The sequence below is a fragment of the Pseudonaja textilis genome, chromosome 1 (genome assembly GCF_049901715.1).
Source record: "Pseudonaja textilis isolate UNSWEBS1 chromosome 1, rPseTex1.2, whole genome shotgun sequence".
NCBI lineage: Eukaryota > Metazoa > Chordata > Lepidosauria > Squamata > Elapidae > Pseudonaja > Pseudonaja textilis.
The window spans coordinates 185,843,722-185,973,064 of record NC_141990.1 but is presented as its reverse complement, the minus strand read 5'-3'; the positions used below and the strand labels follow the sequence as shown (position 1 = coordinate 185,973,064).

Here is a 129,343-nt window from a genome sequence, read left to right as displayed (position 1 = left end):
AAATTCCACCTCTGACTGGAGATTTTACATTATCCTTCCCCTGCCAGGCCCACCAAGCCACGCCCACAAAACTGGTATTAAAAATTTTTGAATCCCACCACTGAGCCCGGGCATTTCACAATGGGATATGGGTGACCCTGGGGGTTGGTGGGACTTATATTGGGGTGTGTGATCCAGTGGTGAGATTCAAAAATTTTTACTACCGGTTCTGTGGGTGTGGCTTGCTGGGCATGGCAGGGGAAGGACACTGTAAAATCTCCAGTCAGAGGCGGTATTTGCTGGTTATCCAAACTACTCAAGATTTCCGCTACTGGTTCTCCAGAACTGGTCAGAACCTGCTGAATACCACCTCTGGTGTAATCCTTTTTAGGAACAATTATTGGATTTTCTCTGCAACATTTCCAGCTGAAGGAAGCTGTTGCCAAACTATAACAATTAATTTTGTAGGATTTAATAAATAGGGTACAGAGCAGCCTTACATATGTTCTATATTAACATACTCCAAAAGGTGAAATCTGATTGGTCCACATGGGCCGTTCCCTGATTGGTCTACAGAACTGCCGTGATTGGTTTTCTAAGAATCAACCGCGATTGGCCAAGCCGATCGCGGGAGATTCAAAGCTCTGTCATTGGCCAGCAAGCCGCGAGCAGTCCCTATATGAAGGGCTGCCGCGGCTCCAAGATCCTGAACAGAACTATACAATAAATAAGAGCTTTGAAGTACACTGGTCTCGTGTCTCTCATTCGGACTGATCTACCCGATCTAACAACATAAGTCTCCAAAATGGTTATTAGTGTAGAAGATGACAGATGTGGCTGTGTTTTTAGTTGAATAGGCCACAATTCCCTATGGCCTTGGTTTGTTCCATATCGCAGACATTTTTAATGACCCAGGCAAAAGGGTTGAAAGGCTTTTAGAAGTCTGTAGGTGATTTTTTTTTTCTTTTCAGATCTGAAATTCAGATCTGAATTTCTGGCTTGTGGATTTTAAATCATGGGGATGTCGGTGAAAAAAGAAAGGCTGCAGTGAAAGAACAAAATCTTTAGACATAAAGTTTGGTTTTAGACCCAAACTATCATTTAGACCCAAATGCTAGTTTATTTTTGGATGGTGCAGAACTGACTGATAACTCACTTATTTCCAAACTTGCTTGTTAGAGGTTTTGGCTATTACTATAGGAATACTACATGTTCAATGTTGCATATAGCCACTCCTAGTTTAGTGGCTACCATAGTTGGTGACTGTTTGGGAGTATGGCGATATTTTTTTTAAAAAAATCATTTCCCATCCAATATCTGCATTATGATCAAATTTTGTGCACCTGATAACACATGCCAGAGTAAGAGTAAAGCTGTAATAGCTTATAAATGAGAAGGCAGCAAACCATGATTTTCTCAGTGTCTGTCTGCCTGCTTGCCTCACTTAGTGACCATTTCACTTCCGATTTAAGGAATGGATTGCAGTCACAAAACAAGCAGCAGAAAGTTTAGTTGCTTCCTGCAACTGGGAATGACGAACAGTATGGACTTAAAAACCCAATAATCTCTTCTCTTGTGGGACTACCTGGTTGCCTGTATGTATGCTCAGATGACTAGGCTTAAGGACCAGGTAAATACTTTGTCACTATGTTTAATCTCAAGGATGGTTGAAGTGAACTCAGGAGATCCTGGTGAATGTGAGATTGCTTGGAAATCCCCCATTCCACCATAATATGAACCAAAGCATGGAGATCGGAAACAATTAATTAAATTACCTAAAAGTGTATTCACTGGGTTCTCAGTCAAACTGATTGAGACCCCTGATAGTACATAGGCAGATTATATAGCAGATTTTAAAAAGTTGCATCAATAATCTTGAATAATTAATTATATTTGCACAGACACAACTTTTCCTCCTCTATATCAATATAAGAAATTGTCTGAATTCAGACCTTGAGGCTGACACCCGTAGTCTTACTCTCACCCCCTGATCTACATTCCTTTAATATTGTATTTTATAAAATAATCCCTTGGCTGCCTGACATTTCTGTGGCCTTCTTATCTGGCTTGCGGCTCCCTTCCTCGGGGTCACTTCAAACCAAGTTACTGGTCTCAAAGGGCATCCTGAATGCCTGCAACTGCTTTAACTTGGTGCAGTTTTTTTACTGCCTCACGAAACATGATTTCAACATAAAAGCCTAAAACTAAGAAAACCTACTTTGAGAGAATTTTAACTTTTAAATTCCTTGTTGTCTTTTGAAACATTTGCCTGGTGTAATATGGATTCATTGGTGGGGGTAAATTTTGTCAGCCTCCTGATATCAGGAATTAGAGCCACTTTGGAGTCTACTTTAGGATCTATAAAGCAATTTTGTTTCCTATGTTTGAAAACATGAAAAATGTCCTGTCTTACTAAAAATACTGGGAGCAATAGCTGCTTTCATCACTTATTACCAGCTTTAAAGGGGACTATGGAACTGGATGTAAATTCCAGTTTCAAAGCTGTGTGTGCTGAGGGGTTGTTTTCTCCAGCTTCTTTTTGGAAGCTCTCCATATCTGAGCCCACAGCAAAGCAAGTTAATGTAAATACTGTCTTTTGCAAGATAATGTGTGTGGCATAATAAAAAATCCAACCTGTAATTATTCATTTGCCAAGCTTCCCAAATGCCCGCTTTCCTTTTTTCTAAATCCATACTGACTAATTTAGGATGACAGTTGATGAAATGGTCTAATCATAAAAGCTTAGGCTACAATCTTTAAAGAGATTACTGAGATAAATAAAAAAGCACAGACAGCCCTGTGTTTTGTGGGATAAAATTAGGCTTCAATTTGTTGTAAACATTTTTGCAGACAAGCCCAAAGAACTTTCAGCTGAGCACAGGAACTTTGGTGACACGAAGTATTTAAAAATTGAAAACAAATTTAATCCTGTTTTGCTCCTATTAAACTGGCTTCTGTTCAAATACCTTGGCTGTGAGTCTGGCTGGCAGTATTGATCTCTTGCTCTAAACGAGAGCTATTTAGGGAAGCTTTTAACTAGCAAATTCACAAGCGATCTCACTGTATTTTCTTCAAAAGGTACACTCTCAGAGGATAGATTATACTGCATCAAATACAATGTCAAATATCTTGGAACACTGCTTTATGGTTTGTAACCTTTCTGGGAGGGAAAAAAAAGATTTATGACCTTTTAATAGGTGCAGGAACCATTTCTTACCATTTTATCTGACACCTTACCAGTAGCTAAGAAAGTGATGGAATTATCGTGGAAGGCAAAACTCCTCCCAGACGCCATTTGAAAAGCACGTAGAGCAGTGATGATGAACCTTTTGGACTTAAGTGTGTCAAAAATTCAGAAGATGCCTAACTTGACACTGCTTGGCATGTCTTTCACACACACGTACACCGACAAAAGGGAAACAATTTATAACAAAGTCATTGTAAATCATGGGTGTCCAATCTTTTGGCTTGTCTGAGCCACTTGGTCTGTATATAAAATATATAATATAGTTAATGTACATAAATGATGCATTAAAAGTTTATAGTCTTGTGGGGCTGCATTATTCGGTGTCCTGGTGCACATGCATTTAAATAGTGAGATGGATGGCATATAAATTTAACACCTATGTATTTGTAAATACTCTATGACTATTATTGGGATATGATTCTTGTATCTTTTCTTTTATGTGTACTGAGAGCATTTGCACCAAGACAAATTCCTTGTGTGTCCAATCACACTTGGCCAATAAAGAATTCTATTCTTTTATTTATCTGTTCCTCAGAAAAATGTCTATCTCTGGGCCGTCAGAAGCCTGGAAACTTCAGAGAATGCTCTTGCATGGCCTTTGCAGCCTCCAAGTGGATGGGAAAATTGTACCCCTTTGTTTGGAGGCTCCATAAAGCGTACAAGCGCAGGGTCCTCTTACATGGCTTTCAGGGAGAGCAGAATCTGTTGGATAGCACACCACTTTCTTGGGTGGCCTTTGGAGGCTCTGATGCTTTTTGGGAGGCTGCAGATGCTGCACAGGAAAATGATGTGCTCTTGTGCACCTTCTGGAAGTTGTACAAAACGGTCCTCCTCTCTCTTGCAGCCTCTGGAAACTGCGAAGAGCATGCAAAAACATTCTTGCTTGATTTCCAGAAGCTCCAGTGACCACTCATGCAACTTCCAGAGGGTCTCCAGGGTCTGTGTGGCCTCTAGGTATGTCACCAAATTTCTAAAAAAAGTTTTGGAAGAAGACACTGGCATTTCTATGTTGTTGTGAAAAAACTACATGAATGTGACCATGAAGTCATCAGGACATGAACTTGCCTTGAAAATTTAGATTCTTAGTTTTTAACTTGCAAACTTATTGGGGCAGGGTCACCCAAGCAATCTAATACATACCTATGCCAATTTTAAAGGACAGGTCACACTGTCTAATTAATATGTTGCAAATACTGTGTGGCCTCTAGGTGTGTTGCCAAAAATAATACATGTGTCATAGGTTTACCATCATCAATGTAGAGCATCAAGACTATAACCATAAAAAATTATAGTTTCTTCCATGCTTAATAACATCCATTAACACAATGAGTTTAAAACTCTACTAGTTGATACCTTTCCAAGGCAATTTCCCTTCTTATTTAAGCTGTGATATTATATCTATGTTACTATAATTTGCAGCAATATTACTATCAGTCTAAAACTAGACTGAAATGGTCCTCATTTCATATATCATCAGTACTAACACAATATTGTTGACATTGTGAAAGATCCTCAAGAGATTTACCTCTACAGTATGTTATACCAAGGAGCTTGGGGAGATTTATGGAATGTGTCATACAGTCTAGTCATTAGCTCAAATTTAGGACTTATCAACACACATTCCTTTAGCCCTGGAGCTGGTAGAAAAGCGTGCCAGCCTAAATGGTGCTGCCCCATCCACTGAACCCTATCTGGTCTCAGCAATTAGGCTGATAAAAGGTGCTCTCTGTATAGTTTTAATTCATTTTATTGATTTACACAGCAACCCCATCTGCCCATGTGACTCCGGGTAGCAAACATAGGATTCAAAGTGGCACAGCGGTTAGTGTGCTGTACTGCAGGCCATTTCTGCTGACTATCGGCTGCCTGCAATTTGGCAGTTCAAATCCCACTAGGCTCAAGGTTGACTCATCCTTCCACCCTTCCAAGGTCAGTAAAATGAGGAGCCAGATTGTTGGGGGCAATATGCTGACTCTGTAAACTGCTTAGATAGGACTGTAAAGCATTGTATAGCAGTATATAAGTCTAAGTGCTATTGTTATTGCTATTTTTTTCTAGATGAGCAAGAGTTCTATCTCATAAGAGTGCAGTTTTTGTGTGGTGCATATCTACAGTATTTGAGATGATAAACAAATGAAGGCTGAACCTCGGGATAGAGTTGAACCACTCCGAATGATAAACTACTTTGACTGGAAATAATTATTGCTCAAATCCAGCTATATATCATAATTGTTTTTTTCCAAGTGGTACAAATATTGATCTTTTTTATTTTAATTCCGTTTATTGACTGAAGTTCATTCTTTCATGTAAATGAGAAACTAGAGGTAAAAATGAATGTTATTTAAATTTTATTTTTATTTATTAAATTTATAATGCTGTTATTTCACTATCAAAGGACTCTGGGCAGCTTTAATATTTAATCATCAAATGTTTCTTCTGAGGCCACTTAAATATATGTATTATTATTAGAAACACTATTTTTAAAGCTGGAATTATTGCTTACAAAATTTGCAAGACTTTATATTCTTTGGCTTCCTTCAGATCTTATGTTTCATTATCTTTGATTTTTTTTCCTACCAATTTTGTGTAAAGCCTCAAATTGACATTAAGCAATGTACAAAAGCAACATTACATTTCACTGATTTAACTAGAATTAAATCATACAATTTGTTCTTATTTTAAACATACTGCAATCACAATTCGTATTATTGAGTAGAAACCAAAGCAATCATCTGACTTTCTCAGGGGAAAATTGAAGACTAACAAACCATACAAAATATTTAAGTTTTCAGAGTCATTTAACTAACATTTTCTCAAGAGACTACCATCACATCTATTGTTAAATGAGAAATGTAACAATTTTCTCATACTAACACACAAGATTGCTTATCTATAATGGGAAACTCTGTGGTTCCTCTCATTTAGCTAAATTGTCCAATATTACAAATGCATACTTGAAAACCATCTATTTTTAAACCCGAAAGCACCTTTTATGTCTAGTTTATATAATGTTTTTTTAAATAGGAAGTCTGATACAGTGAATACTTTGCTTATTCATTCCTCAGGCATTTTGGTTGTCACTCTAAAATTAAGACATTTTAAAAAGTTGCATGCCAGATGATTAACAATAAAGGGAAAGAAATGGAAAGATAGATCTTTCTGTAGTTTAAGAAGGGTTATTTGGAAACAATTCAATTTTTGAAAGAAATGCATAAGTGAAGTATTTAATACAGAACAGGGCAGTAGTGAAATGGAGCAACATGTACTACAAAGCCCAGCAAATAAAAACTATGCAGGCATATGGCTCAGCCAAATTAAAAAAAAAACCTTCTTGCTTTCAAAAAAATTTCAGTAGAAAATTATCAATTTGTTTTGATTGCTAGATTTAATTATTATTAAGACAAAGATAAGTATTCAGTATTTTCAAATACGTAGCACAGTATTAAAAGAATTGCAGAAATAAACAATGAGATATTAGTTTTAATTTGAAAAATCATAAAAATAGGGAACTCAGAATATATGTTGGGCCATATTTATAGGCAGCTGTTGAACTAGGACTCATAATCTGAACAGATAAATGATTGTACAATGAAAAAGTTTCATTAATAGGGATCCAATAGGAGAAATCATTTCAGTGGAAGAAAACGTTAAATTTCTTCAAACATTATTCTTTGAAAAAATTGTTATAAAATGCTTTATCATTGGTATAATACTTCAGGTTTGGTTTCTAAACTTGACAATTCATCTTCATGACCAGCTTGGATCATTCTTTCATATTTGGTGGCAAAACTGTAATTCCAGAAATGATTCATTCTAGTATGAAACAAGTCTTAAAAGCTGCATTTGATTTCAACCTGTGTTTTTATTAAACTTCGTGAAAGTATAAGTCCCCTAAATTAGCTTTGTATATAACTGCTACAAGGATACTATGTGCTTCTTACTGGATCAGTTACCTGATTCTTTCAGTGGAAAAATGGAAAACCAAGTGGAAGCTATGTGCTTTGATACGACATTTAAATTGATAAGCACTGAAACCTTGATATTGATAGAGATTTCAACTCAAACTGGAAACGATTTTTATATCTAATATTCTTTTTTGTCCTTTTTCATATTTGTTTATATATTTTCTTCAAAGTATCCATAAAAAAAGAAAAACTTTGAAATGTAAAACGATGGGCAAAATATTGTACTTGTTGCATAACTGAATTGCCTTCCAGTGTTCTACATTCCAAGGGCAATGGTCTTTTACACTAATCCTAGTCTACACACATCTATATAAAATACAGGTAGTCCTCAATTTACGACCACAATTGAGTGAAACATTTACGTTGCTAAGCAAAACATGCTATGTGAGTTTTGCTTCATTTTGACTTTTCTGTTGTTAAGTCAATAACTACAGTTGTTAAGTTAGAACAACCTTCATGGTTGTTAAGGGAATCTGGTTTCTTCATTGACTTGGTTTGTCAGGTTGCAAAAGGTGATCACATGACCTCAGGATACTGCAACTGTCATAAATACAAGTTGGTTGTTAAGCTCTTACATTTTCATCATGTGACCAGGGAGATGCTACAACAGGCTGAAGTGTGAAATATGGCCATGAGTCACTTTTTTCAGTGCCGTTGAAGCAGTAGGAATAGCACTTAGATTTATATGCCACTTCACAATGCTTTACAGCCCTCTCTAAACGGTTTACAGAGCCAGCATATGGCCCCCCGCAATTTGGTCCCTCATGTTACTGACCTCAGAAGGTAGGTTAACAGCGGGATGGCTTCAGTCAAAATTACACAGGAAAGGAATCCTATTCTCTGGCACTATGCCATGTTGTCGAGAAACAGCAGGACTCGGTAAGGAAATCTCATATCGTAAATGCAAGACAGCAGATACAATGTAAAGATAAATTTTATTCTCTTGATGATTTACTCATGCAAACTGCACAGTGAAGAAAACGGTACAGTTTGTGAAACATGTCAAATTCAAGGAACGTAAATGCAAAGTACAGAAATAGTGACATACAGTTTAAAACGGAATCTATGGTTGTACAACTGTTTTGTTGAACATAGATAGGATTTTCACTAACCCCTCCATTAAAATCATTTTACATATCTCCTCACACGTACTTAGATTTACAACAGCAACACTTTTGTTACTAAAAACACCGTGTTACATTAAATAAGGTTTTAAAATAAGATTGGCTTATATTGCTCCAGGCATTGTTACTGAGGCATCACCATTTAATTCAGTGAGCTGCTTCAGGACAGAAATGAAGATAGTAGAGTACAACACAGCCCATCATATTTAGCAGAGCAAACACAACCAAATTGTTCTTACCCAGTTCATAGAATTCACAATGAGAGAGTAATCACTCCAATTCAGATAGGGATATGAGTCCAGATCCCTTGCTTTTTACATTGTGCCTCAATTGGAGGGAGCACAAAGCAGGTGCGTACATCAGGTGTTCACAAGAACATAAATGCCATCTATTAACGATGCACTGCTTTCAACTGGGGGCACATCCCCACCTCGGCATGGCTAGAATTAGATCAAAGCAATCTTCTGTGGAGGTTTCTTTCAGGGTTTGTATTTGCTCATGGAGACTCTCATTTTTGTTCTGTGTTTTAAATTCTGTAAGTTTGCTTTCAGTATTACAGTTCTTTTAAAACAACCTGATAAAGCAAAGGCAATTAGAGTATTTCTTTGCTAACTATGCAAAAACCTGCTCCTTGTAGTTTTAATACACAAAATATTTAAATTCTTATTTTCAGACTTAAAAGCACTGAAATGATATATACATAATTTAATCACTGCATCCAGTTTCTGTTCAAGTTTGGTTGTACACCATAAAATTGTTTTCTGTCATTGCCACCACTTAAAATTGTGACTTCATAGCTTGATGGCACCCCAGGTTAAAACAAAGCATAGAAGAAACAAGTCACACAATCCACAATAAATGCAATAAATGTTTGTTATATACATAATGGGTTTCTCCTGTTTTTTTTTTTTAACTGCCAGATATTGCATTGTGTAATTTACTTCATTGTTTTACAAAGTTTTACTGATGTGAATGCACAGACCTATATTTTGAAATTTTACAGTTTAATAAAATAGTATACTGCTGTTGTTTTTAATGTAAATTCAGAATTAAAATAGATAATGGCACATTAAAAAAAACCTCCATATTCTACAGATGATTGGATAATGAGATGAACTGTACCTACATCATCTCATCAGAAACTACATCATGGAATGTTAATTATCCAAGTTCACACAGTAAATTACAATTCAAAATTGCAAACACCTATTCAAGCCAGCATCACATTGAAGGCATCTTTAAACATTCAAGCACAGAATGCCGGCATAAAGTACTGAATCATTCTCTTTTTCACTCATGTATCTACATGCACACTCACAAATGCATACTGCACCCAACCATCCACACACACACGCATACTGTAATTGTTTCCAAGGTATGGTAAATCATTAATTTCCCCGCATTCAGGTATCAAAATTTCTCTACTAAAACATGACAGTGCTTACACAAGAATAAAGTTAAGTTACCTTGCAACTACAAGACAATAACCAAAAAAAGAAAGAAAAGAAAGAAAAAGAAATCTTGAGTTGTTTGAGGAGAGAATTTAAGTTTTCTGGCACACATACCATACTAGAATGCGCAAACGCTTCTCATTTTAAGAGTCAAAACCCCACAAAGTATCAAGTTATGCTGATTTTGAAAAACAGTTCCATTTTTTAACCCTGTTAACATCTGTCCATTGTCTTTTTTGATTTTTGTAAACGGACAGCTGCAGAATTTATTTCCATGTCAGAAATGAAAGTCCTGATTTTAAAATGGAAGTGTTAGCTAAACTGGTATCAATTAAAAAGAAAATCTAGCTAAAATGACCCTGATCAAGATTATGTATGTGCATAAAAGTACTGTATATCATATACCGTACTGGCCCTGTTGAACAAAATTCTTTTAAAAAAACATCCAAAGTTAAAAAGCCAAAAAAAAAAAAATATGCTACACAATATAATCAAACATATTCTCCCAATGTTTTCTTCTCATAATGTGCAAAACAATACAAAGGCAAAAAGACTAAAAGCAAATTTACCGTTCTGGTCTTTTCCCCCCTTGCCTAGTGCTTTATGATCTTGTCGACTTTACAAAGGAATCTATGTAGAACTTTGGTATAAAATATTATAAGATTATGATCACAGTTTTGGGATGAGTATTTAGCGACTGTTCTTAATTATTATTTTTGGAATACCATCAAATGAAAGAGGAGTACATTTCAGCTGTACCAACACTTTTACATGACAAGCACTGAAAATAACAAACCATCCTAGTTAGGAACCAAAGTGACTACAAAGAGACTAAAACCGGCTGTGCAATTCCTGTTTGCCAACTTCCAAAGCCAAATTCAAGTTTATATTTTACAGGTGAGTACTTATTAAGCTACAGATGTTTCCTAGATGAAGGCTATTTCCTTGGTTTCCCTTTGAAGCTGCTAAGGAATATCTAAAAACAAATTAAGTTTTTGATCAACTTCCTGAAGGCTGTGATTGGGACGGAGGAGCCATGACAATCTGTGACAGCACTGGCTCTGTACTCTGGTCAGGCATCTGGCTGAGAACTGACGTAGCCACTGCTTCTGCCTTGGAGGTGGAGCTTACTCCATTCGAAGTGCTGACGGAACTATGCTGAATAGCTTCGGTGTGAGGACTACTTGGCACGGAAATGTCTTCGGAACTGTCATCTTTATCTGTTGCTGAAAAGAGAAGAACAGCATTTCTATTCCTTGTTCATGAAACACGCACCAACCATTGTGTTATATCCAAAGAACTACAGGTTGAAAATTCTGACACAAAGTTTTAAAAAGTTTTAACAGGCAGCGCAGATCCTCAAGAACTTTTAAAGCAATGTCATGAAATTATGTGGTCCCTTCTTTTTTGAGAAAAGCAGCTGAATGGTTTCAGTATGCTTTGCTTCACTCCTCGGACTCCTGCTCTTATAATAACTGGAAATCAAAAGGGGAGTTAGGTATTTACATGAAGGGCCTTAATGGGCCAATCACATCTATGCATCTTGCTGTGAAACAGGATAATCAAAACTGTCCCCCCCCCAGTTTAATAGTTAGCCAGTCATACAAAAGAGCAAGCTCCTGTTCTATTAAACTGCTTTAGCTGCTAGTCATATATAATGTGAAGAAATGTTTTATTTTGATAATCAAAAATAACTAGTTAATATCTTTTGCCTTTTTCTTCTCTACTTCCTTTCAGGTTGTGAAATCCTCCAATGAAGGAAACAACTGGCATAGGAAACTAGGGAAGCTGGGGAGCTAATACAGCTCCGTCAAATTCAAATAATGACTTGGAGAATGTCTAGCCAGTAGCATCCAACACAGCTTTGTTGTTGGTAGAACTGCTTCCATCAATGCACTGGGGAGTAAGGCCATTTCTTTCCTCCCTCTAAAAATCTGTCCCAGAGAATGAAGAATACTTTGAAGTAGGTGAGGTGGCTGGTACCAGAGAGAAGACAAAACTGCAGTTTGTGAGCAAGTTTCCACTCAACACTAAATTTCATTGACTGTTTCAAAAATGTTAATCATCGTACCTGTTACAAAGTTCTATTTAGCAATTGTGTGTCTTTATTTTAAAAAACCCAACTACATTAGCCTATCTCTTTTGTTCTATTGTAGCATTAAAAACTATAGTTATTTGCCTAATCAAGCTTTTGTAAGTTTTATTATTTGATTTACCTTAGGCACAATTCACTCCAACTAATTTTAGATTTACCAAGTAACTTATACAGTAAATACTGTATATTATTTACCTGCTATTTCTAAAACATTTGCCTTTTTGTTCAGAATCATATTAGGTTTACATTACCAATACTATGATGAAGATAGCGAATTCAAAAGCACATCTCTGGTTCTCAACAACTATATATAATATTTTGGAATGAATATACAGCTTTACACATTTTTCTATTTTGCCTGGTAATACATAGAATTATATGTTGTGAATGGAAATATGACTGTATACAGAATACACACACACACATATATATGCACACACACATATACATATATACATATCATACATACATACATATATAAAGAAAAATTTAAATCTGAAACTTATTAGTAAGTTTTTGGATCTGGAGTTTATAAGTCCTTACACAGCTAATAAACAGATATGGATTTTTCAGAAAAGTTTCCACTTTATGCCAGGTTCCATGTTGGAGAACTGGACCCAATTTACCAAATGAAATAAACAAGTTGGTCATGCTAATTTTATAGAAATATATATTTGGCCAATTGCCAAAAGTAATTAACAAAGATATTTGACTACAAAAGTATGTATAACTAATATAGTTTAAATATTAATTACACACAACTCTGGAAGGAAAAAAGGGTTCCACCGGAAGGCATGGTTATAAAATAAATAATAGATTGTACAGAGATGGGCAGGCTAACAGTGAAAATAAAAGACAGAGAAGGTTCAATTTATTATAGGGCCTGGTATGCCTGGTATGAGTGGTTTAGAAATAAAAAGAAAAGAAAATGGCAATTAGGAAAAGAATGAGGGAATATGTAAATATACCCTGGAGAAGATTGAGATGTAAGGATAAAAGATATTGATTTATAGTAAGAGTAAGATGTAATGGTAAAGGAATAAATAAATACATATACTGAAAAATGTGAGGAGATGCAAAAGATGTCTTGATGTTGATAACAATGTATAAAGTTTTATTTTATGTTTTTAAAATTTGGAAACTTAATAAAATTTATTTAAAAAAATAAATATTAATTTCAAATTCAGAACACAGGAAAAAGATTTTTATTGGAACATTTGTAAGTATTTAAGATAGAGCAGCTCAATGGACTACACCTTTTTTATTTTTGGTTTCTTTGTATCATTTAAAGACACTGAACACATACTTTTAAAAATGACCAAAGAACTAAGCAGCATCTGAAAAACACTGAAAAATTGTAAGTATTAATCACATAACGTAGATTTCTATTGTGCAATTTCATTCTTGGGAGCAAATGTTGATGCCTTCTGCTAGTAAGAGGGGAAAGTTTATTTTCACTGACTCCCATATTTCTGTTCAATACAGAAGTCTCTTCAAACCCTAGAACAGATTCTTGGGACATTTTATTGCATAAGATATAGGGAAGAATTAGGTAGCAACATTTTGTGATGTTCCTGCCATGGTATCTTTTGGGTTCTTCAAGACTTCAGTTAATTGTGTAGCTTGTGTCCAATTTTTAAATTATAATTTGGCCACTTTGATATGGATATATTATGTACTATATATTTTAATGGCATACACCAAATTTTTACTTGTATTTGCATTTGTATATTCTGGTTATAGTCTAACTATTTCTTTTGAGTGATAATGCTATTTTAATGCTATTTTAACTGCTGACTTCCATACAGAGTAAAAATAGCATATACTAATGTCTCTGAGATAGTTAAATATGCCAGAGGGGGAAAAGTTATTTTTATATTAATATTCAAGACACCTAAGCTCATTCAGCAAAGTAGGCATACAGGAAGCTGTCCTATAGCAGCCTAAATATATGAAATAATATTGCTTTGTCAGATGGGAGCTATAATAGTCTCATCCCTGGAACAATCATTGTTAATATAAATTCAAAATATATTTTGGTATGGTTTCAATTTGCTCCAAGATGCCACTTTCTGTCTTGTCAAAATGACTGGGGATCAAAAGGACTGAGATTTATAACCTCAAAACTGACAAAACCAATGTGCTAAATATTTACAGTCAGAGAGTTGCTAAATCTCCAGAATCTTTTAAATTAAAAAATATTGCCCATTCTGATAAAATTGCTTACAATGGCTACAAGTAAAGATGGTGGACATTAAGTTTTATCGCAAGCACCTGAGGAACTGTTCACATGCAATACAAAATGTTCTTTTATTCTCCTAAATTACTGACGCTGGCAAATTAAAATGAAGTGGCTACATATGGCAGAAACAATCTTCACATTTACAAATACCCTGAAATATCACTAAATCATAAAAACGAAAGCTGTGGGTTATATATTATGAATGTTGCCTAATGCATTCCCAGCTCAGTTATTTGTTATAAATTTGTGTACAATGGACAAAATTGGCCATTTATTCTACTGCAGTGACTGGTTTCTGGACTTTTTATTATATCCCCAAATAAGATATACACAATTAACCTCTGAAGTGCTGAAAGAATCAGAAAGCCAACAATTTAGTTTCTTACATTTTACCCTTACATTTTTTTATCCATAAATATTAATATTTATTTTTTTCCTTCAACAATATGATACATTGCTGTTTTGGATAAAAATTAATATTCAATTCATCAAACAGATATTCAATATAAATTTATAACATTATCAAGAGGATTTATGAAAATATTTTTTTTAAAAGAATTCTATGAATTACCGTGTTCCTGAACATATTTTGCCAAAACTATGTGAAACATTTCAGCATCATTTTTCAGTATTAATGTTTTCTTTGGTGCTTCTTGGTATTTCACTGGCACAACCTTAGAGCTATGAGGGAATGGAATATTACTCACTATGATAGCTAGATTTCTTCTGCATGGCGGTAACAGGACAATCTTTATGAGCCAGAAGAAGCTGTTTTAGCTGTGCCACTTCATTTCTCAGCAGGGTGACTTCATTCTAAATTTTAAAAAAAAAGCAGCATTTTAGCTGTATTAAATTATGTGCATTTCAGTCTGAGGTTTACAAGGTCCCGAAAAGGCAAATAAAAGACACACCAGCACACACGTCCGGTATATATTAATACCAAAAAAATTAGTATTTATTAAAAGCAGGATATAAATTGAACAAATAACTGAAGTTTGTGGCCAGATAACTTCATTTCCATCCCTTTGTTACACAAAGCCACCCAGTCACTTCGAAGTGAGATGGGCTGTAAATAAATTTAATAAATAATAAACAAACAAATCACAGTGGGAATTCTTTCTTCCCTCATAGTATTATTCATATTTGCTAATTATCTTTTTTCTTCATTTTATCTATTTCCTCTAACCTCTATGACTGTACAATATCTTGCACATTGCCTTTTGTTATTTAAAATCCCCACTCCTTATCTTTTTGAAGATTTCATCACCTGCATTCAAGTACAGTATGGCTTTCCTGTTCTTCCCCTTTCTTCACATATTTGCTGTGTAGTGTTACACAGTAGTAGTGTGTAGTATACAATCCCATTACATTTAGTTTACTTATATGCTTCTCCTTGATATGCCCACTCTCATTTCACATAACAAAGTAGGAATAAACATTCCTTGTAGCAGACCATATGCTATCCACTACCTTTCTACCACAATGTTTATCTCTTAAAATATCCCCATCTATTTTAATAAATATTTTATCAAGCTAGAAGCTGCACTAATTGCTCTAGTGTTTGTCATTTATATATAAATTATAACTGATAACTCTGTTTTGTTTTGGCATGAGAAAATGCCATCTCTCCATGTTCCTTTTGGCAAAATAAAAGTCTAATATTCAGTGCAAATCATTCAATTTCTTAAACGAAATGGCACTGTCTGCATATCAAAATGCACATTCACTTTCTAAACCAACGAGGTTACAGATGAAGTCTTCATGCACATCACACACACACTTTTATTGAACCTTTCATAAATAAACCACATCATATTTTAAGATTTCTCCAATTACAAATCCTACAACTTGAAGCTTGATGATTTTTCAATGTTGTCATAGCATCCACTGGAGTATATTACCAAGTTATGATTCCTATCTTATTAGGAATCCAGAACCCAGATACTTTTATTCATAATTAAACAGATCCTATCATTTCCCTACATCTCTTAATGAACTTCATTCCACAAGGCTGAAAAACATTATTTGCATCTCTTACATCTTTCAATTTTCTCTCAGATTTCAGAGAGGCACCATTTTGATTTATTAGTTCATATTCCTCTTAATTTCAAGTTGTAATATTTCATGATCATCATCTGATGAACCCCATACTGATGTCCGCTGTTCATCATTAATTGAAGCTTACGCATAACTTGTTAGTAAGACAGTAAAATAGAAACGATGTAGACTAGGTTATCACTATTATTTGCACCCATGCCACATGCAGCACTCCTTGCTCACACTATTTTGGACTGTTATACCACAAGACAACAGAAACCTTGTTTTCTCATATTTGTGCTAATTTATGTAAGTTAGGATTTACAATCCACATACTGCCTTATGAGCCTACATATAATCGCCTGAATTAATAAGTATATTCAGTGAAGTGACACAACCAGAGGATATATATGTAACTACTGGTACAACCTGCCCCCCACCAACAATATCTAAATGGTAGACCAGAAGGTTATATTCAGAATGCATTTCCCCATTTAATTTAAAATAATCTGAAACTCTATTAAAGAATACTATATTCCTACTCCATATTACTCAAATTTTTAATTGTGTCCAACTAAAGCTACAGATCCAGGCTGCAAAGTTCAAATGACTCCTAGACGGCAGCAAAGTTAAGGATGTGCAAAACATTCTCTGCATAGACAATACAGTGTAAATCACTGGCAACTCATGTCAAAACGCACATATTTTATCTGAGCATGAACTTGAAGCACATTTCAGGCAGGACCTGTTCTGGAATAGGAACAGCAAGGAAAACAAAATAAGGCCTTCAGTGGCAGCACATGTGGTGTCAGCTAAGGGAGGTAATGGAAACAAATATGTTGGGAAGATTGGAGAGGAATGGGCAGGCTGGCGGAATTCAAATGTGACGAACTATGGGGAAGAAAGAAGAAAGGTACCGAGAAGATGACAAGATGAGCAGGCGATGTAAATGTAAACATGTCAGGGGAGTAAGAGAAGAAAGGTGCTGAATTTGGTAGGAAGGCAAGTACAATTGCCATGGAGGAAGAGAGAAAGGAGAGCAATACCACCATTGACCAATTGACCATATTAAATCCTTCTGGATTTTGTCTCAGCTGAAACTCCAAAAAAAGTTGTAGGTTTTGATTTGCATGTGCTTTCAAGTTGCAATGTCTTTGTTTTATGTACTAAACACACTTTCAGCATGCAATATTTGCTACCAATGGTGATTGTCTGGATTTTTGCAGTCCAGACCTGAGGTAGACCTAATTATGCAGCAGAATGAATAACACTGAGAAAGTAAAAAGGTAGTTTTGACCTATGACTTTGTGATCAGGTTATTTATCTATCAATAGATATCAACATATATCTCAGCCCTTATAAGTTATACATAGCTGGCTTTTTTTTTGTTCTAGTTTTAAGTAAAAAATTAATGCACAGATTTCCAGAACATTTCTGGACCCAAGGTTTTACTTCAGTATTGCAAGAGATAGTAAGGCTAGGACAAAAGCAGAGTTTTAATTTAATTTCTGTATACAGGTGAAACTCGAAAAATTAGAATATCGTGCAAAAGTTCATTTATTTCAGTAATGCAACTTTAAAGGTGAAACTAATATATGAGATAGACTCATTACATGCAAAGCAAGATAGTTCAAGCCGTGATTTGTCATAATTGTGATGATGATGGCTTACAGCTCATGAAAACCCCAAACCCACAATCTCAGAAAATTAGAATATTGTGAGCCATAATCATCTCAATTATGCCACATCATGGCTTGAACTATCTTGCTTTGCAGTAACGTGTCTATCTCATATATTAGGTTCACCTTTTAAGTTGCATTACTGAAATAAATGAACTTTTGCATGATATTCTAATTTTTCAAGTTTCACCTATAATTAAGAACTAAATTAAGTATAACTAAAATCATTTCTCTGTATGCATTTAATAATTATCTCCTTCTAGAAATTAGAAAGTATAATTTGATGAGAACGTTTAGGAAGCTTTAGGGCTTCAGGATATGTACCCTTGCGGTATGTCAAGTTGAACAAATTAATTTAAATCCAGGTATCATTGTCAACTATTCCTGAAATAACTGATATTTGTATTTTTACATTTAAATTATACATAATTATTTTAGTTATTATAAGCCACTTTGGGAATAATTTGTCCCAAAGGGCAAATTAAATCATTTAAAACAAATATACTATTTCAACAAACTTTTCAGAGCCAACACCTAAAATACCTAGATAATAAACCCCAAAATGTATAGTCTTGTCAATGTTGCCTGAATTCATAGGACAGCTTTTAAATTCAATAGGAAGAATTAGGACTGTAATCTTTCCTCCACTGCAACTGCTACAGAACTGAACTGAATATTCTAAATGTTATGAATTGTACCAGGAGTGGTGGGGATTTAGGCAGTCAAATATCCTACATGACCTGAGTATATGCCAAGAAAATGTCTTGGACTCCAGAATGTCCTCTACTAAAAGATTCTCATGCAGAATAATCTCTACTTGCTGCCTGGGAAATGGCAGAATCTCCCCCTACCCCCCCACCCTTTTCTTGCTCTTAGTTATGTAAACAGCCAGTTGGCAGGCTAACGGTAAGTGTGATAGATTCAAGAATATACATTAAATGAAGAAAAGAGGCAGGAAAACAGTTGGCTCCTTACTGCAATTTAATTGTTGAAGGTAGCAAAAAGTAGTTTTGTCAGCGGTTTCTCCCTTGTTAAATAGCTATTTGAATATATCAATCAGCTAGGCAGTAAGGAAAAACAGGAGTAACACCTGAGGCTGAGGGTCCCTGTAGGGCTTTTTTCCGCCCCTTTTGAAAATATTAATAGTAGTGAGCACGTATTATATAATTAACACAAGGGCAGCATTTTTCAGCTTTAAATGATGTTGAGTGAATTTGCAATTTTGAGTGCCATGGGCACAAGCACAGATTACTGTGGTACACTAAACCAGCTGCCACACCACATATGGTCATCAGGTGATTTCACCTCAAATTGCCTTATCTGCTTATTCATTTTTTTTTTTTTTGCAGAATAAACCTTAACCAAATTAACCTGGCTGTTCATCTGAGCCTGGAAGCAAAACAAAAGCGATTGAGATTTGTTAAAAAAATACTCTTCCCATTAATTTAGTTACTATTTTTCATAGTGGCTGTAATGATCCAGGATTCTTGACTCTGAAGAAACTGCTACAGCTGAATCATTGGAATGTCAGCCTCAGGAGACATTAAGCCAGGAATCACCTGAGGCGGATCACAGACAGGCCCTATCAGAACGTCTGGAGCAGTCAATTGATGAGATAGATTCCCCAGGCCCTTGGACTGGTGAGTAGAGTGGAAAGCAGAGGAAAAATACTCAATGAGATGCCTTTGCAAGCAAGAACAATCCTAATTAAAGATAGTTAGTCGCAGCCTCAATTAAAAAGCGACACTGAAACAAGTTTCTCTGTTGGAAGTATCCATCTGATCTGCTGCTCTGGTTTGTCAGTTCTGTGAATTGTGTAAAACAAACCTGAAACTTTGACCTTTGGACTGGATGACAAACCTGGTTTTCTGAACTTTGGGCTACATTTTGACTTTTCTTCTGCTTGCTGGAAGCAAAACTATTCAGGACAGTTGTCTTTCTCAAGAGATTATGCACTGATTTGTAAGCTGTTTATCTACTCAGCCTTGAGTAAATTGTTGTTTTCATGTAGCAACTGTGTGTGTGTGGCAGATATTAATATCAACTTTAAACAGAACTGGAGAGTGCAGTTAACCAATATCTTCTTACTTTTGCTAAATATGTGTTTGGATAGACTATATGGTTCATATTTTCAAAGGGCAAGAGAGGTGTTCATCAATATAGTAGTACTAGGTACTCATTGTTAATTGGTTCCAGGAGGCGTGACAAGAACTAAAACAACAAGTTCCAATTTTTCTCATAAGAAATAATGTAAATAAATTTAATGCATTTCCAAACCAAAGGCAATGCACATTTTAAGACAATATGTAAAATGATAGGTTTGTATTTCATTATGTGAGAAATAAACCTAAAAATGAATAAATACTTAGATTAAATAAAATAAAAACTTCACTTTACCTGTGCTGATGAGAAATAAGTGCAAAAATGCACAAAATAACAATAGAAACGAAGATAAAACTGCATGGGGATGTGCAAAGGGCGAGAGTTACCGTGTGACTAAAGCATTACCCTTTGTTTTGGCTGGAAAGGGTAGAGAGTCATGAGGCAACTGACAATGACAAGTTTTAGCTTACGTATTAAGTACCAAACAAATGAAAAGTACCAGGATAAAATTTTCTTCTCAAAATATGTTGAGTATCAAATTCAACGAGTTTAAAAGCAGTCAAGTACCAAGGTATGACTTTATTTGTATGCTTATGAATACAGTGCTGGAGGTCTCAGCCTCAAAGACAGAAATAATTATATACTGTGTGTTTGAAATCCAAGTAAGCCAGAATGTTAATACCCTTTAATCAAAGTATCTATTTGATATTTTAAACATTTCATTTCCAAAAGTATGTAATTTTCTGATGTCCCAGTCCCATCGTTTTATGTTTGGACCAGTATTTCTTATTTTAAATAGAACCCAGAATAATTAATCAAATTACCGTATTTTTCGCTCCGTAAGAAACCCCTCCCCCTAAGTCCTTTGCGGTCCTTTGGTAAATAGTAGCCAAGCCGTGGTGGCGGAGTCCTCTTACAGTGCTGAACCCCACTTCTTCTGTCTTTGTCATTGCCTACCTCTTCTGTTTCTTTTCCGCAGTGCAGGAGTCAATAGGCAGAGCTGGCACATGAGAAGGTATCTATCTGTGGTCCTCTCGGGCTCCCCTCCTGTCCTCACTACACTGCTGCTCCAATTTTTTTTGCTTGTTTTCTTCTTCTAAACCTAGGTGTGTCTTATGGTCCAACGTGTCTTATTGAGCAAAAAATACGGTAATTGTCAAGGTTCCGAGTAATGAACCCAACCAATTCAGCACTCTGAGACTTTTAGCTTTCTCAAAGAACTGCTTTATTGAGTACATCATTTCAGCATGGTTGAAAAACAAACCAGCTCTGGCTAATGTTAATGTCTGGTCTGACATTCCAGGCTCACTCCTCCCACCAAAATGTGTCAAGATGAGAAATGCAGAAAAAGGCTGCAACAGGCCCAATCCATTTCAAAGTTCAAAAAACATTAATATTACAGTTGACATCTTTTAGCTTTCACAACAATAAAAAATCTATGTACATAGTATTTGTATTTTCCAATTACAGGCTTTTAATTATATTCCTGAGTCTGTTTATTCTGTAGAATTGGCAAAGTAAAAAAAAAGTCCTGAACTTTTGCATTATTTCAGAGTCAGCATACTGTGGAAGACTGAATTTATTATATTTGATACTGAATGTAAGTAATTGCAGATCATCATTGCTTATCCTGATCAGTTCTGCAAACTTGTGAAGTAAAGAATTACAGAAATCCAGGATTAATGTTTCTGTATAAAGCATGGTTTAATTATTTCGTTGACATTTAATTTCTTGACTATACCAGTTTTGCTGATAGCAGAATGCAAATTATGTATTTCTTTTATATATCTATTAATATGAAGGTAATTCCTGAGAATGTGAAAAAATAGTTTCACCTAACTACAGTTCTAAGTAGGAAAAGTTGTTAACATGAGCAGAAACCTCTATTAGGTCACATCATTACTTATCAACCATCCCCTCCCACTTGTGACTGTATGAATGTAACTTTGTCACTTGTATCCTTACGATCTATATTGACTGTTTCCTAGTATGATTTGATTGCTTATTGTATCCTATGACTATCATTAAGTGTTGTACCTTATGATTCTTTACTCTTGACTAATGTATCTTTTCTTTTATGTATACTGAGAGTATTTGCACCAAGACAAATTCCTTCTGTGTTCAATCACACTTGGCCAATAAAGAATTCAATTCAATTCAATTCAATTCAATTCTAGATAGGTGTGGCCTATTGAGATATATCATTCACCTCCAAATTGTCTTAGATAGCTTTCTGGGTAAAAGTGAAAAAGACTGTTTTTACCATAAATCTATATATTACCATCTCACAGGTGTATTTATTTAATTGCTAAAAGAACCATGAAACAATAAACTCATGAATTTTGACCAATGTTACTGGGGCTCAACAAGATTATATGTATACAAAATTTTGTAATACTTTAAGAGTTTTGAGCTTCCCTAAAATTTGAAAATTTAGTAAGATCCTGGTATCTGAAGTTATTCTAGGTCTATTGTATTGCTAGATGATACTCTCCACTAATTATATTTGTTGGGCAAACTAGTTTAGTTTAGTTTACTTTATTGTCATTGCATCTCACACAACGAAATCGAACACCATCTTCAGTGCACATCATGACCATGAAAGTAAACACAAACACACATCCTTCACACTCCACACATTGGACCGAAAACCCCCGACACTGCACCAACACTGCACTATACAGCAGAATTCAAAAGAGCTATCTTGCTAGTATCCCTCTATAAGTTCAGCATGCTATTGTTTTTTTTTTTTAAAATATACAGATAGTCCTCAACTTTTCTTAGCGACCATTTGAAGTTACAACAGCATGAAAAAACCCTGACTTATGACTGTTTTTCATATTTATGACCGCTGCAGAATCCCTATGGTCATTATGATCAAAATTTGGGCATTTGGTAATTGGCATGTATTTATGATGGTTGCAATGTCCCAGGATTGTGATCCCTTTTTGCGACCAGATTCATTTAACAATTGTGTTACTAACTTAACAGCAACGATTCACTTAAGTGTGGCAAGAAAGGTCATAAAATGGGACAAAGCTCACTTGCTTAGAAATGGAAATTTTGGGCTCAATTGTGGTTGGAAGTTGAGGACTATCTGTACAAGTTGCTTGAACTAGAGTGTTCTTAACAATGGTTATTGTTGCTGTTATACTACTGTTATTATTGTGCATTAATATTCAGAAATTTCTCAAGATGGATGATTGGTTTAAAAAGGTCTGACAAACTTTTTCCAGTAGTCCAACTGATAATATCCTTTTCATAATGCCCAAACAGACCAACTCCAAAAAATTATATTGAGTGGATATTTCAATAAATATTTTCTTCTGGTACCTTATAGAAAACTATTACAGTGTAAAGTCTCACAGTGTAAAACACCATAAAAAAATAAAAATCTATACTAGAAGTATGTCAACTTATTATAGCCTAATTTATCAATTAATGAGAACTAGAATAATAATCTTCTGAACAAAGCAGATGGGACCACCTTTTATGAGCCTAGCAATCAAAATGTGTAGAAAAAGACTGTAACTGCCATTTTCCATCTTGTCCTCTTCTACCTGCCTTTGTTACAGAAAAAAGGAAGTTGGCAATGGTTATCCAAGCTAAGCAAGACACCAATTGCTCATATTGTCTTCTGTTTCTGTAAAATTATGCTCAGCTACTTTACATCTACTCCTTTCTTATCAACTCAGTTCCGTTCCAACGATCAGGTCATTAACCAAAATGGTCACTAAGCGAACATGTGACAGAGAGAGAGAGGCTGTGAAGATTACTGATTGCTTCTGCCTTATTCAAATAAAGTTCTTGTATACCTATACCAGCATTATCACTCCAGCACGTGTTTTTGTCAGGCATATAAATTTGGTTGTGAGTGTGCACGTTAGTCTAAAAAATTTTTTTTTTATTGCCATATTTGGAAATAGCCACTAATTGAGGTTGTTACTGAACAAGTGCTGAATCTTTTATTAGATTCAGGACATATAATTTTTATTAGTCAGGGGTTTTAGTTTAGTATTCATTGCTACTATTTCAAGTTGTACTGAAATAAAATATGTAAAGATTAGGCTGGATGCAGATTTTACTATGCTTAATACACCAGAATAGATCCACTGAGATCACTGCTAGTTCAGATCACTAAGATAGATAAGCAACAGAGTAGCTCATTTCTAAAATTTTATGTTTATTGTTTTTAAAAAAAATACAATTTTTGATTTGACTAAACTTCTCAATAAGAAAACGTAAAATTTGCAAGTCAAAAAATCAAAATACCTGTAATTGACCATTTAGTGAGCTGAGGTCTTCTGCTTTTTTCTCCAAAGACTGGACCCAAACTTTTCTTTTTTGTCTGCACCTCGAAGCAGCTGCTCTGTTCCGCTCTAAGAACTTCCGTCTTTTTTCATCGGGATCTTCATTTGCTGCTCTTCTTCGCCGGCCTCCCGTATTTGGCGTTTGTGGTGCAGGCTGAGCAGGAGAGGCCTAGAGGTACCAGATTATCGGAGTTTGTTAGGGCAAGTGCTGCATACTTTTTGATATAGCCACTATAAATTTTAACATTTATTTTGTAAAGGATTCTAGGATTGTTATTAGTCACTCTGTTATTTGAATGTCATGTCACTTAACTGACACTTAAGAATGAGCATGCCTAAAACACTTAAGATATTGGGCAATGTGTGAAAGTAATGAAGTCACAGAAAATTTAAAAGTTGTCTACACAAAGCGAGAAGACAATTATTGTCTAATATATTCTCCAACCTAATATAGTTACACAAAGTCACAGTGGAATTCATTTTCATTCATTATCCTCTTCGCCCCAAGACAATAATAAATTTAAAACAGTTAGTCCCTTTTAATAATTTAAACAATACAGTCAAAAGATGAACAGAAGTACAATAATAAATGTTTAACAATAATAAATGCAACAATGTTGCACTTACAACCGTGATAAATGCAATGAAAAGCAGGTAAATTTAGATTAAATCACTAAGTCCATCTTCATTTCTCCACAAGTACAATAAACATATTCAACTATCTTACTTGCTTGTAATTTAGTTGACATATAAGAGCATCTGTCCTCTTCTTTTATCTAATTATATACCAAGATGAATTCGTCTCCTCTCCATATGTTTAAGACTGCAGTCAACAACCGGTGGTCTGCGGCCCACTGGTGGTCCGCAAGAAAATTTTGGTGGGCTGCAGAGAAATGTCACCCCCAGAGCACCCCTCCAAAGCAATTAATACAGGCTGTGAAGAAACACAAGGCTGCACCACCCACATGGCCCACGGGAACCCTTCCCACCCACTCACTCCTTACCCAAGCAAACTTGCCTGCTAAATTGCTATTTTTCCTTTTTCTTTTTTTCTGCTGTGCCCAGAGATTTAGATTAGCTAGAAAGCAGGAAATGGTTGGATTTCTTGCTTTCTAGCTAGTCTTTAGAACTTTGGCTCTGCTTTTAAGCACAGCCGAACCTCCCTTAGGATTGAAGGTTTTATTATTCAGTGCAAACTCACGGCAAGCAAATTTTATGTGACAGTCTGAGCTAGCCGATGGCAGATAGATAGATCACTGAACAATTCTGTGAGCAACTCAATCTGCCTGCCTGCTTTGCCTGATTTTAGGTAAAAGTTGCTCTTTTTTAATTAAAAATTCAATATTTATATAAATATTTATATTTACATACAAGCCAAGCCTAACCAGTCACATGATCACCAAGCCACACCCACAAATTAGCCTATGCACACAGAACTGGATAGTGGTCCCTGGGATTTTAAATTATGAGTTTGGTGGTCCCTGAGGTCCAAAGGTTGGCCACCCCTGGTTTAAGACACATAGCATAAAAGAATTGTTAATAATTTTTTTGATGTTAATACTCCGTCAGAAGCTAAGTTTCCTACCGGTGTTTCAGTAGTAGATGTGGCGGGCTGTTGTAGTGATTGTGGTCGGGCTTCCTCTGACTGAGTTCGAACTAGTCCACTTGTTTGTCCCTTAGCAGTATCTCCGTTTGTTACCTGAGAATGCGTCAGTGCAGCTTTTAATCTCTAAAGAGAGGGAGACAAAAATCCATACACACTCCATTTACTCAATGATGAAGGATGCCCTGCAACAAAAGGCATAATCAGCAATTTTAAAAAAATGTAAAGTTATGTTTACCCACATTTTTATCCAATTCTATTATAACTTGCTGCCACATTTCAGAGAATTTCATGAGATCACTGAATTCCCCAAACAGGCTTTTCTAAGATCAGAGATTTTGATGAAAAAGCCCTCGCATACAAGCAGAATTCTTTTCACTCAGCACTGCAAACAATCCATAAACAGCCTCCTACCAACCATTCTGCCATTGGTATATTAACCTTAAGACAATATACACGTACCCATAATCATATTACAAATTATGTTACAGCGTAACAGGCTTACTCGAGACCTCTTACTAAATTTATTAAACTTAACGGAGGTCTCCATCATTACACTGCGCTAGAGATATAGTAATATATTGGCAGAGTAAAATCAAACATGCTAATGTACAAGATATTCACTCAAAATGGACTTATAGTTTCTGCTAGAAGAGCAGGTAGCAGCTGTGGCTAGGACGGTCTTTGCACACACCTCTGGGTTGTGTGCCTGTGATGACCCAGGGTGGGATACAAAACAAACACAGTCACAGAAAACAGGTGAAGCCCCTTTTATTCCTTCACTTTGCTTCCAAGTTCCAAATATTTTTGACGAAAGACAAAAAGAACTCGCACACAAACAGTTACACAAAGAAGGGAAAAAGCAACACAAACCAGGCAAGATAAGGGCTAGAGGATGTCCACAGGTAACACACACTGGGAAGGATGCCAAACTCAGAGAGGAACTATAAACTAGAGATATTTATACGCTTTGTTTCCAGCATTTGCCAGTACGCAGATCCAAACTCTTATTCAGTTGTCACACCTGCAGCCCATGAAGAGGATCAAGGCCCTCTTCTCCCGAGGAGACCACATCTCTCCCTTATCCTCTCCACCCTGCTTGCCCTAGGATGGAGAGGGGATGGGTCTGGGTCCTCCTCTGACTGCTCAGCCGGCCTCTGCCCTTCCCCAGCCTCCTCCACAACCTCCGGAGCCACACTTCCACTCCCTGTCAGCTGTTCCTCCTCTCCCTTAGAGTCAGTCTGCAACCGGGGCATGACAATGCCCGCTGAACACATTCTTAAACTGGGAGATGTTGCAAAGTCACTCATGACCTTGTGACCTTTTGACTGGATTCCTGTAATGTGCTCTATATAGGGGGAGTGCCTTTGGAAAATATTTGAAAGCATCAACCAGTGAAAACTATGGCCTCGACAGATGTTTGACACATAATATCAATACTATGTGAGCTGTATTGGTGGCTAGAGTATTTCCGGATACAATTCAAGGTGCTGGTTGTCACTTTTAAAGCCCTTCACAACCAAATTACCTTTGGGACTATCTTCTTCTAGCTGTTTCTACCCATCTAATTCAGTATGGCTAATAGGACATTTATGGGTCCTATCAGCCAAGGAAGGTTGACTGGTGGAGATTAGGAGACATGCTGTCTCTGCCATAGCCCCTGCCCTCTGGAACATTCTATCTTCAGAAATCAGGATGACCCCAACTCTACTAGCCTTTTGTAAAGCTGTGAAGATCTATTAAGGTTTGGACCGCAAATGTGTTAAAGATCCCGCTTCTTGGCTATCTTAACCTCAATAGTAATAATTTTATTTGGCAACCATATATATATATTTATTCTCTATTGTTTTATTATGTGTTTATGATGTACATTGCCCAGTGTCACTGGTTGGGATGAGCGGCTATAGAAAATTACTAACTGCACAAACAAATAAAATACATTCGCAATACATCTGAAATAGTAACTGCTATTTAATAGTAAACAATAAAGGTGTTTGCAAAAAAATGCCTCTATCATTGAAAATTAATCCCTATTACATCTTCCTGAATTGGTTGCACTAGATCACTCCATCATGAGTTCACAGAAACAGTATTATTGTGAAAACAATTTATGAAAAAGTCAGATCCATATTTCATATCTGCCACAAAGCCTCATCAGAGTAATAACCTTCCTTCTCCTGGGTGTTATCTTACCATCTGCTACTCTATTACTTATCTTTATTTTGCAACTAATTAACAGCATAATCTTCTAAATTCAGCAAGTTAATTATCATTATTGTGGTCTTTGCAGCATCATCAGTCCTCCTGAAGTCTTTTCTCCCCCTCCCCCTCTGAGAATGTATAAAAATGAACTTAAGAAAAGGTCTGCTTCTTTACAGCAGGCTCATTAGGTGTTTGCTGATTAGCTTGGCATGCAGAGAGGCAGGTCAGAAGAATTCCACTGAATATAAGGTCCCATGTGGAGCTTAACCAAGTTAATGTGAGTTTCTGAACATTTGCCAAGCTACCCTCTGTCAATTCTCTGTAGTAACCCCTGCGGAAAACCTACAGGCTACCCACTATACACCAGATATCTCTCAGTTTGCCACAAAACGTTGCAGAGTTCTGGGGAATGCCACTTAAGAAGAAAAATGTTTTTCTATCACAATAATTCTAATTAAGACACCTTATTTGTTACCTCTTTCTTTTCCACAATAAATGTTAACTCTTTATTTGCTACAATTCTGCCATTTCAGAAACCATGATTATGCTTTATAACTCATTTGAGGACATTTGTATATTATTACTTCTAAAGCACCATCATTTTAGGTGGCAATTTTAAAAACTTAAATGCGTAGTGTCTCAAGGAGTTTACAGTATAAAGTTTAAAAGCATTTATATTTGTCCAGGCTTAGTTACAATATTCAGCTTGGTTGCTAATACTTTCTAATTTTACATTTTTCTACTTAATTAAAAATATAGATTTATCCCTAACACTAATTTGCTCACAGACTCTTCCAGTGCACAATTATATAAATGTAAACAGGCTTCTAGAAGCTTTACTTGTAACAGATTTTATTAAATAATAAATATTTTGAAATATTCTTTTCTAAATTCAAGTAACAACTCTAAAGTGGCACAAATGTTTTAGTGGCAATTTTTTTGCATCAGGTTTTCACTATAATATTAATTTTTCAAGTAGCAAGGGCCACTAATCTAAAAAAAATCAAAAGCTGCTTCAAGTTTATTATTAAAACTAATATTCTACTGTTTCCTAACATTCTCGCTGTTGAAACCTAATTTAACATTACACATCTGATTTATATTTATGTTTATATTTTGTCTTGCATCCTAATAGGGTTAAGTTAATTGGATCAAGCTAGTTAACAACAATGTAAAAATGTTAAACAGAATAAAAATAACACTTAAAATATTTAAACATACAATACAGCATTATACTCAAAGCAAAATAAACCTTGAACAGTTCAAAAAGACAAAATGATCTTGGACTTTTATTAGTTTAAAAAAATTCAAAAGAGTTCACTGATGAAATGTGTCTTAATTCCTTAAATTGGAGAAAATGGGAAGCAAAGTGGGATCTCAATTTTTGTAATAATGCAGGAGATTTTCTCCCATATACACTTATAGAGAGCCACCCTTAAAGAGACCCCAGTTATATATTTTATAATCCAGATAACCTCGTGTAATAACAAATGTTATTTTCAATAATCAGATTATAAACTGTTAGAAAAGAATGGCTTTTTGTATTTGAAAAATGAGAACCAGTATTAGTTTTTTCACCAATATGTGAAGCTTTCATAAAGCTGCATCTGTGAAAAGTTCAGTGCAAGGCCTTTCAAACTCTTCTTCACTGAAGACACTTGGGCTAGAATTACAATTGAAGTCTAGCAACTTCCAGCTTTGGAAATGTTTACAGAAGAACTATTTTCTGAGCACTAAGAGCAGGAGCTTAAAGTAGGCATGCAGTGAGAATCATACTTCCAAATGGTTTGCACATCCCTACTAATTAAGACCAGTGTGTTAATGCTGAAGTCTGACCATAGCAGAAGCAGATGCATCACAGCTGGGCAACAACACTCTTGGCCAAAATTGATGGCTGAACATTTAAGAAAAAGCCTGGATTCAGGGGGATTCCCAATTCAACTCATGATTTAAAGACTCTGCAGATGCCTTCATGTGTAATAATAAAGCTTTAGTGTCAACATTTAAATCCCCCCACTTAACTAAAGCAAAAAGGGGAAAAAATAAATTGAGATATTTAGGCTGCAATGAATAATCTCTAGAATATTATCCTAGCAGTCATATATTTGATAAATTCATGCCCTTGATGAAAGTTCCTTAAACTTTGGCAGAAATTTAGACCAGCTTGTGAGAAGAATGGGGAAAAACCTATTGGAACTGATAGGCAGGATTGCTCTGGCAGCCTTTTTGGATGTGGCATCATGGCTTATTTTTGTTTTTAATTTTGTACACTTCAAACTTCATAAAATATAAATTGCTGTAACATTTCTTTTTTAAAAAACAGCATTCTGATGGGTATTTATACATCTGGGAATTGTTGCATAGAATACAAAAGTATTTTGAAAATTTAATAGCAAATTATTCTGAATTTTTATACACACACACACACACACACACACACACAGCTCAAAAAAAATAAAGGGAACACTTAGACAACACAATGTAACTCCAAGTCAATCACATTTCTGTGAAATCAAACTGTCCACTTAGGTAGCAACTCTGATTGACAATCAATTTCACATGCTGTTGTGCAAATGGAATAGACAACAGGTAGAAAGCATAGGCAGTTAGCAAGACATCCCCAATAAAGGAGTGGTTCTCAGTTCCTATGCTTTCTGGCTAATGGTTTGGTCACTTTTGAATGCTGGCGGTGCTGTCGCTCTAGTGGTAGCATGAGACGGAGTCTACAACCCACACAAGTGGCTCAGGTAGTGCAGCTCATCCAGGATAGCACATCAATGTGAGCTGTGGCAAGGTTTGCTGTGTCTGTCAGCGTAGTGTCCAGAGCATGGAGGTGCTACCATGAGACAGGCCAGTACATCAGGAGATGTGGAAAAGGCCGTAGGAGGGCAACAACCCAGCATCAGGACCACTACCTCCACCTTTGTGCAAGGAGGGACAGGAGGACCACTGCCAGAGTCCTGCAAAATGACCTCCAGCAGGCCACAGATGTGCATGTGGCTGCTCAAATGGTCAGAAACAGACTCCATGAGGGTGGTATGAGGGCCCAACGTCCACAGGTGGGGGTTGTGCTTACAGCCCAACACCATGCAGGACATTTGGCATTTGCCAGAAAACACCAAGATTGGCAAATTCGCCACTGGTGCCCTGTGCTCTTCACAGATGAAAGCAGGTTCACACTGAGCACATGTGACAGACGTGACAGGGTCTGGAGACACCATGGAGAACTTTCTGCTGCCTGCAACATCCTCCAGCATGACTGGTTTGGCAGTGAGTCAGTAATGGTGTGGGGTGGCATTTCTTTAGGGGGCCGCACAGTCCTCCATGTGCTCGCCAGAGGTAGCCTGGCTGCCATTAGCTACCAAGATGAGATCCTCAGACCCCTTGTGAGACCATATGCTGGGGTGGTTGGCCCTGGGTTCCTCCTAATGCAAGACACTGCTAGACCTCAGGTGGCTGGAGTGTGTCAGAAGTTCCTGCAAGACAAAGGCATTGATGCTATGGCCTGGCCTTCCTGTTCCCCAGACCTAAATCCAATCGAGCACACCTGGGACATTATGTCTCGCTCCATCCACCAACGCCATGTTGTACCACAGACTGTCCAGGAGTTGGGGGATGCTTTAGTCCAGGTATGGGAGGAGATCCTTCAGGAGACCACCCACCACCACATCAGGAGTATGCCCAGGCATTGTAGAGAGGTCATACAGGCACGTGGAGGCCACACACACTACTGAGCCTCATTTTGATGTGTTTTAAGGACATTACATCAAAGTTGGATCAGCCTGCAGTGTTTTTTTCCACTTTAATTTTGAGTGTAACTCCAAATCCAGACCTCCATGGGTCGCTAAATTTGATTTCCATTTATAATTTTTGTGTGATTTTGTTGTCAGCACATTCAACTATATAATGAACGAAGTATTTAATAAGAATATTTCATTCATTCAGATCTAGGATGTCTTATTTTTGTGTTCCCTTTATTTTTTTGAGCAGTGTATAAATCAAGCATTCTTTACCACATGTGGCAATTAATTGCTGTTAATTAGTCAGTTTTGCATAATATACAATATTCAAGTTCATGAAATTCTTGTTAAGAAACCAGGACAGCAAATAAGATTCAACATCTTGTTTTGTTTTGACTAGCTGGAAAAATCACAAGTTACACATTTAGTCAATATTGAGTATTTACTCTTCCCAAGAGCAGCTATGTGAGAAAGATAACCTCAGTATTAGGTTATTTTTTGACCACCAGCCTTAAAAAACCATTTATTTTATAGCATTCCTTTGGGAAATATCACTGTTTTTATATACTTGAATGTATGAGTGATGATTATAATAAATATACAGTCACACGTATTGATAAACATTTATTTCAAGTTAGAAAAATTGTACAGATAGTCCTTGATTTATGACCACAATCGAGTTGTTAAGTGAGACAGTTCTTAAGTGAGTTTTGCCTCATTTTATTTTACCACTGATGTTAAGTGAATCACTGCAGTTATTAAGTTAGTAACACTGTTCTTAAAGGACTCTGGCTTCTCCAATGACTTTCCTTATCTGAAGTTCACAAAAGGTGATCATATAGAATAGAATAGAATTCTTTATTGGCCAATTGTGATTGGACACACAAGGAATTTGTCTTGGTGCAAATGCTCTCAGTGTACATAAAACAAAAGATACATTCGTCAAGAATCATCAGGTACTACACTTAATGATAATCATAGGGCACAATAAGCAATCAAATAGTCGGAAAAGTCAATATAAATCATAAGGATACAAGTGACAAAGTTACAATCATACAGTCACAAGTGGGAGGGGATGGGTGATGAGGAGTGATGAGAAGATTAATATGTCCCCAGGACACTGCAACTATTATAAATATAACGACTGTATTTTATCCTACTCTCATTTTGTTAGTTTAGAATTTTATTGGTAACATGTATTTGAACCTGTACGTTGATATGGCCTATAGGCTACTCTATCTATCTATCTATCTATCTATCTATCTATCTATCTATCTATCTATCTATCTATCTATCTATCTATCTATCTATCTATCATCTAAAATATGAATCAATTGCCAAACATTGAAATTTTGATCTTGTGACCATGGAGATGTTCCAATGGTCGTAAATGTGAAAAATGGGCATAAGCCACTTTTTTCAGTGCCATTTTAACTTTGAATGGTCATTAAAAGAATGGTTATAAGGCAAGGAAAATCTGTATATTGAGCTTATTTAGAAGCTTAGTCCTCAATGTGCTATTTTAAATTCTTTTAGCCCCTTTTAAATGTTTTTCTCTCCTAAGTTTCTTGGTTTGTGTGGGTTTTCCAATCAGGCAGAATCTAGAAGCATACTAATGGCCTCTCTGCTGTTTGTGTGTTGTGTAATTAGTCCTGTTATATAATAGAACACGCCTACTATTGTTACTATTATAGGTAAGTAGGAGCTTAAACAAATGTGCTGGTAAACTACTCCTGGTCAAGACATTTTATTCCCCTGCTTCCCACTTTTTAATATTCCGTAGGCCATGTTTTTAGCATTCATCTCCTTCACTCTTAGCATTTTAAAATATAAATCTGCATACATATTTTCAAACCTGCTTATTATCTTTCCCCTTGTGTATGGCCTGTATTGATTTGGCTACAAGAACCAAAGAACTATAATTGCTTATCATTATACACGCAATACAATTAAAGATTACAATAATTTATGCACAATGCAAAGTTAAGTAACAAAGGTTTGAATATATAACTTCAAAGGAACGTAACTTTCTAGTTTCTCATGAATAGTTTCATTTTTGTAAGTACAGTAGGCTACTAACTACAGTCACATTAATTACTCTGAAATTATATGGCTACCACTAAATTTTGCAGGAATCCCATCCACCGCAATCATTTCCAAATGTAATATCTCTGGTATTATAATCAAGTGATCAGTTCATAAAGAACATCTAAGTTTAGGAAAAGAATCCGTTATTCTGCAAACTATTTTTACAAAACATAGAAACTATGGAATTCAGTGCTATCGAGGGTGATGATGGCCACTACTTTCCACTTTCCAAATTTTTAAAAGGAGAATCGTGTATCAATGACTACAAGTCTTAAAGATTCAGAATGCCTTAAATACAAGCTACAGCAAAGCAATAACAGCAAAGAAAGTGTATTGGCCTCCAGTCCATATTTATCAATTTCCTGACTGCATCTATGTGCACACAACTCTAACCTAGCAGGCACTTACGTTTCAACTATATATATTCATGCAGCTGAGAAAAAACAGAAACTACAATATATTTTACCTCAAGTTATACAAATGTTGAGCTGGTCATGGAAATATTTGAGTTGAATTTGAATTTATTGTAGTCACTCACCAATGCACACTAACAAAAATAGATAAGAATTAACACTTTCTACACTAAAAACAAATAACAATAAAATGAACTCACAACAATGAATTGCTAAATCAGAAACATGTAACAGAACAATTGCCTCAACTATAATTTTAATTTTTAAACTAGCAATTTTTCAGCCACAGCAGTTGATAAAATTGTTATTTTTACCAGCGATTTTGAGGGGGCTTACATTAATTTTCTCCAAATGATGTAAATTACAATACAAAATTACATTTAAATATGTAAATTGTGATCCAGTTTTCATGCTTCCATCAACAAAATCTGGAAAATAATGAGTGGGATTCAGTGTTTGGACAAAACTTGGTGTGGTGTGTGTGTGTGTGTGTGTGTGTGTGTGTGTGTGTGTGAATTCATCTTGGACTGTCAACAGGTCAGTTTGTTCTGTGTCACTAATATGTTTTAATGCCCTGGAATTTTTCTTTAAATCTTCTACCTATGCCCCAAAGGTGCTTTTTCAAGAGACAACTGGACTTTCTGGTTTTTCTTTGAAGATATTTTCCTTCTTATCCAAGAAGCTTCTTTAGTTCTGGATAAGAAATGAAACGTCTTCAAAGAAAAACCAGAAAGTCCAGTTACCTTTTGAAAAAAACCTTTGGGAGAACCCTGACCTGGATGACTGAGAATCTCCATAGACATTTTCTACCTATGGGGACTTAGAAAATGCATTAGCTAACAAAGCAGCCAATAGAGGTTCTCTCCCTTCTGCTATGGGCTGAAATTAATGAAGGAAAAGAAAATAGGAAGGAGAATCGAGTTGGTAATTGGTAATTTAAACGTCTTGTTTTCTGAAACTTAAAAGCCCCCTGCATAATATAAAGACTTCCTCAGAACTTTCATTTCATTGGAAGTAAAAACAGAGCTGTTGATGATCTAAGAATCAGAAAGTAGCAGAAGACTTCAAATCAAAACATGATCAGCTTTGTACTGTTTATTAGTATTCACATACAGTTTTACGTCAGGGAAAATGATGCAGCACCTACCAATTTTGCCTCTGACTGCACCGGTTGTGGAGATGAGGGTCCTGGAATTCCTGGGATGCTAGGCACCATGGTGACAGGCCTGACAAGCTGTCCAACAGAGAGTCCGAGTTAAGAACAAATACAAACAAACTCTACTTCATAAGCAATTAGGATTTTCTACCTGTGTGAATGAATGAATATCCCCTTACTTTAACTATACCATAATGCTGCTCTACCTCAATGAGATTATTAAGATTTGACTCGGAGGATCTTTAATCCTATCTGCTGATATTAGGTAGGTGGTATCCAGGAAGAAGGACCCCTACCAAGAGCAGCAGTCTGTTCAGGAAATAACCTTTCCAGACGTGTTTATTTATTAATCAAATATGTGTGCTGATCCCTTGTGGTAGCTAACGAGATTACAAAAATACAATAAAGTATAAAAAACATAACAGTAAAATAAATACTGTTCAAACTTCCCCCTGAAAAGCCAGTCACCAGATTTTTATGGAAAGCAGACAATATGGGAGATGGAAAAATATCCAATGGGAGTTCCTTCCAGGGCTAGCTCTCAAAAACAGAGCTTGTTTTGTTAGTTCATAATAAGGTTTTTATCTGTTGAATTATTATTTATTAATTTAATATTACTATGATCACTTTTATTACTATTAGATTTACAACTCACTTTTTATTTTCTACAACTCAAGGCAGTTTACACAATGCCCTGCTTCCTATATTCTAATCCACAATCTCTCCCCCCCCCCCCCGTGAGGTGAGTGTGGCTGAGAATGATGACCCTCAAGTCCCCCAGCTGACTTTCATGACTAAAGGAGGATTGGAATTTATTGGTCCTCCTAGTCCAATCTACTCTTCAGCACAAAAAAATCCAGCATCTTCTCAGCAGATGGCTATCTAGACCTCGGTTTCACACCTTCAATACAGAGAAGCCCTGTCTCTTGAACATTTTGTGCAATTTCTTACTGGTTAATTGAAAACTAAGCTCCTACAGCTTAAGGCACAGCCTATTCCCTAAGAAGCAAAGATGAATCTTTCTCCTCCCCTATCCAGCTGGCTTCCACCTATCGTAAGTTATACTATCAAACATATCTCAGTAATATGGACTGCTACTTTTCACTTTTATTTATGGCTTCTGAAGATCCAGATATTCTTCTATATATTATTTATATATAATAAACCTGTATCCAGGCCTTTGGCTATGACCAATTATACAAAAGATTGATTAAAAATGTCAAAAAAATACCAAGCCTGAGCAGAATACTACAAGCAGGATATGCATCAGGGATGCCTGTAATACTGTTGATAATCTAGGTAGGGGGGATAGTTAGAGTAGATGTGCTACATCCTTCTTTGCCCAAATTAGTTTATATGAAGATTCTCCCTTTACTCCTACTGAGGAATGTCTTTCAGCCTTTTTTCTCCATAGGATCCGGATTTAGATCTAATTTCAGTTTCCCAGTATTAGTACAGTCTAATTATATGCTCCTTTCCTATCATCCTTATCGGTTTTGCCAGAGACAGATGTTCCCAATATAAGGATTCAGTGAGAGCGACTTGTCCAAACTTTGAAGGAAGGTATTGCATCATACAACAGACTTACAGGAACTGCAGTTGGTACGCGCACATTAGAATTTGTGATTGAAGCGGGAATAGCAACAGGCATGGTTTGTCCATTAGGAAGATGCAACAAAAGGGGGAAAGGGCCTGGCACCGGTCTAAGAAAAGAAGAAAAAAATAATTATAGCACTTATAATAGAAAAAATATTGCAATATTGCAATATTTCATTAGCCCTCGAAAAAGGTCTAGGGTGCTGAAACATTTTCTACTCAATCTCCAATGTTAGATTAATTTTAATTTGTAGTTTTGATTCTCTTTTTTAACACCAGGAAAAAATTATCATGAAGTTATTTTAAATTTTTGACCACAGATAAATTTTAAATTTTATTTCATAAATATTTGCAACAATCCTATACAATTATAGAAATTATTAAAATAAGGGTTTTTTTTTTAAAAAAAGAGATATAATCATCCTACAGTCTGAGTTTCACCATTTTAGCACTGTGAGATTTGTTTGAGGATCATTGGTATTGGTCATAAATTAGAAATGGTTTATGGAACACTGTAATATTATCTGATGGTTTTCTAGATGGTGGGATTAGTGGGGCCTTTCAGACCTGGAATGTCATTGTAAAGAAGCAGCAGCAGCAGCAGAACAGGAAGAAACAATCTGATCCAGATACGAAATTCTGCAATCTGAATTAAGTCCTTTGGTTTGCAAAAAAGACAAGAACCAGTAATGGAAGAAGAAATGTTTTTATCAATTCTTCTCTTCCATCAAAATACAATTAAAGAATCAGATTTCCAGACGGCACCCACAAAAAATGGCGGAATCAATGAATACACAATCTTCCTTTCAGCAAAAATACTTTAAGAGAGGAACTCTGGAGATAAGCCAGAGCTGTTATGTCTTACAAAATAAACATCAATATTTGTTTCCATCATGTCCTCCCTCCTTTAGTCATATAAAGCACCAAACTAAATAAGACTGTCAATTTTTATTTGAACATCTGGATTATTTTTTTTCCAACTTTTCAAACTCCCAGCTAGTCCTTGCCATTTTATTGAATGCTTTGAAGCTTATACCAGCAGTTGTGAAGATATATTTACAAGAGATAAGAACATTTTAGTAACTATTTAACACAACACTTACACTATTGGCCTATTGGAAGATGGAGCTTGTGTTATGACAGTGCTAGAAGTTGGTGAAGGTATGGCTTGCTGAATAATGACACTTGAGTCAGAACTTGCAAGCAACACATTAGGAACCTGTAGAGAAGCTGGGCGTACAATTGTGGAAGTAGGCTGGGCAGTTTGCTGCAGACACACTTCCTGCAAGAAACATGAAAGTTTCTCAATCTCCCAAGCCCCATTAGAATCAAAGATAAACAGAATTCTTCAAATATACTTAGGTTTCTTTTAAATTTTGCTCAAAAATGTTAAAATCCCTCAAATTCTTTTAGTTGTAACTTACTATCATTTCTTACATTAAGAACTACCATATGGATCTGGAATAGGCAACCTGCAGTCTTAAGGCCACATGCAACCCTTGGCCCGATTTCATGCAACCCTCAGCCTAATTTCAAAAGTTCTTCACAACTGATCAATTCAGACCCTTGGCAAGAATTTGTCCCTTCCCCAGCAGTTTGCTGTGAGAAAAGAAAGAGAGAAAGGGGGGCGGGGAAGCGTCAGAAGGAGATTATGAAAGAAAAAGTATGAGAAAAAAAGGGGAATTCTAGAAAGAGATTAAATGGGTCAATCAACTCACTTTTGCTCTGGTTTTCTCCATGACTTCTGCTCACCTTACTGCCTTATTACTGCCTACACCTATATCACTTTCATCTCCCAAAATAGATCAGCCACCCCAGCAGAGATTGTTTGGTTGGGACTACAGGCAAAGACAATATTCTGCAAGCATGTTGTTATCAACGTTTGAGAGTTTTTTTCTCACACTTGGTAAGTGTCTCTACATCACTTATATTTAAATTGTTTTTATCAGATTTTAGTAATAATTTGTGTCTGGAACTCTGTTATGGCCCAAGGGCTAATCAATAAAGTAAAGTAAGTAAGTAAGTATATCACTTAAATGTGTAATATCGGTATGGATTCTTGATGTGGATAGGTTTGTGTGCCTAGTCTGTTTGAGATACATAGCAGTAAAGATTGTATCTGCATCATAAACATTGCTATACTGACTTTTCATAGCTATCCAGGATAATAAAAGTACGCTTCAAAAATGTAACAGTTAAAAATTTAATTTTAATGTAATGTTTACATTCGTGTGGGTTTAATTTGCGCTATACGAGGAATACAGATTTGTAGATGAAGTTTAGTAGAGTATTTATGATCTTATGATTATCTTAGATTTACTGGTAATATCTATAGAAACACTATACATCTGACGTATAAAAAAATCTCTGACCTTCTCGTCACTGGTCGTAGACTCTGGATGAGGTAAGGGACTATCTTGGTGAGTTGTTTCAACCACTGTAGGCTCTTCAATTTTATTTCTTATAATTGGAGTTGCAAGAGGTGATAAATCTAAGGGCATCTGTAAGAATTAACGGCGAGATAAATTTTAAAACATGCAAATTATAAATGTCTCTTTAGAACAGGGAATTCACAATAATGCCAATGTAGTAGCCAAAATATCATTTCTTCAGTTAGTTACCGTGTTTCTCACAAAATAAGGCCGGGTCTTATTTTTTTTTGACCCCTGAAAAAACGGCTAGGCTGTCTTTTTGGGGGTGACTTAATTCCCCCCCTTGCATCCTCGGATGGGCAGGCGGATGTTGACCTTGGCGTTGGTGGGGCACTTCGTATCAGGACACCTTCCATCACCGTTGTTTTCCCTTCTCACTTGCTGCTGTGGTGTTTAGAGCAACGCCGCGGTGTTTGGCATAGCCACGTGCGCCCAGCCAGGGTTCCTCCCTGCAACTGGAGCCCGGTGGAGACACTTGGCTTCAGGCGCTCCTGTCGTCACCTTCCCTTTGCCTTCAAAGGTAAAGCCAATTATTTTAAAAATGACGCCCTACTACAACAAAGCCTCCCCTGCCCAAGAGGGCAGCCCAACCCTACGTGGGGAGGCGAATCTCCCGGGGCCGCAGTGCAGGATCAGCCCACCTCAGGAGAAGCGTCCAGCCACCATCCCTGCCTGGCGCCGGGCAGAGCGTGAAGAGCTTCGCCTGGGGCGCCCAGTGCAGCTGACAGGCGGGCCCTCCTTCCTGGCAGCAGAGCTCTCACCAAGGCAGTGAGCGCCTTCCCGCTGGACCCTCCGCTCATCCCGCCAGGGCCACTCCAGAGCCGTGCAGGCTGGGCAGAGCCAGGAAAGCGAGCTGCGGGTGCGCACCCGCCTGCCAAGCAAAAGAGCCGGGCTGCCCCAAGCTTGGCTTCCTTCCCAAGTCCCTCCAGCGCGAACCCGAAGGTGCCACCGGGAGAGGCTGCCCGAGGCAGTGATAGCGCCCACCTATCCGCCTGACAGGGAGGCAAGGTGATGGCAGCGCTGCTTCCCTGGCCGTCGGAGAGAGCCCGAAGCCCGTCCTTTCCATCCCTCGCCCAGCCCATCGCCGTCTCCACGCATCTCCAAATGCGCTGGCAGCTCCAAATGCTGCAGCGGAATGGGGACCAGGTAGAGGCACTGACTTGGTGGGGCTCAGCTCGGAGGACGCAGTGCAGGCCGTCGCCTTGCCTCCCTGTACACGGATGGGTGGGCGCTATCACTGCCTCGGGAGGCCTCTCCTGGTGGCCCCTTCGGGTTTGCACTGGAGGGACTTGGGAAGGAAGCCAAGCTTGGGTCGGCCCGGCTCTTTCGCTTGGCAGGCGGGCATGCACCCGCGGCTCGCTTTCCGAGCTCTGCCCAGCCTGCACAGCTCCGGCGCAGTCCTGATGGGATGAGTGGAGGGCCCGGCAGGGAGGCGCTCGCTAACTTGGTGAGAGGTCTGTCTTCGGGAAGGAGGGCCCGTCTGTCAGCTGTGCTGGGTGCCCCAGGTGAAGCTCTTCGCGCTCTGCCCGGCGCCAGGCAGGAATAGCAGTTGGGTGCTTCTCCTGGGGTGGGCCAATACTGCGCTGCGGCCCCGGGAGATTCACCTCCCCACGTGGGGTTGGGCTGCCCTCTCGGGCAGGGGAGGCTTTTTTGTAGTAGGGTGTCATTTTTAAAAGAATTGGCTTTACCTTCGAAGGCAAAGGGAAGGTGGCAACAGGAGAACCTGAAGCCAAGTGTCTCCGCAGGGCTCCGAATGCAGGGAGGAGCCCTGGCTGGCCATGCATGGCTGCACCAAACGCCGCACCATTGCTCTAAACACTGCAGCAGCAAGGGAGAAGGGAAAGCAACGGTGGTGGAAGGTGTCCCGATACGAAGTGCCCCACCAACGCAGGCAGCACCATATCCAGGTATGCAACAAAAGTACTTCCTAACGGCAAGCCCCCCCCGCCATCCCCCCCCATTTCACATGTTTAATATAGGCCTTAATTTGGGGGAAGGGTCTTAATTTGATTTTATGCCAATAAAACATGCTGGGCCTTCGTATTGTTGGAGAAACACGGTAGAAGGTATCTACTGCTAATATTAAGTTATTATAAAGTGATATCCTTGAAGTTCAATCTTAGGAAAAACAAGTGTTTCTATTTATAAATAGAATGTAGAACTCTTAAAAGCCTATTAAGAGCTTTATGTTTCAAGCAAAGTAATATTGAATTAAAATAACATTTTTATGCTCATCCTCATTTTGTTAATAAAAAATTTCTAGCTGCAAGTAATCAGTACTCTATAAATTGATATAGTTTTAATCTGCTACATTTACATACTTTCTTAATATCATCTTCAGAAGCTTTTTTGAATTCATTTTCAAAAGGACTTGCTAGTTCATTGAATAAACCCACTTCTTCACAATTCTTCAAAAATCGAGTTGGCGTTGGAGTTTGATCTGAGATTAAAAGAGAAATATATGATTTTACCCCCCAATATAAAATACGTGTTTGGCAATCAAAATCAATATTATTAACATCACAAGCACTTTATAAAATTAATATGTTCAAACAAGAACACAGTAAGAACAAAGCTGAACATCTTGTTCTTAATGTCATCATGTTTGTTTTAACAACATTATTGAAAATTCAAACATAATTAAAAGGACTTTAAAAATATGAACATTTGATTTGTAGAAATTCAGGATATTCTATATAAGGAAGAATAGAGAAACATTTTTGTATGTGAAGATGTGCTTCATCCATTACTTTGCTTGTGGGCTTTAAAAAAAGCAAATCCTTGCACTGGAATCTCGAAATTAAATTTAACACAGAATTAAATGTTTGCTTCTCCAAAATATCATAAAATTCAATTCAAAAATCAGATATTATGAAAAAAAAGTCTCTTATATGAGAAGGAATGGCAGAACATAGTGGTGGAATCAAAAGAGAAGTCACCTAAAGTCTCTATTTTGGCACAAATGGACTAAGTCCTATATATCACTTGAATTCCACTGACCCTTATCTAAAGCCAAGACAGGGCTAATGGTTAGTGGAGCAGTTTCCTGAGTGATTAGTAATCAATCAAGTTTAATCGGAACTTCATGTGTGTTCCTGATCTTTTGTGCCTGACACTTCTTCATCTATTGTTGAGGAATAGTATCTTTCTATTCAAAATAAATAAAAAGGGAGAAAATGATAGAAACTTAAAAAAAAACATGATCAGTACAAATTTTAATTTCTACCACCACTGCAGAATTTAGGTACCCTAAAAGCCACAAATAATTTTGTACTGATAATAGTGATAACATGGGATATTGGCAAGACCCAGATTTGAAGAACAAAATAATCAGAGAGTGGAGGGACACTCATCAGGATATCTTAATGTATTGTTCTCCAAACTGTGTATCAGTTGCAGTCAGCAGCACACAATCCTTCAAACACAACAGTGTTTAAAGCATCCCCAAGATATACCTGCCCACACATTGTCCAAATCTCATTTTGTCCTTTGAATCTCATATCTGACAGTTATAATGTTTGAGACTCAGTGATAGGACAATAACGTATTTAGGAAGCTATGTTAGTATTTCATTGGTAGATAGTTCATGCAATCACAATTACACATCTTCATAGGGACAAAAGAATAAAATAATCCACATAATAGCTATATTATAAAATTATTTTGCTGTAGAAGCTATGGTCTACCTTTCATACAGGATTTGTGTAGGCATTTATTAAAATTACCTTTGGAAGATAACATTACATGTAACTCCATTGTATTCCATATTGTACAAATAACATAAAATACATTTGAATCAGGTCTATACAAACAATAATTTCCAAATAACATAATAACCTATGCCCTGGATCACACAGTACATCGGGCCATACATTAATCATGATTTACTGTATAACCCCTATGGATCAAATCTTATAACAATCCAAATCCAAACAAACCATATTCTGGCTTAGCGCAATGTGAACATAGTCAGTGCATAATTCTAGAATGTGAACATCATTTTGATTACAAATATTTAAAAAAATACCCTAAGTCTGTTTACTGTGTTATGCGAATATTGCCTTTCAGACCTTTTTAATTTTATTTATAAACTTTTTTGTTCAAAAGCAAAAATGGAAAGATTTAAAAGAATATTATTGTAAGGGAAAAGACCATCAAAGATATAAAAAGATTAAACAAGAGTATATTCAATCAATTGAAATTTATTTTTAAAGTTTCTTTATCAAACATAATTAAGATCAGTAAAAATTTAAAAAATCATAAGAAATTATCTCATAGCAACATGTACAGGTGACTTTGATAAAAAATATACTGTATGGATATGCATTCTCTATATCTATAATAAATTGCTTCTTACAACAATTTTGTGAAGTTTTGTATATTAGACTGCTCTTAATTACTAAGGCTGAAGCATATATAGCCAATAGATTGTTATTAATTTATTAACCAATCAATCTTAAGGAAAAGGACAATACATGACATAACTGTGTTTTGTAAAAAAAAAAGCTCTTGACAGGATCTCAAGCATATGTAGAAAATACATAAAATCTGGGCATGTTCCAAGAGTTGGATTAATAAAAGATATACTAACCAGCTACAATGACACTGTCATTACGAGCTGGACCAAATTTCAGTGTCATCTCATGTTTATGTTTATGGACAGCCAAATGATCCTCGTTGGTAAAACGCTGCGACAAGAAGTTTTAAAATACAGTTATAAATTTGAATTATGACTAAACAGTGGGAAACATTTTCAGAATGGTTACAAACTATTTGCAATGAAAAGGCTGATTGATTTTTGTTTAATTAAAAGGTTGATACAATTACATACTTCTAAATTTGTTTTTTATTGACCATTTTCTTGAATATTTAAGTAGCATCATCATAAGTAACAAATGATACATATCAATTTTAATGGTTTTCACTCTATTTAAATACAAATTTTGACACACAATAATTCAGAGTTTTAACCACTATGATAAATTGCAAATATTCTATAAGACTTCCTTCCTTCTCCTCTCCTTTATTCTGCCATCCATCTAAGAATTCTCTAGTTCAGGGGTGTCAACTCAATTTCATTGAGGCCACATCAGGGTTGTGTTTGACCTCAGGAGACTGGGGTGGGCTTGGTCATCTCAATGTCACTTGTGTGGGGGCGCCTGTGGTGGCCCAAGCGCTCTGCCAACGAAAACAGGCTCCTAAGCTCTGTTTCTGGCTGCAACAGCCTCCTGCAAGCCTCCTGAGGCCCTTCGGAGCTCCATTTTTGCTTGCAGGACCGGGGCGGTTCTTCACTCTTTCAGGAGTGCCCCCCCAGGCCATATCTAAGCACCCCCTGCCCAGATTTGCCCCCCGCAGGCCTTGAGTTTGATATCCCTGCTCTAGTTCTATTCCAGAAAAATCAGGAATTTTAAAAAATAGATTGAGAACACATATAGAAAATTGCCTTATTTTTCTGTGCTTTTTTTCCTTGACACAACTTTGCCATTAAATTCTATCCAATGCTCAGTAATTGCTGGGCACAATTAAATGGAAATTACAAGGAATAGATAATTTCTGTGCAAAATTCTCCAACTGTTGTTTGCATTTAAGACTTAGTTTAACATGCATTCTAGTGTATGTTCTTCAGGCTGGTATATATGCTTCTAGCACATACTGGCATTTCTTAGAATAAGACTTTGAAATTATTCAAAACTAAAATTTGATATGTTATAGATCACACTTGAGGATATACTCTCCTTCACTTAATACCATTGAACGTATCAGTTAAGCACTCTTGGACCATTAGATTATATTTACCTATTTGCATAAGTCTAATGAGCCATGCTTCTGCCCACCTAGCAGTTCGAAAGCATGCAAATGTGATTAGATAAATAGGGATCATTTTGGTGGAAAGTAACAATGTTCTGTGTGCTTTGGAGTATAGTCATGCTGTCTATCTATATGACCACAGAAATGGTCTTCAGACAACTCTGGTTTCTTGGTTAAGAAAGGGAGATGGGCACTGCCCCCTAGAATCAGATATGACTCGATGGGGAAACCTTTATTTTTTTAATGAGCCTATTTCTGAATTTATATCCTAAGATTCCTGAGCATTTTCTCTTCCTTGTCTCTTTCTATGATATTGGATAGAGATTAGATATCTATGATATTGATTCACTAACTTATACCATTTTTAAAAGAGAGATGGCTTTCTGATCAGTTGTTTGCAAAGCATTGTTGCTATCACATTTTTCAAACTCAGAAGTGTAACAGTGCGCCCTATGTAGTATGTGAATGCTACACATGCTTTAGATGAGTTCAGCAATCATTTAAACATTATGCAAAAAAGGGCACACATATGAAAATAGAATGTTCCATTTTCCATGTCAATATTTCTAAATATATTAATCCACTAAATAGCATAGCTGCAATTTAGCTATCTGTAACATATTAGATCACATTAATTAATGTAGAATACAAAAGAAAACAAATCACAGAATTTAAACTGAAAAACTGCTCTAAGAATTGCATTTTCTTAAATTACTTCAGGGTATCAGAAAGAAGTTAGATCATGCTGAATTTTTCATCTCCCTACCCCCTCTTAGTGTTTACTGTTCTGTTATATTACACCCACATAAGAAATTTTCTGGGTGTTATATACTCCATTAAAATTTGTTATACAATAAATTTAAATATATATATAAATATTACAATTTTAAAACTAACATATTACATACATTTTGAAGCATTATTAAAGAAAACAAATCTTCATCTGGCACCAAAATGTAAGCATCAGGCTAGCATCTCTGCAGTAAGTAATGTCCTGCTTAAGTAAGTAATAGAGGGAGACACTGCTTCTGGCAGACTGACCTTAACTGATGATTAAAGAGACTCATGATCTTATCTAGTTGTTAATGAAATTTCTGCAAGGTAATAACCAAGCTCAGAGAGCATCAGTGATTCCATAGTCTTTGGGCATTATAGGCTACTACCACCACTTTTTTGCAAGAAAAATGGACGGATATGCAGACAGATTTCAAAGCCCTGACATAACATAGTTATGTCAGCCATTCTCAGGTAGCAGCCTAGCTTCTCTATTTTTAAACCAAACTTTCTGGACTATTTTCAAAGGGACATTTATAATCCATAATCCTACCTGGAGTGAAATCAGCATGAATGAGGTTGCTAGGCTATTTTTCTCCTGGCAAGGTCATAGTTGTTGTTATCAGTCCAGTATGGTAAAAGGTATCCTAAGTTCCTGAAGCCATTCAAGCTTTCAAATGAATAATGCTGGGTCCAAAAATGTTATCAAAACCATACCCTTGAACTCTAGTGGAAATACAATTCTTTCCTCAATTAGATGAACACAATTAATCAAACAGGTAGCCCATTTACAGAATGTTTGCTTTCTCTGTACTATTCACCTTATTCCACCTTATTCTATTCACCTTATTCCAGGCCATCATCTTGCTCAGGCCTATTTATTATTTATGATTATTTTCAAAATAATTCTTCAAGAAAAACTCCTTTTCAGAACACACATGTACTGCAAAATGAGTTCCTCAAGCATATTGTAAAAATATTTATATACACTTAAAAAGAACACAAGAACGGTGAAATCATGACTTCATATAATTGAAAACATCACTCCGTATGGGAATACATTAAAATATTCTTTATATTAAAAGAAGTTCTAAGGTAATTTCTTTTGTTTTCTCCTTTGTATAATTTAGCATGGCTATAGAATAGCTTTCAAAGTTAAGGTAAACAATTTAATAACACTATTTTCTGATTATGAAGCAATTCAAAAAATAAAGCAATTTGATAAAGGAAACAATTCTGTTAACAGAAATAGTTTTTAATATGTTTTGTAATGTGTCTAACTTTCCACTCCTAAATTACCCACTGATCAGGAACAATTACAATTAATAAACAAATAAATGCACACGGATTGAAGCTTTATGCAGATCCACTGCTGATGAATCCTGTTCAATATAGCAGTACTAAGACTCATAATGTATCTTGAGAGAGAAGGGAAGCTAAACCTGCTGCTCATTCCAGTTCAAAAACCAGATACTGAACAAGCAGGAAGAAATGCATTGTTAGACTGTGGGACAAGTTCAAAAGCTTCTTGTTTAAAAGAATGAGACAGATGCTAATAGGATCGGACATAAACTACTTCTGATGTAACAGATGTTTCTCTGTTGACTTAGATGAACAGATCTAAAATACATATATTACCTGTCCACATCCAGGGGCAGTACATAGAAAGGGTTTGTCATCACTCATATTCTACAGGTTCTTGTGTTACCTGCATTGGAATAGCAAACATAATTAGTTAAGATTCTGCCAAGAATTTATCTTGCATTAATTTATATGACAAAGTCTCAAATAAAAAACAATATTTCAATACACTTAATTATTATAAGCATATTTCTAAAACAATATAATAAAAAAATCCCAAATAATTTGGTGCATTCTTTGTCAAAGTGAAATTGAACCTTGAACACGCAATTATTAGTCAAGCTTGAAAACATTTTTATGAAGTACAGCAACTAGGCTTTATTATTTAAACGGAACACAAATGTGTCAATGTCTCCCTTTGGTAGATTCCACACCGATACAGGTAGCCCTTGATTTATAAGTTGTTCAGTAACTGTTTAACATTACGATACTAAAAAAGTGACTTATGACCATTTTTCGCACTTACCAATGTTGCAGCATCCCCATGGTTATGTGATCAAATTCAGATGCTTGGCAACTGACTCATATTTATGATGGTTGCAGTGCCCTGACGTCATGTGATCACCTTTTGCAACCTTCTGACAAGCATAGTCAATTAGGGAAACCAGATTCATTTAACCACCATGTTACTAATTTAACAACTGTATTAATTCACTTAACAACTGTGGCAAGAAAGATTGTAAAATGGGGCAAAATTCACTTAACAAATGTCTTTTGGGCTCAATTGTGGTTGTAAATCGAGGACTACCTGTATGCCAAAGGGATAAGGTGAAGAATCTACTGAGTACAAAAAACTCTTATGCCAGAGATGCTATATTTTATTTCTGGTTTTGGATTGGATGAGTTGCTTTTTCCCATTTAGAGTTAATTTAAAATCTGGGAATCCCTGAAGAACAGGTGCTACCTATACATAGAGCAGCCTTTCACAGCTTCATTCTGTACACCAATTACAGTATGGCCTTTCCTGGATAAGAAAACCTTCCTCAAACCAGTCATATCTTGATAACCTATTTGTGGGATGTAGGCATGGGACTGACTTGGAAAGTTACTGAGAAACTTTGGATGGTCCACAATGCAACAGCCTACGTTTATCAGCAGCTTGACTTTACGGGTACTAGTCTATCTGCACATGTAACACTGCTATTTAGCCAGTTCGTGGGATATCAGTTTGCTTCCGAGGCAATTCAAGGTGCTGGTTGCCATCTTTAAAATTCTGTATGATCCAGAACCTGAGCATCTTTGTAATACCTTACTTAAAGTGGTTCCTTCTATATTGAACAGTAGGCTCCTTTTGGAACACTATTGCTAGGAAGTATAATCTATCCTCCCTTCTCTAGAACCTGGAGGTCAGACTTGGCTTGAATCTCTTGGCCTTTCAAAAAATGATCCAGAACCAGACTTGACAACAACCCCCTGGGACCTAAGGAGTTTGTCCCTTGAGGAGTTTCCTGCAGAGTAAGTGTTTAATTTGTTCCTTGGTGCTTAAGAGTATATGATGGTGGTAATTTTGTTATTTGTATTTTTACTTCCATTACTATGCTCAGATATGTAAGGTGCTCAGAATCACTTGGATGGAAGCAAGATAAATATATAAACAAAGACATTACTAAGTGGTGACTAATACTAGTGGAACCTAATTGCTATGGAAGATTATAAAACTTAATGGAAACATAAACTGAGAGTTGATTAGATACCATTAATTCAGAGGTACTTAGACTTAACAATGGAAATGAGGAATATATAAAATATCAGAAAATGTGTCAGTGGAATCTTTAATTAGATCAGATGGGTCTTGAATAATTTTTACCCTATTAAAACAGATCACAATTAAGCCTGACAATCAGTAGACTAAATTTCTATCTTAATGAATACAAATGGGACACTTTTTAAATAAGTTTAAATTTTAAAATGTTCTAACCAATTTTAGATTCTAATGGATTCCAATAAAGTGTTCATATTCAGTGAAGTGAATCTCTCTTTAATTGCAGGTGGGTAAGTTTATTTCTATTTATGAAAGATTATTATTTTTACTCTGACTTGGTAGAGTCAATTCTTTTCATGAAATATTAACTTCCATATTTTAGAAAAATAGTTCAACAGCAAATTTATATCTTTAGCTGTTGTTTTTCTTTCCAAAATTAAACCATGAAACCAAACCAAAGCTCTAGATGGACAAGATTTAAGTTCTTATAACTGATATTACAATTCTAATTAAGCTAACTAGCCAAACTGAACTAGAGTTTTTGATGGCAATTCCACAGAAAGCATGATGCAGAAATCCAGATATGGGTAATTCAAATTGGCCTTGTGTAGGTAGCACTTGTATTTAAGTTGCTGCACATACACAATGTGAACAATGTCAGAGAATAATACAGGTAGCCTTTGACTTACAACTGTAATTCAGCTCAGAATTACAGCTGTAAGTTGTCCTGGTTGGTAAGTGATTCAATGTATGACTGCACCTGGTTTTATGACTTTTGTGATAAGTCATTAAACAAATATCACAGTTGATTAAAAAATCCACTTTCTGCAATGGGCATTTGCCAGAAACCAGCAAAAAAAATATAGAACATGTTCACATGATTGTGTGATATTGCAAATGGCTGTAAATGCAGTCTGAGCACCCAAAATGCAATCATATAACCAATCATAGTGGGGATGGGGTGGGGCATTAGCTGTAGGAACTTTGAATCCAGGATGAAAATAGCCCTAGGGACCAGTTGTAAATTGACAATTACCAACAATTTCCATCAAAATTGCACTCCGGTTCACCAAACAGTATTGCCCAGGTGGACATTATACACTAGGAAGAAAAATCTGGACCCTTGTATACGAAGATAGCATAGGGATAATCAGTGTATGAATTTGTCCTTCCCAACAGGCTACTGTCATATGAGGTCCTTTAAAATAAGCATATGGGGCTATCTAATTTCATTATTGGAACATTGACCACAACATAGCTAAATAACAATATTGAAAAGTGCCAGAGTTTATTAACCAATCATAATTGGTTTCATGCCTTCTGAGCTACTGAGCACACCTCAACTCCCTCCAATTTTTTAAGGAAAAAGTCTAATCCCATCTAGAAATGGTTGAAGAGCTTTATGAGCTTTCATCCAATTACTACTTTCATGCAATCAGTACTATCATTAAGCTGCCAAAAAATCAAGAACCCATTTAGTCACAATTTCCTTTTCCCCCACAACCATCCACATCAGGGTAGCTGAGAAAACTTTTGGCCTGAAGACAAGTCAGCATCAGAAATGAAGGCCATTACTTCCAACATAAATTTAGTTTGTTTTCTGTTTCCACCATAGATAGAATTGAAGTGCACAAGGGAAAAGAATCCCATGCTGCTACTTGTTCCATCAAATCAATACATATTTGGTTTCAGACACAAAATACTAAAAAGTATTTTATATGAACCACTTCTTCCTCAGCAATAGATGTGCTTTTTTAAGCTATGTATGCTAATGAAAACATACATCTTGCTCTTTTCATTGAAAAAAAATATATATCTCAAGACAAGGCATATAATAATTTAAAAGACATCTTTCTCTCTCAAGAAATTCTTCTTTTTGGTCCAGTAGTATATACAATAAAATATTTTACCCATTGATGCAAGAAACAATTGAATGATCACATTCATTAGGTTTCTAGGCTTTTAAAAACAATCATGACAGGTAGCACTATTCTTGCAATTGTTTGAAAGGCACCTTCTCTAAATTGGACAATTTGGAAAAGACGTCTCCCAAATGATCATGAGAATGGCTCCTGTTTGTAGAACATCACAAGGCAGCTTCTATATAAGGAGGTCACACTTCACACTGGCTGAGCATGCTTGTCAGCAGCTGCAGAAAAAGGCAAAGGTAAGTAGAGAAATATTGTATGCTGCTGGGCTCTGTAACTGGCAGAGACCTCCTGGGTATGCAAGAGTGGAGAGTAGGCCTGAGTCTCCAGAGCCATGGCAACATTGTGCACACTGGGGCACCAAAGGATGGCTGCGACTGGGGTAAATATAGGTGAGTGTGTAAGAGGAAATTACAACAGCCTGAAGTTGGTTATAAGGATGAACTGACTGACAAGTGTCTGAATTTTTATCATGTGACTACAGGGGCTTTGCACATCAGGTCACATGTCTTTTCATTCAACATCATTGTAATTTCAAATAGTTGCTACCACACTCTAATTCAAACCTGGGAATTTTACAGTGTCCTAGCCATTTTCTTTGGCTGACCCTATCCAGCCTGTGTAAAGTCAACTGGAAATTAGAAATCAAATGTAAATAAGATGTAATATGTATTACCAATAGTAACTAATCAAAAACACACATAATTTACTGCTTTTTATAAAGTGGTAAAATTAATGTTGAGCGCAATTAAGTTCAACCTATTGGTTCAGCCCTCAGCAACAGTTCCAGTCTCTCATGTGGTCTATTTGAAAAATGAATGCAGATAAGAAACTTTTATTCAGTCACATGACACATGACCTGGAGAATATATTATTATATCCATAGCCTGGAAACAAGTATTTCTGAGATGATGAGAAATAGATTTTATTTATTCTTTGAAGACAGAGGAAAATGCATTAATATGTAGTTGTTTCAGGACTTTAGAATTCTTCCTTAGAACACATACATTTTCACTGTTTTGGGGCAACAACTCCAACCTGCAAAACTAGATATTCTACCAAACATATGGTATTCATGAATAAGCAGATTTACAACACAAGGACATTCAAAATGGAATTATCTAAACAAGGTGTTGGTAAACATGTACAGAGGGGAAATAAGTTAATTTTATGATACTTAATAGCCTATTTAATAGCCTATTTCCAAAGTTTAAATCCAAATTCCTATGACCCCCAATGGGATTGATAGGGGCGCATTCAAAATTCTTTTCATAGAAAAATTGAAAACATCTGAACTAGAGGAATGTATTTCAGTATTTCAAAATTACATGTACAGAGTAACATTTATAAACTTCTTTTTAAAGTAAGTATTTTAAACTACAGGTAGTTCTCACTTAACCACAATTGAGACTTGCAACTCTACCATTCAGAAACATGGTCATTAAGTGAGAAAGCACATGACCAAGACTTAGAAATTTTACTGCAGATTAATTCACTCACTCTGCTTGTTGGAAACTGGCTGTGAAGTATAAAAATTGCGATGAAGTGACTATGGAGCACTGCAAAGGTTATAAGTGTCACAACCAACTGTAAAGCTATTTTCAGCACAGTTGCAACTTCAAATGATCGCTTAATGAATGAAGAATATCTACATAATTTCAAAAGAACACATCAAAATCTTTCTTCTTGACTTGGCAATCTTAGTATATAAACATTCAGACACTACTCAAGGTAGGCTTTAGAACTGATTTGAAATAAAATGAAAAATTAGAGAAAAATGTCACAATAGTAACTTAGTAAAATACACACAGGTAGTCTGCCTTACTGACCACTCATTCAGCGACCATTTGAAGTTGTAATGGTCCTCAAAGTTGTGGCTATCACGCTGTTCTCATGGTCATGTGATTGCGATTCAGGTGCTTGGCAACCACTCGCATTTATGACAGCTGCAGCATCCTGCGATCATGAGACTGCCATCTGCAACTTTCCCTACCAGCAAGCAAAATCAATGGGGAAGATGGCAAGTGTCACAAGTGGTTCTGGTAAATCTCCCCCTTTTTGCACACTGCACCCTCCTCTCCTGGCTCCCTGCTTGTGACCCATTTCCTCTGTTTCCCTATGTTTGCACTGCACCTATCACATACCCCTGCTCTCCTTACATGGGGCTCCCACCGCTTCCTGCTTAATGACTCACACGTCTTGAGAGTTACAACGGCAACCGTTACTGTTTGGATTGCTGTTGCTGAACAATATGGACATTGCACTTTATGACATTACTTAGTGATGCCCAGACCCAACTGCCATCACCCATGGGCTATCTGTAATCATTCTAAAATAGGGAATAAATAAAACCATGGTATCAAGAAAATGGAATACAGGTAGTCTTCATGCTTGACTACCACAGCATCCTCACAGTCAAGTGATCAAAATTCAGAATCTTAGCAACTGGCATGTATTTACAACAGTTGCAGCATCCCAGGGTCATGCAATTACCATTTTGCAACCTTCCCAACCAGCTTCTGACAAGTCAAAGTTAATGGGGGAAACTGGATTTGCTTAATGATGCAATTCCCTTAAAAACTGCAATAATTTGCCTAATAACTGTGGCAAAAGGGTCGTAAAATGAGGTGTGACTCACTTAACCACCTTGCTCAGCAACAGAAATTTTGATCACAATTGTGGTCATAAATTGAGAACTATCTTTATACAGTAAGAGACTACGCACTAAACATCTTGATTCAGTTCAGACTAAATTACAAGCTTAAAACTTGACATGACTGTGATGAAATAAATGTCATAAGCATATATAAACATATTCTTTATAAATAATTAGCAGACAGATTCTTCATCTTCCACTATAGGTCCTCTATGAAGAATAACTTTAAACAGGACATTTCATTCCAGCTCAAACATTACCCAACTATAATTTAGGCTTCTTTCAGATGGCCAAATTATAAGTGCTATCCATCAGTATTTGAGCCAGCAAAAAAGCATATCATATAAATTGTGCTCCCCTGATTGCTGATCCTTAATCTCCTTCTGTAACAAGGCTTTAAAATGGCGCTATGCAAACTTAGTTATTACAGGTCAAGTTTTAAAATGTGATTGGTAATCTCCTCCGGATTTGTTTCTTCTCCGACCCAGCATCAACTCCAAGCAGGAAAAAAATTCTTCTTACTGTGGAGAGGAAGACATCTAGACAGATTTATTGGATTTGTAGGACACCTGACTCCATCATGATTAGGATGCTTAGCATTATAGACTTAGCTACCTGTCAATTGTTCTAATAATAAATGGCAAGCACTTCCCCACAGAAATCAGATTGGTGGCTACTCTGGTTTCCAAAAGCAATCAAGGTAGAGTTAGTATGAACAGCCTTTAGAATCTTAAATTACTCCAGTTAAACTGTCTGATGAAATAATTGTGGCAGGTCTCAATCATTACCAAGCAAACTGCTGCATTGTGCACCAGTTGTAGCTTTCTAATAATCTTCAAAGATAACAATACTGGTCCTAGGTGTTGGCATGCTTATCTGTGAATCCTCCAAAATAAAAGTATTAATAAAAATCCAGCAGCTGACCTAGCAGAACTTTTGTAATACACCCAACAGTGACTGAGCCAACAACCAATAGTTGGCAAAACACTGTTCACTTTCTCTGTTAAAACTAACCCTCTGCGCAGCATAGGATTACTAGTCTTTCAAAAGTATCATAAACTTATATTTAGAACATAAGATTAGCACTTGTGTTTTTTTAAGTCCTAAAACTGTATGTAAAAAAAGCCTGGATGTAAGATTTGAAAATGCATTTTATGAAAGATAACCGTTGCTGAAGGTCCAATATTTTCTACAGCCCAAATCAAAACGGTCATTTGATGGCAATTCCCAAGAACCAATAAAATCTGGCCAGATTTAAATTCCTAATTGTAATGGTTACCAATTTAACCTATTAACCACAATTATATCAGCAGAAGAGAGAAAAGTGTTTAAGAATTGAAATGGACAAGGTCAACCAACCCTTGCTACAGGTATAGGGTGGAAATCAGGTGAAGGCAATGTCAGGAAGAAAAAGTTATGTTGGTGTCAGGATTGGAATCCAGTGAGAAAGTGTTGATTGGATAGACTATCTGTCCTACAACAAGGAATAATAGCGACACAATAAAACACCAGCAGCCTCTGCTACAGTTAATTCTCACAACCTCCTTTCGGAGCTGAAAAAAGGAAAGCCTTCTGTGGGCCAAGAGCTTTATTTTGTTCTCAATTTCATTTAACTCCAGCTGTCCGGATCTCTTTCCTTGCAGGACATGGTGGAGTAGATCTTAACCATCAAAAGCCAACAGGACCGTGAGGAGGGAATATCTCCGGATCCTGGAGCCTTCGGAGCTTCCCTCCCTGCGGTCCCTATATATGTCCCTATGTCTGTATCTCCATATATGCATGTACTTGTCTATCTGCACTCCCAATGCTATATAAGAAAAGGAGGCGGCGGCTCGGGCCCTCCGTGGCTCCAGCTCTCTTCTTTCCTCCTCCAGGATTCCAGGAAAAACGGAAGACGGAGGCGTCCGGGCCAAGGCCCACCAGGAACGACAGGAGAAGGTAGGCTGGCTCCCGGGAGCAAGGGACGGGTCGAAGGAGGAAAAAAAGAACACGGAACGGCGGCGCCATGTTACACTTCCCCAGGTTCCCTTCTCCTATCCTCCGCCACCAGGGCCCGGCTCTTCTCCCTCAGCCTACCCCCGGGGCTAGGGCTACAGCCACACCCCGAGCCGTTATCCTACAACGTCAAGGAGAGGCACGGCCTTCCTCTCCGCCTCCATTAAAACAAAACCAAACCGCCGCGCGCGCGCGCACACACACACACTCACACACAGCCAACTCACCCCTCACGACCGCCGGCCGAGCCGCACATTAAAGCCCGGGTTTTTTGTCCCCCCCCACTTCCCACCCGGTTCTCGTCACATCTCGCGGGAACTCCGTGACATAGCGGTTTCTCTCCCTCTCTCTCTTTCGCGTTGCTTTCTTTCCCTCCTGCTGGGTCAGGAGAAAACGGGGTCACGGGCCGCGCGGAGACGGGCCGGGTGCAGCACAGACGGAACGGAAGAGGAAGGAGGCACGCACAACCGCAGGAGGGAGAAGCCGCGTGGTTGTGGGCTCCGCGAAGGCGGGGCCAGTGCCATTCCGCCGGTGCCTGGGTGGCCGGAAGCAGCCCCGTCCTTCCTTCCTTCCTTCCTTCCTTCCTGCGCTCCTCCTTTTCGCGCCTGCGCGCAGAAGAGGAAGGTGTCCTTTCGAGGGGGATCCTGGGTGTTGCCAAGTGCCGGTGGGGAGGGGCAGGGCTGTTGGATTTGAAATGCACGGAGGAGTGTTAGCTGGAGGCAAAAATCACAGCACATTGATAGTCTCTGCAGCCAGGTGGCCTTTATTTCATAGGGCAGTCTTTTATTATAATATTGGTTTTGTGAAGTTTTTCTTGGTTTTCCCCCTGGATTTTTTTTTTTTTGGTAAAGTGAACTTATAAACAATTAAAAATATTATCCTTATGAACCTTCTACATTTGCCCTTTTCAGGTTTACCCTTTCCCCCCAAAATATGGTTACTCTAGATAGATAGATAGATATAGATATGTGTATATACATACACACACTATACACCCACACACCCCTTATATATTTAGCATGAAATGCACTTGTAAATCATTGCAGTTACAGTTGCTAAGTGAATCTGCCTTCCCCACTGACTTTGCTTGTCAGGTGGCCAAAGGTGGCCACAAGGCCCTGGGACACTGCAACCATCATAAATGTGAGTCAGTTGCCAACCATCAAAATTTTGATCATGTGACCATGGGAATGCTGCAGTGGTCGCAACTGTAAAAAATGGAAGTTATTTTTTTCAGTGATGTAACTTTGAAGGGTCGATAAATGAACTGTTGTACTAACTTGTATACTTCTCTTTATCTGATAGGAATTATGGATGTTGGAAATCCAGCAGTTCATCCATACAGGTAATTAACAGTAATTGGAACAATAACTGCCATTGTTAAATGACACAATCATAAAGCATGCCATCCTATGACTGCAGATGGCAGACCTGGCTATGGCAATTGTGGCAGTCCTAGTTGCTATCATTAAGCAACAACTGTCTTAAGCAAGGACTTCACATGAGCAGGACTTCCATCTTCTTGCCAGTTTGATTTTGTTTGTGGGAAGGCAGCAAGGAACATTGGAAATTATGATTCTGTGACTGAGGATGCTACAATGGCTGGGACTCCAAGGACCAGTCATTAAGCCCCCACTTTATACACTTGAGCAGTCACTGAGTGGACAATACCCAAGGGCCACCTGTACTGCTTTGAGGAAAGCTAAATTAATGCTTGTGGTATAACATGAGTCTTAAATGTTGACATTCATTTTGTAGATTATGCAAACTTTAATACTTGATGCAAGTCTTCTACCAGTTTAATGTTATTAGCATCATCATAATCAATTCTTGGTTTTTTTTGCTTTTTTTCCAATTGTAAAATCAATTACCGCTAAAAAGAATGCAGACCAAATTAGGCAATTAGCCACGTTCCAGTTGTGATTTTCAGTAATGTTCAACCATTCTAACCTATCTGCGCCCCCCCCATCCATCTTGAATCGGATTGGGGGCTGCCAAAAGGGAGGATGGGTGACCTTGGGAATGAAAGTAAAGTGAGAAGGGAAGATAGCCACAACATTCTTTCGCCAGAGCTCAAGGCCGAGTCACTGAATTTGGAGGGGAGTGACTGGACTGCGGGACTTCAGAATGGAGGCGGATTGGACAGTGTGACTTGAGGGTCATCAGTAAGGGGGTTGGATGTGAGTTTAACCTGGCAGGGGAAAACACGGGATTTTAGATTTGGGTTTTCCCAGATGTGCCAATATGACTTCTCTAATAAATTCTTATTTGGGTGGACTTTGTCTCTGAGTGCTGAATTTGAGATGGAGTTTGGTTGGAACGCTGACACCAACATGTTATGTGAATCGAGAATTGTCTACCATACGTCATTATCTAAGGAAATGAGATTTAAAAAGAGCAGCTGAAACCACAGGACACATTCTAAAACTCACCTGGCAGCTATAAAACATACCTTTTAAAACATGATAAGCAATAGCACTCAAAACTGCCCATTGCTTCTACCTGATGGAAGGGGCAGCTGCTGAACTGAAACCCGATCAATATTCTGCCAGGAAAAGGGCTTTGGATGACAAGATTGGAAAAAATTAAAATGGTTTCCATTTCCTAAAATAGTAGTCCTTCATGTTTACATCTGTATTGACTAATCCAACTTCAAGTTTTTTGCACAAATGTAATTTGCATGCATGATCCTCCTGACTTTCCTATTTAAAATGTCTTTCACTTGTCTTGTTTTAACGCATATGCAATTGGATTTGCTTGGCAATTCTCCATTCTTGGCATTATATTGATACATTATTTTGAATATGAGATGTTTTGTTTGTTGCAAGTATGCATTTGTCTGGCTTGTAAGTAATGGATGAACTGATATTTACGAGTTGACATTTTACTTCACCATGTTCTCCTTTAAATACCTCCCTGATTTTTTATTTCATCATTGAAGAGCCATAAGATAAATCTTCCAAATGTTGTATAAAAGACATTTGTTAGGTTACACCCTTTATTAAATATTTCAGATAGAGTCATTTATAATCTGAAAAGCAATTTCCATATGAATACTAATTCCCAGTGGTCCATTTTTGTATTTCTTTAAAGAGTCACATCCCCCAAATGATGACTCTACTGGTGCTACTCACACAGCCAACAGCCATTCACCAAAGGGCATTGTTTCCAATTGTGGATATAATTTAGGCCCATGTAAGATAAAGCAAAGTCATATACACAATTTGAACAGATCGCATTCACAATGTTATTCCACTGAGCTTCAATACCAATTTTCCTGGCACAAGCTCTCAAAAGATGAATGTCAACCTCTGGTCTCTCAATAGATTTTGAAAAAGTCAAGTAATTAAAGAACAAACCATGGTAAGTTTAAACTTGTTACCATCTTTAATTAAGCTGCTTTGGAAGTAGCATACATTTCCATGATAAACATTTTCCAAGCTCACGTTCACAGAATCACATTGTAGTTCATTAGTGCCAACACTGGAAACAAATCTCTTCACATGGCAAACAGAATTAAGAATGCAACCATGAGACAGAAGAGACCCATGGCTTCGGACAGGGCAAATCCCAGAATAGCATAGGAGAATAGCTGCTGTTTCAGAGAAGGATTCCTAAACAGAAATACAAGATAAAAGTCACATTTGTACATAGTAGAAAGTAATTTTAATTTTACAGAGTAGGCATCCTTTCAGAACATATGCCCCTTCTAATCTTTAAAGACCTCGTAGGTAATCGAGCAATAGGAAGATCAACAGTGTATTTCAACACCTGTCTCTCACATTATGAGGGATGGCCACAAAGGATATGATTTCATTCAATTTTCATTTCGGGTTCTTAGAAAAGTAATAGAAAAAATAGCAACCTATTCCTTGCCTATTAGCTAATAGGTGATCAGCTAAGAAGGGTATAACATGGGTGGAGCTCTGGTAGGCCAATGAACAGATGGTTGTGGGCCCATGCTAATGACACCTTAAAGCGAATAAAAAAAGATGGTTCATTTAAGGAAGGGATGACATACCATGTGCTAACTCACACAAATCTGGATAGCAATGTAGCCTAGGTATATAACAATTACCTACAACATCGAAACTCTTTTTCCAGCCTTCAATAGTCTTCTGAAATCATACCTCTGGAAATTAGCACCATGGGCAGCCCTAATGATTGCTGCCCACTCTTGAAGGAGATAGCTCACACTTTCTAGTACAGCTGATTACCATTAAACCCATTGACATTTTAAAAAAGAGATGGTGGGATTAGCTTGCTGTAGGGTATGGCTGCCCTTCCACATGCCACCTGTATTTCAAGACAGATGGTCAATTTGAGATCTTAGCTCAACTGGATGTGGCAACATTATATAGCTCAGGAAACTGGAAAACTTGGAAATTTATTTAATGCTTATATTTCTGATTAAGAAATCAGTTTCTCAAAAGCTACATATGATGATGAAAAGAATCCTAATCCTAGTTTAATGAAATCGGCCATTTTTAAGAGATTTATTTCTATTCTTAAGTGCAACTATCAGTCTCATAATGGCACCAATTTCATACTCTTCAGCTAGGTAGGGAGAGGCAACCTGATGCCTTCCAACATCTCGGAATATTGGCACATTGGTTGAGATTGTGGAATTAAAATACTAAGAATAGACTTGTTTGACTATCCTAGTCCTGAAGATCCACTGTTTGGTATTATATTTTTCAGCAGTGTATGTTTTGAAGGCTCGCTATCAACAGATGGCTTCAAAAAAAAAAACATGACTTGCTGAAAGGACTATGACATTGATTCTGTAACTAGATGTGATGTAATATAGTAGGAAGAACGGCATATATTCCAGCAGAATAAGAGGCAATCTAAATATTTTGAATGAGAGAAAGGGTGAAGATAGCCTCTTGCTAATAGTTGAGTACATTGTAGAAGCAGATAGTTGAGTTCTCAGTGGGATAAGATTTGTCTATATGTGTGAAAGAATCTATGTCACTTGGTTTTTGGGTCTGGCACAGCTGCTTTTTCTCAAGCAGCCTGTTAATATCCTTGAGGCCCATAAATCTTACGATGAAAAACTTATTTTTAGCTGGAAAGATGGGGTCTATTTCTCTAGTTACTGAATATTACAGGTTGCTCTCACCTTCTGACTTGTTTAGTGACCATGGTCCAAATGACCATGATGTTAAAAAAGATGACTTGTGACCGGTCATGAAAATTGTGACCATCACAACATTCCTATGGTGATATGATCATCATTTGGGTACTTAGTGCATTTACAATAGTTGCAGTTCCTGCAGTCACATGACCACCATTTGATCTTCAGTCAGTTTCTGACATGCAAAGTCAAGGGGGAATTCAGCAGGAAGTTGCAAGTAACATGATTAATGATCTATGGTGATCTGCTTAACAATGGCAGCTGGAACTGATGTCATACATCCAGTATGGTCATATGACATCTCACTTTATGATGGTGTTGCTTAGTGTTGGAGATACTAGCCCCAATTACGGCCAGTTAATAAGGATGATCTGTATATCTCATTATTTCAAAATCCTCTGACATAGGTTTTATGGTTAATTTACTGCTTTATTTTCTAAATCATAGCCATATAATAGTTTTTAAACATGAAAAAATTTTGGTTGGCATTTAGGAGACGTTTTTCCTTCATATCTGTTTTTATGGGAAAGGGAGAAACAACATATTTTAGTGATTATTGGATAAACTGGTACGTAAAAAGAAAGGACATGGATGACAAATTAATCAATTATATGGGAATTTTCAGTCTCTAAATAACTGAAAACTGATTTTTTTCAAAGTTAACTGAATTCTAACTTTGCAACTTTCTATATGGTAGTATACTTGAAATTCAAGAAAATACAGATTTGTTAAGTATCCACTTTTATCTTCCATTACAGTTTACATTAGTATGCTACAAATACTTATTTTTCCTACAGGTAATCAATGTATCCTATACTCTGTATGAAAGTATGGAGCTTTTTCAATTTTAGAGGTCACTCCTTTTCAGTCAAATACACTACAATTTAAACACTTATTTGAGTTTTAGCTGAGATATGTTCTTCTTTATAAGCTTTCCTAGTCCTTGAGGGACATTCTTCTTTCAGTTCTTTTAGTTCTGAGATAAGTTTCCTAAATGTGACCAAAGGTTGTCTTAGTAAGTGTTTATACCTTTTGGGACGCCCTGAAAAAGGAAATCAGGTTAATATCCTTCTTCAGAAGGCTAGTAAAAATGTTAATTTAAAAAGGTTTTAATGTCCAAGAATGGGAGCTAGTTTAGTTTAGTATGAGAGCTAGTTATGATTTTGCTTGTCATTTTCATGTTTTCCTTTTCAAAAATCAAAGTAAAACCACAGCTATAGAAATATATGCAATTTGATATATGATGTGATGATGATCTATTATTTTATGCAAGACTTTGAGACCGACGATAATCATATGGTGGCATAAACAGATAATTAAAAGGAAATTTTCACCTTCCACACATATCCTAAAACTACTGTTTAAAAAATAACCAGAAAATGCAAAGAACCAGAGCTGCTAGACCCTTGCATAGGTGTTTTATTTTCAGCTTGTTCTGTTATGATTCAAACAAGGCCAAGCTGTTATGACATATAGACTTTTTAAAAAGTGTGATATATACAAATGCCGGAAAGATATTACATTACAGGTAGTCCTTGACTTATGATCATACTTGAGTCCAACATTTCTGTTGTTAAGAAATGTTTAAGTCAGTTTTACCCCATTTTACGACCATTCTTGCCAGAGTTATATGAATCACTTCAGCTGATAAGTTAGTAAGCTGTTTGTTAAATGAATCTGGCTTCTTCATTAACTTTGCTTGTCAGGTCACAAAAGGTGATCACATGACCATGGGACACAGCAACAATCATAAGCATGAACCAGCTGCCAAGCATCTGAATTTTGATCATATGATCATGTTGCAAACGTTATAACTGAAAAACGGGCATAAATCATATTTTTCAGTGATGGTATAACTGAATGGTCGCTAAATTAACTGTTGTAAGTTGGGGACTCCCTGTATCTTCCATTTCTGCATGCAGGTTAATGTAAAGTAGTAGCTTCCACAGCAAGCCAAGATTTCACCAAATTGACAAAGTGTGTATTAAGATGTTGGGGTGCAAAGTTAACTCCTCCTACATTTCTGAAGCTGCAGTGCTACTACGAAGGGGAAGATTATGCATGGGACACTTCATCACACATTTCACCATTCGCCATTGCTCCCCAACAGATAGCCCAGAGTTACTTGAATATCAGGTAAAGGGTAGGTTACCTGGCATAACCAATGATTAGACTCCCAAAGACTGTTCCAATACCAGCACCAGAACCAGCCACTCCTACTGTGGCTGCACCTGCACCAATAAATTTGGCAGCAGTGTCAATGTCCCTGTTGAGAGCACTAGTTTGGAACTCTCTTAGTGCTAGTTGATTGCCAGCATTCTGAGAACCTGTAATGAAAGTAGTATTGCCCTACAAAAAACAAAGAGAAAACTCCAAGGATTAATTTCAGTGTAGCAGCCTGCTATCTGTACTATAAAATTTAAAAAAGCATTCTAGATGGAAGGCAGCAGCATTTTTTGAGGTAATCAAATTTAGGAAGTGTTTTTACTTTCTGGATTTAGCCCAGAAGCCCTACCTAAAATAAAATCTGTATTATTAAAAATAGTCACCATCACACCTCTGATGACCATTCATTATTTCTGCTCATATTAGGATATTAATAGCAAGATAGCTAGAATGGACAACTAGTAAGAGAACGCTGTACTTCAGCATTTTTCTTCAATTTTCCCTTTTGCTATTGGGAAGCAATAAACCAGATTCTGCTACTCAATGGGCAGTTTTAGAAGCAGATACAATGTTGAGCAATCGGAAAGCATGCATAAAATTTAAAGAATCTGGGTCTGAATAGTACTGCTATGGAGACCAGTGAGGCTATTACGAGAAAAATAGAGTACTAACCTTAACATAAAACATAAATTGGTTAGTGCTGCTGCTTAGATTATATTCTATTCCATGTTCATTAATGAAACTAACTTGTTCAAAGCGAGTAAAATGTTTAAGGGAAGGAACAGGGAGGTGGGCAGAGAAGGTGGCCTGTAAAGGCAAGGTCAAATTTACAGCTTTACTGTGAGTTATACTAGCACAAGAACACATGGGCTCACCAGATAACTTAGGAAGCTACAGAATTGTTTAAGGTACCTCTCCAGTCCTGACTTCCGGCCTAGATAACATCGATGCAGAAATTGGTCTGTATAGGATCCTTGATCCAGTACGCATCTAAAGATCAGAGAAGATTAATGTAATCAAGCATCATAAATCTTAGACTCAAAATACCTTCAGAACTTTTGGAATTAATTCTGTTTGGGACTTCAGAATAGCCACCTCATCTAGAAAGAAAAACGTATTCTAGCACCAAATCTTTTTACATATTTAACCTTTAACTGATTCTAACACTTTTTAATTGCTGAAAAAGGAGTTGATTGCCAAAAGATATGTTACAATAAATATAAAAGGTTTTTATTCAAGAAAATATTGCCACTCTGTCCACAAAATACAATTGCTGACTACATGGAAATGTCCTGTTTATAATGTACAGATGGATGGATGGGAAAATATATGGTTAAAAGGGTTGAAATTTACATGTTATGATCTCAATTTTTTAAAAATAAAATAATGTATCATTGGTACACACCAGAGAAACTTTATAGAATGTATAAAAAAATTTCAAACGTATGTTGAGAATGTGAACATTTCAGGAGATTTTTCTTCATACTTGGTGGAACTGCAAAAAAGCTAAATAATAATAATAATGGATTTATACTTTCAGAATTTTAATTCAGCTGAAGCCAGGATTTTTTTTTTTAGGATTATTGTATAAAATTAGGGAAAAAACATGGAAGGTTATTTAAACATACTATTATTGTGGTATGATTATTACATACACAGAGTTGGAAAGATTCAACATTATCCACTACGGAGGAATGGTTGCTGGAAGTTGGCAGATTTTGCTGAAATGGAAAAATTGACTTTTCTTTTATAAAGACATTATCTAAATTTGTTGGTAATTGGAAGCTTCTTATAGACTTGTGTAAAAATTAGAAAAATAAACTTGTGATTTTTGGTTTTGATAGATTAGCTTATGCAGTATGATGTAATTTTATGGAGATTAAAATATATTTGTATTTATGACTTCCATGAACAATAGCAGAAGCCATTTTTATAACTTTTTATACTTTTCTCCAATTCCTCTTCTTGCATTTTTCTTTGACCTTTTTTCTTTTTTATATTAGTTTGTGATGTGATCGTTTTTATCTTAACGTTTAATATACATAAAAATATATGGGAATCTTCGTATAATTTTCTTATCAGCAATAGAAAAGTAATTTACACTTCTCACTTTAGGAACATTTAACTTCTCTTTCTAGTTGATTTCCTTTCTATGATTTCCTGTTGGTCTCCCATCCACATACTCAACTTTTTTCAACAAGATCTGCAACCTAAACTGTTTGCCTGTGAAGATATATCAACAACTGACTTCTGTCCAGTGTGTGGGACATCTAATTGCCTGTTGAAGTGTCTTTCAGCATAGCTTATCTCTTTTACACAAATAGATCACCGTTGGGAAAATATAAAAGTGTTTTAGTCAAAACAGAATGAGAAACTATTTGGGCTGGGTCAAAATATGCTTTATGCTTCAAAAGCTCTACCAGAATTTCAAACAGACTAAATCCCAGAATACTTTAATTATTCCAGATTTTGGCTGAAATAAAATTTGCAGTGTCTTACACAGCAAGTGGAACACAGCTGGTGTCTCTCACCCCTAAACCCTTGCATGACCTTTGTGCCTTCCTTTCCTTACTTGCTGTCCAGGTGCTTGTCTTTTTCCCATTCTCTCCTCTCGGACCACTTCTGCCTAGATATTAGTACATACACGAACCCCATGTTTGATTGTTCCCTGTGCCAGAATGCGCTGTACCTTCCTTGAAGGATTTTGCTCACCTTGGCTTCTAAACTCCCTCTCTAAAATGTCAAGGCAGTTAGTTGTGTGTTTTTAGGCTTTCAGTTGATCAATTTGAAAAACACCATTAGGAAATCCAGTAGTTTTGCATGGCACCGACTGCCTCCTACTAAAATTCCATCCGAACAGCCTTCCCCATATGGTGCCCTTGAGGTGTGCTGGATTACAAATAATCTATCCCCTGCATTGTCACCCACTACTGGCTGAGAATAACCAACCCATGAAAAAGGCACCCACATTGGAGAAACCTTCCCTTGGAAAAGACTACTACAGGATTACCACACGTGGTGACCTTCAAACGTTCTTCGGGTTACCCAATCCTAAAACCACTTGCCTAAAAGACAGCCCCAGTCTCCTCTCTTGCAGTGCTCTGTCAAACTTGGATCCGAGCAGAGAAATTCCGATTATTTTAAACAGCCCCCATCGTTGCAGGGCACCTCACCCTCCGGCAGGTTTCCTCTCACCCCACTCCCGATTTCCCTGAAGGTAAACAGGCGCCTTCTGAACCCCAGGAGCAGTTCACTTCCGACAAGCGGCCTGTCAATTTCAAGGGAAGGCCTAATGAATGAATGAATGGGAAGCGAAAGGGCCCGGCCGCCGCGGCCTGCTTGGTGTCCTTGGGCCTCTTAAGGTCACGCGGATTTCTTTCCCCGTCGGCCTCCTTCCAAAATCAGTTTGGGGGGGGGGGATCTCGCAAGGCGGGACTTTTCCCCGCACGGCCATGGACTCGTGCCCCGCAATAGGGTGCACGGCGGCGGGGAGGTTAAAAGGGGCAAAAGCGACCGCTGCCCCCCCCCCCCCAAGCCCGCCTCGCCTGCCTCCCTCTCTCTCCCTCTCTGCCCGATCCTCGCCCGCAAAACCCTTCCAAGGCGTCCCCGTTTCCGGGAGGCCACATCCGAAGGGCAAACGACCCTCAGCGACCCAGGGAGAGCCACGCAGGCGGCAAGGCTTAAATGCAGCCTCGCCCTGCTGCAAACTCACCAATGCGGGGGAGCCGGCGGCGAGCTTGATGCACGCGAACATGGTTGCTGCTGTAACGTTGCGCTGCTGGGAGAGAGCAGGGGGCCACGGGAGCTCTGCAGCTCCTTCAGGATCCGGGGGCTGGGCCTGGTAACTCGCTGGGGGGGGGGGGAAAGGGAGAAGAAAAAGAGAACTTTAGGAGCCGGTTTTAGAGAGCGCTTCCACGGCAGACGGCGGACGATGGCGCCCCCGATGGAGACGGATCCGTAACCTCCCCCCCCTCCACCCTCCGCCGGCCGGATCACTCACGGGATGGTAGCGGCAGCAGCGGCGCCGGCGGCTTTCCGCCTAAGCGAAGTACGGCTGTAGAGGTCGAAAGGACCGCAAGCTCTTTGCGCAGGCGCAGTAGCCGGAGAACCGGAAGGAGGAGAAACAATTTTTTAAAAAATAGCGTCGGGGCGGGGGAGGAGGAGAAGCGCGTGCCCAGCTGGGGAAGGTCACTTTGCGGCACGCGCGCTGTCGTTGATATTGGGCGAGGGTCCGAAGGGCGGCTTGGCCGCTGCTGACGGGTGGAAAGGGAACCGGGGAAGGGCTGTAAATAAGGCGCCGTCCATTTTGATCGTGAGGGAGAATCAAGTCCGTGGGGCCTAGTGGGACTAGTTCAAAGTCTTGGGGGTCGGGGCGGGGGTGGGGGAAGAGACGCTGCAAGAACCAGTTTTCCCTGATTGGATTTCAGTTAACTGCCTCCAAAAGCTTTCAGTGGGCATACTTGACCTTTGGTTTATTTCAGCTGCAGTTGTTGCTTGCTCTTGGAGGCGAAAGGTTCACTTACAACTACTTTCTCCCTTTTCTGGGATTCTGGTAGGAAAGGCAAAAATTAAGTAAGTCCCAGAATTTACTGGACTGATAATTTGGCACATGAAACTTTCCTGCCTAATGCTGGCCTGCAAGGATGGCAGAGCTTCATTTCCTGGATATTTGCTCCTCAGACAGGCTGTTGTTAAAGGTGCTGACTGGGAAAAGTGGCAATATTATGCTTTAGGAAGCTAGTGATGTCTTGGGCTGGATCGAAGCCTTAGGGTTCTGACTGTTTTGGGGAAGAAGGCACCAAAATTGAAAAGACTTCAGAGGACACACAAGAAAATAGCAAAAAGCAGTATTGATGCACTCTGTTGGCATATCCACCCAAACTTTCAAATTGTTGCCATATGATAACAGTGGGTGTTGATGAAATTAAAAATAATTACTATGTAAATAGAGTAAAAATGTATCAGAAAAGAAACAAAATGTTCGGTGGTCAAAATTGTAAGTATATGGCTCTGAGACTCAAAAGGAAACAAAAAAAACCAAGCCACCTTTTTGAAATTCCTGTCTCTTAGCCCAACCCACCTCACTGGGTGGTTGTGAGGAAAATAGAGAAAGGAAGGAAGATAGACAGAAAAATAGACCAATAGATAGCTGGCTCAGGAGCTTCAAGTTTTAGGGGAAGGGGCCCTAACATTGAGAAGACTTCTGAAAAAGTGAAAAGCAGGAATGGCACATTGAGCCAGCATGCTTGCTCAAGGGTTTATATCTCACTTTATACACTGCTCAAAAAAATAAAGGGAACACAAAAATAAGACATCCTAGATCTGAATGAATGAGATATTCTTATTAAATACTATGTTCATGACATAGTTGAATGTGCTGACAACAAAATCACACAAAAATTATCAATGGAAATCAAATTTAGCAACCCATGGAGGTCTGGATTTGGAGTTACACTCAAAATTAAAGTGGAAAAAAACACTACAGGCTGATCCAACTTTGATGTAATGTCCTTAAAACAAGTCAAAATGAGGGTCAGTAGTGTGTGCGGCCTCCACATGCCTGTAAGACCTCCCTACAATGCCTGGGCATGCTCCTGATGAGGTGGTGGATGGTCTCCTGAGGGATCTCCTCCCACACTTGGACTAAAGCATCCCCCAACTCCTGGACAGTCTGTGGTGCAATGTGGTGTTGGTTGATGGAGCGAGACATGATGTCCCAGATGTGCTCAATTGGATTCAGGTCTAGGGAACAGGCGGGCCAGTCCATAGCATCAATGCCTTCATCTTGCAGGAACTACTGACACACTCCAGCCACAAGGTCTAGCATTGTCTTGCATTAGGGGAACCCGCACCAGCATATGGTCTCACAAGGGGTCTGAGGATCTCATCTTGGTACTTAATGGCAGTCAAGCTATCTCTAGCGAGCACATGGAAGGCTGTGCGGCCCCCGAAAGAAATGCCACCCCACACCATTACTTACCCACTGCCAAACTGGTCATGCTGGAGGATGTTGCAGGCAGCAGAACGTTCTCCACAGCGTCTCCAGACCCTGTCACGTCTGTCACATATGCTCAGTGTGAACCTGCTTTCATCTGTGAAGAGCACAGGGCACCAGTGGCGAATTTTCCAATCTTGGTGTTCTCTGGTTAATGCCAAACATTCTGCACAGTGTGCTGTAAGCACAACCCCACCTGTGGACGTTGGGCCCTCATACCACCCTCATGGAGTCTGTTTCTGACCATTTGAGCAGCCACATGCACATTTGTGGCCCGCTGGAGGTCATTTTGCAGTGCTCTGGCAGTGTTCCTCCTGTCTCCTCCTTGCACAAAGGCGGAGGTAGCGGTCCTGATGCTGGGTTGTTGCCCTCCTACGGCCTCCTCCACATCTCCTGATGTACTGGCCTGTCTCCTGGTAGCGCCTCCATGCTCTGGACACTACACTGACACACACAGCTCGCATTGATGTGTCATCCTGGATGAGCTGCACTACCAGAGCCACTTATGTGGGTTGTAGACTCCCTCTCATGCTACCACTAGAGTGAAAGCACCACCAGCATTCAGAAGTGACCAAACCATCAGCCAGAAAGCATAGGAACTGAGAACCACTCCTTTATTGGGGATATCTTGCAGAACCACTCCTTTATTGAGGATGCTAACTGCCTTATGTATTTGCTTCTCACTGGAAGGCAGAATTGCAGGACTGCATCTCACTTATTTTGGCCATGTTATTTGTGGGGAATTCACTGGAGAAAGCAATTATGTTTGGGAGAGTTAGTGGGATAAGGAAACCAGGCTGTCAAAGAACACTGGTTGGCCACCATCAAAGCTGACACCATCCAGAGCATACAACAACTTAAAGAAATAGTGCAAGATTGGAAAATGTGGAGAGATCTGGCTTATGGAATTGCCAAAAATTGAACACAATTGAACGGATAACATAAATCATGTTTGCTGTGTCCATCAGTGTTTCATAACCTACACTTCTTCACAATGGAGGAAGGGATTATGGAGAGAAAGGTGATTGGGTGGCAATTATTACAGCATGATTAAGTTGAAATTGAATGACAAGGAAAGATTTAATGAAGCCTTTTGCAATTAAGGGTCAATTTGTTCATTACAAAGAGTACAATGGTAAAAGTGGTAAAAGTCGTAAAAAAATTTACAATGGTAAAAGTTATATATATGCTGGATGATTCAGGATAAAAAAACAGAAGAGGTTTTCATACAAGTAATCCTTGCTTACCTACCTCATTTAGGAATCAAAGTAATGACTGCTGAGAAATACAAACAATGACCAAATTTAAGATATTTGCAGTGTCCCTCAGTCCCTAATCACATCACAGTCAGTATGTGACTGACTGTCCTGCATCTGACCTGTTCCTTCCTTGCAGAGCAAAGAGGTTGGAAAAGAAGGATTCCAGGAGAGTAAGCAGGTACACAATGGGGAATAAATATTGAAAGTAATGTAATGGCACCAGAGTTGCAAACATGCTATGCAAACAGCATGGTGTGTTACCAATGTGCGCCAGCCTGCATCTTGTAAATTCCTTTCCAATCTTTCTGCTCTGCTGGGGAAGTAGGAGAGATGGATCAGACACAAAAAAATTGCCTCCAAAAATTGCTTCTATTATATAAACTCCCACCCACCTACCCCCCAGGAAAAATTAGAGAGGAAGGAATTACAAAAGAGTAAGAAAGCACAATGGGAAATAAGCTGGGTTGTTTGCGTAGTGTGCTCTGAGGTGCTGGCACCAGTACATTGCTTTCAATGTGTCTTCCTCATTGGATGTCTAGTTACTCTCTTGTAATTTCTTCCTTTCCAATGAATGTAAATACAAATAACAATTCCATTCTTAATTATCCTAGCACCAGGGTGAGCAATTCTTAGGATGGGGGAATGATAGGTGCAAACAAAAGCCAAATGTGTGAAACTGAGTAGTCTTGTTAACTTGCTGGGTGAGCACTCCAAAAGGCAGGGCAATAGGAAAAAGCATAGTTGCGGATACATGATTCCCAACTTAGCAACTGTTTTGCTTAGTGATGGAACTGCTGGTCTCAATTCACTAAATGAGGACTAAATACCAGTATTTTGTTTGTGTTAAATTCTGCCTTAAGCCATTAAGATAGTTTTCCATAATCTGGTGTTCTTTTGTATTGAACCACATTTCCCATTACTCTTAGCTAGCATATTGGCTATGCTGTTAGACAGTTATAATCTAAAATGTGTAGGATATGAGGCTGAGAAAAGTTGTTTGTTATCTTCCTCTATCTGTGTTCTTCGGTGACAATAAAACATTTCTTTTTGCATATTGTTTATTGTATTTTGGGGGGGTGACCATTCTGACAATTTATGTTTTGTTGTTTATCTTAGATGTCTTTATGCTTTTTATGCTGCATTCTGTGTGATTTCTTTTTTGATGGGAAAGGTGGCATAAATTAATAATTAAAAACGTGTGACATTGAGGTGTCTGAAAATCAGATAGGTTAGAGATAGTTTGGACAGGTGTTTTTAATATCACTTTGAAAATCATGAAAGCGTAATCTTTGCAGTTGCATAGCTTCAGGCTCCAGCCAAATATTTCCATCATAAGATTCATAATATGAATGATAGCTTTCCCCCCAACATACAAATATTTCACTTTTTAATTCAAAGATCTAACACAATCATTTAACCCACAATTTATTTTAAAGCCTCATGTCTGCCTGCAATTTTTACTTTCCTGGAAAGGAACTTGTCCCTAATGTTCACATTTGATGAACATTCTTGTTCTCTGGCATGGCTAGATTCATTTCCATCTGTTTGTTTGGCATGGTTCCCACTGAAAATGTGTGGTGCCCCTTCAGCAGGGCATAGGTGTTAACTAAACATGATTTTAGAGGGGGGCCTTTATAACACAGCAAGCACCAGTTCTATTGCCAGCAGATCCTGCTGTGTGCAAATAGCTCCAGCTTAGGGCCACATGCTTCATGGCAGGAGATCCCATTTGTAGATGCCTGTAGGCATCATAAAAGCCATACACATGTACTGGAGAACTCTCATTCTAGCCTGGACATTTGGAATGTTGTGTGGGAAAATGTCACTGAGTCCGGAGGCAGGAGATTTTTATATATTCAAACACTGATAAGTCTCTCTTTCAATTTGGGAAACCCTTGGAGTCAACATGGTTCAGTGGATTTTAATTGGCCAGGCAGCCTTATAAACCTTATAAATGTTAGAAAGAAGGGAAATATATGACCATGTTCCTAATACTGCATCTTGGCTTAAACTGTAGAACTAATATAAATTTTGAGCAGAGCTGGCATCAAGTAATAATCATGTATGAATCCTAGACATTATTTCTCTCAGTTTTCTGTGTTTATAAACTGATACAATTTGTAGTATCTGTAGTACTCTGAGATTTCAAAGAACAAAAAGAATCATTGTAATAATTTCAAAATTCAGTTTCAGGCTTGAATTCAAACAAAAAGATATTTGGATTTAGGAAGTTTGCTAATTATTTGAGGTGATTATTAAACTCTGGGAGTGAAAAGAAATATATTGTAAATAGCATTTGCTGCATTCAAAATGATGCTGGCAATGAAAAAAATAGCCACATTATCTGTATCAGAATAAGAAATGGAATGATGAAATAGATCTAAGTGAAGGAGTCTTGATTTTGTGGAATAGAGTAGATGAATACATGAAAGAAAGGGAAGATGTAGATTTAATTAGGTATGAAAGGTCTAAAATATATGCCAGAATTTATAAATTTCTGTTATTTAGGCTGTTATGAGTACATACGAAAGTAGAAATCCATAGAAATACATATTATGCTCGAGGTAATAGTGATAACATAAGAACCACATATGAGTTTTAAGAATTGTGCAACTATCTAAATGTGTGCAATCCAGGAGGAAAAATATTTTCCGAAGTGATATTCATGGAAGTGTGGGAACAGAGTACAGAACAAAAGATTAGGCTGTTTGTAGAACAGTGAGAATGGTCACTGTATTTTGAATAACTAAGAAAAAAAAACCCTTCCTTCCTTCCTTCCTTCCTTCCTTCCTTCTTTCCTTCCTTTGTTCCTTCCTTCCTCCCTTCCTTCCTTCCTTCCTTCCTTCCTTCCTTCCTTCCTTCCTATTTTTAACAAATGTATTTGCCTCCCATCTCATGGTTTATTTCTCATAGATGAGTTAAGTATGCACCTGTATTATGGACTGTTGCAACTTGCTCTACTTGGGGCTACCCTTGAAAAGTATCTGGAAGCTGCAGTTGGTGCTGAATGTAACAGAGTGGGCAATTACTGGCATCTCTAGGGCTACCAATGTAACATTTCTGCTGCATGACCTGCATTGGGTGCCAGTTTTCTTCTGGGTCCATTTCAAGGTATTCGTTATGACCTTGAAAGTCCTTCATGGCATGAGCCCAGGTTACTTGTCCTTATTAAGTTGACTCATCCCTCCTGGTCTGGCAAGTACAGCATATTATGGACCCTGTTGGCTAAAGAATTTCAGCTAGTGGTGTCTAGGAGAGTCTTGACTGATCTAGAAAGATAAGCAGGGTAGGCCCTGTATCATAGTTGGATGGGATCCACCTGAAAATCATAGGGCTATTGGCTGGATGGAGAATTGGAAAAAAAAAAGCTATTTGGGAGGCATTGGCAACTATTTCAGTAATGTAAGTAAGATTGTATAGATATGATTACCAAGGACCAAACTTAATATGATCTATTTTCTTTTGAAGGTCATCCCAAGTATTCTTATAAAAACTTTCAAAATGTATAATAGGGAAGTATAAGGTGGCATTATATAGTTCTTATACAAGTTTTGCATAATGATTGCAGAAAAAATGTAATGTTTCTATCTTCGAATAGTAGTGTATCCAGAAAATATATTCTGGTCATATTTTGGAGGGCAGTCCTACACATAGTTGCTGTTCCTGTTTAAAGACCTTCCATCCTCCAAGAATAGTAGGTTGACTTGACATTAGCTGCAGTCCATGTTTAACACACTACAACAATACAGAAGAAACAGAGAGATGCTCCTTAGAGTGCTGTAACTTTCCTCATTTTTATTATTATTTTAATGCCAGGGCAAGTATCTGATGATTCCCAGATGTTTCTGCTCCCTCCTGCTCCTTCAGCAATGAGTCTGACCATTAAGGTGGGCAGGAACCATAACGGAGGTGCTCTCTGATTTCTCATAGACCTCTCTTTTAATAGACCACCAAGCTAATTATCTTCAATTCCTGGAGGAGTCCACTCAAGTATTTGTGTTGACTACCTTAATTTTCATCTCCTCTAATCATTCCTTGCCAGATGGCAGTTAAAGTTTATTAGTCCCTGTAAAAACAACCCCCTTCTTTCTTTTTCTTTTAAACTATCATGTGCATTTGTTTAGTAAAGTGTTAACTGCTCACAAATCATGAAAGGACCACCCAAAATAATTATTTCAAAGTTCTCTTCCATATCTTGGTTTCAGTGGCATGTGAAGAATGAGTGAGATCACATTAGAAGAAAAGTTAGCTTAAGGTTCTGTTGCTGTGAAGTATGCTAACTACATGTTGGATACGTATTCCTTTAAATGCAGTGCTACAAATGTGTGAATGGGGTTATGGCTTTTCTGCTTTTGACTTAGGTATATGAAGATTAATAAATTTAGGTGATATTACACTAGCAAGCAAAATGCCCTGGGTTCATACATTAAGCTGACTATTTTATTTGGTTCTCATTGTACTGTTTTCTTTAAATTCAGCATATATGATTTATAATTCTTTATGGCTCACATGATAGCTAAGCCAAGTGATTTTTGTAAGTTATTGAATTGAATATGGCTTAAAGTATGACATAGAGAAAAATCATGTGTGTGCTAGCTTGTTATGGGTACTTACCTGTCATATTCTGGTAGTTAATATTTTTTTTCAGAGAACCTGTGGAAAATGATATTCTTGTAATGCTCCGAAGAGCTTTCTCCACTGACATTCATTTCATCCTAGAGGAACCAGCTGATTCTGATTGCAATACGGGGGTGGAGGAATTGATTGGTTTCTGTATGGCTGTGACATTTATTTCAAAATTATGTTTTATAAACCTTAATGTAAAGAATTTGCCACAGGTTCTGCATTTTAAGCCCAATGATATCTTATTTCACTAATGTTGTTTTTTCCCCCTTTTTTATTGCAGAGGAAATCAAAAAGTAATAATAATAATTTTGTATTAAAAACAAAATTAAATGGAAGAGTAATCCAACAACAAAAAGTAAATATTTAAAATAGGATAAGTATTAGGAGTATAGTCATAGCATACACATTTTATAATTAAGAAACTCTCAGTTTAAATTTATTCCGATTTCTATTGGTACTTCAGAAAGCCAGCAGATTGGAAATTAAGTTTTAATAGTTGCACATATAAGCTATAAAGACTTTGTTAAGCCTCATAAGCTGTTACGGGTTTAGAAATAACACTCCCTCCATCACCAAATATTGCACTGGTATTTCAAGCCAAGTTTTGGTTGGAGACAGAGTCACATTCAATCATAATAACTCATGGAAAACCTGGTTCTTGCATAATACTATCCCATAATGGGTGGACTCAAACCTTATTTTAAATATAGGTTTCAGATTTAGTACTATATGTACAGTGACCTAATATCCTTTATTATAAAGGATAGTCCTTTATTTCAGAAAGTTGTCCTATATTAGAATACTGTAAGCATTTTTGCAAAAAGATCTTTATTTTGCTCTTGAATTTTCCTTTGTAAAACAAAGTTATAAACAATTATTTTTTTTATCCTTATGAACTTCTTTTAGATATCCCCTTTTTTAGATTTGTCCTTTATTTTTTCCAAGAAAAACACGGTCACTCATGCCTGACTCACATCTTTGCTTGATAGTACTAAGAAATTTTGAAATATCTTGCACTCTTGGTTTTGGAACCAGCTTTTATAGGGTATTGTAATGGCATGGAAAATTCAGAAGAATTGACAAGACCAAGCAAAGAGTGGAGATAGATTTGACCCTGGTCCATCAAAAGACAGGAAGGAAGGTTATGCAACAATGGTGGGATTCAATTTTTTTTACTACCGGTTCTGTGGGTGTGGCTTGGTAGGTGTGGCAGGGGAAGGATACTGTAAAATCTCCAGTCAGAGGTGGAATTTGCTGGTTCTCTGAACTACTCAAAATTTCTGCTACCAGTTTTCCAGAACTGGTCTGAACCTGCTGAATACCACCTCTGGTATGCAACCTCCATTTTGTTTGCTACATCTATGTTTCTCCACTACAGTAGGCTCTATTCATATGAAATAGTGTTGAGTGTTATCAGCTGTTTTGAATAGAGGGCCTGACATAATGTAAGGCAGGGCTGACAAACTCCTGGTCAGTGGGCTGAATGCGTCACGCACTGGCCACAGCCACGCCTGGTTTAGCAAAGGGGGGAAAGTCCCAATACATCATGTGATGCTGCCATGATGACATGAGTTTGACACCCCTGATATAAGGTGCATAGGGCTACTTCAGTAAAAGAAATGCGTAAGGTAGTGTTCTTCAAGTTTCTTTCAAAGCAATATCTTATCCTTCAGTATTTGGTTTATTAATACTGTTTTTTTTTTTAAAGTAACTGTTGATACAATCAGCCAAGCATGAGAAAAGTGACTGCAGAGAGGAGATAAAACATGGCAGCAAACAAAAATGGGTTAGCAAACTTGCAGCTGGTTGACCAGTCATTTTGCTGAGATTAGTGATTTTTCTTTTGCTGCGTGTAAAAAAAAATTCCCACCATTTTGTACATAGTTTGTGTGCCAACTTTAAAAATGAACTTCCATCAAATATTGTATATTATATTTTGAATTTGTTCATTCCAGAGTAAAGAATACCCAAATAGATTCTTGTTTGAGGCAGCATTGAGAGGTGTAATAATTACCAAACATGATATTAGGCATAAGGAATGAACATCGTAAGCATGCTAGATAGTTCAACACAATAACAATGCAAGTAAGTGCTAGGAAGACACAGTCCTTACTGAAGTTGGTATTTATTGTTAGGCAGTCTTATCTGGATGCTTTTTCCATTGTAAAAAAAGAAGACATTATATTCTTCTTTTACCTTCCCCTAATGGCATTGTTGCCATGGTGGCACAGTGGATAGAGTGCCGTATTGCAGGCTAATTCTGTTGACTGCTAATTACCAGCAATTTGGCTGTTCGAGCCTCACCAGGCTCAAGGTTGGCTCAGCCTTCCCTCCTTCTGAGGTTGGTAAAATAAGGACCCAGGTTGTTGGGGGCAAGAGGCTGACTCTGTAAACCGCTTAGAGAAGGCTGTAAGGCACTGTGAAGTGAGATATAAGTCAAGACTATGTTACTTCCACAATGTTTTTCTGTCCCTCCATATTTTAACTTTAGACCATATCTATATTACCTTCATTTTTTGTTTGCTAAAGTTACCCATAATATCTTACTCTAATGAAGGACTCTATGCACACAGATATAAAAATTTAGCATCCCCATGGTTAAGATCAAGACTGCAAAATCAGTTTATCAAGTGGTCCAGCAATGTGTACTTGTGGCTGACAGTTGATTTTAAAGCTCATTTGATTTCAAAAACTTGGCCTACAATTGGATGTTATATTAAATTCTGATTTAGCAAATCCTATATACCCTAATCCTAGCCTTCTCCTCCTACTTGCCCAGAAACAGGAGTTGGAAAGTTTTTGATTCTGATTAATAGCATATCTTGCTGTGCCATCTGAAACTTAAACTGAAGTTAATCTTAATCTTAACTATGAATAGTTGAAACAAGAAGTCAACAACCTTAAGATAACAAATAAGTAACATGCTATTTTATTTTTAGTGATACTAATGTATATTCTAACTTTATCAAAATTTAAATGTCAGTAAACTTTAGTGTTTCCAAAGAATTATGTTAATCTAAATAAAACAGCTACTGAATTTCAGTAATACGTGAGCAGTAGATTCTAAATGCTGCAAAATATTGTGGATATTTATTGTCAGTCATGAATTTCTTTCTTAGAACAAACAAATCAGCTCAGTAACATATTAAGCTTGTTTATTTAAAACTTACCTTAAGAATTAATCACATTTAACTGCATTTATTAAGACATCATAAGTGTGATTAATGAAATCTGGAAGCAAATGTTTCTACATTCCTTCCTGTGCTTGTGGACAGAACAGTATATATGTCTGCGTGCTGGAAAGACCAGAGTCAGCATGCCAGGAAATTTAATAATCATTGTCAATATGCCATATATGCACACATCAGTGAAATGTTGCAAGAGAGAGGAGAATTTCCATAGTTAATCCAGTAATCAGACAAGATCTGTGATGGGACGAAAGCAAACTTCACAATGTGTGTTTTCTGCTTCTTTGTTTTTTGTTCTTTTAAGCAAGTATAGGAGAATTGATAAACAAATGGAGAAAATATAACTCGGAAAAGTGGCATCCCACTTACCTGCTGTTCATATGGACCACTGTCATCCAACTCTCAGTTTCCAAATCTGGATTCTCCTTTTTTTTCTTCTTTTGGCTAATGGGCAGAATCTTAATTAGAGGCAGAAAAACTGGTTGGAACCATGATTAGAAAATAAACTGGAACCTTTTCATTTTCTTAATTGAAAAAGTTTCCTTTACAAAGCAAGGCTAAGTGGGTTCTTGCCTCACAATATTTACTTGTTTTCTTTTATTACTTTCCCAAGATCCTGAAACTACATCCTTGGGCAGAAGATGTACACTTACAATTAAAAGAGCGCAATTACAATTAATTACAATTACAATTATGTAGAGCGCAGATGTGCTTTAAACTAACAATGAAACAAAGCTTAGAAGCTGCCATTGAGGCCTTCGTGTAAGCAGTGTTAAGCATTTTGTTAAGCATTGATGTTAAAATAATGAGTACCACAACTCTAGGCTGATCTACTGCTCTTCCCTCAGAGATCTAGATATTCCTTTTTTCAACCTCTAACTTAGTGTCCAGTGTCTTGAAAAAGTGATTGCTTAGCTTTAACCTTTCACATGCTCTATTTGTAATACCAAAATAACACTAAATGCCAGGATCGTGAAGATCATATATGTCAGGGGCCACAGCCCACAACCCTGGGCCACAGCCCACTACCAGGCCTTGAGCCCTTTGGACCTGGGCCGCGGAAGTGGTAAGCGAGCGTGTACGCATCCCTACTTGCGCAAGCAATGGGCAAGTGTGGACGCACATGCTCTATTCGCACAAGTGATGGGTGTGCTTGTCTATTACTCGTGCAAATGGAACTGTGTGCATACACAGGCTTGCCTGCTGCTCCTGCAGAGCCCTGGCCTCTCCCGTCCCCCACCCCTGGTCCAGTCCACAAAGCCAGAAAGGTTTGGGAACTCTGATGTATGTGATGAGCCCGCAAAATGCTTCACACTATTATAAGGCAAAATTTTAAACTGACTTTGTGCAGTGCGGTTAAATCCCATGCCTCATGAGACTTTGAATAATTGCATGCTGTCCTATTGCCAGATACCCCCACCATAAATTCACTGCCTGATACAAATTTGTGCATTGGAAAATTTATTGGACAAGATGTTACAGGAATAAATATCGGTGTCTGTGCGTGAGGTTTGAGTGGGTAGCAACTGAGATGGCACGTTATAATGTGAGATCCATTTTAAAGATGCTATCACAGTTGTGCAATAGAAAGAATTATAGAAAAACATCAATAAAATTTACCCAAAGTTATAATTAAAGGAAAAATTGGTATAAAATGTTTTACAGATGGTACATAACTCTGTCAATGATTGCCAAGATAGATAAAACATACAGCAAATGTTGAAAATGCCACAACAAAGAAAAGACACCCTACCACATGTGAGGTTATGTAAAATGCTCAAAAGTATTGGAAAGAAATGCATCAAAATATTCAAATAGCCTTAAAAATAAAATTTGAACTGAAACCACAGATGCTTTAATTAGACATAATTCCAGAAAACATAAATGAAAAATACCACAATTTACTAAGATACATGTTGGCAGCTACATGAATAAATCTAGACAAGGGAAACCTTGTTGATGGTTTCAGATTAAGAGACTAAAATTGGAGAATATGCTGCAGCGGCAAAATTGACAGTGTGCATATTCATAATAGAAGTTTAACTAAATTCAAGCAGAAATAGCTCCTGTACATATGACACATTACAGAGCAAGGCAAATTCAGACATCTGGAATATGGCTTCTAGGATTTAAAAAAAACCCAGTAACAATGTCTAATGTTTAATAAAAAGTCAGATATCTAAATTGTGGTTTGCGGTTAGGGACACAAACAGAAGGGAAGGGGAGATGTGTTACTAGAAAGTCTTTTTCATTATGCTGTTAGTTTTTATGCAGTACCGTAGTTATTCTTTCATTTCATCGTATTCTTTTTCCCATTCTCTTTTGCATTTCATTATTTTAACAACAAAATATCAAATAGAAATATACAGTATGTACACGTGAGATCCATCCTGTATAAATTGTCTCTGTATTATGAATGATATACATAATTGTTCTGTTATATTGAAGTAGCAAGTTAAAGGTAATTTCTTTTTCAACTTGAGCTTGACTCCTTTCTTTCTGCTTTTGGCAATGATGCTTGCCATAGCACTTGCATTTCTTTCTTCCAGGATGTTTTTTAATTTCCTAATCTACTCTAAAGCCTAGGATTGTCAGATGGAGTCCATCCAACTACTAACCAGGACTTATCTTGCTTTGCTTTTTTGCAACTGAAGAGCTACAATTGCCAAATTGATCTGGACATGTATGAGAAGGGACCGTATATCGACAGTTCTCCTTTCTCTTTCCAATGAAAGTTCATTGCATTGCATGGAATATAATCCTTGAGAATTCCTGGAATGTTTTCTACCAACAGATGGACTCATCTCAGCTATCTTTCTTTAAATTACGACTTAAACTGATACTTATTGATTAAGCATAACAAAGTTACAGCCAGGAAGGGAAGCAATAATACTGTATATTCTTATTATTTATTAATTTTTTGCAAGGCATGCACATCAAAATGTTAAAAGGGCACCCCCCTCCCCCCAAAAATATAAAGAATTGAGAAATTCCTGGAGGTTTTGCCCTGGAAGGTCTTGATCAGCTTCTCCAATTTGTTATCCTCCAGATATTTTGAAAGACACTATGCTCAACATTTGGTACCCTCTGCTTTTGCTTTTTTGTGTTCTATGTATATGATTTTCTACAGACTTGGAGAGAAATTAGCAAAACAACTTTAGAAATTAAGGTAAAATCCCCGAGAATGAAAGTAAAGCTAAGTGTGTCATTTACAATATTCCTGATCACTATATCAAGAATAATGAAACACTAAGAGTTTCTGGTTTTAGCTGTGAAATTTATATTCATAATACTGTGCTATTCAACCAAAGTTAAACTGTTTCTGGGAATAGTCTATCATACATATTAAATTACCCATGCAACTATGATATATATGATTGTTTTTCCAAGGTACATTTTTTTTCAAAATATTTTCCTCTTGTTTTCTTAAAAGGGGAGAGAAAAATCAGGAGGTATCATTTGTCACATTTCAGACTAAAATTGGCTGATGCTCAGGGAAAAACAGAGCTTTTTATATTCACAGGCATACAGCTGATAGGAGACATCAGGAATTCACATTATAAAACTCTAAATGAAGCTGCTGTCATCCTAAAGAGCAGCCTTTGAAGAAAATGGGCAATTTGATTTTTTACTGAAAAGCAAACATCTGCAGAATAGATGACTACCCCACAGGCTATCTCTCGGGAAGAGAAAGAAAGAGAAAAGCTAAGTAAAACCTGAGGTCGCATCCATAACCATTTTTTTTATGTTCTGTGATGCTGGGATTTGTACTTCTTTGCTTATAAGAGTGTTTCTATTATCCAAGCAAAGTAAATTTGTGCCTTCATCCAAAATATTGCATTTTCCCCCCACTATGCAATTCACTGCACTTCAGATTATAGAGGGACCTGAAGAAAGACTTCACAAACAGGTTTCGATGCATGATTTTTATGGGAAAGATAGCTCCTTCCACTATTCTAAATTGAAGGCCATTCAAAAAAGAACAGATGCCTTTGAATGTATATATTGATAACTTTGCCTAGGATGGATGGATAGATAGATAGATGGATAGACAGAGATCAACTTTTAACTTTTAATATTATTAAATCTAGCCATATGGGCCATCTACTGTATTATACATCTGCTCAGTTTTAATACAGTATATTATTTCAGTACAATCTATTATATAATAGATTTTTAATATTCCATAGTTCAGGTGCTTCAGAATAATGTATATAGATAAGTAGATATTCTATCAACATTAATTATAATTTCAGATATTAATGCTACAAGCTTTATGATAATTTGGCTTTTTCTTCAAAATTAAATATAACATGGGAAATTAATGAGAAAAGAGGAAGAACATGCATCGTGGTGTTTATTTTATTAAAAGGATTTAGGTCTTAAGCTAAATTGGCTGATATAAAATCTCTATTGTGTTATTACTTGGTGTTTGTGTATATGTTCTGTATGTGTATGTATATGCATATATATGGATATGATACATTTTTATACAAGTGTATAAAGGAAGAATAACTGAAGAAAACAAAAATAACTGGAAATACTAAAAAAAATTAATACTTGAAATACAAAGAAAATTAAATGAAAGCCAAAAAAGAGAATCAAAAATCAAAGTGAATAAAATAAAAAAAATAAGGTGTTGAGCTTCAGATTTCCCCACTGTTATGCATCTGCTAGTTTAGTGAAGGGGAAAAAAGTCCTGATATGTTACATGATGCCGCCGTGACAATATGAGTTTGACACTCCTGGTTTAAATAAATTGTTAATTTTGGCATTGCTGCATATTCTCCAAGCTTGCCCAGTCAGATGTTGTTGGTTTTGTGTCTTTCTTCCAATGTTAAGCATAATTTATTCTCGCTGCTGTGAGGATTTATTTCATTAAATTACAATATTTCTTTCCCAATAAAAAGTTGTGGTTTCATTTCAGTTTTATAGTCCAAAGTTTTCTGTATTGTCGAATGTGTATCTTTTTTACATGTCTACCACATATGATAAGGCATTCCTTCTGTTCAAGGTATTTCCAACATTTATTACTGTGTGATTTGTCTCTTATATATTATTGCTGGAGTTGTGTACCATCTGTAGAACATTTTGTACCAATCTTCCTTTAAGTTATAGCTTGGTATAAATTTTATAGATTCAGACCATAATTCTTCTCATTGTTCTATAGTAACTGTTTAAAATTTTGCATCCGTTTTATCATATAGTTTCTTCTTCATTCTGTTTTTGTATTATGTCTAAGTAAAAGTTTATATATGTGTACTAACAGATGGCTTTGGCTTTCTATGAGCATTTCAAATTCAGCCTTTTTTCTTAATATTCCTCTTTCCTCCCTGCAATTTGTAAATCCATCAACCACGGCATCTTTCAGCCTTCACAGATAGTTCTTGCTGTATTTTGAAATGGATAGATCAATGCTTTGCAAACTTTTTTTCCTTCATTATCCAAAACCACGTATCAGAAAGTCTTCTTTACCCAATGTTGGTAAAATACTTTAAGTCAATTTAAATGTCCCTATTGTAATGGGTTTGTGTGTTGTTACCCAAAGAAAAACTGTAGGAGAAGGGAAGGCAGGATCTGGGGCAGAGTGAAAAGGGAGATCAGCCTAGAATTTTATGTAGCCACAAGAGAACTAAGTCAACCTTCCTTGTATGTCATTGACCCTTATCTAACTCTAAGCAAGGACCATGTGAATTGAGAAGATTAATGTCAGGAGTGAAAGACCAGGTCTACAAATTAAGATTCAATTAAACCGATTTATTGCTAAAAACTAAGCATAGGAATCATCTTAACTGATAGTCGGCACCTGCTTAGAGATAAATAAGTTTCAAGGGCACTCTAGGAGGGGTTGGACTTAGTTCTCTTATAGCTATGTAGGGATTCTAGGCTGAACCCTCTTTTCATTCTGCTCCCAGGTTCTGCCACCCTACAAAAAAAATCCATTTTAAACTAAATTTTGGGTAATTTATCTATGTTTAGGAACCAGTGAGTAGATTTACTTTTCACTGCTCAGTAAAATCTCTGGTAAGGAAAAGAGGGGTGGAGCAAAGGGACTTATAAGTCTATGTTGCTTCAAAGACTCTACAAACATCCGCAGGAAACTCTTTCACCTGCAGCAAAGTACAGTATAATTTAATTCAGCCCAGAGGAAAAAAAAGATTCTTGAAGTAAAATATGGTACTCAATGTATATGATATTTCCATTGATTCATTTTCTTAGTTATTGGCCCAATGAAATTATTCTTGGGAACTGCCCTGATTGAAACTGAAATTGCCTTAAAAGTGATAAAAATTGTATTTGTCCATAAACACTATTTCAAATAAATGAATAATTGAAAACTGTAAAAGAAAGAAAAGGATAAAAATGTGGTTCTGCATGCTTTTAATTTATCAGCATTACTTGATAAGTAAATCTACTTAAGTGATTGGGGAAAAATATCTAACACTTCCATATATACTATTTCTATTTTAGTATACAGGGCATTTCATCTGTAGCCCAAAACCTGTAAACCTAATGGTGGAAGGAAACCATTTCCTTTACATAACACTCATGGGGTTTAAAAACTAATGGATCCAATATGGCAACATTAATTTTTAGCTATGCCATTTTGTCAATCATCCATTTTTATCTGCCACAATTCCCCTTGATCAGTACTTCTGCCTGTCTGGCAAAACTGATCCATGGAACAAATAAGAATATTAATGAAATGCCTCTTTTTTATCTCCTCCACCCATTTCTTCTTTTGCACCATTGATGTAAAACAGAAATAAGCAAGTTTCCAAATATTTTTTCCCCCAAACATATTTGTGGAAGCTGTTAAGAATGAAGGTCAGCATATGTTTTAAACAGGCTTGTCACTTTACAGAATCCCTTGTCAATGTAAGATATGCTGAGGTTAATTTCTGTTCTTTCAGAAGGAATCATAATTTGTTGGCAGTTCCCTCCATAAGTAAAGATACACCTCAAACCTCAGAGTTACCTCTCCTTTGGATTTTCTTCATTTAGAAGAAATCATTCTTTTCGTTCTTTGACTGATAGTTACAGTGCAAATTGAAATCTTAAGATGAACGCTTTCTGATAGAAGGAAGAGTATCAATATCTTGGGAGCAGCCAAAAGCTCTGTGTGCCTGAAATTACTAAAGACAGTATTCTAAATGATTGTCGCTTCCAATCAGGGGCTTCTAAGGTCGAGTTGTTTCTGATTTGATCTTTGTTAATAGTAGCCTAAGGCTGCTATAGATACTGTCTGTCTTGTTGGGTAGATGCAGGAATAATTAAAATAACTTATTAGTTATTTTCCTGTCCCATCTACCAATACTTATCTATTGGCCTTCAAGCAATGAAGTAAGGCTTTGTTCAAGTTCTCTTCTTCAGCAGTTTGCAATATTTTACAAGGGAAATGACAGATCCAGAATGGCGATGCAAAGAAAAATGAAGTGCTGTCAGTGAACTGAAAGATAGTAGACTGGTTAGAATGAAGGTACTGATAGAGTTTGTTGGTGGTCAAGACAAATGTCTATCATCTTAATTCTTGTTTTGGCAGAGTGATGTCAAGAGCAAAGCATATGGGAAGAAAATATGTTCCATGACATCATATCTCTACACTGAAGGAAAGAGTAGCCTTCATCTCCTGGGCAGAATTGGATAGCTGCAATTGGAAGAATTATATCTAGGTTACAGCTCATTAATCCATATCATAGATTACAAGGTCCTTACTCCAATAACAAAGGCTAAGCTTTGTTTAATTTTGCTTAAAGATGTAAGATATTTCTTACTACTGCAGTTAAGTGAATCAGTTTTTCTCAGTTTTTTCCCTTTGTGTATCTATTCAGTTCAGTTCATTGGATCATTCTTTTTTGTAAAATTCACACCAATTTTCCTAGTGTATTTTGGTGCTCCTCTTATGAACACATTTTGTTTGCAGTTTTATGATATAAACAAATCTTTCTAATATTTCCACTAAATTTCAGAATTACATTGAATTCCATGCATTTCAGAAGAGATATTTTTCTAGTGAACTTTTTTAAACAGACAATCCACATGGCAAAATTTTGAGAAGTATGAATTTAAAATGAGTTCTAAATTTTGATTTATGTCCATTCAAATAGGCAAAATAATACATAATTATTTTGTTTAATTAATTTCTTTACCATCTTTATTTTTACAATACATAATTATTTATTTGGGCCACCAGATGTCAAGCAGTATGGTATATAGCTAGGTTAATAGTTTTTCAATGTTTGTACCACAATCTAATGTAAGCCCTACTTCATTTTCTAGCCTAAAGGACTATAGGTACTCTCCGTGACTTAGTGTTGATAGTAGAGATGGACTTGTATTACTTCGATGTTCTCCGGTGTATTATTGTGTCTGTCTAAATAAGATCTGAAAGGAACAATAGCAGATTTTGGTGTCAGTTGGCTTCTCTAGCTTCCTCTTCCCCACATTCAGTGTTTAGCTTTCAAGAATAATATCATAATGACCACAATGAAATGATATGTTTTTTCCAGTTTTATGAAAGTCTAATGAACTTTGCTGTTCTTTTCTAAAAAAATTACACTTCCATTGTAGTTGCCTTCCATTTTATTAATAGGTAATGTCTACTCAGAATTGATTGATGTCCCACCTTCTTATCCAACAAGGATGTTCAAGGGTGGCTAATTAAAGAAAATATGGAATAAGCAAAATAATAACACAAACTATTCCTGAATAATGACATCAGTAGTTGGACAAGCCAGATGGTAGAGGTTTGCAGTGACAGTCTTGCTAAAATGGAGGATATGAGGAACTAAGGGCAATCTCTGAGAAAATGTAATAATTTGGGAGAAAAGAATGGTTCTGTCTTATGCTTGGCATATGGAGCTTTCCAATTGTCCATATTCAAAACAGACTTTCTTGCAGATTTTAAAGTCTGATTTGTTTGGAATGAAAGACATGGGTGTCTCAGAGAGACTATAGCTTTAATGATGAAAACCAACAGAAATCATACCTTTTAAAAATGATACATTATTTCAGTTTCAGTGTCTTCTTTTTCAGTACCAGGAGAGGGTGCTATGAGGATTAAACTACATGACTCCCAGCCTGATCAATCTACTAAAAAGGAAAACAAAAATCCTAATTTATATGGATTTGCCTAAAAAAAATGAAATTAAGTGCATCTCTTCATGGTCCTGTAGTTAATGATATCTTCACAGAAGTTGTTATGCAAATTATGTAAATTTGTAGCAAATTCCAATATTGCTTGTTAAACTTTAATCTACAGGGAGAGCTTTATGTTACAACATACTACAGTTTTTAAAAATGTCCTAATTCTTATTACAATAAAAGCTGCAGTAACTATATGTCAACTAGTATTATAGGTTTGGTACTAACTGTGATACCTTAAAGAAGGGGTCCTCAAATTCAGTTAATTGAATCCTTCATACTGTTTCAGATTGTTCATCAGCCTGCAAACATTTATTATATAAAAATAATTTAATAAATACTAGTTTAATTAATGATACAATGAATAATAATAATACAGCAACAACAATGGATAATAATGACCCTCTCTCCCGATTGTTGATATTGAGTAGTGTGGGAAACCCTGCTCTAGACCGTTCTCCTCAGATATAAATTATATTTTTTTCAATGAGATTTATTCTCAGGTAAAGGTAGCTAGAAGTGCAGCCTCAGCAATGTACCTAAAGGAAGAGGAGGAAAATATAATCCAGAATTTCCATTCATTTGTCAAACAACCAACATTAATATAAATTATATATTAGCCTAGCTAAGGGGTGTCAAACTCAAGGCTCCAGCCTGCAGGGTGCTTAAATCCGGCCTGTGGGGCTGGCCTGGAACTATCTAAAGGACTGGCCTGCGGTGCCTCTGGTGGCTAAAACAGGCCTCATGCGGCCCCCTGTGCCTCGTTTTCACCCTCCATGGCCTCCTGCAGCACTCTGCTGGCCAAAATGGGCCAAAAAAGCACCAAAAACCGGGCTGAAAAACAGATTAAAAAATGGGCTGAAAACAGGCTGGAAAATGGCCAAAAAATGGGTGACATGGCCCATTTTTGGCCAATAGAGGGATACAGGAGGCCATGAAGGGTGAAAATGAGGCACTGGGGGGGCTGTGCACGGACCCCCCGTGCCCTGTTTTGGCTGGCAGGGTGCTGCAGGAGGCATCTCTCCACAGATACCTGTATTATTAGCTGAAAGTACATAGTTTAAATTGTTACATAAGTGCAAATCCCACTGAAATAAAAGATTCTTCTTTTAGATAGTATAGCTTAGCATTCACTGCTCTAATCCCAGTTAAACTGAAAAGGTAAGAGTATACTTGATTAGACTAGAGGGATTGTAGCACAAAATATTTAAAATGTTGGCTTGGGTCCAATGGCTAAGGCATAATTGGATTGAATGTATTAGATATCCCATCAGTCAAGGAAGAAACCCTAGAAAAGTTGAATGATCTCATTGTCACTTCCTGTTTCTTAAATGCCATTGAGGAACACTTGCATTAATTATGATATTGGTTGTCTTTATTTCAAGATTAAGAATTCAGCAGTTGTTAATTTGTGTGTTCTTCACCTTATAACAGCAGTACATGTGTTTGAAGCATTTCAGAATGTGATTTTGAGATGTTAAAATACAGCCATTCCCCACCCCCTAAGGCTAAGAGCTGTCCATTAGATCGTATTTACTTAAGTAACCAATCGTTTGATTCGTCCCTTGAGAGCATTTGGTATGGCTTCTTTTTATCTTCTCCTCAGTTCATAAATGAATCCTTGAAAAATTTAGGGGTAATATTTGTGTTTATCAGTAAAAGCCTATACAATCTATGGTGAGCTAAATGGAAGCAAAGTTTATAAACTTCAACTTGAAAAGTCTACATATAAAGAGACAATTATTACTCTTTATTTATTAAGAACATTTATATGGTCACCCAACTCACACATGATAACTCTGGGTGGCTTACAGAAGCAAACCACAAATACAAAACTCTATATCCCCTCCCCCAATACATACTTGCATACAGTGACCAAAATCAAATAAACCACTTAATGGGCTCCATATCACCCTGGGGTCTGCAGCAACTTTTCTAATAAAATTTATTAAAACGCACAAAATTTTGTGAGTTACATCTCACTTCATTAGATGCTCATGAACATGATTTCTGGGGAAGAAATGGTAAATTGAAGATGGCACTACAAAAAGTGGTGGAATGAAGAGCAGGCAAGTAGATTGCCTCTTCCTAATTTCTTTTTGGACAAGGAGAAGACTTGAGATAACCCACAAGTGCTCCAGACAGTTGTTCCTCAGGAGGAGACCACTTGGTGTCATGTGGATTTAGAGCTCTGGGAGGTGAGGAAATAGCCATTTTCCTCAAAATGTAGGCAGTATCTTTAAAAGTACAATGGGTTCACATACTTCCTTTTCTAATCAGGTTTGGAAATTGCTTGTTAACTACTTTTAGAAACTCTTGGATCAACAAGTTTTACAGCACTGGATTTCTTTCAATCCTTAGCAAAAGAAGTTTTACATACAAGCTTAAGGACAATTTTATGGAATAAATAGCAAATAAGTGATTAAAACGTTTATTTTAGGAAGTTACAAATAGACTGGACCAAGGATCTAGTTAAATTTGAAAGATGATTTTGGAATTATTTATAAAAAATTCTTCCCATGGGAAAAAGCTTTTGTTTTGAATTCTTTAAAAAGAAAAGTGAAGATTTTAAGAGTTGGACATTAGAGAGAACTAGAAGAAACTAAATATTACAATTAAAGAGATGAACACTCAAACTTGACTTACTAATTCCAAATGAAGCAAAATATTTTAACATTGGCCCTACTGAAAGTATTTTTGAACATAGACCTAAAAGTTATTTTTAAGAGTGTTCATCGATAAATTGTGTTTAAAAGATGTTGTTGAAGAGGAACAAGTATTACCTGACACGATCAACATGTTACATTGGCCATACATAAGAAACCAACTGATGTTCTTAATAATTAAAAGGAATATACAAATGACAGAGTGTCCTGGATAATTTTCCTATAATAGATTTACAAAACAGACTTTTAATGTTTTGCAGAATTTTGTGACAAGGGACAATGAAAAAAAAAACAACCCAAGTTCTAGGAGATTATTGAAAGGGACTAAAAACAAGACTTTTAGAAGTAAAAGGAAGGAATATGAAGTTGGTATTAGATTAAGGTTAATACTGCAGTCCCCCTGTGGATTTTACTGTGCTACCCATTGCCGACTAAAATATGCAGTGCTCATCTCCCTTTCAAGGCTATTGAGCCAGTGTGGTCCGAAGACATTTCTGCAGTCATGTGGTCAGCATGATGTCATGGAGTGCTGTTACCTTCCTGCCAAATTGGTACCTATTTACTTGCATTGGCATGCTTTTGAACTACTAGGTTGGCAAAAGTTAGGGTGAGCGCCATCGCATGGTGCTCAGGTCTTGAAGCTGGGCTGCCGACTTTGCAGCCAACAAGCCCAGCTTTTTAAGTGCTGAGCCACCATGCTGCCAAGTTTAAAACAGATACGTTGTTATCTCTGGTAACATTTAATGGAATTTTTGCTGAGCAGGATTGAATGATGAGGCTTTAAGGATTTGTTTATAGATAAGAGATGGGATATGGGAAGAAGAGATTATTTGTTGTATTTTAAGAAAAGGTGATAAGTTACTAAAATTGTTTATATTTGTTGTGATGAAATCATTTCTTTATATAGTTCTTTTTCTTTACTATATTCTTATTTTTCTCTATTTTCTATTTTTCTTTTTTCTTTTCTGTACCTTCTATTTTTTTCTTTTTCTTTTTTCTGTTTTAGACTGTATTAATTTTATTGTAAACTGTAATCTTTAATAACATTACTATAAAGACGTTAGTTAGTTGAAAGGTACTACCAGACTCTGATTTTTGGCTACTATACTGTAGATTAATATGGTTTTCCTCTTCCTATGTCTTCTCTTGGCTTCTGATCTCTGCCCCCATTCTCTCTCCCCCTCTCCCTGTCTCTCTCTCTCCCCCTCCCTCCCTCCCTCCCTCCCTCTCTCTCTTCCAGCTTTGGTAATCAATTAGGAATGTCTCCCATCCTCTGCCAGTATTCTGAAATCCTATTAGTCTAACATACTAACATACTTACAGATGTAGAAGGGTTATGTTATAGACTACGGTACAGTTTTATGTTTTATAACCAGATGGTTTGGCATGCATCTTTATTCTTGCACTGACAATCCATTAATTCTTTACTTTCAATTATTATATATTTTAGTAGGCACACTGATTAATTCAACTATTATCAGACAACTGTTTCTGTTGAGCAAATGGACATACATTTTCCTCTGAAAAAAAAAAAAGATCCATGACCCAAATTGTCAATTAAAAACAAACATAATAAATAGAAATTACAAAATCTCAGAAATGTGAAAAGTAGGATCACAACCTAAATTATTCAACTTACTTTGATCCCTTTTAATAAATGATCCAAATTTCCTATTTTTATATTTCGATGCAAAACTATACCATATTCTATGCATATATTCCAACAGGAATCAAGGAAATGCCTTACAGATCAGTTATTTTCCTAATATCATAAATAACAAAGTCAACCAATGATAGAACCGGCACCCTGATGATTGTTTTGCAGGGAAGTATTTCTTTGATCATCTTCAAGAACCTCCAGATTTATAACCTTAAGCACTAGCTTCCTTAACAGGATGTATTTGAATTTCATTAAAAAGGAAAAATAAATAGCTGTGTAGCTTCGCTAATGAAACACGCTTGACCTTTTCACTTTACTTGATTGTCTCATCTAGGATTTTGTTGATGTGACTAAACGCTTTAATAAAGTGCCTCTTCATATGTTCAAAGAGGTGGGGCAATTTTGCATGCCTGCAAGTTGGAATCAGAGATGGTGGGAGGATGATCTTTTCCATCCCTTCTTAGAGCTGAATTAATTAACCTACCTCCTAGCTCAGGCTGCCCATAAACAAAAGCCTTTGTTGTAGGCCCAACAGCTGTTCTATATCAGTAGCAAGTAAAACAGTCCCCGAATTCCAGAATGTTGGAAGACTTTTTATAAGCACTGTAGTAAAAGACAACTGAATTTATTCCCCCCTTCTTCTATCATACAACCCACCCGTTCCTACCCACTCAACACAGAACATTTGTTATTGGTTTTTAAAGTATAAAGTTAAGGGGAATCATTATCTGGATGTTGCCACACAGCTAGAGCTATAACCAAGAAGTGGGACTTTTCAAATTTAATCAATGCTGAGGAGAAAAGTAAAACTGAAACACGCACAAACACAAGTTATTTGAACATCTTGCCCTGTTTTTCCGTGTAGTACATAACATGTGCAAAACTGTTTAAGACTACAGGTAGTCCTTGACTTATAACAACTCATTTAGTGACCATTCAGAGTTGCAACAGCACTGAAATATGTGACCATTTTTCACAGTTGTGACGGTTGCAGTGTACCGGGGTCATGTGATCACCTTTTGCAACCTTCTGACAAACAAAGTCAATGGGGAAGCCAGATTCACTTAACAACCATGTTACTAATTTACCAACAGCTATGATTCACTTAACAATTGTGGGAATAAAGGTTGTAAAATGGGGAAAACTCACTTAAATGTCTTGCTTAACAACAGAAATTTGGGGCTCAGTTGTGGTGGTAAGTCGAGGACTACCTGTACTATATTAAAGTTAAATCTGTATTATAATTCATTGCTAAATTCCAGTTAAATTTCAGAATTACAGCCATGTTAGGAACTCAGAAATGCACATTTAGTTGAGTATTTGATTCAGCAGCTGTCGTGTCCTTGTGGGAATATTTTTGGAGTGTCCTCCTCCCAACTTTTCCTATACATCTCACCAACTGAAGCTGATTTAACCGTGTCCCCTGTTCCACTTTCGTCTGAAACCACTCCATTAGTGCCAACTGATGAGAGAGCAACCACCAAGAGTCACTGAGGTAGTCACATCCTCTTCTACCTCCACTGAGTGAATTATCTCCACTAACATTTGCTCTTATACAGCTGTGGAGACTGAAGGTGTATTTTCAAGTCCAGGAATTTAATTGCCAGTTTATTGCTCTACTAGCCCATCTCATTTGGGAAAATGGTGCATGGAAAACAGTTTCTCAAAGCAATCACTTTTCTTCTGGGGCAGGAGTTCTAATTACTTCCACCTTAAGGGCGCCTTGTATATCAATTCTTTGATAATATCTTACAGTGACTCAGTAGAAAGTGATCCACTTTTTCAAATCATTTTCTTTCTTTCATATCTGCCAGCTTCTCTGTTCATGTAGCTCTGGGTATCTACAGGAGTCATTCTTCGTATTTCGGATAGAGGTGGTTTTCCGTTTTTAAGTCAGAATGAACATGGCTGTGACTAAACATTTTGCTTTCTATCTAGACTATTCACATCAAGTGGGAAAGCATCTGAGTGCATACAATTGCAGTTTTTCACCTGTCATTTTGCAAATTACTTGAGTCACTTGCAAACAAAATTAAAATTGAAAAATTTAGAATAGGAACAGAAATTGTATTGTGGGCCTGGTTTATAGATGTCTCTTTTCTGGCTGCTGAACATAATTACTTGCTATTCTACTCAGTTTTTAAGCAACTGGGAAACATTATATAGAACAATCTGAAAATTGCCTGTTAATGCCATCAATTTTCCTTTATTGGTTGTCAAGGAGGCTAGCTTATAGTAGCCTAATGTAATTTTTTTTTAAAAAAAATAAGATTCCTACTTATCTTTTAAAGTCTAAATTGTTAAAATGTCTAATTAGTAGTGATATACTACTGTACTGTCCAATCCTAAGAACTTGTGTTCCCCCGTTAAGGGGAGGCAGTAGTTGTGTGTGTGCTAGTGTTTAATATTTCCTTGCTATTGAATGAACAATACTTACCCACACATCTCTTTCCTGCCCAGAAAATCTGAAGTGTAGTCTTTGACAATGGCTCATAATCCTAAGAAAACCAGAATGTTATCTATTTATTTATTAAGAAAATGTATATGGCTGCCCAACTAACTCACAGTGACTCTATGTTGCTAGAAATAAAACTCAAACATAACCCTTCCCAACCCCATTCACCTCACCACAACAATCAAACAAACCATTTGATAGGCTCTATATGGGCTCCACAGGCTACCTGACATTTTTTCAGGGCTTTTTAAAAGAGGGTATCAAGATGAAGGTCAATCTCTATGGGGATAATGTTCCACAGGGAGGGAGCCACCACAGAGAAGGTCCTCCTTCTTGGTCCCACTAGAGATGGAGAGGTCACCCATATACCTCCCTACCTCCCTGCCTCCCTGCTGTGGTGTGTCAACTGGGAAAAGATGGACCTTCAAATAACCTGACCCCAAGTGATGTAGGACTTTAAAGGTGACAAGCAGTATTTTGGATTGGTTATGGAAGCAAATAGACAACCAATTTCATTGCCTGTTGCAAGCTGCTTGTTCTACAACATATCCTGCTACTTTTAGGAAGAAAGGTTTTGGATCCATTTATCTTCCATAATGTGCCATGTTTGTAGATATCCGTTACAAATTTCATCAAGTGCTTTGGAATTGCATTTAATGAAATGGGCTGCAACTCATTAAAGTGGATGTTCTTTGATAAAATGTATTAGTCTGAAAATGTGCTAACAGACATCTATCGATTTTTGTCCCTCCCTTTGCTTCCCATTGCAGAACATGGGCAGGGCGGGGGCATTTCCTTTGCTTATTATATAGGAAGTGACAGAGAAGAGATTTTAATTTCTCTAGGACCATTATAAACCCAGATGTCTCTGTTTGAAGGTCTTTTTGCGCTGTTTTACTGGTTAACTAAAGGGAGCATTGACTGGTTCATAGTGATATCAACCTGTTCCATACATTTTGAGGCCAGCAGCAATAAATTCAATTAAAGAGCATCAGCAGGTTTGGGATAATTGGAAGTGAACATTTTGGTTTTGAAGAAATATCCTCTATTACTACCGCTGTCTCTGTTACTGTCCCTACATTTACAATTCTTTTATAACTATCTCTGCAGGAATAAATCACAAGCCACAAGGAAATATTTCAGATTGGTGTTCATTCTAAACCTTTGGCTAGTAACTAAGTTTTAATATTACAAGTATTCAAATAGTCAAGTATTAATGAGGGTTTGATAAACTTCTTGGTTTGAGTATCTGCCTGGATTTGAAGAAATGGGCTTACCAAGCCTCTGGGGAAAGTTTGGATTTGCTGATAATGGCAAAGTCACTGTCATTTTTTTTAAAAAAGAATTCCAGCTGAGGATTGCTAATCAAGAGTGAGACTGAAGAGATTTAATTTTTATCTTTGCAAATTATCTGCTAAAATTGCCAGCTGCTATAAAAGTGTCTTTTGGCACTGGAAAAGAGGAAACTCAAATCTCCTTCTGTGCCACATTCCCAATTCAGAACAGGAACTCCTGCAGGTACTCCTTAAGTTACAAAAACAGAAATAAAACGCTCAACACCACATAGTGGCAAGATCTACATGAATATTCCTTTCTGTATTTCTTCTCCGTCCCAACAATACAGTTGTTTCTTGGTGGGGCACATGCTAATTGACAGCAGTGCAAGTTGGTTGAAATCAAAAATATAAACAGGTTTGGATATAGCCAGTACTTGTATAGCGATCACCTGCAAATCCTAAGGCTCTGAGCTAGACAAATGGGGTTTTTTTTAATGCCAGAAAAATGTAGTGGTAAATCATTTCCATGTTGTTGCCAAGAAAACATCATTGTTTTATGTATATGAACTACTAGGAGCTGAATTTCACTCAAAAAGAACCTTGCCATGAACCTTTAAATTGATAAGTGCCCTTATCTAGTGTAATGGAAAATTCAGAAGTATGGAGCACAATACTGTGGACAAGAACCATGTCTATTGGAACAATCATTGGATGCTGCTTTTGGAAGCTGGGAAATTTCAGTGTTAAAGGAGATGAAACATTAAGGTCATCATCTGATAGAGAATGGAAAACCAGGGTCCTATTTTTCCAATTAAAGTCATTAAATGAGGACTAGTGTAAGTCAGTGTGGCCATGTGATTTCAATTTATGATTTCACTTGGTGGAGTAGCCAGTCCCAGTTGCAGACGGTAAATGAGGACTACTGGTAATTACAAATTTTCTTATGCCGCTTCAATCAGTCTGATAACCTAAGCATCTTCTAAGCAAGATCCCCAATAAAAATAATATCAAAAGCATCATAAAGCTTTTATGATGGAGCTCTGGTGGCACAGTGGTTAGAATGCAGTATTGCTGGATGACTCTGCCCACAGCCTGGAGTTGGATCCTGACTGGCTCAAGGTTGATTCAGCCTTCTATCCTTCTGTGATCAATAAAATGAGTATCTAGATTGTTGGGGGCAATATTTATTTATTTTGATTTGTCAATCGCTTACAAGATAATAGGTATAAGTATATACATAGTTATGAATACATGAAATGGATACATGTAAGAAAAATAAAAGAAACAATAGGACAGGGGTGGTAGGCACGTTGGTGCGCTTATGCACGCCCCCTACAGACCTCTTAGAAAAGGGGTGAGGTCAATAGTAGACAGTCTAAGGTTAAAGTTTTTGGGGTTTGGGGAAGAAACCACAGAGCCAGGTAGAGCATTCCAGATATTGACCACTCTGTTGCTGAAGTTGTATTTCCTGCAATCAAGTTCGGTGCAGTTAACCTTGAGTTTGTATCTATTGTTTGCTCTTGTGTTGTTATGGTTGAAGCTGAAGTATTCATTGATAGGTAAGTTATTGCAATGTATGATTTTATATACCATACTTAGATCAGACCGAAGATGGCGTAATTCAAGGTTTTCTAGGTCTAGAATTTCAAGTCTGGTGGCATAAGGTATTCTACAACGAGTAGAGGAGTGGCAAACTCTTCTTGTGAAACATTTCTGGACTTTTTCAACTGTGCTAATATCAGATATGTAATGTGGATTCCAGACTGATGAGCTGTATTCGAATATTGGTCCAGCAAATGTTTTGTATGCTCTAGTTAGTAGTGTGATATTACCAGAGAAAAAGCTACGTAGGATTAGGTTAACAACTCTTAATGCCTTTTTGGCTATGTAGTTACAGTGGGATCTAGCACTTAGTTCATTAGAGATGAGGATTCCAAGGTCCTTTACAGAGCTTGGATCATCAACAAGGTATTGACTATTCAGCTTGTATTTTATTTTCTGATTTTTTTTGCCAATATGTAAGAGAGCATTTATTTGTTGAGATTTGAAGTTGCTATTTGTTTGACCATTCTGATACATAGTCAAGATCTTTTTGAAGGGTAGCAGTATTGTCTGTGGTATTGAACAGCTTTACATCATCAGCGAAGAGAACGCAGTTGCTCTTAATATGATCACAGAGGTCATTTATATAGAGTATGAAGAGAGTTGGTCCTAGAACACTGCCTTGGAGGACACCACTATTGACAGGTACAGACTTTGATAGGACGCTCCCAATTCTGACCATTTGTTGCCTGTTTGACAGGAATGCTTCTATCCAGTTGTGCAGTTGTCCAGAGATAAGATTTTAGTTTTAGGAGTAATTTGTCGTGTACCACTGAATCAAAGGCTTTACAGAAGTCTATGTAGATTGCGTCTATTCTTTTGCCCTGATCGAGTTGTGTAGTCCATATGTTTTTGCAGTGTAAGAGTTGCAGATTGCAGGATAGTTTTTTTCTGAAACCAAATTATTTATTAGAGAGTAGGTTGTTTGTCTCTAAGTGGAGGATAAAGGATTGCTTAATAATTGATTCCATGACTTTACAGGTGACGCAGCATAAGAAGATTGGTCTGTAATTTTCAACTCGGCTGGGGTCTCCCTTTTTGAAGATGGGGATGACCGTGGCTTGTGACCATAGGTTAGGCAAGGAGCTGGTCCTGAAAGATTTTTCAAAGATTATGCTTAGAGGTTCTGCTATGGCAGTGGACAGCTTTTTTAAGAAGTAGGCACATTTGTAAATTGCTCAGAGAGTGCTGTAAAGCACTATAGAATGGTATAAAAGTCTAAGTGCTATTGCTAAATCATAAATCAAAACTCACTAATCACAAACCATACAATGTAATTATAGTATAATTTATTTATTATTTTATTTATTTGTCAAGTGATTATAAGATAACAGGTATAAGTATAAACATAGTTATGAATACATGAAATGGATAAGTATAAGGAAAAAAAACCAGTAGGACAGGGACGGTAGGCACGTTGGTGCGCTTATGCACACCCCCTACAGACCTGTAATCTGTATTAATTCTAGCATCTTCCACTTGGTTGATAATTGAGAGAAAGAAAGTAAACAGAAAACATAGCTGACTAGTAGAACTAAATGAAATTAGTTGTGGAAGCCCATGAGTGCTTGCTCCATAGTGAACATCCTGAGGAATGTAGTCCGGCGGGATTTGGAGAGATACAGCTTTTCCATTCCAGTTTAAGGAACATGGGAAAGGAGAAATTATATACCAGAACAAATGGTAAATAAAGGGAAAATACTTCAGGCAGATCCTAAAGAACAGGAGAAACCATATGCTGTTTCTAGGCAACATGGAAGAGGCAAGTGACATGGCATACAGGCAGCCGTAGGTTATGCAAGTGATGGAAGGACTTGATAAGTGAGGAATGGGTTTTGTGTGCATATGTGGGTGGGAGGCTACATTCATTAGTGTGGAACAGGACATCAAAGCTTTGGCTTTAAATTTTTAGTGCTGACATATTCCTCTTGATTTTCATAATGGCTTCATTTATTTGGCTTGGGCTTTGTCATTTTCTTTGTTTTCTAATTGTGGCTCAATGTAATATTGTGGCAGACTAAAGAATATATCTTTAATCATAGTCCTTGATTGCCACTGTCATTGTTTCTAAGGTAGCTTTTAGCTGACAAACGAATCTTTGATTTTATTTTCAGTGTATTGTTGTCCTTCATATTTCACAGTTAAGATGCATCCGGACATTTTCCTGTTATGTGAAATAGGAACCTGCGTGGTCTTTGAAATAACACATAATTTATTTGACAAGGAAATATGAGAGAGTGCTTTGAATCCACATTTAATTGATGGATTGAGAGTTTTTAAATTTTTTAACTAGATAGATTGTCATCCTGACTATCATAGTAGTAGCATTTTCTTAATCCGCTCTTCTGTGGATTAAATAGAGATGGATAAATAGACATATACTATAGATATATAGGTATTATTTTGGATTCCATTTACAAAAACTCTACATGCGAGATGGTATTTTTTTCCTTAGAAAAGAACAATTAAGCTTATGGATTTAACTACCCTAAACTAACTCATAAAGGTTTGATTCAGAACAGATGCTGAGAACCATTCTGCATTTTCAGAGGCCTTTTCTTTGAACTTGATATTCAGCAGGCACATTACTCCAGCTGACTAATCTGGGTTTTTCAGATGCAATAAACAAACAAACAAACAAACAAATAACAGATAGGAAGTTGACTAATTGCAAAACAAATTGCTAGCTATGAACATTGGTATTTTGAAGAAATGAGAATTTTTAGAAAAATTAAAAAGTGGGCGATTCCAGTAGCCCTGGCCTTTTAATGAAAGCATCCCCATTTACCTGAAAAGGTCATACTGGAAGTCTGGAGGAGTTGATAGGAATTCTGGTAAATTTGTGATTTGATGCTGGCCAAGTCTTCATTGTAAAGGTACTTACAATATGTTCTGTTTCAAGTACAAAAAAAATTTGTACTTGCCTACTTTAGAAAAATATGAAGAAATACTAAATGAAAAGAGGCCAATTGTCTAATTCACTTTTGTGGTTTGTCGAAGAGTCTGCTTGCAATGTTGCAGTTTCCTTGGAATCACCGAATAGAAGATATCTGCTCTCAAGAAAACTCAGCTGACATTGATCCAATGGCTTACATGTGAAATGCTCCATATATCCATTACTAATTCCCTGAGCCAGCCTATCTCCATGGAGACCCTTCCAGGGTCTTCCCCAAGCTCATATTATTTCCAAGCAATCTTTCAGTGCTACTGATGAGTGTGGATCACTTTCAGCTTTCCTGGCTTTCTGATATTTGACAAATATTAGGACTTAGAGCCTCAAAAATAGATATCCCAGTTCTTCTGCTGTAATGTAAGCTTCCTTTGCCTGAAATTCTCAGTGTTATTCAGGAAATTGCAGCTGAAATGTGGGTGATTTTTTGGGTGTGTGTGTGTGTGTGTGTGTGTGAAGAATCAAATGTGAACTTCCAAAGTATTATTCCTGAGTTCTTTATCTCAGAAAGAAATTGAATATACTTAACCCAATGAGGTTTGTATCTGTCAAGCAGACAGTGTAAGGAATAAATCACTTGAATTACTCCTAAGAAAATAGGCATAGGATTGAAGTGAGCATTACGAGTACTTGGATCCCTAAACAGAAATATTGTACAGGTAGTCCTTGACTTACAACATTTCATTTGATGACAGTTTGAAATTATCACACTGCAAAAAGGGATTTATGACCATTTTTCACACTTATGACCCTTGCAGTATCTCCCTGGTCCCATGATCAAAATACAGATGCTTGGCAGCTGGTTCATATTTAGAGCGATTGCAGTGTTCAGAGGCCGTGTGATCACTTTTTGCAACCTTCTAACAAGCAAAGTCAATGGGGGAATCCGGGTTCACTTAACAACTGAGTTGCCAACTTAATAAATACCGTGATTCACTTAGCAACTGTGGCAAGAAAGGTCATAAAATGGGGCAAAATTCACTTAACAACTGACTCAACAACAAATTTTGGGCTCAACGGTGGTCATAAGTCGAGGACTACCTATAGTTGACTTCAATCTCCTCACTTTGATTTATCCAACAAGAATGGAAAAGTGAAACATACTTTATTTCTCAACACCTACAGTGGATTCCACTGGATGAAATTAGTGGAAATTACTTTTCATCATCTCAGTGCAACCATAGAACCTAAAAAGGCAAGAGAGCTTATTAAGAAAAGGATAATTCTTTATTCATTTCAGGGGCAGTGACAGAATAATAAGCATTTCCTTCCTACCCATTGGTAGGCAGGTATCCACTGGACTAAGCAATAGATATACATATTGCAGATGCACCTCTGAACCCAAGTATGTTGCTGGATTCACTTTGCAAAGATGTTTGAAGCTGGGTTACTGTTCTGGCTATAAAAAACATCTTGGGATAAAAGTACAGTAATGTGACCCAATAGCATGCAAAATTAGTTACAGGTTGAGGGCTGCTCTTTGCCATTGAGTATTATGCTCATTGCACTGCAAAGTAATTAGCTACAGTAGAACAAGGAATTGGGTGAGGCCGGAGCAAAAATGAACCATGATTCAAGAAAATGAAATGAAATTTTCCTCAGTATTAAGATGCAGTTCATCTAATTGTTGTCCATTTATTTTAAAATGTCTTCCTTCTGTTTCATTAAACTTATAACAGGGTGACAGTATTTGCAGGGACTCTAGAGAGCAAACCAAAGTGCTGAGAGGCCTGGGGACACCCTGGCTGTCATTCTTGTTATATCTGAATGAGGGACATCTCGGTTCAAATAATCTACCTACCATCTGTTTGGCTTTTTCATCAGTTCCCCATCTGTAAATTCAGTTTATTAATTCTAGTTAAGCAAGATGTACAAACACTGCTGTAGAATAATATATCCTGATAAATTTCGGAGTGTTACTGGCCATGGGGCAACAATAATTAGAGGGCAGCAGAGTGTCTCTGCTTGAGCAAAGATGGGAAGACAAAGATCATGTCATATATATATACATACATACATATATATATACATATACATACATATATATATATATACACACACACACACACACAGATACAAATACCCGCGAAAACCTCAGAAAACAAATATATATATATATTTGTTTTCTGAGGTTTTCACGGGTATTTGTATCTGTGTTCTGATTGTTCGGGTATTTTCCCACATCACTGTAGTTGTGCTTTTAAAGTTGTAGCAACGTTTCGGCAGAATCTCATCTGCCATCATCAGGCTTGATGAGAAGCCTATATATATATATTCTGAGGTTTTCGCGGGTATTTGTATGTGGATCTTTGGTTATTTGGGTTTTCTCCCACGTAGAATTGGAAGTATCTAGGCGACATTTCGATGAAGTCTCATTCATTATCTTCAGGCTTGTGTCTTCAGCTTTGTGCTTCTCAGAGTAATGTGAGCTTGCAGCTGCTTCTTCCTTTTAACTGCTAGTGGGGGTGTGACTTGATTGGGTGGGGGTTTGGCTGTGTTCTGATTGGTTGGGGGTTGGCTGTGTTCTGATTGGCTGGGGTGTGTTATGTTCAGGTGGGGGCTTGGTTGTGCTCAGGTTAGTTGTAGTTGCTAGGGGATTTGAGCTGGTGAGCTGTGATCCTGCTGTTTGGCTTTGCGTTCGTGGTCATGCCACATCTTCATGGTGGGTGTCAGTTGCCTTCATGTATGGGTTGGAGAGGTTTGAAGGGGGTAGTGCTGCAGCTGCGGTACGGCTTCTGGTCCGTGGTCATGTCTCATCTTCTGTGTGGGTGTGAGTCTGCTTTCTATGTGGAAGTGTGGTGGTAGCATCTTGTGTGGCCCTCGTGTGTGTGGGTCTGGTGTCATTCTTCATGTTAGGTACTCGTTTGAACAATATATATATATATATATATATATATATATATATATATGTATGTTTGTTTGTTTGTTTTCTTAAGTTTTTGCAGGTATCTATATGTATAGTATTCAGCTTTGTTTGGGTATTTTCCCATGTCATTATAGTTGTGCTTTTAAAGTTGTAGCGACATTTCAGCAGAATCTCATCTTCCATCATCAGGCTTCTGTATTGTGTTCGTCTGTGAGTCAGACTTTCACAGCCGTTTCTGTTTTAAATTTGGGGCTAGCCTACTGCTGTGTCAGAATGGTTTTTTCTTCATCCTGATTGGTTGGGAGTCTTGGTCTGCATTTATTGGTCTTGGAATTTGCTATGTTCTGCTTGATTGGTGTTTCTAATATCTTCTGTCTGTTTTGTAGTGTTTTTTTGTCTTGATTGGCTGGCAACATTGTGTTTTCTATATTGGAGGCTTTTAGTGAGGCTTGGCTTTGAGTAAACGGAGTAAAAGCCTGACTCACAGACGAACACAATACAGAAGCCTGATGATGGCAGATGAGACAACTTTACAACTTTAAAAGCACAACCATAATGACGTGGGAAAACACCCGAACAAAGCTGAATATCATACATACAGATAACCGCAAAAACTTAAGAAAACAAATACGTACATACATACATACATACGGTTGTTCCAAATTTAAGGAAGGTGAAGACTCTTCCTTTGATTTATATTGCATTTTTCTCTACCCACTAAGCCAGTTTAATCATTCCTAACTACAGCAGCATGTCCAAAGTGCTCTTCTCCACTACAATGTGCGTATAACGTGTACAACCTGTGGCAAAGAAGAAAGAATAATTTTATGGAGGATACTGTAATGTTTTGTAATAAATGGAAGGAGGAGTCCCAATAGTATGTGGCCAGTGATCATGCCAACATCTCATATTACTTCTTCTGTACAGAAAGAACATTTCAGAGAAGATCCATTTTACAATTTCTTCCTTCTTCAGTCATTGTATTGGGAAGTTCTACAGATTAATGGATAATGCTCCTAGATCAGTGATGGTGAATCTGGGCTCAAAAAGTTGGGAAAAGCCTAGCTTGACTCTGCTGGCATGTCACCCCCGACCTCCTGAACAAAAGAGAAACAATTCTCTCTCTCTCCTAACCACCATTAGGGCTATCCTGAACAGTGGCACTTGGTGGCAGCATGAGGCTGGGCCTGAAGTCGAGGCCTGGGACTCATATTTGGCCTGGTGTCACAACTGACTCAAAAAGTGTTTACCTGCTTACCTTCAGGTAGTGTTCTCTTTCTGTTGAAAGATTTCTGCGGCCTACTTAAGACTGGTCTGGGTGGCACAAGGCCTTCATTCTCAAAGCAGCTTTGGAGAATGCTCTTCTGTGGCCTCTGCAGCCTCTGAAAACCATGCAGAAGCACTCCACATTCTTGGCAATTTTTGGAGGCTCTGGAGGCTGAGGAAAAACGTGGCCTTGCCTTGTGAATTCTGAAGGGTCCAAAAGCCATATCAGGGCACACCCCATTCTCACGTGGCTTCTATAGCTTCTGAAAATTTCTGGAGAATGGGGCATGCTTCTGAGAATAGCTATGATCAGATGTTGGTGAACGCTGGCATGTCACCCAAAATGTCATGTCAGATTACCTTTGACACATGTGTCATAGGTTCATCATCATGTGTCCTAGATGATGGAGTTAGATTCTGCCAAAGGAAGAAGTCCAAGGCGGCTGATAGGCCACATCCCCCAAGGAAAATGTTGAAGTCTAATCGTGGATTGTCCTTGGGAGTGATAACGCCAAGCTATTTCCCTCTATTTAGAAGACATGCTCCAGTTGTTTAAGTTACGATGAGATCAGTGGGAGCCATTCAGAAGCAGACCAAACCATCTTGAACAATGAAACATAGAAAAGAATCCTGCTAGAAATTTTACCATTCTTTATTGGTGTTGGAGAAATGATGATAGGGCATCCTTTAGGACTGGGTTATAGAAATAAAAAGTGGGAAGCTTTTTTTATTCTAAGTAAGTTTGTTCCCAACTTAATCTTGAATAAAGTGAATGATCAGCAGCTGCCATCATGCCACTTTTTCCTGGCTTTACCAATGGAACCACTTTCCTTGGTACCTTTATTCACTGCAATAAAAGAAATCATAATAAAAGAGCAGGAGCCATTGGCTGAATTCATAAAGCAAGGCCTTCTTTAAAGGTTTTATTATAGAGCCAGTGTTTAGGCCATGATGAATTGCTGAATGGCTGATTTCCTGAATCTCTTTCTCACTAACCTTTCCTGACAGCTACTGGATTGCTCTGCCCGGTAATTTGCACAATCGTAATGACTAGAGTGAGATGTCTCCTAACTATTTCCTTCACTTTTAACAAGGATTCTGAACACCCTCTGTAGGTGACAAAATGCAATTACAGACTTGAAGTGTTCCCTTGGGTAGGCAGCTGTTCAGATGCTACCAAATCTTTGGCAGCACAACTATTAAAAAGAAGAAGAACAGGGGCTGATTCAAAAACAAAACATTGAATTCTCTAAATATTCTGTCCAAATAAATAATTATAATTAAAAGTTATGAAGGCATTTCATTGATTAACAATCTTAGTAATTAAACACTGTCATTGGCTAATTTTTTTCCTCTTGAATTTGTTCTTCCTTGGAGATCTCTAATTGTTGTATGGCTTTACATTTATTGATAACTCTGTTTGATGAATACAGATGCCACCTTTTATAGTCCTCGTTGACAGAGTAATCATATTGTGAGAAACACCAGGCTTATGTGGTAACAGCTGTTGCAGTTAGACATGCTGATATCCACTGGGAAAGCATGTTTGCGGCTATCCTGGGCACACAATAAATGGAAGGTGCAATAAAGCATGAGCTAACATTTTGAAAATCCTTACAGCTCGAGGAACTTTATTGCAGATTACTAGCACTTTGATCTCCATCCAGTACTTAAGTCTTAATTATCAGACTAATTGCACAGACTATGTTCATTTTCAGTGGTAATCCTTTTGTGATTAGCTTCTGTGTTCAATAACTGACTTATCCCTTAATTAAAAGGACTATTAACCTTAAGGATGTTGCTCCAGTTAGGGATTAAACCTATGCAGAATTAATATTTAATATCATTGTTAAAAGACCTTGGTGTATAGCACAGAATGGAAATATATACAGGGATCTGTCTGCTCTTGTCAGTTGCTGGACAAATGAGGAATAAAGCTATGTAGGTTAACAAGTACTTTCCCTGGAGACCCTTCAATAGTACATCTATAAGGGCACATTCATGTTATTCCAGCAAGTCCAGCAGACAGGATACCACCTCTCTGTTTGCATATTAATATAAAGGACCAGAGGGAAGACAAGACTGAATGGAGATGTTCTTTTCATTCCACATGTGTGTATCCCTTCTATAGACAAAAATGCTCAGATTGTTCATAGAATATATGTGTGTTGAAAAGTATGTGACACTGGCCATGTGCTCTCGGCTATTTTTCTTCGCAACCAGTGGCAAATTTGCCTGGCCAATAACCTGCCAAGACACAGTGAAGACCTTTTGTTTCGTCTATTGCAATAAGCGGGGAAAAGCTATCACAGCTTGGTTTTCTCCAAAGTTTCAACTCAAAGAATTCCCTTATTTATATGCGCTTGTCCTAGCCGCCATATCCCTCCTCATTCCTCATTGGTTGAGGTACTATGAGGTCACACTTTTTTTCTCCTACATGTTTCCTGAGACCTTCCCTAAACCTACTACATCACATATCACATGGGCGTTATAATTAGCAGATTATATATGCAAGATGTGTCATTATTTTAAGTGTGTGCTTTGCTTACTTCTGTGACCCACTTCTTCGAAAAACCAGCCATTTTAGGGAATATTAGGTGCTTACCACAATTTATATGCCCCCTTCCTATGGCTAAGCTAATGATTTCCTCTGTCAGCTTTGTACTTTCTGAAGACCCTTCACTCATATTCTCTATCACCAGCTATACCCAAAGTGTTGGAGCACTGGAATATTCCCCTCATCCAGGGTCCCGGGGGGGGGGGGGGGGGGGGGGGGGGGGGGGGGGGGGGGGGGGGGGGGGGGGGGGGGGGGGGGGGGGGGGGGGGGGGGGGGGGGGGGGGGGGGGGGGGGGGGGGGGGGGGGGGGGGGGGGGGGGGGGGGGGGGGGGGGGGGGGGGGGGGGGGGGGGGGGGGAAAGGGGGGGGGGGGGGGGGGGGGGGGGGGGGGGGGGGGGGGGGGGGGGGGGGGGGGGGGGGGGGGGGGGGGGGGGGGGGGGGGGGGGGGGGGGGGGGGGGGGGGGGGGGGGGGGGGGGGGGGGGCCAATCTTGAATGAAGTTAATGAGGGGGAAAAAGGCCTGGAGTGAAAGCGAATAAAATAAAATAAAAATCATCCTTAATTTTGTATCAATTTATTTCATGAGAAGAAATGACACAGAGTCTTATGGATTTTGCAGGTTAGAGCAAAGTCATAAAAAGAAGATGTTTTGATCTTGAAATCATGCTAGGCACATTGCATCCATCCCTTTCAAATCACTGCCTTAGCTTTTTGTGCCTTGAAAAACATCAGAGATGAAAATAATGGCAGCAGCACTTTGAATATTGCAAACACCACCCCCAAAAAGAAGTACAAAAATTTGACATGGTATGTTCAAAGGGGAATGTAAAATTATTTGGGGGGGGGCTTATTAAATAGCAATTCTGGACTCATCATGTGGCAAAACTGGACTATTGCAACAGGCTGTATATGGGGCTGCCCTTGAAAAATGTTTGGAAGTTTCAGCTTATACCACAGGCAACAGAGCAAGCAGTTATGTTCGGATGATGCCTGGTTACAATATTTTATTTATTTGTTATTCTATAATTTATATATTTTATCTTTCTTTATTGTAAACCAAGTATGTGAGGTGGACAGCCATATAAACTGAAATAATAGCAATAGCAATAGCACTCATATACCATTTCACGGTAGTTTACAGCCCTCTCTAAGGGGTTTACAGAGTCAGCATATTTCCCCCAACAATCTGAGTTTTCATTTTACCCACCTTGGAAGGATGGAAAGCTGAGTCAACCTTGAACCCAGTGAGATTCGAACTGCCAAATTCCAGTCAGCCGGCAGTCTGCAGAAGTAGCCTGCAGTATTGCACTCTAATCACTGAGCTACCACAGCTCTGAAATTTTTGAAATAATTCTAAAAATTATATTTATTAATGAAATAATAATAAAGTAGTTGCTGCAAAAAGATTGCATAAACTGACTACAAACAACGTCATGACAAAAATACATTGGAATGTCTGCAAGAAATACCATTTAACTGCAACCAAGAACTTCTGAGATCACAAAATAGATAAAATAATAGAAAATGAAGAAGCTAAACTGCTCTGGGATTTTAGAATTCAAACAGTCAAGCACCCGCCACATAACACCCCAGACTTAACAATTGTCAATAAGAAAGTTAAAAAAGATCTGAATAGTGTACGCTGCAATACCTGAAGACAGCAGAATGGAAGAGAAAGAACTGGAGAAGATAACAAAATACAAAGACCTATAAATAGAAGTAGAATGATGGTGGCAAAAGAAAGCAAAGATAGTACCAATAGCAATAGGCACTTTAGGTGCAATCCAAAACATATGGAGTACTACCTGAGCAGCATCGACATTGACTAAAATCACCATCAATCAGTTGCAAGAAGAGCTTTACTTTGCTATTGGTACTATCTCAGCTTACATCCTGAGACAATAATTTTAACACCATCAAATACTATCTCCCTATCCCAGGTCCTTGGGAAGGATTCGATATGTGAATTAAAAAATGCCAAATCCAGTTTAAACATCTGGTTGATTGTGCAACAGCCATGATCATGATAATTTGATAATGTCCGTAGTGAGAAAAATAAAACATAGTTTAAAAAAATCTAAATTATAAAACCTAGTCTAACATCATAGACTGAATATATTAACTGAATATATTAACAGAAACCAAGCCAGCCCTCAGACCTAGCTCGGAAAAGTTTTCTCCCTAACAAGATTGCCCATGGTACTAGAATTTGAAACTCAGCCAAAACTTGTTAAGGCACCATCTGTCGGTGAAATCAAAGTCTCTTTATGGAAGGTTTCGAAGCCATGTGTATGTATGTTTATTTCTGTGAGTAAAATAATAGATGAAGTCCTGGATCAATTGATAGGTGAAGAAAGAGAAGATACAGCTCAGTTGTGACAATAACCACTGCAATTGTGGTTATACATTAAGTAACTGGCTTACTGGTGGCTTTCAAAGTTCTTGAAAACAATGCAAAACAATCTGAAGAATCAGCTATCTCGTTTTTTAGGATAATTTATACCTTAAAGAGCAACTAAGATGATCAAAGGCCTGGAGACTAAACCATATGAAGAATGGCTGCAGGCTTTTGGTCTGGCTAGTCTAAAGAAAAGAATTAGCAGTGACATGATAACAGTATTTCAGTATTTGAGAACCTGCCACAAAGAAGAGGGGGTCAAATTATTCTCCAAAGCAGGACAAGAAACAATGGTTGGAAACTAATCAAAGAGACAAACAACCTGGAGTTAAGGAGAAACTTCGTAACAGTGAGGACAATTAACCAGTGGAACAGCTGGCCTTCAGAAATCATGGGTGCTCCATCACTGGAGGTTTTTAAGAAGAGACTGAACAGTCACTTCTCTGAGATGGTATAAGACTATAGGTTCTCCTGCTTGAGCAGGGGGCTGGACTAGAAGACCTCCAAGGTTCCTTCCAGCTCTATTCTGAATTCTATATGCTTTCTAATTGTTCAAAGAGATAATAAATAGGCAGTTCTCCCGTCACTCTTCTTTAAACCAGACCGTTGGGGTGAAACTAAAGAACGAATGGATCAAATTGAAGCAGCAGGAAATTATATCACGAGTCCCAGTTGCTCCTTGAGGTCTCCTCCTTGCCTATTCCTGCAGCAGCCTAAGCAAACCACACAATTTGTGGGATACACAATGCAAGAGCAGCAGGTGCCTTATATCATTAGGGTGGGAAATAACATTATCTAACTGTCAGTGTTTACATTAATGTTGGTGGACTGAATTAATCTATAATCATCATTTTAAACTGAATTGGCAAAAAGTGAAAGATCTAAAAATATATTTTAGGAGTTACAATCCCTTTTTAAAAAATGCACTGACATCTCTAGCATATTTTAGATTCATTTTGCCGATTAAAAGAATCTCTATGCAACAAAGATGTTAATGCTGATTGGCAGTGGCTTTAACCCAGTGGTTGCCAACCAGTGGGCTGGGGACTACTGGTGGTCTGCAAGAAAATTTTGGTGGTCCGCAGAGAAATGTCACCCCCAAAACACCCCCACAAAGCAATTAATCCAGGCTGCGCAGGAACAAAAGGCTGCGCTGCCCACATGGCCCGTGGGAACACAAAGCTTGCGTCATTTGCATTGCGAACAACACGAGGTAGTGAGGGAAGGGGGGAAAGGGCAGAGGGGGAGACTTGTCCTACTCGCCTCATGCGCCTGGCCCGTCCACCGGGCTGCTTCTTTCCGCTTCTTTCTTCTTCTGCTTTTGGATGCACACAAGGAAAGCAGCAAAAGTCTTTCTTTCTCTCCCTCAAACGCCACCAGAGATGAGTCTTTGGGATCCTGCAAGGCATCCTGCTTCAAGAGGCTGCACCGGCGCGACAAGTCTCACAAAGACTCATTTCTGACAGAGAAATGAGAGAGAAAGAAAGAAAGACTTCTGCTGCTTTCCTTGCATGAAGCCAAAAGTCAGTCTCTCTCTCTCTCTCCCCCCGCCCTCTCTCTCCACACACACCCTGAGAACGGAGCTGGAGATGGTATCCTGCGATCCCAAATAAAGAATGATCAATTGGAAGGAAAATGGGATAGGGAATTTTCCTGGACTTTGGGGGGGATTTTCCTAAGGTCTCTGGTCCGCGGGATTTAAAATTATGAGTTTGGTGATCCCTGAAGTCCAAAAGGTTGGTGACCCCTGCTTTAACCCATGTGGCTAATATCACTGATTTGTCATATCGAGTGATATTGGTAAATAAACAATTGGTGGCTGGATTATTGGACATTTCAATTCAGAGCACATTTGGCACATCTAATGACAAATTATTCTAATATGCAGGTGTTCTTGCATATTATGTTCCCTCCCCTCCCCCACAAAAAATAATTCTTTGCATTGTTCATTATATTCCAGCTTATTAGTGGATTGCTATCCTTCTCCACAGTCTTATGTGGACATATTCATTGATTTCAAAAGAGCTCCAGGCAAGATTGCATCCCAAATGATTTATGATTCAGTTTTGTACATATCAGGGTTTCAAGCAACGACTTTATTTACTATATGGCTACTAAAGTCTAGTAGATGAACATAATTAGCACAATTTAAATTTATCAATTTTCCACCCTAAATGAACCGGTCTTGTGAATGGTCTGACTGTTGAAATAGACAATAATTCACATATCCACAGCTTTCAATGGGGTCAAAACCATGTAACTTTCAAAACAGATTCCATTATAACCTGGATGAAGAACAAAGAACAGAGCCTGTTATTCTCTGTCCAAAATATGTAGCAGGAAGGATACATTTTAGAAAACTGCATCCTCCCCCAAAAAATGTATATTTGGGAGAAATTTTTCAGGAATGTATACTTGCAAAAATTTTGCAGAAATTTTGCATGATATTGATGTGTTTGGAAAATGTTTTACTAGAGTTTCCAGTGTTTTAACAAGCATCTATTAAATAAAGTTGTACAAAAGTTATAGACTGGAAGGAAAACTGATTAGAAAGTTATATATATTAGGGGCAAGTGGGCCACACGGATGGATTCTTTACAACAAAATCACACAATGAAATCTGTTGAATGAAATAAAATAAATGACATCCATGAATCAACAAAGAGTAGACATCAAACCTGTGGGAGAATCTTCAACTTGAGAAATCAACTTGCTGAAATCATCGGTCTATTTTCTTGACACATATCAGTAGTGGATAAAATACTTCTATTATTAAACTAGAAGCTAAACACAGAATAAAAATGTAATTTATGTTGACACATAATATAACAATATGCTGTATTGTAAATGATGGGGCAAATTAGGGTGAAACAGCAGTGGCCTAAATGTATTAAGAGGTTTCAGATAGTAATCCTATGAGCACTTATCTGAGAATAATATTCATTGAACCCAGGAGGCATTTGAACATTTTTGTAAAGACTCTTCTTCTGCACATACAATTAAACTTTTAAATATCTTAAAATATGTTAATAGTGTTTTAAGAATATTTATGGAATTAAAAAAATAAGCCCCCTGCCATTTTTTTCAGTCAGAGGGAATAAATGCCAAATGCTTACCAAACCACTCTCAAGGTAGTAAAATAAATTACTCTTGCCCACAAATTTGTCCTCAAGCCAGCCACTTTCAATGCCAACCAAAAAAATAAATGCAGCCCATATGCCCACTGTCCACTCAGGCAAGCAAGAAGTCATCTAGCCTCAGCCAGCTGGAATAAAACCCACGTTCAAACAAGCAAGGGAGGGAAATAGAAAAGTCCAAAATGTCTCCATTCTTATATTTTTAGTTTGAAGACTTGTTGGTCAAGGTAATACCTACAGTGTCTCCATGATCTAAAAGGCGAGACCTCTTCACTTCTGAAGAAGAGATCATATTGGGAGTTACTTGAGTATTTTTTTTAAATAATGTCTCAGTAAGGGGAGGAGTTTATTTGTCAAAGTCTCACATTTTATCCAAGAGCATAATGAATAGCATATGAAACTCCCTTCTTCAATTCCTCCTCATGATGATTACCCTGACCTAAAACTCATGCAGTGAATTTTTATGGCTGAGAATGGACTTCAGACGGGATCTACTCCAACATCTTATCAGTATTCCTCACTAGAATTCCAACACTTTTCCTCGAAAACGAATTGAAATTTTAGATAAGCATCTGGAATACCATGGGTTATTACAGGGAATCAGTATTCTCTGGTGTACAGTAGGACAAGGCACAATAAAATCTGTTTGTCTCCAACATTATTAGCCTTCCAGAAAAAACTGAAAATAGAACTTTTCCTGAAGACTTTTGGGGGTTGACACCATGTGTTGTTTGGAAATGTTTTAATGAATTTGTAAGAGTTTAGTTAGATTATTATATTTTGTTTATTGTAAAAGGGGACTTTGATTGTGAATAGCTGAGAATCTTTTATGATTGTGACTATATATACACATTTGATTAATTTGTTAGTAATAAATGAAATAAGATCTGAGACCTATAGCCTTCATTTATAAGTTGGCATCCAAACAACTTATAAGCAAAACCCAGAAATAATCTTGTACATTACTATTAAAGACTGACATATATACAAAATGCAATGTATTAAGTATTCATACATAAGGATGGTGGTGTATATCCATGTACTGGTTTGGATGTCTAAAGCCTAAACAGCTTTACAGACAATTTTTTTCTTGAAGGTTAAGGCTTATGGCAAGTTATTAGTAATATATATATACTTAAAACCCAAATTTAAAATACAAGAAAACTCATGTTAGTTAGCCAGTACAACAGTACTGCAGAAACCATATTTCAAGATTTATAAAGTCCATCCTGTGTGGCCCTTGGACAGCATACCTGTGGACAATCCTCATGATCCATCCCACCCCTGACAAGATCAAAGTGACTAAAAGAACCCCTTTTGTAACACTCAACATCTACTGCTTGAGATGGACTTTCACTCTTGCTTAGTGGCCTTCCAGCTTCTCCTCAATATTTTGAACACTGGAAGAGTTCTGCTTTAGGACTTGTGAAGATGGTTTTCATTTTACATTGTGCAGTGTGAGCCTTTTAATTGGATTTGAGAGAACTGTTCACATTTTTCTTTCTGTTCACAATGTTATCTGAGTGATTCCACCCTCTTCCCCCATTTTAGTAGCACTCCTCTAGAGAAGACACTGTAAAACATGGGTGTCAAACTCGCCATGTCACGTTGCCATCATGTGATGTATTGCAATGTTTTTTTCCCCTTTCATGGAGTTAGGGTGGGCGTGATGCATCTGGCCCAGGGGCCACCAGTTTAATACCCCTGCCCTAATGCTGCTGTTTATATAAGAATTATATAATTCTTGAGGTGTCAGTTCTAATTGGAACTATAAGAGCAGAATCAAATAGGTGAGTTAGATACAATATTCCTTTCAGAGTTAGCAGTGAATCACTTGCAAGTTAATAATATCTCCTACAGCTTTTCTAGAAAGGAACTGTATTTTTAATATAAACAAGTGGACCAAAGAGATACTGCAGTGAAATTTTATGTTCTTTTTTTCTGACACCAATAGATTATTTTCCTAAGTGCATTAATGATGATGCATTAGAACTGTTTACAGTCGACCATCTCAAAATGAATATAAGTGTGTACAAGACCTCCAGAACTGGGAAAACTATCTTTAGCATCAACGAGAAAGATTGCAAGTTGGGGTTCTAGTTGGTTCTTGTATTCTGAGAAGGAGTGAAAATAGAGGATGCTGCAAAGGTACCCAAAATGTGATGTGCGTGTTATGGGGTCTAAACAACTGGAATTGCTTTATTTCAAAGTTTATATATTTATCATAGATTATACTTTTAGGCAACCATTTATATGCATTGAAGCAAGGAGGGAAGAGAGAATCAGAATGTCAAAGCAAAAGCCAGTCAGAGCCATGCCAGATAATATTGTGCTATTATTCTTGAGGTCAAAAAATGTTCAAAGAGATTTTGCCAGCCCTACTGCTGATGTGAAATATCCTTGTTGCAATTATGATGTGGATACATCAATTTGCAGAGGTAACTGTTGACCTTTGATTGATAACCTTAACCCATTTGGAGAGAATACAAGGGTGAAAACACTGAAATAAGTGGACGCAACCCATTTGTGGCCAAAATTCACTGGCAAGCAAAAATATTTTGGTGGGGAAAAAAAAAGAGCCAATTTTTTAAGGCAAGCACATATCATGGTACTTTTAAGAAAATAGGGCAATGTTTCCAAACCCAGTTTAATTACCCCAAATTGGATAATTGTACTTTTTCTTTGGGTAATTAATCAAAAACCCATTAACTAATCACAACAGGGACATTCAGATTGACTTCAAGTATTTGATCTGCATTGCATAAAAAGGACTTTCTGTTAAGTAGTTTTGGGTTATGAAGGGAAATACTGAAATAAAGGAAATAAGAACCTTCATTTTCACTGCCTAACAATTTGGGACATGATCATGCAGCCATTTTGCACAATTCCCAGAGCAACATGACACCAATTTACTCCTGTTCAGCTGAGTTATACTGTAGGAGAATGTAGTTTTACAAGGGAACGTTAGATCTTTGGATTGGGTATTTTCCCTTTGGTGAAAAACACCTCACTGTATTATGTCACTTGAAGATTATCCAAGAGACATCTTACAAACAAGCTTTTTTAAATCAAAAAAGAACAAAGGCCTTTTACCTTATTTTATGCTCTTTTTATTCAATTGTTGGTTCTTGGCTTTCTTTTTTTTGCTTAGCTGGGCTTTTCTTGTTTAGTTAAAAAAACTGAACTTGGTTTGTCAGGTGTCTCTTAAAACCTGGATAGGATTAGAAAATGGATTATAAGAAAACACTAGACATGCTTTTTATTTCTGGATTTGTCCCTCTCCCTGCTAAAATAAAGGCACAACAGAATTTTGCTACCTTTACATGAGTCTTTCCCACTGAGAGTGGTTCTGTAGCTCCCTCACAGCAAACTGTTACTTTAAAAAAGTAACATAGAGGGAGTAGAATACTAGCTAAGGTTGGTACTTTGCTCCCATTTTAGTAATCTAAAGGAAAATTTGTTCTTGTGATCTCAACATTTTGAATAGGCTGGTAAGGAGAGCATTTTTGGGGAGTGGGGGGTGGGTGGGAGGGCCCTTTGAAACTGATTCCAAGGTGTGGAGACTGAAAACAATGGATGTAATGGATAAAGAAGATAGCTTTGAGGGAAGAAATTGGTGCTGCTCAAGGGGCAGGTAGCAGTTGGGGAGGCCTTTGTACAGATTTGGCTGGTAGGCCCTTTCCTAAACTGGGAAGCCTTACTCCACAGGCATTTATGCCTTGGTCATCCCTGTTCTGTTGCGGGAAAAGATCTGACTCGAGACCAGTGTGAATTCAGCTCTTTATTTGCTCTCAGTAACTTCAACAAAACAGGAGCCGCGGCAGCCTCTTTTATAGCGGCTGCTCGCGGCTTGCGGCCAATGACGGCTCCTTAAACTTCCCGCTGTCAGGCGGACCAATTATAAACATTATTCAAGTATTCAGTATGGACCAATCAGTAGGCAGCATTGGTGGACCAATCAGAATGTAGTATTTCGAGTATGCAAATATACATAACAATCCCCATTTGGCTTACTGCAATGTGCTCTACATGAGGCTGCCCTTGAAGACCATTCAGAACCCTCAACTGGTCCAGAAAGTGGTTGCATGTGCAGTGATGGATGTAACACATCTCTTGCATGAGCTATAGTGGCTTCCAGTTTCTTTTTTGACACAATTCAAGGTGTTGGTTATTACCTTTAAAGTCCTATATGGCATGGGAGACTGCCCTTCCCTAAGGACATCTACCCATCCTACTAGGTTACATAGGGTGGTCACGCTTTTAATCCCTTCCCTTAACATTGTCACCTGATGGCAGCCAGGAAGCATCCCTTTGTTTTGTGGTGGCTCCCATTCTATGGAATACCCTTCCCCTGGAAGTTCAGCAGGCCTCTGCCTTCCTAGGCTGCGGAACATCTGAATTTTCCCCCAAGCATTGTGACAGGATGATATGACTGCGTGTTGGAAGCTTGACTTGGCATCAGGTTTCTGTTTTAAAGGTTTAGGGTTTTCATAGTTTTTATATGGTTTTTATGTTGTTTTAATTCTTGATTGGGAACTGCCCAGAGTTTGGTACAAGATAATATATAAATGTTTTAAGTACATATTGTTATGTCCTGAGGACTCAAGGAGTTCTCACTCAGGTCCACTCACTTGTGTGGGCGTTATTTCCCCCATTCCCATTGGTCAGTTCCCCCCAGCAGCCAGCTATAAAAGCAGGCTGCGGGGTCCAACTGGCTGCTGATTGCTGCGAGCCAGTTCCAGGCTTGGCAAGCACGGTCAGCCCTTTATTTGTAAATAAAGTACTGTTGCACTCATGCTCTGGTTCAGCCTCTCATTGCTCAAACTTAACACTGGCGACGAGGGTGGGATGGCTACCAGAAGCACCTTGCAACCGCTGAGTCACTAGCCACCGATCTACAGCCCAGAGAGAGCGATCGGCTGGCAACAAGGGAAACGCTGATCCGCAGCCAGAGAGAGCGGTCAGCTAGCGAAACGAGCGATCAAAAAGAGCAAACGCAGATCCGCAGCCAGAGAAAGCGGTCTGAGTCAAATAGTTAGAAGCGTCTGTAGCCGCTTGTTAGCCTCGCTACGGGGAAAGTGAAGCGCTGCGAGCCGCAGCCGCTCTGCATTTGGCGCGAAATTCAAACGGGTGTCATTTGAATTTCGGGCCAGTAAGAATCACAGCACAGCGCTGTAGAGAGTCACTAACGCCCACTTTTTTGGCGCGAATCAAGACACCTCCAACGGCTAGCAGCCAACGTGGTAACCCAGAGAGAGAGAAGAGAGGGTAGCAAAAAAACCTCTCCAGAGCTGATATCACTTGTAACTCACGAGCGTTCGTAGTCCCAGAGAGATTTCTCCCACAGGTAGCCCAGCCGTTTCCAGCACCATGAGTTCCAATCCAGTATTCCCGGCGTTTAAACCAGACGAAGAGAAGTGGGAATCGTATAAGAACCGTTTCAATCATTACATCGATGCGGTCGGCCTGTCGGATGCGGGAGAGCATCGGAAAAATCCTATTTCCTAATCTACTGCGGAGCCACCGTTTACGATACCGCTGCAGCACTCGTGGCGCCGAGAGAATTAAAGAACGTTCCGTGGTCCGAGTTGCTTGAGATCCTCACAAACCACTACGCTCCCAGGCCTTCACAAATCGCCAGGAGGTTCACGTTCCGAATGAGGAAGCAATCAAGTAAGGAGACCATCAACCAATATATGGCCGCCCTCAGAACAGCAGCCCTGCACTGCGGGTTTGGAACATACCTGGAGGACATGCTCCTCGATCAATTGGTTTGTGGGGTCAAGGATCTCAACCTGCAGAGGCGACTGCTAGCTAAAAAAGACCTCAACCTCGCGCAAGCGGTAGAGGAGGCCCTAGCAGCCGAGCTAGCTACAAACTCAGCCACCGAAATTCAGGGCCCAAGCGCCAAGCTAGCAGCGTTCCCAGTCCATTCCGAAGAGGTGGAAGCGGAGGAAGGCCACAACGATGAGAACGATGTCCATCGCCTCACCAATGACAGACGGTCGCAGGTAGGGGCCAAACAAGAATACACCGGTCCACCCAAGCACATCACCCTGTGCCTAGCCTGTGGGGGATCACATCAAAGGGCCACCTGCAAGTTTAAAGGAGCCGTTTGCAACAACTGCCATAAGAGGGGGCACATTGCGAGAGTCTGCCAAGCCCCCCAAAGCGCTGCACAAAGACCCCGTCCTCGCACTCGGGACCACAGAGGCAAGTATTAAACTGTTGCACGCACCGCCTTGCCATGCGTACTTGCCACTCTGTTAGTAAAATTTCTCTCTCCGTTTCCCTAGAAGGTAAACCGTGCCACATGGAGGTTGACACAGGGTCAGCGCTCTCAATAATCTCGTGGAACACCCTCAAGAGACTCCACCCCAGCCTATCTACTACCCGGCTTCAGAGATGCCAGTTCGGTCTGAAGGACTACCAGGGAAGGCCATTCCCGTGATCGGCAGAGGCAAGTTCTTTGTCAGTTTTAGAGCTTTTAAAGGCCACCTACCTCTAGTGGTAGTTAACGGCAATCTACCCACCTTATTGGGGCTCGATTGGTTTCCCCACCTCGGCCTAGGGTTAACAGGAGTCCATGCTGTCTCAACCTCAGACACTGACTCCTTATTCGCTGACTACGCAGATGTGTTCAGCGAGGAGCTGGGGTGTTATAATGGAACCCCATCTCGTTCACCGTTGACCCCCAGGCAGTCCCAATCAGATTAAAACCACGTAGAGTTCCATTTGCTATTCGACCAAAACTAGACGCTGAATTGGATAAACTACTAAAACAAGGGGTCATTGAGCCAACAGATTTCGCCAAGTGGGAGACGCCCATTGTCACACCCTCAAAAAGATGGTAGCCTGAGAATTTGCTCGGACTACAAGACAACAATCAATAAATATTTACAAGTTAGCGCCTATCCCGTGCCCGTCATTCAGCACTTATTGCACACATTCGAACCGGGCAGTATTTTTGCTAAATTGGACATGTCTCAAGCATATCAACAGTTCCCGTTGATAACCAAACAGCGGAACTTCAGACCATCGTCACTCACAGGGTGCCTTCCGATGCAAGCGTCTCCAATTTGGCGTAAGTGTTGCCCGGGTATTTTTCAATCCCTCATGGAGCGGATTTTACAGGGCCTCCTGGTGTAGTACCCTACTTCGACGACATCTTGGTCTCGGCCAGGGACAGACCCCAACTCTTCCAGAGAGTGCGAGCAGTGTTAGAGAGGTTCAGACAGCATGGCCTCAAGTTAAAAAAAGAAAAATGCGCCATTGCCACTAGACAGGTGGACTTTCTGGGTTATAAAATTGACGCCTCTGGCATTCACCCCCTGGAGTCCAAGGTCAGGGCGATCCACGAAGCTCCCACACCGACCTCCAAAACGGAGCTACAAGCTTTCTTGGGACTCCTAAACTTTTATGCATCCTTTTTACCCCATAAAGCCTCAGTAGCCGAACCCTACACAGATTACTAGACAAAAAGTCACCGTGGCACTGGGGGCACAAAGAAGACCAGGCGTTTAACGCCGTCAAATCACTACTTACGTCAGAGGCAGTGCTCATCCAATTCGACCCCAACCTTCCTTTAGTACTGGCAGCAGACGCATCCCCTTTTGGAATTGGGGCGGTCCTTAGTCACCGACTCGCCAATGGCGCCGAGGCCCCCATCGCCTTTTTCTCCAGGACGCTCTCAGCCACGGAGCGAAATTACAGCCAAATAGACAAGGAAGCCCTAGCAGCTGTTGCAGCCGTGAAAAAGTTTCACGAATTCCTTTTTGGCCACTTCTTCGAACTGGTCACCGACCATAAGCCCCTCCTGGGCCTACTGGCCGGCGACAAACAGACACCTCAAGTCCTCTCCCCTCGGATGACAAGGTGGACGCTTTTCCTAGCGGCCTACTCATACAAACTTATCCACCGCCCGGGCAAAACTCTATCCCATGCTGACGCACTCAGTCGCTGCCCCTTACCCGCTCCGGCTGAAGACCCAGCTCCTGTCAATGCCATTTTTGAAATCACCCAGTTGGACCTGCCCATCACCGCCCTTGACATCGCCGCCAAAACCAAGGCAGACCAAACGCTCGCCCAGGTGCTCGACTGGGTGAGGAGGGGGTGGCCGGGAGGCAATGTTGATAACAAATTCGCACCCTTTAAGACTCGCATGCAGGAGCTGTCCAGTTTGCAGGGTTGTCTACTGTGGGGCACTCGAGTGATCATTCCGACCTCGCTGCGTACCCGAGTCCTGGAGGCGTTGCACGAAGGACACCCCGGCATTGTGAGAATGAAGGCGTTGGCACGCAGCTACGTGTGGTGGCCGGGTCTAGACGAGGACATTGTCAATTGGGTAAGTTCCTGCAACATTTGCCAGGAATCCCGTCCTGCTCCCCCCATCGCCACCCCTACCAGATGGGAGAGCGCCAGCGCCCCTTGGTCTAGAATCCATATCGATCTGGCCGGCCCCGTGCATGGAAGGATGTTCCTAGTGGTCGTGGACGCTTATTCCAAGTGGATAGACGTGGCGCAGCTATCCACGACCACCACACTAGCAATCACCAACGTGTTAACGCGCCTGTTCGTTACCCATGGACTACCCGACTCCTTGGTCTCCGATAATGGCCCACAGTTCGCATCAGTAGAATTCAGCCGTTTTGCAGCCAACCTAGGCATTCGCCACATTTTCACAGCCCCATTTCACCCTGCGAGTAATGGGTTGGCTGAAAGGGCCGTCAGGACCACCAAAGAGGCCCTCGCTAGGTTTGGCAGAGATGACTGGCACCACAAACTCTCACGATTCCTGATGAGCCAGCACTCAACCCCCTGTGCAGTCACCAATAAGTCCCCAGCGGAACTTCTGAGGACTGTATTAGATAGACTGCACCCACAATACTGCCCTGACTCTCCCCTCGCTTCCACTTCGGGGGTTAGACATTTTATGTTACAGGAGCCGATATTCGCAAGGAATTTCGCTGGGGACCCACTTTGGATTCCGGGCGAGGTCATCGCCGTCATCGGGCCGAGATCATATAGAGTCAGGCTGGAGGATGGTCGTGTCTGGAGGAGACACATAGACCAACTCAGAAGGCGCCTCAGCAACCTCGCAAACAAGAATCCAGAGTCTCCAGTCGAAGGGGAACTGTCCCATCCGCCACCCAGCCACATCGCACCCAGTGACCAGTCTGCGCCAGCGGTCGTTCCGGTCAGCCCAAACCCGGACAACAGCGCCCAGAGAGTTGATCAACCGGATCCAACCCACGAGAGTTTAACTCCAGAAACCAACCCGGTGGTTTCCGAGGATGCCCAGTCCAGAGAGAGTGTTGGCGACACTATGCCAGCTCAACCGTCACAGACTGATACCGAACAGTCAGACAATGTTCCCGAGTTGCGCCGCTCCGGGCGCAACACAAACCCCCATCTACCTCAAGGACTATGCGTGTTCGCATCTGGGGGAAGGGTGTTATGTCCTGAGGACTCAAGGAGTTCTCACTCAGGTCCACTCACTTGTGTGGGCGTTATTTCCCCCATTCCCATTGGTCAGTTCCCCCCAGCAGCCAGCTATAAAAGCAGGCTGCGGGGTCCAACTGGCTGCTGATTGCTGCGAGCCAGTTCCAAGCTTGGCAAGCACGGTCAGCCCTTTATTTGTAAATAAAGTACTGTTGCACTCATGCTCTGGTTCAGCCTCTCATTGCTCAAACTTAACACATATATATATACATTACCATGGCAACAGAGAAAGAAATCTTAAGCCTAAGCCAAGAAAGTACTGTAGTTTACAGAAATGCTTCCAACAGTCCCCTCTTAATTCACATGAAATCAAAGATGGAAGAAAGTTAGCAAATTCTAACTTGCAGGATTCTGCTACTACCTGTGTAGCTGTTCTAATAAAAGCAGAGGTGGGATTCATATTTTTTAACAACCGGTTCTGTGGGCATGGCCACCTGGGCATGGCCATGTTACTGGGCGGTCATGGCTTCTTTTTTTTACAGCAACCCCCCTCCCCCATTTTTTTGGCCTCAGGGGAGCCTTCTGGCGGGGTGTTTTTACTCCCAGAAGGCTTCCCTGGGACTCAGGAAGAAGAAAAAAATGGACCATAGGAGGGGGCATGCAGCACCCCCATAAGCTCCATTTTGGGGCCTTCTAGGCCTCAGGCAAGCCTCCTGTGGGGGCGTTTAGGGCACAGGAAAGCAAGCACCCCCTCGGCACACTCCTTTTTGCCTCCTGGGCATCGGGGAAGCCTCCTGGGCAAAGCAGTAAGACAGTGAGGGGAATCCCAGCACATTGGAACAGCTGATCATCAGGAGGGGAAAAAAAAATACTTTAAGGAGTGACTGGGTGGTGGGGGATGCAGTCAGCGATGTTGGACATGCGTACGACGTTGTGCATGCTTGTTAAGGACTGACTGGATGGGGTGGGGCGGGGCAGGCAGAGAGGGGCGGGGCTAACCAGGGACACAATTTGCCAGTCCTCCAAACTGGGCAGAATGATAGCAACTGGTTCTATAGAACCTGTCTGAACCATAGAATCCCACCCCTGAATAAAAGTAGTTTAGATCTACATGGTGTCTGCTTCCTAAACTGGTCTATAGGTTAAGTCAGTGGTTCCCAAAGTGGGCAATACCGTCCCCTGGGGGGCAGTGGGATGCCTTAGGGGGGTGGTAAGAGACAGGGGGGCTGGCAGGGGAGCGTTAAGAGGTAGCAGGGGGGCGCTGGAGGTGGGCCCCTCGCAGGGCACAATTCATGGTTGAGATTTTTCCAGTTCACAAGAACTGTTGTTACCGTTCCAGTAGGTTGAAGAACCGGAAAAAAGGGCCCCTGTCTGGCCCTGCCCCCTCCTCCATTTTCTGCTGTCAGTCCTTATTACGCCTGCATGACATTGCACGCATGCGCAACAATCGCTGACAGCATTTCCCGCCCACCCTGCCCAGTCACTCCTTATGTAGTGCATGTGCGCTCGTTTCCCATTTTCCTGCCCGCCATCACTACCAGCACCAGCCAGCCAGCCCGCCTGCCCGCCCACCCTGCCTTCCTACCACCATCTGATCTAGGTGAGTTACATTCTGCAAGCCCACTCCAGCTTTCCTCCACTTTCCCGACGTTCCTGCCTCGAACGCAGTGGTGGCGGGAGTGGAGGAAAGCCAGAGTGGGTTTGCCCTCCTTTTCAAACGTCCCACCGCAGATGCATTCGAGGCAAGGCCCTACAGGCTCACCCCATTAAGCCCCTTGCACCGGAGCGTGCAGCAGTCAATGGGGTGAACCTGAGAGAGAGAAAGAGAAAGAAAGAAAATAAAGAGAAAAGAGACAGAAAGAAAATGGGACAGACAAAGAAAGAGGGAGGATGGAAGGAAGGGACAGAAAGAAAAAGAAATAAAGAAGGAGGGAGGGAGGGAAGAGAAAGATAATGAGATATCTATTCTAGTCCAATCACCTGCTCCAGCAGGGTTAGAAGGGAGTGTGTGTGTGTGTGTGTGTGTGTGTGTGTTCTTGTAATTTACCAGTACATTTTGGTTTTGCTTTCTTCAGAATTGGCCGTTGGGTATAACATTGATACACCAACCAAGTTTGGGTGAATAAATATATAAACCAAGGTTTGGGAGTTTGTAACCTGTAGCTTTAAGCACAAAACTGCTTGTAATTAACTAATTAAGGGTGCGGTTACAAACGGCAATAAAAGGCAGTAAGAGAAACGTAACCCTCTCTGCTTGTTATCTGCTTGCTACTGTTTTGTTTGCTACTGTTTGCTACAACTGTTTGAATACCTGAACGAAAGGACTATTTCATTGATGTGCTGATATCCTGTGAATACTCAGCGTTGTCTTCAAAAGGAAAGGTATCAGAGGAGAAGATATCTTTACCAGAAGATAAGGATCTAGAACTGACTAGTAAATGGACTAAGTTACTGAATGGATATATTTGTGAATGACATATGGACTGATTGACAATGTTTAAACTCTAATTGGATTAAACAACTATTTAAACTACAAACCGTGTTTTGTCATCAGTGTGTGTAAACTCTAGGGCCCTTCCTCTCTCATTTGGCTGCCTGGCTTGACTGCTGCTGCACATTCTGTTTGGGGGTTTGTCCCCAAACACTAACATTGGTTATGGGCCCAGTGAGCACAGTCTAACTAACCAGGATATAGCAGTGAGAGTTGGTGTGAGTTGCACATTACTGTAAAAACAAACTGTTTTTCATTAGAGCAATGCCACAAATAAATTTGCCAAATCTGTCCATGATATCCAGACTAGATGGAACAAACTATGTTTCATGGTCAATGAAATGTAGTTTACTTCTACGAAGAGAAGGTTTGTGGGACATAATAACAAATCCACCAGATGTGACTAACTTAGATCCTAATGTTGAAGAGGATGACAAAAAGATACAAGACTATAAACGAAAGAATGAGCAGGCTTTATGCATCATAGGACTGACTCTCTCTGACCAGCAACTTATCCATATCCGTGGAGAGGAAAATGCTGCAAACTGCTGGGAGAACCTCAGGAAGATATATGTTCGGGACAGTGTAGGAGCTCATATATATCTTACACGCAAACTATTTCGAACACATCTTCAGAAGAATGGAGACATGTTAACTCATTTAAATTGTATGAAGAGCATTTTTCAGGAATTACAAGAAAAAGAGCTTATATTTAATGAGTTGCAACAAGTATACATCATACTGTCTTCATTAGATCAAAGCTATGATGATTATGTGACTGCTTTAGAAGTATTGCCAAAAGATAGTTTATCATTAACCGAGCTTACCGGTAGGCTATTAGAAGAAGCCAGAAGAAGGAGTGAACGTGACCAGCTGAGAGAAGATAAACCTAATAAAGAAGAGAAATTATCTTCAAAGCTTGAAAGAAACCAACTAAGTAAATTAAAGCACCCTGAAGAAGAGAATTTATCTTCGACGGCATACACAATTAAAAGGTGTTTTAATTGTGGAGGCAGAGGACATTTGGCAAGATTCTGCAGAAAAGAAAAAAGCCAGAATGTAAAAAAGCCAAAGAAATCCTTTGACCTAGCCACGTTTAGCAACTGTGATGTGAAGAATGATTTATGGGTGGTGGACAGCGGTGCATCCCACTGCATCACGAGAGATAAGAAAAAATTTATAAAAATGTCTACAAGCTCTCAACATATATCACTTGCTAATGGCTGGAACCTCAAGGCCAAGGGAGAAGGTATTGCATACTGTCCATGCTTAAACCAGGATATAAAAATGTTGTATGTACCACAGTTAAAGGTGAACTTGCTTTCTGTAAGGGTATTAGACAAACTAGGTTATGTAATTACATTTAAGGATAATAATTGCATAATTGAAAAAGATAACAAAAGGGTAACTGCAGCTTTAAATGGAACATTGTATGTATTACATGATAGTAAGAAAGGGGAGGCACAGACTGTATTTAACAATATAAAGCCTCATAATGAATGTATCCATTTATTGCATAGGCGTTTGGGGCATGTAAATTTTAAAATGCTAAAACGTACAGTAGAGTTATCTGATGGAATAAGGTTAAAACCTTGTGATAAATATTTGCGTTGTAATGTCTGCTGTGAAGATAAGAGTAAAATATTGCCTGCAAATAGGCTAAATGGTTTCAAAACTAAAGAACCTTTAGAAGTAGTATTTGCAGACATTATAGGTCCAAAGAAACCCAGTATGGGGGTGCTCGATATATACTGAGCATTATGGACCATTATTCTAGATATGGGTTTTGCTACCTAATGAAAAGCAAAACTGAAACATATCAACATTTCTTCAACTGGTTAAAATTTGCAGAAAGAAAAACTAAACGGCAACTGATAACCCTGGTGACAGATAATGGTACGGAATTTGTTAACAGCAAATTCCAGAATAGATTAAAGGCAGCTGGAATAGAGCACAAGAAATCTGCACCATACAGACCACAACACAACGCATTTATTGAGAGAAGAGGCCAAACACTACAGGCAATGGTTAGAACAATGTTAACTGATTCTGGATTACCTGATTCTTTGTGGGGGAGGCCACAATGTGTGCTAATAACATATTGAACAACGTTGTTAACACAACTACTGGTGAAATACCATTCACCATGTGGCATGGCAGGAAGCCTGATCTGAGTTACCTGCACACATTTGGTGCACCAGCATGGGTGCATATCCCTACACAACTCAGGCGTAAAGGGCAACACAGAGCTAAACAATTATTCTTCGTTGGTTACCAAGCAAACCATAGGGCATATAGATTTTGGGAGAAAGGCACATCTAAGGTGTTATGTAGTGCCAATGCCCAATTTCTAGAGCACGTAGGATGGGATAAGTTAGAACAGGATAACAATAAAGAAGTAATTATTGAATCCTATAGAAATCCCATTAATTACCCCTGTAACTTTAAGAATAAAGTAAAGAGAGGAATACAGGCAGAGATAGAGCCCATAAAGGAAGAAATAGTACCAATAGCTGAGCAAGCTGAGGAACAGGAACAGGTAGTAATTCAAAAAAGTCCTCATACAAGCCCTGTAATTCCCAGGAGAACTACACGAATATCTAGACCGCCTGATAGATACCAGGCTAACACAGTGTGCCAGATTAATAAAGTTCCATATACTGTAGATGAAATAAAAATGTATCCTACTAAAGATAAGGAAAGTTGGTATGCAGCAATGAATAAGGAATTGAAATCCTTAAAGGATATGAAAGTATATGAAAATGCGAGATTACCTGTTGATATAAAACCCATTGGCTGCAAATGGATTTTTAAGATAAAAACTGTAAAAGATGGTGATATAATTCATAAGGCATGATTAGTAGCCCAAGGTTTTAGGCAAAATGCCAATGACTATGATGAGGTATTTGCACCTAGCCTTAAAGCAGCAACATTAAGGGCAGCTTTAGTGTGGGCAGCAAGCAAGAAATATATAGTCAACCATCTAGATGTAGAAACTGCTTACTTGCACGCTCCACTAAGACATACTGTATACATGAAAAAACCTATTGGATTTAAAGGTGAAAATAATAATGATTATTGGTTGTTAAAAAAGAGCCTCTATGGTCTTAAACAATCAGGCTATGAATGGAACCAGTATATTGTAAAGGAACTAAACAATATAGGGTTTAAAGCTGGTTTAGCCGATCCATGTCTATTTAAAAGGGAGACAAATGGGAAAATATCATTATTACTATTATTCACAGATGATATTGCTTTGATTACAGAAACTAATGATGAAGCCAATAAAATAATAGCATCATTAGCTAGGAAAATAAAAATCAAGCAATTAGGGGAGATAAAGAAATATCTAGGTTTGAATATACTGAAAACACAGAAAGGTTTTAAGATATCTCAGGAGGATAAGATATCTAAATTGCTAATAGATTATAAGATGGAACTTTGTAAGACTGCAAAGACTCCAATGAGTCAGGATATTTGCAAAATGGATGCTCAAAGTCCAAAATTTGATAAAGTAATATATCAATCTTTGATTGGTAGCTTATCATACATTAGCAATTGGTCAAGGCCAGATATAGCTTATAGTATTAATCAACTGGCACGACATAATAATGATCCACTTCAATGTCATTGGAAAGCATTAAAGAGAATTTTGAGATATCTTAATGGAACATTACACCATGCACTGTATCTAGAACCAAAAGGTGATCTAATACTGAGTGCTTATGCAGATGCTAGTTTTGCATCAGAAAGAGACACAAGAAAGTCGACTTCGGGAACAGCCATAATGCTGGGTAAGACATTAATAGGTTGGAAGTCAATAAGACAACAGCATATAAGTTTGTCTACTATGGAAGCAGAATTCTCCTGTTTGTCGTTATTATGTACTGAATTAATCATGTATAAGCAGATGATGAATGACATGGGATTAACTGTAAATTATCCTATAATTGTACATGAAGATAATCAGGCAGCAATTCAAATGGCCACAAATATTGCAGTAAAAACTATGAGCAAGCATACAGATTTAAGGTACTTAAACGTTAGACAATCTGTAAAGAGTAAAATGATACAGCTGGAGTACTGCATGTCGGAGGACAATATAGCTGATAACTTTACTAAAGCCCAAGGTGCCATAAAGCACCAAGAGAGTTGTGTAAAGTATGGTTTTAGATTGTAAGGGTATTATATATTTATATCACCCAAAAGGGGAGAATGTTGGGTATAACATTGATACACCAACCAAGTTTGGGTGAATAAATATATAAACCAAGGTTTGGGAGTTTGTAACCTGTAGCTTTAAGCACAAAACTGCTTGTAATTAACTAATTAAGGGTGCGGTTACAAACGGCAATAAAAGGCAGTAAGAGAAACGTAACCCTCTCTGCTTGTTATCTGCTTGCTACTGTTTTGTTTGCTACTGTTTGCTACAACTGTTTGAATACCTGAACGAAAGGACTATTTCATTGATGTGCTGATATCCTGTGAATACTCAGCGTTGTCTTCAAAAGGAAAGGTATCAGAGGAGAAGATATCTTTACCAGAAGATAAGGATCTAGAACTGACTAGTAAATGGACTAAGTTACTGAATGGATATATTTGTGAATGACATATGGACTGATTGACAATGTTTAAACTCTAATTGGATTAAACAACTATTTAAACTACAAACCGTGTTTTGTCATCAGTGTGTGTAAACTCTAGGGCCCTTCCTCTCTCATTTGGCTGCCTGGCTTGACTGCTGCTGCACATTCTGTTTGGGGGTTTGTCCCCAAACACTAACATTGGCACTGTAATACATTGGGGAAAAGTAATCTTTTAGGGTGGAGGTCTGGTCCAATGGATCCTGTTTAAGCCTCAACAAAATGTGAGAGCTTCCTGATAGTCTTGGCCATGTTTCGTCCACAAAACCTTTAATTAATAGAAGCTAAAGATGTTTCAATGTGCTGGCAAAGATGCTGGCAAAGATGTTTCAGTGTGGGAAAGGCCTCTAAACTAGGCCTCATTTCAATCTGATGCATCAGCTCTCTCTGCCTCTTTCTCTCTCTCTCGCCCCCCTCCCTCCCCCACTCTTTCTTTGTCCCTTTTCTTTCTTT

At 38.3% G+C, this 129,343-nt stretch overlaps 2 protein-coding genes and 1 long non-coding RNA gene across 6 annotated transcripts; 1 reads left to right on the top strand and 2 right to left on the bottom strand.

The window, feature by feature from the left end:
• Nucleotides 1-8,107: 8,107 nt before the first annotated feature.
• Nucleotides 8,108-56,573, bottom strand: ATF2 (activating transcription factor 2). Of its 4 annotated transcripts, none has more exons than XM_087919907.1 (13): nt 56,194-56,511; nt 47,683-47,752; nt 46,598-46,770; nt 44,054-44,150; nt 41,784-41,902; nt 39,403-39,531; nt 38,134-38,312; nt 37,023-37,137; nt 35,426-35,512; nt 25,818-25,961; nt 24,195-24,401; nt 14,811-14,916; nt 8,108-10,992 (listed from the first exon to the last, which is right to left on the bottom strand). In XM_087919907.1, the coding sequence occupies exons 3-13, from the start codon at nt 46,613-46,615 to the stop codon at nt 10,766-10,768; spliced, it is 1,428 nt and encodes a 475-aa protein (XP_087776033.1). In that variant the 5' UTR covers nt 46,616-46,770; nt 47,683-47,752; nt 56,194-56,511; the 3' UTR covers nt 8,108-10,765. The 4 variants fall into 4 exon arrangements, with proteins under 4 accessions (XP_087776033.1, XP_087776034.1, XP_026552808.1 ...); XM_087919908.1 differs by having other exon boundaries at nt 46,598-46,731; nt 56,194-56,431; XM_026697023.2 differs by lacking the exon at nt 46,598-46,770 and having other exon boundaries at nt 56,194-56,573.
• On the top strand, nt 38,860-55,913 carry LOC148127963 (uncharacterized). Its single transcript, XR_015740749.1, has 3 exons — nt 38,860-38,936; nt 49,023-49,140; nt 55,846-55,913. It is a non-coding gene; the product is annotated as an uncharacterized LOC148127963 (long non-coding RNA).
• Nucleotides 56,574-59,330: 2,757 nt separating the features above from the next.
• Nucleotides 59,331-67,343, bottom strand: ATP5MC3 (ATP synthase membrane subunit c locus 3). The gene is made up of 5 exons (XM_026697026.2): nt 67,273-67,343; nt 66,985-67,121; nt 64,185-64,262; nt 63,259-63,455; nt 59,331-59,580 (listed from the first exon to the last, which is right to left on the bottom strand). The coding sequence occupies exons 2-5, from the start codon at nt 67,024-67,026 to the stop codon at nt 59,466-59,468; spliced, it is 432 nt and encodes a 143-aa protein (XP_026552811.1). The 5' UTR covers nt 67,027-67,121; nt 67,273-67,343; the 3' UTR covers nt 59,331-59,465.
• Nucleotides 67,344-129,343: the final 62,000 nt, after the last annotated feature.

Coding starts and splice junctions, on each gene's coding strand:
- ATF2 (XM_026697023.2), bottom strand. CDS start 47,730: ATGAGTGATGACAAACCCTTTCTATGTACTGCCCCTGGATGTGGACAG. Junction 41,903..44,053: donor TGACAGTGTCATTGTAGCTG/GTTAGTATATCT, acceptor TTTTAATCTCAG/ATCAAACTCCAACGCCAACT. Junction 38,313..39,402: donor CTACGACCAGTGACGAGAAG/GTCAGAGATTTT, acceptor TGTTTCTTGCAG/GAAGTGTGTCTGCAGCAAAC.
- ATP5MC3 (XM_026697026.2), bottom strand. CDS start 67,026: ATGTTCGCGTGCATCAAGCTCGCCGCCGGCTCCCCCGCATTG. Junction 64,263..66,984: donor CCGCCGGCTCCCCCGCATTG/GTGAGTTTGCAG, acceptor TCTGATCTTTAG/ATGCGTACTGGATCAAGGAT. Junction 59,581..63,258: donor CTAATCATTGGTTATGCCAG/GTAACCTACCCT, acceptor ATTTCTGTTTAG/GAATCCTTCTCTGAAACAGC.